Source organism: Ictidomys tridecemlineatus, chromosome 4, assembly GCF_052094955.1.
Source record: "Ictidomys tridecemlineatus isolate mIctTri1 chromosome 4, mIctTri1.hap1, whole genome shotgun sequence".
NCBI lineage: Eukaryota > Metazoa > Chordata > Mammalia > Rodentia > Sciuridae > Ictidomys > Ictidomys tridecemlineatus.
In genome coordinates this window covers 24,110,786-24,254,964 of record NC_135480.1, presented here as the reverse complement: position 1 = coordinate 24,254,964, position 144,179 = coordinate 24,110,786, and positions in this window count along the sequence as shown.

The following is a 144,179-nucleotide window of genomic DNA, read 5'->3' as shown; positions in this document are numbered from 1 at the left end:
ATATAACCCCTTTGTAAGTTAAGGAAATTTTGTAGTCACTACTATTTTCAAGTAATTGTAGAAATATAATATTTTTGTCATAATACAATAGGGCTCTAATAGTGTAATAACAGAAACAAGGGGAATCACTGGCTTTCCAATAGCTTTATTGCAGACTTGGGGTCTATAAAGCCTAGGCAGCTAATGGAGTGATTGAAGGTTTGTTAAACCCACAACAATTATATCCAAACATTTGAATGTATGTTTGTGATTTATTTTGACTGGTTGGTGTTCAAATTATTTATTAGATTACCAAAGGGACCTATGCTATATATAATTCATTCCACAAAGGATAAAATTGTATGTATAACATAAAATAGTCAATTAGAGATGATTTCTGCCATCAAGTAAGGCATGTTCTTATGATCTCTTTCAGGAAATAAATGCGTGCTGGATGACCCCCACAAATTATGACAAAGTAGATTTTTTGACCAATTTTATAGAAGAAAAGTTTTCTACTTGTTTATAGTATTAAGAAATTGATAGAAGATCAGTGTGCTCGCCTATTTCAAAAGAAAAGGCTGAATAAAATAGGAAAATATTCTGTCTGAATCAGCGAAGAGGCCACAAAGACTAAGATTAATGAGCAAGAAGTTAAGTGAGATAAGCGTACCCCCTGGAGCTGCCTTTACCCTGGAAACATTTAATGATTCTAGTTATGGCCAAAAGGCCAAAAGTGTAGGAGTTACAACCCAGGCACCTTGCTAAGGGGACAGAGGAATGGAAGAGTTTGGGCAAATATTAGAGAACTAAAGTGCATTAATCATTTTTCTCTTAGTATAGTTGATGAACTTTAATTTTGAGGGGTAGGACCTAAGCAGAATTAGGCTGGAAAGCAGAACAGAGAAAGATTAGTTTGTGATCTGTTCAAGTACTGAGTCAAATAGCATAAAAAAAGTTCTTGGTCAAAAAAATCTAGAAAGAGGGGCAAGCTGCAATAAGATTCAGTTTTTTTTTTTTTTTAAAGAGAGAGTGAGAGAGGAGAGAGAGAGAGAGAGAGAGAGAGAGAGAGAGAGAGAGAGAGAGAGAGGGAGAGAGAGAATTTTTAATATTTATTTTTTAGTTCTCGGCGGACAACACATCTTTGTTGGTATGTGGTGCTGAGGATCGAACCCAGGCCGCACGCATGCCAGGCGAGCGCGCTACCGCTTGAGCCACATCCCCAGCCCCAAGATTCAGTTTTATCAGCGTTTAAACTGAGCTTTGATTCAGCACCTCCCAATAGTTGAATGACATGATCCATCACCACCCTGCCTGCCTACATAGGGACATAGGGACATGGATCCCCAATGTCCTCGACAGTTTTTAAACTTGTGTCTGGCATTGCATTAAAACACTCAAAAATCTCACCCACAGGATGAGACTGTGACCAGGAGAAACAGGAGGCTATAAAGGTAGATATGACAGATGTTGTAGGTATATACCTCTAATCTCAGCAACTCAGGGAGACTGAAATGGGAGGATCACTTGAGGCCAACAGTTTGAGACCAGCCTAGGCAAGAGAGTGAGTCCCCATCTCAAAATAAAATAAAAAAAAAATAAAATGAAATAAAAATAAATTTAAAATGGAAATAAAAGTAAACTCATAAATGATGATGTTTGAGTTAACTGACAAAGACTTTAACATATTTAACGTAATCAAAGAAAACAGAAAATAAATGAATAGGTGCCTAATTGTATCAGAGAATTAGAATTTTTTTTTTTTTTTTAAAAAAGGAGTTTTTCAAGATGAAGGAATAGTGGAGGTGTGTTCCTGGTTGGTCTATGGTGTGAAAGCAGAAAGGCAGCTTCTCTGCAAGGTGGATAAACAAAAAAGAGAGAGGTGGGAGACTTTACTGGAATTTAAAACTGGACATTCAAAGCAGACCAGGAATTCAGGAGGTTGGATATAATAAAATAAAATTAAAAAATCCCAGAAGCACAGCCACTGCTTCAGTTGAGCCAGAAGCACCTGCCAGAGTCGTCCCTCCATGAACATAGTAGATGGATAAGGGAATTAAAGCTACCCACATTTTGGCGATGCCCAAGGCATGTGTGGGTACAGAGTGTTTATAGACCAAGGACATTGCCCAACAAACCTGAAAGACACACAGCACATTTTGTGTGTGTGTGTGTGTGTGTGTGTGTGTTGGAGGGGAGAGCCACTATCTCTCTAGAGGGCATGTGGAGGACAAAGGAAGTATTTTGCAGCCAGGGTACAGGGCCAACAACTGAGGAATCCAATTCCTGGCAAATCTAAGTTTGACCCAAAATAACAGGCCCAGTGAACACACACTCCACAACACAGAGTATGCTCAAGTGACCAGAAGAAAATCAAATGTGGAGAGAGGTTTACCCAGGGGACAACTTGCCATGGAAATCTAACTGGCTCTACTCCTTCCCCTCTAATCCAACTGCCTGCAGAACCTGCTGGGAGAGACCCATCTGGCCTGGAACTCAGAAGGGTGGGAGGAGGAAAGATTGTTTGGAGTCTGAACATGAGACCAAGAAACATGGGGTATGAAAGTGACATAGGGGACTAAGAATTGGCTCCCTCACCACAAAAATGGAACTCAAGGGAGATCCTTAGATAAAGTCTTCCTTCCAGCATGGATCAGCAAGAACTGAGTGCTGGAGGTGCTCTGATTTAAAAATCTCTAGACCAATTGGCATTGAGCAAAGAGCCTGAGGCCCAGCTGGGCCTAAACCCTGCCTCCAGAAATTCTGTCTATGGGATCACCTCTCTCACTCCAGCAATCCAGAGGGTGGAGCATCACGCTCCTGACAACCCCACCATAAACTGCTGAGAAGAGAAGCTGAAAATGTTTTGAACTCTAATGGAAAGAACTCTTTAACTTTCATCAAGATTTTTTCCCCTTTTTTTCATATTTTTCTCTCTTTAATTGTGACCTTGATGGTTCAAGGATGTTTATACATTTTCACATTTTCCCCCTCCTTTCTAGCATTTTTAAAGTCAGTTACTTTTCATGGATTGATTTCTTTTGTGAACTAGGAGGTTTGATTAGTATATTTACTTTTGTATTATTTTATTTTTAATTTTTTAAAAATTTTTACTTTGTATAAATATTTTTCTTTTACCCATATCCCAAGATTCTCTCTTTTCTTCCACTAACAGCCAATCACTATTATTCTTGCTTTCCCTCTTCCTTTTAGGTTTAGTTTTATCTTCTCTCCTTTTCCTTATATAATCCTTATATCCTATATCACTTTTGTGATATAAGGAAGGAAAGAAATTGCCCCAACAAACCAAGATACTCCAATAACACAATCCATGGACACCACAGTGGAAGAAATGTCAGAGAATCAGCTTAGAATGTACATACAGTATAAGAAATAAAATTAGAGAGAAAATACCGAAAGTGGAAAATCACTTCAATAAGGAGGCAGAGATTTTGAAAAAAGAAATAAAGAAAAAGCAGAAATCCTTGAAACAATAAACCAAATTAAAAACTCAATAGAAAGCATCAAACAGAATAGAAACACTTGGAAGACAGAATAAATGAAGACAAATACGTAATGAAGACAATGAAGACAAAATAAATAATCTTGAAAATAAAGTTGACCATGCAAAGAAGATAGTAAGAAACTATGAACACAATTTTTGAGAACTATGGCATAACATGAAAAGATCACATTTAAGATTTATTGGGATAGATGAAGGAACAGAGATACAAAGCAAAAGAATGCACAATCCTTTCAATGACATTATTATCAGAAAATTTTCCAAATTTAAAAAATAAAATGTTAAATAAACTACAAGAGGCTTACAGGACAACAAATATATAAAATTATAGCATACCCACAACAAGGCATATTATAATAAGAATGACTAACATAAGGAGAATATGGAGAGAATTTTAAAGGCTGCAATAAAAAAATCAAATTACATATAGAGGAAAATCAATTCAGATCTCAACTGATTTCTCATCCCACACCCTCAAAACTAGAAGGTCCTACAATAATATATTTCAAATTCTGAAAGAAAATAGATGCCAACCAAGAGTTTTATATACAGAAAATTAAACTGCAGATTTGAAGATGATATAAAATCTTACATGATAAGCAAAAATTAAAAGAACTCATAAGTAGAAAGCCTGTACTATGGAATATCCTCAACAAAATATTCCATGAGGATGAAATGAATAAAAAAAGTGAAAACCAAAATAGGGAGGAATTACACTAAAGAAATAATCAAAAGAAAAACTAAGTCAAATTAAAAACCAGAAATAAATCAAAATGATAGGGAATAAAGATCATATCTCAATAATAACATTAATGTAAATGGCCTAACCTCATCAATCCAAAGACAGACTGGCAGATTTGATTAAAAAACAAGAACCAACAATATGCTGTCTCCAAGAGTCTAACTTTATCTACAGACTGAAGGTGAAAGAATGGGAAAAAAACATATTACTCATATCCTCATATCAGATAAAGTGGACTTCAAGCTGAAGTTATCAGAAGGACAAAGAAGAACATTTTATAGTGCTTAAAGGAATTATATATCAGTAAGATATAACAATCATAAATATATATGCCCTAAACAATGGAGCATCGATTTGCATCAAATAAAACCCTTCTCAATTTCAAGAATCAAATAGACCACAACACAATAATACTCGGTGACTTTAACATACCTCTCTCACAACTGGGCAGATTGTCTAAACAAGACTAAATAAAGAAACTATAGAAATAAATAATGCAATCAATAATTTAGACTTATCAGACATATATAGAATATTTCATCTATCAATGAGCAAATACATTTTCTTCTTGGAAGCACACAGATCCTTCTCTAAAATAGACCACATCTATGCCACAAAGCAACTCTATCAGATCATAATGGAATGAAATTAGTGACAGAATAAAAAACAGAAGCTACTCTAATGCATGGAGACTAAATAATATTCCATTGAATGATGAATGGATAGCAGAAGAAATCAAGGATAAAATTAAAAAATACTTAGAGGTAAATGAGAATAGTGATACGACACATCAAAATATCTGGGATACTATGAAGGCAGTGCTAAAAGGAAAATTCATTGCATTGAGCTCATTCATTAAAAGAATAAAAGTCAATGAATAAATGACTTAACATTTAAAATAAGAGTGGGAATCAAGAAAGAAAAAAGAAAAGAAACAATCCAAAAATTGAAAAAAAAATCTGGTTCTTTGAATACACAGTTAAAACTGATAAATCTTAGCCATGCTAATGGAGAGAGAGAGAGAGAGAAAAACAACTCAAATTACTGTAATAAGTAATGAAAAACATTACAATGGATACTATTGAAATATGGAAAATAATTAGAAATTATTTTGAAAATTTATACTCCAATAAAATAAAAAATTATAAAGACATTGGCAAATTTCTAGAGCCATATGAAATATCCAAATGAAATCAGGAAGATATACACAATTTAAACAGATCAATTTCAAGCAATGAAATAGAAGTTGCCAACAAAAGCCCCAAATCAAGAAAAGCCCAGGACCAAATGGATTCTCAGCCGAGTTCTACAAGTTCTACAAGATCTACAAGATCTTCAATAAAGAATTAACACCAAATTAGTTTATTAAATAGAACATGAGGCAACTCTTCCGAGTTTATTCAAGACTAGTGTCACCTTGATACCAAAACCAGACAAAGACACATCAAGAAAAGAATACTTCACACCAATATTCCTGATGAACATACATGCAAAAATTCTGAAAATTGTGGCAATTGCATACAAAAACATATTAAAAAGAGACTGCTCTTAATAAATGGGGCTCATCCCAGAGATGCAAGATTGATTCAACATGAAAATCAATAAACATAATTCATCCCATCAATAGACTTTAAGAATCATATGATCATCTCAATAGATGTGGGAAAAATATTTGACAAAATTCAGCATCCCTTTATGTTCAAAACACTAGAAAAACTAGGGATATTAATAACATACCTCAACCTTATAAAATCTATATACGCTAAACCCAAGGCCAACATCATTCTAAATGGAGAAAAGTTGACAGAATGACCAAAAAAGTTGAAACATGACAAGGATGCCCTTTTTCACTACTTTTTTCAACATTGTCCTTGAAACTCTAGCCAGAGCAATTAGACCAATGAAAGAAATTAAGGGGATATGAATAGGAAATGAACAACTCCAACTATTGCTATTTGCTGATGGCATGATTCTATATTTAGAGGATTCAAAAAAATTCCACCAGACAACTTAAAGATCTAATAAATGATTCAGCAAAATACCAGCATATAAAATTAATATCCATAAGTCAAACACATTCCTATACATCAGTAATGAATCAATTGAAAGAGAAATTAGGAAAACTACCCCATTCACAATAGCCTCAAAAATAAAATAAAATATTTAGGAATCAATTTAACAAAATCAGTGCAAGTACTCTACAATGAAAACTACTTAACACTAAAGAAAAGACCTCCCATGCTCCTAGATAGGCAGCATTAATAGTCAAAATTTCTATAGCTATAAAAACATTATACAGATATAATGTGATTCCAATTAAAATCCCAATGATATTTTTTATAGAACTAGATAAAGCAATTATGGAATTTATTTGGCAAAAATAAGAGACCCAGCATATCCAAAGCAATACTTAATAAGAAGAGTGAAGCAGGAGGCGTCACAGTACCAGATCTTAAAACTATACTACAGAGCCATAGTAATAAAAACAAGTATGGTATTGGCACCAAAAGAGACATGGACCAATGGTACAGAATAGAAGACACAGAGAAAAACCTACACAAATACAGTTATCTTATACTAGAGAAAGGTGCCCAAAACATTAACTGGTGAAAAGATAGCCTATTCAACAAATGGTGCTGGAAAAATGGAAAGCCACATGTAACAAAAGGAAATTAAACCTCTATCTCTCCCTGCACAAAACTCAAAGTGGATCAAAGACTCAGGCAATAAAAGAGAGACCCTGCACCATTTTCTATTTTTTTTTCACCATTTTATTAGAAGTAAAAGTAGGTCCAAATCTTCACATGTCATCCTGGGATCTGACTTCCTTGACAAGACTCCTAAAGCATAAGAAGTAAAATCAACAATCAATAAATGAGATAGATTCAAACTAAAAATCTACTTCACTGCAAAGGAAAATTCAATAATGCAAAGACAGAGCCTATAGAATGGGAGAAAAACTTTACCAAATGCACTTCAAATCATTAATCTCCAGGATATACAAAGAACTCAAAAAAAAAAAAAAAAAGGAAAAGAAAAGAAAAAAAGAAATAACCCAGTCAATAAATGGGCTAAGGAACTGAACAGACACTTCACAGAAGAAATACAACCAATCAAAAATATATGAAAAAAATGTTGAATCTCTAGGAATTAGAGAAATAAAAAATCAAAACTACAATTTCATCTCACTCTAGTCAGGATCACAATTATCAAAAATAAAATCCACAATAAATGTTGGCAAGGCTGTGGGAGAAAAGGTACACTCATATATTGCTGGTGGGACTGCAAACTGATGCAATCACTCTGGAAAGAAGTATGAAGATTCCTCAGAAAACTTGGAATTCAATCACAATTTCACCCAGTTATTTCACTCCTTGGTTTACACCCAAAGGATTAAAAATTATCATACTACAGTGATGCAGCCATGTCAATGTTTACAGCAGCTCAACTCATGATAGCTAAACTACGGAACTAACCTTGATGCTTTTCAACAGATGAATGGATAAATGTATGTAGCTAGAAAACATCATGTTATGTGAAATAAGTCAATCCAAAAAAAAAAAAAAACCAAAGTCCAAATATTTTCTTTGCTATGCCAATGCTAATTCACGATAAGGGCAGGGGGGCTGCTAGGGAAGAATGCTGTTACTTTATAGAGGAGAGACAAAGGAGAGGAGAGGTATGGGGTTAGAAATGACAGTAGAATGAATCTGATATTTCACCCTATGTATATATATGACTACACGATTACTGTGATTTTACATCATGTACAAGCAGAAGAAAACTTATACTATATTTGTATATGATGTGTCTAAATGCATTCTACCATCCTGTATAAGTAGTTAGAACAAATCAAAGAAGAAAAGCACTAGCAATTAAGGAATAAGGAGAAAAATATGGACTGCTTCAAAATTAAGAATTTGTTAAGATATAATTAGTATATAATAGATAACGTGATAAATTGTATTCTTGTTTCTTGTTCTTTATTGGCCATGTGACTTTGCCTTTCTTTTCATTAATACCAAAATGTCTCTCAGTCCCACTGACACCTAGCTTGGCTTTTGACTTGCTCTGGTTAACTGAATTTGTTAAAAACTGGTAGCATGTCAATTTTGATCCTAGACTAAGACATATGATAACACATAAATACCTTACTGCATTCTGTTTCTATCTGTATCATGAAAAGAACATGACCCTGGTATCCCAGTGCTTCCAAAAAACTAATGAATAGGTTGGATACAGTCAGGATACATCTTGAAAAAAAGCCTAGGAAAGACCTGTGTGGATACTTGAACTTCTAGCTGATTCACAGACATAGGTAAGAACAAATCACTTTGTTGTAGGAATCTAATTTGATGAGTGCTTCTTAATGCAATATGATTGTATCATCATCTTGCTGTACAGAAATACACAAGTAGAAGTATGATATGGTTGCAACGAATGTGAAAACATACTTTGCATTTAGGAAAAAGTGTTAGACTATTGTTTGATTCTGTGAAATGATAAAGAAACTGTTAGAGGAAATAGAAAAATGGAAATAGCTTTTATATAGAAGGTAAATTCACGGGTAAATTTTCTGTGATTATTTAGAACTTAGTTTACTTGAAGGAATTATGGCTTTGTTCAGGGAAGATTCTGAGCAAGATGTGAAAAATGTGAGCTAGACTGCTGTGCAAAATGCCAGCTATGACCAGGTGCTCCAAGAAAGAGAAGCTCAGAATATAACTGGTAGTGTATAAGCATAACTGAGTGTCTACAGAGAGTCACAAATTTCTAATACTTGCTGGGCAGGGAAATCATTTTTTGTCATATCTAGGCTCCACAGATAATAAAAGTTTTGGAAATTACATTACATTTTACAAGGAAAGATAAAATAAAAGGCATGCCTACTAAGATATCGTGTCGGAACATGAAGCAGCACAAGGTCATGGCCATCACATCCTTTGTTGAGAACTGAGAGATATTAAGGTAACAACTAGTAGATCCTCTCCACTATAAAGATTAATAGAAACCTGATATGCCCGCAGTACCCATGAGGAAGTCTGAAAGGAAAGGTGTGCTTTGATGATAATTGTGAGCACAGTTTTGTCATGTAGAGCTGACTGGATAGCACTACATATGAAATGCACAAAATAATTGTATTTGTAAAATACTAAAGCTACTCAAGTTCCGACATCTCTTCTATAACCAAGAAACAGCCTGAGAAACCATCTCGGGGGGCAAAAATAAAATATCTTATAATGCCTCTTTAAACAGGACCAACAAAATGATGGGAAGAAAAAGATCTCAGGGTGGATCTAAGAGTCATGGAGACAAATAGAACTTGGAAACCACCTCAAGGTATGGAATGAGTCTAATCAAGGAGCATTCTGTATCCTAAAGACAGCCAAACCCAACAACATTTGTGCACTGAGATCCAGAGTATATAGGAAAACAGTCATAAATACCCTATTCATCACTCTTTAAAAATGAAATTGCTAACTGTGATATTCTCTCCCAGTGTTAAGTCTGTATAAAGGTAGACTTGCACTTTTGTCCTCCTAAAGATTGAATACGGGTGAAGAAAAATACTAACCTAACATAAAGCATAGAATTCTGGTCTTCACACCTGATATGAGGATCAGATAATAACTTTGGAGTATCCTGATGCTTTAGTCAGCTTTTTCACAATGTTAGAGGAGGAAAAGTCTATTTGGTGCTCACAGTTTCAGAAGTCTCAGTCCATAGATGGCCAACTCCACAGCTCTGGGCCAAAAGTGAGGCAGAACATGAAGATAGAAAGACATGATGGAGGAAATCAGCTCAGGAAATAACAATCAGAAAGGAGAGGAGAGAAATCAAAGTCATATCCCCAATGACCCACCTCCTTCAGCCACACCCTACCTGCTTCCAATTAACACTTGGTTAATCCCTATCAGCAGATGAATGCATTAATTAGATTAAAGCTCTCACAAAACAACCATTCCACCTCTAAATTCTCTTGCATTGTCTCACACTTTAGCTTTTGGGGGATACCACACATCTAGACCATAGCATTTGGAAAGCAAGTGTGTTTTGTGTGGGAAGAATATAAATGATTATCATCAAGAAAACTGTGCTTTATTACAATGTTGTCCCTAGTATTTCTCTACATCCATCAATTCATTATGTGTTTTTTCAGCTCTTTCCCCTAAAGAGGTGGCATTTATTGATATTGTGACATGATGTATATTTGTTTGCACCAATAAAATATAGGCAGACTTTACAGGATGCCAATTCTCAACCAGAGCCATAATAGACAATGTTGTTGCCACTGGCCCTCTCACATTTCCTCCAATGACAAGAAAATTCTCTAGGTGATCTAATGAGGATAAGAAATATGTTCAACACACATGCATCCAATCAATAATCAGCAACTAAACACTGAAATCCCTATTTTAAGTAGAAATTGGCTTAGTCACTTTTAATGGACAATATTCACTAAAACTCACCATGTGTATTTCTAGCTTTTCTATTTCTTAGCATGGACAACAAAGAAAAATGTGTATGTAAATATGTTCATGTGTGTGTATTTGAATATCTACAAATGCCTGTCAGATCATGGTTGAATCTCACAAGTTTGATGTTGACCCAAAGAAGTCAGTTACAAGTAAGTTCGAAATATGTGATTCCAAAAGGCCCATAAAAGGCAAAACTAATCCAGGTTAATAGAAATCAGGTCAGTAGTGACACTTTGGGGAACTGAAGGTAAGAGAAAATATGAAGCTATTGGTTTTCTGCTACTGCGTTGTTTCATGATCTAGAAATGAAATTATGGGTGATCACTTTGTGGAAATTCACCAAGTTACAGACTCAAGATGCATGTCTTTTCTGATATATTCCATTCTTAAACACAGTGCCCATTAAATTGCTCTGGTAAGAATACCAAAGCTCAAAATAATTTCATCCATTTGCATTTCAATCAATTTATTTGCTTTGCTTCCTAAAATCAGTTATTTCTTCTAATTAATTTTTATTTTAGATTATAAGGAATAATATATTTGTTGCAACAAAAGGAAGACAGCATATGAAAGAAAAACAGTGTTTTTCTTTGTAAGTATGTATCTGGTATGGGAGTTCTAAAAGAGGAAAGTGAAATAAAAATTTTCAGTAAGAGGGGCAGAGTCATAAAAGAGAAAAAGTTCATAATAAACATTGCATTAAACGAACTTGAGGCAGTTTGTCATAGCTATAAGCTTTGGTTATGCACAACCTGAAATATATAAGATACTTAATACTATTTTAGGAATAGCTTATTGAACAAATAGGCAAGAGAAAGGTATCAGAAACTGCTTGACTTGGTTTGGGCTTTATACTTTCTGAATTAGACAATGGGACTTGTGGGCAGCTTTTATACCTGATTAGAATCATGCCTGAGAAAGCTTAACTCCAACCACCTGTAGGAAAAACTGCAGACTCAGCTGGTCAGAGTCACACAAACCAGTCAGAAAGACAATTCTCAATTTTCTAGTCAAGAAATCAACCAAGGCTAATTGTGGTTCACAGAAGATAATTTTTTATGGGTGTTTTTTGTTAATGATTCTAAAATGATACTACATAGACACCTCAAATTTATAATAATTCATTAGCACATAAAAACAAGAAATAACATTTCTTTTTACATGTTCAAGGTCATTGTGGTATTTTTCCATGACCAGACAGAGCCAAAAACAACCCTCTCATGTTTTCAATATTGCCTTCTTCAGTGTAAAATTCTGCCATTGATCTATGGTCTAGAAAAGTCTGTGGATATGACCCACAGCCATCAAATTTCAGGTACACTCCATTTATGGAATATACCTTTGAAACAGTTTATTTTTTCTAATGAGAAAACAAATTTTATCTTATCCCCTAAAAAATAAAGCTTAACATTTTTCTAGTATTTCATTTTATATCACTTCTATAATATATAAAACTTTTAGTGAGAAATTAATATCTTTTATTTATGTTCCTTGCAGTCTAACAAAAATTGATAAATAATGCTGAATACATTGAAATTTATCTATGTATTTCTTGCGAGACAGTTGGAATAGGTCCATAGTTCACTTTAAAAACCACAGCAGTACAGAACTGAAAGCATAAATGACATGAAGTCTATCTAACCCTGCAAGCTTATTTCACAGAAGATGAAAGTCAAGAATCCCATTTTTTTAAAAAAAAAATCTATACCAAATCACCTTCCTAACGACTGTATCCTAGGAAGGAGAATGTAGGCCTCTGGAATCCTTTTGGTGTTAGAATATTATTTTTAAATAATTTAATTAGTCTCTGATTTTTTTCACCAATATCCTAAACCATGACTGGCTTTATTATTTTTCCTTTTATTTTTCAGTCTGTATCAACAAATGTATAATAGATTTCCTCATCTATATATGATTACATTAACTTAATTGTCAGATACCTTTTGTGATTCGATATGACAATATTTATAGAAAATTTAAATAAAATATCAATGTTTATAAATGCCCATACATCTATGCAAACAAACGTCACTTTCAGTTGCCTGTAACAGGTGAGGTATAAATAGAGTTGAATTATTAGAGTTAATTAGGAACTCTCTTATTAAAACCTACACCTGGTAAAACAAATATAATTGCTGGATACCTGCCAAGGATTTGCAGGCCACTGAGAAGCGACAGAAGTGGGAGTTCAAATGTATATCTTGAAACTAAAATATTTTCCTATCATCCAAAAGCAAATCAAAATAATTGTTAGGAATACAGCAGAGATATAATTTTTTTTTCTGCATTGAATACCCAAAAGGATGGTGAGACCAGGAAGAAATGCTCTACACTGAATTGCTGAGGGCCTGCTTGGAGTATGACATGTGACCTTCTGTGGGTGCTTCTGCTTTATTACGGGTGCCATAGACATAAAAGGGGATATCAGAAGAGAAGATGGAAGGCATAAAGGAATATTTCTTAATCTCCAGTTATTTTATGTGGATACCTGCGACTTAGAGAACATGAAGATACAGAAGATGGAAATCCAGAAACAAGAAAACTGGAAGGACCCCAAAGAGGCAGAAGAGAATATAAAGTTGGTGAAAGAAGAGAAGGCTGTCTTCACTAGCACCTTTATGTGTTAGATCTAAATCACTTTTCTTTGAGGGGGGAAAAAAACACTCAGAGTGACTTGTAATGGACAAATTACTTAGTTGCTTAAAAATGCATGTTTTGCAGGCTCACTCAAAATTAAGTACTCTGAAGTCCCATTGGGAAACTGTTATTAATAAGATTCTATGAGATTCTTTTTTTTAGGAAAGAACACAAGATGTATCACTTAATAAATTTTACATGTATCATACAATACTGTCACCTATGGGTAAACAGTGTACAATGTTGTACAACAGATCTCTGAAGCATCTTGCTTTGCTCTGATTATATGCTCATTGATTATAATTAACTTACTATTTCCTCCTCCCTCCTCCAAGTTCCTAATAACCACCACTCCACTTGATGATTCTTTTTACTATTCTTTACTATTTTAAGTATGTTGAAAAGTGGGATGGTGCCAGATTTGTCTTTCTGTGACTGAGTTATCAAGGTTCACTCATTGTTTCATGTTGTTGCATATTGCATAATTTCCTTATTTTTAAAGGCCAAATACTGTTCTATTGTATGTATATAGCATATTTTTAAAAATCTGTCCATCAGTGGATATTTAGCCTGTTTCTACATTTTAGCTATTGTAAATAGTGTGGCAATGAACACAGGGATGCTAACATCTCTTTGAGATCCAGATTTCAACTATTTTAGATACAGTGTCCAGATGTAAGATTGTTAGGTTTTGTAGTAACTGTTTCCTGTCTGGAAGGAGTGTCCATACACTTTTCCACAGAAACTATACATTTTGCATTGTCCCTAGTCAAAGATTTGTCAGTATGCAAAGATTCCCTTTTCTCCACATCCTTGCACGCACTTTTTTTGTTGTTGTTTTGTTTTTGTTTTTGTTTTGATACAGCCATTCTGACATTTTACCAATAAAGCTATCTGGTTCAGTAATTTTCTTTGTTACAAAGTTTTTCATTGCTGATTCAATATCATACTAATCATAGAACGATTCATTTTCTATTTTTTTGATTTAATTTTTCTACTTGTAATGTTTCTAGGAATTTACCCATTTCTTATAGATTATTTGATTCATTGACACATTATTTTTTTAGTTGTAAAAATCTCTTATTTTAAATTTGACTCCCCTCCCTCCTTTACTCTCTCCCTGTTTTTTTTCCCAGTCCCCTCACTCACAGTCCTTTTTCCCTTCCTCCTTGGTTTAGCTAAGGGTTTGTTAATTTTGTTTATTCTTTCAAAAAGCCAACTCTACCATTTTTAAAAAATTATCTATTTAATTTCTTTCTGCTCCAATCTTTGTTATTTTCTTCATTCAGATAAATTTAGGTTAGTTGCACCTCGAGGTGCAAAGTTAGGTTATTTGATCTCTTTTCTTCTTTTCAACAGAGGTTTTTACCACTATGAATTTCCCTCTCATTATTGCTTTGGCTGCATCTCGTAAGTGTTGGCTTGGCATATTTTTATTTTTCTTAGTCTCAATGCATTTTCCATTTTATTTTTCATTTTTTCTTTGACCCAATGACTATTAGAAAATATGTAGTTTAATATTAATCTATTTATGAATTTTTCAGTTTACCTCCTATTATTCACTTCTGCTAATTTTAATGAGTTGTCAGAAAAAAACTGCTTATTATGGTTTCAGTCTTCCTAAGTGTTTAAAAATGTTTTTGTGAAACAACATGTGGTTTAGTCCAGAAAAAAATATTCATGTGCATTTGATTTTAATTTCTCTAATTGCTAGAGATGTTGAACTTTTTTTTTTCATGTATTTTTTGACCATTTGTATTTTTTTTTCTGTGAAGTGCCTGTTCAGTTCCTTAGCCCATTTACTGTTGGGTTTTTATTTATTTATTTTTGATGTTAAAGGTTTGTTGTTGTTGTTGTTGTTGTTGTTTTTGTTTTTAGTTCTTTGTATATCCTAGAGATTAATGCACTATCTGAGGTGCTGGTGGTAGAATTTCTCCCATTTTGTAGGCTCTGTCAATGATCTTGAGTTTTTCTTTTTGCTGTGAAGAAGCTTTTTAGTTTGATGTCACACTTTTTTTTTATTCTTGATTTTACTTCTTTCATTCTTGTAGTCTTATTGAGGAAGTTCATTCCTAAACCAAAATGGTGGATAGGTGAGCCTACTTTTTCTTCTAGTAGGTACAGAATCTCTAGTGGAATGCCTAGGTCCTTGATTCACTTGGAGTTGAGTTTTGTGCAGGGTGAGAGACAGAGGTTCAATTCATTGTATAACATATAGATTTTCAGTTTTCCCAGTCCCATTTGTTTAATAGGCTATCTTTTCACCAATGTATGTTTGTGGCACTTTTGTCTAGTATGAAATAGCTGTATTTATGTGGGACTGTCTCTGTGTCTTCTGTTCCATTGGTCTTCATGTTTGTTTTTGTGCCAATGTCATGCTGTTTTTGTTACTATACCTCTGTAGTATAGTTTAAGGTCTGGTACTGTGATGCCTCCTGTGACAACCAGTCAGAATGGCAGTTATTAAGAATACAAGTAACAATAAGTGTCGACAAGGATGTGGAGAAAGTTTATTTATATATTGTTGGTGGGACAGCAATTTGGAACCACCACCCTGGAAAGCAGTATTGAGATTACTTAGAAAACTTGGAATGGAATCACCATTTGACCTAGTTATCCCACTCCTCAGTTTATATTCAAAGGACTTAAAATCAGCATGCTGTAGTGACACAGCCACATCAATGTTTATAGCAGCTCAATTCACAATAGCCAAGCTATGGAACCAAACTAGGTGCCCTACAACAAAATGGATAAATAAGATATGGTATTTATACACAATGGAATATTACTCAGCCTTAAAGAAGAATGAAATTATGGCCTATGGACTGGTAAATGGGTTGAACTAGAGAATGTCATGCTGAAATTAGCCAGTCCCCCAAAAAACAAAGGATGAATATTTTTTCTGATATGTGGATGACAACTCACAATAAGGGAGGGGAAGATTCAGAGTTTATTAAATTAGAGGAGAATGAAATGAACAGAGCAGAAATGGGAATAGAAAAGACAGTAGAATAAATCAGACATAACTTCCCTATGGTTGCGAGGCCATGGGTTTAATCCCTAGTACTGCCAAAACAAACACAAAAAATACATCACTGCTTAAAATGCTCATAATTATCTGAAACTTTAGAGCCTGATATTCTACTTGCTGATTGAACATCTTGCCTTGATATTGGTTTCTGCTGACAGTCAAGGACGGCAGTAATGGAAGGTTAGGGTGGCTGGGGCAATTTCTTAAACTAAAGCACTAAATTTTGCTGCATCAATTGACACTTACTTTCATGAGAAACTTCTGTGTTGCCTGGAATGCAACTTGACAGTATTTTACCCCACATACAACTTCTTTCAAAATCAGTCCATCCTCTCAAACCCTGTTGCATCATTCTCAAACTATCAATATGTAATAGTCTAAGGATTTTGTTGTCTTTCCAACAATGTCTACAGCATCTACACCAGAAATAGATTCCATCTCAAGAAACTGCTTTCTCTGCTCATCTACAAGAAGTAGTTCATCAACTATTTATTTTTTATCATGAGGTTTCAGCAATTCAGTCACATCTTCAGGTTCTAATTCTAATTTATTTCTGTTACTATTTTCAGCATATCTGCAATATTATTTCCTTCAGAAGCCTGGAACCCCTCCAAGTCATTGATGAGACCTGCACTCAACTTCTAAACTCCTGTTGGTGTTGATATTTTCACCTCCCCCGATGAATTAGGAATGCTCTCAATGGCGTGTGGAATAAAGAATCCTTTCAGGATGATTTTCAAATGATTTTACTCTGGCCCATCAGACAAATCATTTTGAAAACTATAGCCTTATGAAGTGTACTTATTAAATAATCAGACTTGAGAGTCAGACTTAGTCCTTGATCCATGAACTATAGAATTGATGTTTTATTAGCAAGCATGAAAACATTAATCTCATTGTACATTTTCATCAGAGCTCTTGGGTGACCAGGTGCATTTTTAATGAGCAATAATATTTTGAATATTTTTTTCCCTGAGCATTATGTCTCAATAGGAGGCTTACATTTTTCAGTAAGCTATGTAGTAAACAGATGTACCCTCATCCAGGCTTTGTTGTTCCATTTATAAACCACAGAAAGAGTAGATTTAACATGATGCTTAAGGGACGCAGCATTTTCAGAATGATAAATCATCATTGACTGACTTAAAGTCATCAGCTGCATCAGCCCCTAAAAAGAGAGTCAGCCTGTCCTTCGAATATCTGAAGCCAGGCATGAGTTCTCCCTAGTGATGAAAGTCCTAGATGGTATCTTATTCCAATACAAAGCTGCTTCACCTACATTAAAAATCTGTTGTTTGGGGTAGACAATTGGATCAATTATTGTGGCCAGATTTTTCTGGATTATTTGCTGCCACTTCTACATCAGCACTTGTATTTTCACTTTACACTTTCACGTTAGAAAACCAGTTATTTTTCTGAAACCTCCGAAATTAATCTTTGTTAAACTTTTCTTCTGCAAATTTTCTCATTCTCTTCCAGTCTTTAGAGAATTGAAGGAAGTTAGAGCATTAACTCTGGATTAGAATTTGGTTTAAAGAAAAGTTATGGTTTATCACTAGGCTGCCAGCACCTTGTCAGGGGTCCTTTTTTCCTGCCCAGGAGGGTATAAGCCCCCAGAGAAGGTAAGTCAGAAATAACTAGTGAAGAACAAAAGACAAGAGTCAAAATAATAGTTTGAATGGATGCAGTGCCTGATAGGTTCAGCCCACACAGGAGCTGGAGCTGGACAATCAGGAAAATGGCTCCATTTGTTTCTTTAGAGGGGGAGCATCAAAGGCAGGAGTAAGGTTTCAGGGGTGGAGTCTTGCTTCCTGATGTCTTGCAGTCAACAGGTTGGTGGGCATCTCGGCAGGTTCTACCCATCTCTGAGAGGCTGTGTGGCTGCAGCAGGTCACTCCATCTACCATGCTGTGTGGGACCAGGCAGAGCTTGAATAGGGCTCACATGTGTCTGGGTGGTCTTGGCCAGAGGAAATGTCCACTGGAAGTTCCCAGGCATCAGATCCTCCTATTCACTGGCTACAATGCCCTTTTTTTGTTCATACATAGCCCACGGATGGCTTGACAGTTTCATCTCCTATTTGGACTACTAAAACTTTCTCCATACCAGCAGTAATAATAACTACTTTCTAATTATTTGTGTGTTCACTGGAGTTGCACTTTTGAGTTTCCTTCAAGAAGTTTTTCCATGACATTCAAAACTTAACTGGTTAGTGCAAGAGGCCCAGTTTTAAGTCTACATTGGCTTTTGGCATGCAATTCTCATGAAGCTTCATAATTTCTAGCATTTTATTTGAAGCAAGAAAGATGAAAATCTTCCTATTACTTGAACACTCAGTGGTCATTGTAGGATTGATTGCTAATTGGCTAAATTTTAATATGGTTGTTTCTCAGGGATAGGGAGGCCTTAGGATAGGGAAATAGGTGAGAGAAAAAACAAGTGAGTGGAGCAGTCCAAATGCACACTGTATTCCTCGGTTTTATATGGATGGAGTTTGCAGCTACCCAAAATAGTGGTGATAGTAAAATAAAAAAAATCACTGGTTATAGAAGATCCTGACAATTATATTATTAATGAAAAAACTTGAAATATTATGTTAATTACTAAAATGTAACTCAGAGTTATGAAGCAAGCACATGCTATTAGAAAAAAATGACACTCATATATCTGCTCCATGCTGGGTTGGCATGGATCTTCCATTTGTAAAACATGCAATATCTGTGAAGTGCAATAAAATGAGGAATTTCTATATACTTTAATGTTTTCTTTCTCTGCTAAACATTACTTCATTAATGCATTGTCCTCTTCACCTCGGTGAGCATGTGTTTCTGAATTTGTGTTTATGTGTTTATGGGTGCTAACACATGCAAGGGTATGAGTGGTGAGAGGGATGGAATACAGGCTTCACCCAGGCTAGGCAAGTGCTCTACCACCAAGCTACAATGCCAGTCAAGAATTATTTTAAATTTGCTGCTTCCTAAATCATATAATTTCATTTTGTTAGGGCTATTTCTTGAGATTTACCTTGTTTCTTGGTTTGGAACACCTTTGCCTGGTTCATATTTTCTTTGACATTTTGTTGGTGTTTGCTCAATAGATGATGCAGGCACTTTTCCCAGTCTTCATAGACTAACCTTGTAGGAAAGATCACCATTCATCCTGGCCAGACATGCTGAGATTTTCTACCAACTTTTTTCTTCCTCAGGGAAAAGAAAGAAGCTGTAATTTTTGACCTCTCAGTGTGTGAATTATGTGGGTGTGAAGCTATGTTATCTTCCAGTCCAAGGCACCAGTTGTAGCCTCTCCTCTGTTTCTAGACTAATGTCAGACCTGTCAAGAGATTTACAACAGGCGAGACATGTGCTAGTTATTTGGTAAGCCCTACAAAAGCTGAAGTACCAAACACAAGAAAACATTTTCTCTAAGTGGAAGCTTATAGCCAGGATTCTTCATTCATTTATTAAACAGGATGAGATATTAATGATGGCCACCAGTCAAAGCCACTGTCTTTCTTCTCCCCTAAATGGACAGGATGTCATGGACTCAGAGTTCCAAGCAGAAGTTAGTCCTTTGTGAAGCCTCCTCAAAAAACTTGAGAAGTTGAATTCACAAACCAACCTCTTTCCTTTTTTTGGTGAAGATGGCACCTACAGTCACATCCTGATCATGCAGCATTGAACTTGGAGCAGGTTTTCTGTCAAGTAGGTGTCTCAAGCCTCTTAATGACTTGAGAATTGGTTTTGCATCTCCTAGCATGTATGAGCCTTTCAGTTGGTTTCTCACTTCTCACAAAGGGAATATGCCCTTGAATTATTGCTGAATCACTGTATTCATTTCGGGAAGTAAGGGACTTTCTGCTTGGCCGTATTGCTAGTGTGATATATGATTCTTTGGAATAATAAAGGTTCATCACCTCGATCTTACAGTATAGTCAATGGCAATCAAAGGAAAGTCTCGTGAGGCTTAACCTACAGTTTTATCCTTTTCCCATTCAGTTTGAGATATCCTGGAGTGAATGAAAAAATTACATACAGAATAATAAACAGTGCCTTGAATGGCACTATCCTTTGATGAAAATACTGAATCAATGTTTAAAATTAATACAAAAACCCATCCAAGACACCAATGTGTATGAATACAGGTGAACATCAGGAATTAGGCTATGAAATAATTTGAAATTTTCAAAATCAGAAAGAGCTGATGGATTGAGAGAATCGTTACATAGTCAAGAACTTACTTTTGGTAGTGATGGCCCTGTAATGCACATGTCTTGTGATGAGGATGATATCAACAGATGAACTTGGGTGAATTTGTTTGCATCATAAAATTAATATGATTCATCCCAAGCTTGGCACAATGCAGAATGTTTTTATCTAGCACTTTTATATACCTTAGGAATGCCTTTTACATGGAACACTTTAAAATCATCTCCAAATTTTAGTCCCCATATAAATCACTAAAGATTATTTGTGTGAGTGTGTGAGAGAGTATGTGTGTACCTTTGTGTGTGTGTGAAAGAGAGAGAGAGAGAGAGAGGAGATTTGGTGGAGTAGTGATACCTTGTAGATTTTGAGGGGAAAAAATCTACAATTGGGTTCTGATTCTGAAACATTTTTTCCCAGATTTTCCCCCATTCTCTCCTTTAATCTGCAATATTCTTTAGTTACAACCTCTGCTTATATGACTTATGCAATCTGACAGATCTGTTAAGGCTTGCATCCTTGCTCATATCCTGCATAAATAGAATTGGTAAAGAGCAAAATTATGTGGATATAAACTTAGCAAAAAGAGGGCATCATTCTAAGACAAAAGGGAGTTTAGGTCATGGCTCTGATCATTAAATATGAAATGACAGGAAGAAGGTCACTTAAAAAGAGATAGTCAGAGGCAATAACATCCCAAATCTGAATAAGCAGAAAGAGAATTAAAACAGAGCTTATTTGACTGTACAATTTTGCTTCTGAGGAAATTCCAAAAATAAATTATCCAATTCTAGCACACTAGTCTCCTTTTAAAACTTATCCCAAACATAAGTTCATTTTGGGAAATGGCTGCAAAAAAATCAAGAAGATGGTAGTTAACTCTTTGAAGAAGTTGAAATATTAACTCTATCATGGAACACCAGGCATGGGCATATAGAGTGAGTGTGTAGGTGTGTGTGCATATGTATGTATAATCCATAGAGAAAACAGATATTTAAAGTCTACTTAAGGAACTAGGAGATCAACATGCTCTCTCCCCCACTGAGCTCAGTTTAGAGAATAATGACCCCCAAAATAACAGCCACTGAGGCAAAACCTTTAAGGATTTTAGCTCATTGAAGACTGAAGATTAAGTATGCTCATCTCACACCAGTCAGAGTGGCAGACATCAAAAATCCAAACAATAAAAATGCTAGAGCCTATGTGGAGAAAAGGAACACTTATACATTTTTGGAGGGATTGGAAATCAGTACAAGCAGTACGTAAAAAAAATTATGGAGGTTCCTCCAAAGACTAGGCATTGGACCACTATATGACGCAGCTTTACCACGCCTCAGTATTTATCCTGAAGGATTAACATTATCTTACCACAGTGATACATGCATACGCATGTTCAGAGCAGCACAACTCACAACAGCCAAATGATGGATCCAGCCTAGGTGTCATCAATAGATGAATGGATTTTTTTTTAATGTGGTATATGCACACAGTGGAGTTTTATTGAGCCATAAAGAGAAATGAAATCACGTCATTTGCAGGAAAATGGATGGAACTAGATAGAGATCATTATGTTAAGTGAAATAAGTCAAATTCAGAAGGTCAAGGTTTTCTTTCACATGTCTTCTCCAATGTGGAAGCTAGAGAGGAGAAAGGGAAATAAAGGTGAGGCATATCTTATGAAAATCAAAGGGAGATCAGTAGAGAAAACAGACCAGAGGGTGGGAGGTAGGGAGAGAAGGGGAAGTGCTAAGGAGTGATATTGTCCAAATTATATTGTTATATTGTGTACATGTATGAAAATGTAGCAGCAAATCCCACCATTATGTACAACTATGATGCACCAATTAAATACTGGGCAGGAAAAAAAAGGGGGGGAATGACATTTAAATTCTCTATATCCTGCCAAGTATGGTGGTATGTAAATATAATACCAGGTACTCAGCAGACTGAGGCAGCAGGATTCTGTGTGCCTAGGAGTTGGAGACCAGCCTGGGCAAACTGTAGAGATTCAGTGTTTAAAAGAATGAAAAGGGGGTGGGGGAAGAAGAAAGAGGAGGAAGAGGAGGAGGAGAAGGAGCAGGAGCAGCAGTGAGAAGGAGGTGGAGGAAAAAAGAAGAAAATAAAGCAAAAAGAATGAAATTTTATCCTGAATTCAACCTCTCAACATTAAATAATTGAATGTCCAAATAGAATTTTACATATAGTAACAGATTGACATTTTAGAAAAACAAACAGATAACAGTGAAGACCAAAACAAGTGTAAAAAAAAGAAAATTTGTAAGAAACACACATTGTAAAATTGGATTAAAAAAAAACTTAAGGAAATTCTTGTTTGTTATATATCAGGAAGATAAAATGAGATGTTTCCTGAGTGAATAAGAATAGTATACTATACAAAAAATATATTTAGAAAATAAGAATAAAAAAAATTTAAAAAAGAAAATAAGAATAATCTGTTTTAAATATAACAATGCAATCTTCTAAAAAATATCTAGAGAGAAAAATGCTGGAGATAAAGGAAAGGACATCTGCAAGTAATATGTAGATAAAAATAAGACATTGAGGAAAGTATAATTAGATAATTAGTCTAGTTCTACACCAAAATAATATATTTTTGAGAAAGAAATGACAGGATTTAGCCTTCTCCTTTTTTATGACAGTAAAACTTTTCATGATAAAAGAAATTCAGTTACTTTCTTCTATGTTTTCCTTGTCTCTGTTAGCTTCTGCTGTACAAATCAAGCCCTATTAAGCACTAGTTAGAAATTTGAAGATATTGCTATTAAGGGCTTTAAAAGCTTCTAGGGAGAAAACTAATCTAACATGAAAAAGGAAGAAAGAAAAGAATCACAGCAGTAGGTGACTTCCGGATACTAACATCGGAAGCCACGTGACAATGAATGTAGTCACTACATTTTTGAAGAAAAAAAAATCATTTCAACCTAGAACTCCACTTGACAAAATCCCAATATAGAATGAAAATGTAGTAAAATTCTATGATCTTTTGAAATAGCCTTTCTTATTTTCCACAGGAAGCGACTTGAATTGTGAATAAACCAAGAAAGAATATATTGTGGTGCAAAACCAATCTACCTACCATAATAAGAAAATTCCCAGCTGGATGGGGAATGGGTTTTCCAAGATGGCATTTACACACAAGGACTTGGTCGGGGCTCCTAGTGGAGCTGGCAGTAAGAGTGGAGGGTTCTAAGTGGCATGTATCCAAGGAAAACCTGAAACTTAAACATGATTAATGTCAGTGGGGTCCTGAAGGCAGTTGCTAATGGACTGAATTTTACCTTACCCCAAAATGTATTTGTTGAAATTCTAACCCCCAATGCAATTGTGTTTAGAGATGGGGCTTATAAGGAAATAATTCATGGTAAATGAGGTCATCAGGGTAGCCTTGATCCAATAGGGTCAGTGCCCTTTTAAGAGTAGACACTTGATTGTTTGCTTTCTTTCTCTCAGGCTCAGAGGCAAGGCCAGGTAAGGACATGATGGGAAGTGGCCATTTCTAATTGACATGGGCCTTCCAACTTTCAGAACTGTGAGAAAAAAAATTTTTTTTCTCATGTCTATGCCACACAGTCTGATCCTTTCTTTTGCAATCCAGGGAAATCTGTGATTTCCTTCAGTGCCAGAGAGCCACATTATAAGCATATGACTACATTGTGATTGTATTTACTTTTCTGGCTGAGAATCTGGGAAGGAATCAGTAACAGATAAATAAAAATTAAGCAAGAAAAATGTAAGAAATCTAGGAACTTCCAGAAAGGAAAAAAAAAATGTCATACAAAAAAGAAAGCATACATATTCCCAGAAAAATACTTATCCTGCTATGAATAACATTTACTTTGTGATAAAAAGTTTTAAAAAATGAAGATTTAGTTAACCAAAAATCATTTATATGAAGAGAGGATGAATGTGTCTGTGTTAACGTGCCTCTGAGGAATATATGTAAAAAGTTCACAATGTTAGAAATAACTTCCATTTTAGGCATAGCATATACATAGAGCTACAGCGTTTGTTAGCATCATAATAACATTACACTCTACAAAATCATTACTGTTCTTGAACCTATTAATAAATTGCATTCCTACAGAATTGGTTTGAAGTTTAAGGTAAGACAGAAGCCAGAAGGTCCAGGTCTGGCAGAGTTCAGTTTCTACCTGACTCATGATAGTAATGTTCTCATTGTGCTACCACACAAGCTCTGTTCTGAGTATGTGGAGAGAAGAGAGGACAGCCCCCAGTGTCTTCTCTTAAAAAGGGTCCTAACCTTAATGGATCAACAACCACTTATGGTCTCATTTAACCTTACTTTAACCTGGAAGGTCCAATCTCAAGGTATGATCACATTGAGGGTTAGTTTTCAACACAAGAATGTCGTGAGGATGCTATTTATTCTGTAGAAGTTAACTTTAACATACCACTGACATCAGCAATATATAAGCTTTATCACATTCCCTTGAAGCCATATTGCTTTTTTAAAAAATTTTTTGGCAGACGAACCCAGTCCCCATGCATGCCAGGCGATCATGCTACCACTTGAGCCACATCCCCAGCCGCGAAGCCATACTGCTTTGAGTTCTCTCACTCAAAGGTGAGCCAAAATATGAATGCTGGTTCCCTATGCCAGAACCCTGTGAGGAAGAAAGGTGTTATACTTGTAATTGGGATTACAGAAGGAAAAGAGAATCAGGAGAATTAAATATTGAAACAGTGGCCAAGAATTTTCTAAACAAATGCATGAAAAAAAAATGTTCAACATCTCTAGCAATTAGAGAAATGCAAATCAAAACTACACTGAAATCTCACCTCCCTCCAGTCAGAATGGCAACAGTCAAGAATACAAGTAACAATAAACGGTTGTGAGAATGTAGGGGAAAAGGTACATTCATACATTGCAGGTGGGACTGCAAATTGATGCAACCACTTGTGGACAGCAGTGAGGGATAATGGAGGAGCAATGTCTGAGACTGGGGTCTCTGAGGACCTCATGGCTGGGGTAAGCCTAGTGCCTGGGAATGTTCCCGTGTAAGGGTGTAGGGTGCCTAGCTGCTAAAGCAATGCCCTGCATGAGAATACTCTGCAGAAGAGTATTATCAGCCTTGACCTTGATCTCAGACCCATAGTTCCTGATAATAGAGGAATATTCCTGCTAAACAACCACAATGTTTCACCAGCTCCATTACTTCTGAATCTGCCCACTTAACAGCAACTTTAAACAATGAACTTTCCTGAGAGCTACAAAAAGCTCCTAAAATTGCGCATTACAACTGTAAACTGAAACTGTGGAAAAGCTACATAAATTTTTCTAGTCCTGTAACTTTCTGAGTACAAAGAATAATGCTTGCATACTCTTTAATCTGATAATGAGTCGTATATAAGTAAATATTGCTGGCAAAACTTTTTTAAATTAGTTATACATGATAGTAGAATGCATTTAGGACTTTGATAGATCATACATAGATGGGATATAATTTCTCATTTTTTGGAATGTACGTATTGCAGAATCATAATGATCATGCAGTCACATAAATATATAGAGTAATAATATCTGTTTCATTCTACTATCTTTTCTATAACCACATTTCCTCCTTTACCCTCCCATCACTTTTCTCTCCCTAATCTAAGGTGATACTATTCCTCCCTTGTGCCCCTCATCTTATTCTGAATCAGGATCTTCATATTAGAAAAACATTCGGCCTTTGATTTTGGGGGATTGGCTTATTTCACTTAGCATGATATTCTCCAACTCCAACCATTTACTGGCAAATTCTATAATTTTACTCTTCTTTAAAGCTGAGGAATATTCCATTAAGTATATATACCACATTTTCTTTATCCCTTCATCTTTTGAGGAACACCTAGGTTGGTTCTATAATCTAGCTATTGTGAATTGAGATGCTATAAACATTGATGTGGCTGCATCACTATAGTATGCTGATTTTAAGAATTTTGGGTATAAGAAAACAAATAATTGAGGAGAGAGCCTAAAGACTGGAAAAAAAAATCTTTACCACATCCACCTCTGACAAAGCATTAATCTCTAGGATGTATAAAGAACTCAAAAAACTTAATGCCAAAAAAAAAAAACCCCAAATATCCCAATCAACAAATGGGCTAAGGAACTGAACAGACACTTCACAGAAGAAGAACTACAATTGATCAACAAATATGAAAAAGTGTTTCAACATCTCTAGCAATTAGGAAAAATGCAAATCAAAATTACTCTAAGACTTAATCTCACTTCTATCAGAATGGGAACCATCAAGAATACAGGCAACAATAAATGTTTGCAAGGATATGTTGAAAAAAGAATACTCATACATTGCTGGTGAGACTGCAAATTGGAGCAACCACTATGGAAAGCAGTATAGAGATTCCTCAGAAAACTTGGAATGAAACCATCATTTGACCCACCGGGCATAACTCTTTAGATCTGCTTCTCCATTAGAGAGTAGCACTTCACCTCATCCAGTTATTTTATCTTCAAAATCTGTGTGTGAGAGTCTTTATTTTTCTAATAGCCCATTGCCCCTCACCTAAACCTGCTAGTTTGGCTGCACTGGTTTCAGCAACCACTCTGGAAAGCAATAGGGAGACTCCTCAAAAAACTAGAAATGGAACCACCAGTTGACCTGGTTTTACCACTCCTTGGTATATATTCAAAGGAGTTAAAATCAGTATACTACAGTGACCCAGCCACTTAATTGTTTATAACAGCTCAATTCACAATAGCTAAGCCATGGAACCAACCTAGATGCCCTTCAACAAATGATTGGATAAAGAAAATGTGGAATTTACACATGATGAAATATTATTCAGCCATAAAAAGAATGACACTATGACATTTGCTGGTAATGGATGGATCTGGAGACTATCATGCTAAGTGAAACAAGCCAATCCCCCAAAACAAAGATCACATGTTCTCACTAGTATGTGGATCCTAACACACAATAAGTGGAAGTGGGGATGAGGAGGAAGAATAAATGTTTATTGAATTAGACCAAACAGAATGAAGGGAAGGGAGGAGGGAACAGAAATAGGAAAGATAGTGAAATTAACCTGATACAAACTTTTCTATGTAGATATATCAATAATCAAAATGAATCTCCACATCATGCACAACCAGGAATGGGATACCAGTTAGATTAAGGTATACTCCATATTTGTACAAGAATATCAGAATATACTCTACTGTATGTGTGTGTATATATATATATATATATAAATGAATAAATGGAACTTAAAGACCTTAAATGTATGTAGTAGCACAAATTATAAAGTGATAATAAAATTGTTATAAAAAGAATTTTCTAAAAATAATTAATTTTGAATCCTCTCTCTTCTCTCTCTCTCTCTCTCTCTCTCTCTCTCTCTCTCTCTCTCTCTCTCTCTCACATACACACACACATTCTTAATAACTTATATTCAAACTGGTAGTTATAATGAAATACAAATTTAAAAAAAGTCTTGAAGGAAGCTATGGAAACAATTCATATTACATGAAGAACAGAATAAAGGAGTTTCAGTAGACTTCTTATCAGAAACTTTTTAAACAATGGGACAATAGAATGGTATACTTAAAGTGCTAAAAGAAAAATCATCAACCCATATTTTAGATCCAGTAAAAATATATTTCAAAATTAAAATAAAGTAGAGATTTATTCAGGCCAAAATGCTGAATGAGTTCATTACCAGCAGATTTTGCCATGCAAAATGTAAGGGAAGTTTCTTTAAGCATTTATATGGCAGAAGCATGATCTTACACAAAGGGAAGAATGCTATGAAAATGGCTTGGGTTTGGATATAAATGCCTTTTGTCTTCATTTTTAATTTTTCTAAAAAGTAATTGTTTAAGACACAAAGATCAACATGTTTTTAGGTTTATAGAATTGGAAAATTAAATATATGACACTTTTATGACATAAGACTGGAGGCAGGAGTTGGGAACATACTGTTTAAAGGTTCTTATATAACACGTGGCACCATATACAATTATTTGAAGGTAGATTTTTTGAAAAGCAACGTAATTTGCAGTGACTCTAAAACATCGAAACCCTTAAGTATATACGTAACATAACACTTATCCAACCTGGATATTAAAAACCACAACACAAAAAAGAATTCAAAGATCTACTAAATGCTGATCTATATCTAAATTAGTAGGGACTCACGACAGTCCTGATTTCTGTCCTTTACTCATTAATCTATAGATTCTTTGGGGTTCCAGATAAAATGTCACAGGGATTTTTCATTGAAGTTGACAAGCTGATTTTAAAAATTGATGTGAAAGTGAATAGAAACAAAGGAAAATCACCAAATCAGAATGGAAAAAAGAAGTCGACTATAAACATTACCTAATTGTAAGATGTATTGTACAGCTACAATAATCAAGAAACATAATCAAACGGTCGCACTTAGATCAATAGAGCGGTGGGGAAATCCTGAAATAGAACTGCACATCTATTGACAAAGGATTGCCAACAAAATTTCAAAAACAAATCATTAGAGGAAGATCTTTTAAAAAGTAGAGCACTGGAAGAACTGGATACAACACACACACACACACACACACACACACACACACACACACACTTCAACTAAATATCACACCATACACAAATATTAACTTGAACATGTCTTGAGTCTACAAATAATACCTAAAACTGCAGAGCTACAATATAGAACTAGAATTAGAAAACTAAAACTTCAACATTAAGTACAAAGGGAATCTTTTCTTGAATATGACAACAAAGTCATCACCCATCACAAAGAGAAAGAAAAGTAAGCTTCATCCAAATTAAACTTCCCTTCAAATGATGCCTTTAAGAACACGAAACTGAGGGAGACAGATTTGGGGCAAAAATTTCACCGACAAAAATATATGGATGTTAAATAAGCAGAATGTTTTTAGTATTAGAGAAATGGAAGCTAAAAACCCCAATGAGACTCCACTGCACATCTATTAGAATGGATTAAGAGGAACTTTACTAGTAATCCCAAGTACAGATGAGTATCAGAAGCTGGGGAAAGGTGTGAGTTGGAGGAACCAGTCATCTTATCTCTCCGGAGATCCCCTCTGGGCACTGAAGGTGCTTGCTTTCTCTAGGTACCCCAGGTCCTTTGCAGGGAGATTCCAGTAAATTCCTGATAGAATTCAGCTTAACTCTTGATCTATCCTTTTCCTTCTCCATTACAGGTAGGGCTGGCATTGAAGGTTTGCTTTCTTTGCTTTCTCCCATTGCCTTCTAGAACACCCTTCTCCAGAATCTTTCCAGTGAATTCTCCCATTATAAAAAAAAAAAAAAGTGTTTCCTGCACCTGCCCAAATCATTCATTATTGAATTTCGTCCATTATCACTTCCCAAGACAAACAATAACACCCAGGAAATACTCCCCTTTTACACTAATATTGAACTGATCTGTCAATGTAGGACCTTAAGATATCAACCCCTCCCTCTTATGTGTCCTATTTGCTGAATTTTTTCACCCATCTTCTAGGGAAATTTTTCTCGTTAATCAGCCTATTGTGATTTTGTTTGCCATTTTTTTCTCATTTTTCCAGTTCTAATAATAAAACTAATGAATGAAACAGCTTATTAAGCATAATAAATTTGTTGGACATTATTAACACTTAATTCCCAGAGGCAATAATACACGTATAAGGCATTTTAATTAAACTCTCAGTCTTTAGGTATTTGGTAACTTCTTGGTTTTTGTTTCTTCTTGCTCAACCCAAGAAAATGCCATATCATCATAGTAATATTTATAAAATGTCTGCCACGATGTAACTGATTCAGTCAGGGTCACTCCAGGTGAATTGGTCTGGCTACTAAATAACCACACAGTGACAGAAAATACCATTTTCAGGGTTCAGGCTCCTTGACCTCAGCTCCTATCAAGGAGGCAAGAGAGGCAGATATGAGAGAGATAGAGAGAGAGCGAGAGAGAGCGAGAGAGAGCGAGAGAGAGCGAGAGAGAGCGAGAGAGAGCGAGAGAGAGTGAGAGAGAGCGAGAGAGAGCGAGAGAGAGAGAATATGAATATATGCCTGGGTTCCAGGGGGTTGCTTGGTGGTATCTTGTGGTCAGCAGGTTGACTGACATCTTGGAAAGCCACACCCATCTCAGGCCAGGTGTGGGGATCAAAGGCAGAGAAAGTGAAAAGGACAGACCTCGCACAGCCCAGACAGAGCAGCAATGTCAATCCAGTTGCCTCATATGCTCAAATGCGCATAGTTCACACACACATAGCCCATAGCTGGCCCATGACAAAAAAAGATTTGGAATATGTTTTTAATTGTTTATTAACAAAATTTACCTACTTTTCATGGGTGAAACCAAAATTTAAATATGATAATTCTAAAACTATTATCAGACCATTGATGTCCAAATTGACTGTCGCTATGAATGACTCTTGAGCAAGTGGGCAAGCACATGAATTCAAGGTTAGTTATCTGAACATCTACTCCCAAAAGCTGTTTTGATGGCAGTTCAAAATAGTAACTATGAGTAGAATTAAGGGACAGACTACCTATGTTCAAAGCAATTTCTTGCAGAATTGTTTGACAAATGCCTTAAGAACAGCCAAAGTTGTACAAATGAAAAGTCTTACATATAAATTCCTTCTTTAGCCACTCATATCCAGAAAAAACAAAACAAAACTGTGTCTATATAATGACCTAAAGCAGTACCTTCCCTGTGGCTGCCTGTGCCTAATAAATGCCCTCCCTCCCTGTGCCTTTGCTGAATCTCTGCAGCCAACTGATTCTATTTACACACCCTTCTGCTTCTCTGAAGACCCAAGCATCTGTTCACTTTGGTCAAGGCTACCAACATGGGTATTTGCTAAGACCTCAGCAACTTCGCACAGGGTCTAAATTTTAAGTTCCTTTAAAAAACAGATTATTGCTTTTGGACCAAGCTATCATATGCTAACTTTTTTAAAATATAAAGGACTCATGAACTTAAAGCTTCAGAATCTCTCTATTCTGACCCCAATATAAAGCTAGCCTTTGTATTCCTCCACTGGTCACCAATGTCACACTTTATATATACATTTGAAGTCCAAGAAGGGCAACCAGCCAGGTTCGTAGTAAGCAATCATGGAGTTGAGATAACTTTTGAACAAGAGTCAAAAGCATTTGATAATAGCGATTGCCTGTGATATAAAGAAAGAATTTGAGAGTATCTTCAAGTTTAGACCTGAATAATGAGGTCAACAACAACAACAAAAAAAACATTTATTGAAATGAGAAGACCAGGTGAAAAATCAGATTTTTCAGAGTGGAAAGAATCAAAAGTTCAGTTTTGACTATATTAAATTTAAATATATATTAACTAAAGAGTTCTGAGGATTATTTGAGATTGAAGATGTAATTCTGTCATTAACATTAGCAGTGATATAGTTTTGATATGTAAAGATAGGAGAATGGATGAGTTCACATACATTAGGCAGTGAATTAGCTACAGTAAGTTCTATGTACCAAGCCGTAGGGCATTGTTTTTTTCCCCCTATTTTTAAAATATATTCATTTTCAATTACTATGTTATGATTGTACATATTTATATGACTAATACAATGGTTAATTATAAGATCAGGGCAATTGGCATATCTATCACTTCAGATTGGCATATATATCCCTTCAGATATGTACCATTTCTTTGTGTTGGGAATATTCAAAGTCATCTCTCCTAGCTATTTTGAAATATTCAATTAATTGTTGTCAACTGTTGTTATTCTACTGTGCTGGTCCAGTGCTTCTCAACCATGGTTGTGAATATTGATCAAATGGGATCTTGTTAAAATGGAGATTCTGATTTTGCAGGTCTGTGCTAGAGCTTCAGGTTCTGCATTTCAATAAATATTCCCAGTGCTGCTGGTCTATGGACTGCACATTGAGTTCAAGTCTCTTGGGCATTTGAATATTTAGATGTAGGATCAAAAAGAAACAAAAACCAAATCAGCCAGTGAAGCAAACCAAGAGGAAAGGTAATATGATCAGAGAAAAACTTTTGTTTTTGAGTTATCTTAGTAGATTTAAATATGGAATCACTCTTGAATTCCTGGAATAAAACCTACTTTATCAGGGGCTAAAAACATGCAATGGAGGAAGGATAGCATCTTCAACAAATGGTGCTGGGAAAATTGGAAATCCATATGCAACAAAATGAAATTGAATCCCTTTCTCTCGCCAGCCACAAAAGTTAACTCAAAATGGATCAAGGAGCTAGATATAAAAACAGAGACACTGCGTCTGATAGAAGGAAAAGTTGGCTACGATCTACATATTGTGGGGTCGGGCTCCAAATTCCTTAATAGAACGCCCGTAGCCCAAGAGTTAATGACAAGAATAAACAAATGGGACCTACTTAAACTAAAAAGTTTTTTCTCAGCAAGAGAAACAGTAAAAGAGGTAAATAGAGAGCCTCCATCCTGGGAACAAATTTTTACCCCTCACACCTCAGATAGAGCCCTAATATCCAGAATGTACAAAGAACTCAAAAAACTAAACAATAAGATAACAAATAATCCAATCAACAAATGGGCCAAGGACCTGAACAGACACTTCTCAGAGGAGGACATACAATCAATCCACAAGCACATGAGAAAATGCTCACCATCTCTAGCAATCAGAGAAATGCAAATCAAAACCACCCTAAGATACCATTTCACTCCTGTAAGATTGGCAGCCATTATGAAGTCAAACAACAATAAGTGTTGGCGAGGATGTGGGGAAAAGGGCACACTTGTTCACTGCTGGTGGGACTGCAAAATGGTGAGGCCAATTTGGAAAGCAGTATGGAGATTCCTGGGAAAGCTGGGAATGGATCCACCATTTGACCCAGCTATTGCCCTTCTTGGACTATTCCCTGAGGACCTTAAAAGAGCACACTATACGGATACGGCCACATCAATGATTATAGCAGCACAATTCACAATAGCTAGACTGTGGAACCAACCTAGATGCTCTTCAATAGATGAGTGGATAAAAAAATTGTGGCAGCTATACACAATGGAGTATTATGCAGCACTAAGAAACGACAAAATCATAGAATTTGCAGGGAAATGGATGGCATTAGAGCAGATTATACTAAGTGAAGCTAGCCAAGCCCTAAAAAACAAATGTCAAATGTCTTCTTTGATATAAAGAGAGCCACTAAGAATAGAACAGGAAGGAAGAGCATGAGGAAAAGACTCACAGTAAACTAAGACGAATGGGGGGAGAGAAAGGAAGAGAGAAGGGAAAACATATGGAAATGGTAGGAGACCTTCAGTGATACACAAAATTATAAGAGGTTATGAGGGGCAAGGGGGTGGGGGGAAAAAAAGGGGAGAGAATTGAACAACAGCAGAGGAGGTAGAGAGGGAAGATGGGAGGGGAGGGGAGGGGAGGGGGGATAGTAGGGGATAGGAAAGGTAGCAGAATACAACAGTCACTAATATGCCATTATGTAAAAATGTGAGTATGTAACAGAAGTGAGTCTGTATTATGTATTTGGGGAGTTCAAAACCCAATTGAGTCGAATGTATGAAAGATGATATGTCTTGAGCTCTGTAATGTTTTGAACAATCAATAAAAAAAAAAGTTATAAATCTTAAAAAAAAAAAAACCTACTTTATCATAGCATATGTGATTCTTTTGATGGGTTGTTCCATTTCCTAAATATTTAAGAATAACTTTTCTTAATTCATAAGGGAGAATAATTATGTTTCCTTTTGTGTTATTGAAATTTCTAATGTTTTCTCTATTCAAGAAAAGCTTAAACTGTATTAAAGTCTTTAAAAAAATGACAAAAATTTAGTTCAACCATCTGTTTCCAGTGAATTTTTAAAGTCAGAATCATTTGAAGTAAATTTTGTAATTTATACTTTTTCTAGGAAAACAGAAATTTCTTTGTGGTTTTTACTACATAGGGTTTCATATGATATTGTCTTATAATTCTGCAATATCTAATGCATGTGTATGAGTGTGTGTGTGACAGAGAGAGAGAGTAAGAGAGAGAGAGCGAGAGAGAGAGATTGTATGTGTGATTTTTTTTTAACATTTCTATATTCACTTTTTGCTTTAATAGTGATTAATTTGGGCCTTTGACAGGAGAAAATTTCTACAATTAAAAAATAAACTACTTCCTTTAATTTTATGTATATGATTCTTTTTACATATTTTGGTTTCTATAGTTGATTGATTTGCATTTTTAAGATTGAGTGACTTTCATTAGTTTTCCAATTTTTAAAACTCTTTTATTGTCAGTAAGCATATATAATTTTTAATGGGTACAATGTTTTCTGAGATCTCCAGGTGTTCCTGTGAAATATTTGTGTTTTAATACCCATATTTTCTAAATATTTTGTAATTTGTATTTTTAAATATTCTTTCATTCAAGGAGTTTTTGGAACATATATGTCAATTATAAACAGTTGTATGTTTCTATTTTTACAGAAGCAGAGAATGTGAATTTACTGAGTAAAGCTTAAAATGCTTCAGTGCGTCTTGTAATGCATATTAGAAAAATGTTAAACATTTGAGGGACACAATATGACACATTGATTAGGCAACTTGATTATCTGATTTGATTTTTATTTATGTGTAATTTTCTAATTCTGAAAGGCATACAAACCCCCCCCCTTTTTTTTCCAATCAAGTTCCTGGTACATATGTACATTTTGCTCCATTTATTTAACTGCAATTCCTACAGGTCTGTGACCATAATGCATGAACTATCCAATAAAAACTTCTATGATGAAAATATTCTATAGTAGCTCTATCCGATACAGCTGAACACAGTCACATGTAACTATTGAATATTTCAAATGTGGCTAGTATAACTATGTTTCAAAATGTATTATATTTAAATTGATTTAAGTTTAAATTTATGTAGTTACATATGACTGGTGAATATCATATTAAAAAATACAATTGTAATATTTCCTTCATAAATCTTATCATTAACAATAATTTGTTTTGTTTAGGGCATATTAGTTTCATTTAACTTTCATGATGAACTACCATCAGATGCATGACTAAACCAATCAAAATTAATCTTGTGACATGGTTATGGTTTGGATATGAGGTGTCCACCCAAAGCTCACATATGAGATAATGCAAGGTGGTTCAGAGGAGAAAGGATTGGATTGTGAGAGTCTTAACCCAATCAGTGAATTAATTTCCTGATAGGGATTAACTGAGTGGCAACTGAAGTGGTAGGGTGTGGCTGGAGGAGATGGGAGTTGTACAGACATTTGTATCTGGTGAGTGAACTCATTCTCTCTGCTTCTTGATCACTGTGATGTGAGCTGCTTCCTTATGCCACACTATCCTGCCTTACCTCAAACCCGGTGAAATGGAGCCTTCTGTCTATGGGTGAGACCTCTGAATCTGTAAGCTTCCAAATAAATGCTTCCTCCTCTACAATTGTTTTGGTGGGGTCTTTTAGTCACAGCAGCAAAAAGAAAAGCTCACTAAAACAGAGATTCTGGAAGCTGGAAGTCTGAGATCACAGCATGGCAGGACTGCCTATGAATCTCTAGGGAGAGTCACCCCTTCCGTCTTCTGGTGATTACCACAAAGTCCTTGCTTTCCTAATTTTTAGTTGTATCACCCCAATTTCTGCCTCTCTTCAAATGGTTCTTACTAAAATATGTGAGCACATTATGCAAAATTTCATCCTTTCCAGAGAAAGTTGTCCCTGCTTCGTACCATGTACTTTTTAGTTTAGCTCAACTTCACCGTGGAATGGCTGTCTAGTTGGTGCTGTGCATGGAATATTTGTGTTCTCCCAAATTTCATAGGTAGCCATTGTAACCTTTATTTGGATATTAGGAAGCAGAACTCTCATAAATGGGAAGTGATGTCCTTACCCAAAACAAAACAAAAGCAAAACAAAAAAACAACAACCTCAGAAACTGTCGTCACCTTTCCTTTTCAACATATGAGAGTAGAGCCAGAAGACAGCTGAACCAGGGAGTGGATTCTTGCCAGACGCCAAACCTGTCAGTGCCACCGGGATCCTAAACTCATAGCCTCCAGAACTGTGAGAAAGCTTTGCTCTTTAAACCACCCCGTCTGTGATATTTTTGTTATAGTCACCTGCATGGCCTAAGATAGTTGGTCTCATCTAAAGAGTTGTTAAGTGGAAGAAAATGACTGCCTTCAAAAGCAGGCATGGACAACCCCTTTCCAAAGTCAGAGCTCATTCTTTTTATAAGAAAGTAGGGTTAAGGCATGGAGATAAAATATTGTTCAAGCAAATGGCCTCTATACACCAGGCACATGTATACAGGGAAGGCACTGTATGTGTTTACTAGGGCTGCCATCAATTATTATAATCTAAGTGGAATAAAATAAGAAAAAAAAGTATTTTATTGTTCTGGAGGCCAGAAGTCTAAAATTAAAGTATTTTAGGGACATGATCTGTCTGTAGATGCTAGAGAAGAAAACTGAGTTTCCCTAGCTTTTGTTAGTTGCTAGCAATTCCTGGTGTTCCTGGGCTTGCCATTTCATTATTGCCAACTCTCCCTCCATCAAAACGTGACCCGTTTCCCTCTGCATCCTGTTTCTTCTATTCTCTCCCATTTAAGGACACCAGTCAGGAGGTTTGGGGCCCATCTTCATCAAGCATGATCTTATTTTGAATTGATTAGAACTACAGATATCCTTCTTCCAAATAAGGCAAAGTCATAGGTGCCGGGTGTTAGAACATCCAAATATCTTTTTGGGAACACAACTTATTACACATGAGGTAGCAACTGAGTTTTGGGGTGAAGGTGGATGCCTAGGATTGGGATTGTTCTAAAGAGAAGGCTGGAGGAAACCCTCAGATCCACTTTACCTCCTACAGTCTCACACAAGACTCAACCTCTAAAGGACAACCTGGATTGGAATCATTATCTGGGAAATGGAGCTACCTGCCACTTTCACTCTCTGCACTGTAAAGATAAATACACAATTAAAAAAAAAAAACAACCACATTGTTACAGAAACTAATTGTATCTCAGGATGTGACAGGATTCTGCAGTGTGCTCTTTGGGATCACTGATCTATTTCAGTTGTGTTAAGAGGCTCTGCACAGAGAGAAGAGTGGCATGTGCTCATTAAGATAAGTGCCACATTTAATTATAGACACAGAAACACAGGTTTCAGTACATTCTGTGCAGGAGAAAATCATATTTCCTGCACCTTTCAATACAAATATAGATCTAAAATCAGAGTCAAGATAATACCATTAGTGTAAAACCAACCCAAATTCTCCATTTCACTTAATCTATGTCTTTCTTTCCTGCATGCAGGTTAGTATTGTTTACAATTGTGAAAAATATATATTAGAACTTTAGACTATTTATTTATCAACACCTATTGAGCAACAGCTATATACTTAGATGTCATTCAGAGTGCTTGGGATACATCAGCCAAAAAGCAAAATCATACACAACCACACACAAGAGCAGATGAAGGTCTGGGACTTTGTGGTGTTTATATTCTTCTTAAAGTCTCACTGACTTTCTTTCCTTTTTGTATTTCTGCTGTTAATTTTGGATTTTTGTGATTTGTGATTATTGGAAACTTTAGCTGGAATCAAAATGCATAAAGATCAAAATATTTTGTAATGGAAAACTTAATACCTTTATGCACATGCTTGTGTGTATGTATCTCAAAAACTGTATGTTTTATAACCAAAAATAAATGACTGAAGGAAATAAAGTCTTTATCTCTTTGTGATGTTTCCACCAATTTTCAATAGAACTTGCTCTTTAGAATATGCAAATTAAAAGCATTTCCCTCAGTCAGGTTTGGTGGTAGAAATCTAAAATTCTAGATACTTGGGAGGTTCAGATAGGAAGCTCCTAAGTACAAGGCCACCCTAAGCAACTTAGCAAGACTATGTCTCAAAATAAAAATGAAAAAGGGATGGAGGAGGGGAGTAGCTCAATAGTAGAGTGTCTGAGATCAATTCCCAGGCCAGTAAACAAAAACAAACAAAACAAAACATCTCTGTCAACTATTTCAATGTCTCCCTGTTTAAAGTATTAACAGTAGTGGAAAATGTTCATAGATTTGGACTTTGATTTTTATATATTCTTTGCCTTTTCCAATCATAAAGAAAAAATGAACAAAGTGTATCTATAAAAATACTTGATTCGATTTCCTCTTTTATTTTGTTTCATTTTAAACTTATTTGTCAACCCTATTTTTTTCTACCACTTAACGTAAACTCTATGAAGTAAAAAAAGAAAATGTATCTCTTTCTCCTCCTATATTCCCCATTGCAAAGACAGTCTCAGACATAGAGTAGGTGACCAATAAATGCTTTTGGAAAAAGATATTTACCACTTAACAATTCTGTAAACATGCATTCTGGGAAGTACATTAATTTGTTTTGTGCAATAAAGCCCTCACTACAAATTTAAAATGCTTAACTCTATGGTTTGAATCTTTGCAATCCTCCAAACTTCATGTTGCAAATTAAACTATAATGACAGTATTAATTAGTATTAATTGATAGAGCTTTTAGAATATGATTAAGTCCTGAGAATAGAGACCTCATGAAAGTAATTAGCTACATTATTCAAGATGTGAGGAAAGTAGGTAGGCCCTTTTTGCTCTTCCTCCTCCTTGCACAGAAAGACGAAGGGTTTGTTCCCTGGTGGACACACAGCAACAAGGTAGAATCTTGGAGACAGGGAGCAGCCCTCATCAGGCTTCAATCTACTGTGCCTTGATCTTGGACTCCCAAGCTTTGAGAAATGTATGAAATAGTTTACCCAGATTCAGGTATTTTGCTATAGGAGGACAAAAGGACTTACACACCTACAAAACATTCTCTTTTCCTTCTGTGCTACACACACAGTATGTTGGACTTTTTATTTTGCTTATAAAGTTGCACCAAATTCTAGGCCTTGAAGGGAACTTCAAGAAGTCAAATCTCAGTCCTACTTTATTTCATTAAAAGCATGGATCATTTTGCTGCAACTTCTATTTGAAAAATCATCCCCGATTACATACTTAAATCACAAGTTGCTCCAATTTTTAAAAGGTTTTCCCTTAAGCAAGGTCAAAAACTGCATCTCTATAACTATCACTAATAATTTTTTGCCAGAATTTTAAGTATTTTTAACCTCATGTACTGGACATATCTAAGGCAGTTCTATGATTCCCGACTCCTAGTATTCACTCTCTTAAGTGACTCCATCCTTTTACATATGGTGTGTGGCCTATGACCTGCTTCTAATCAATAGCATGTAGCCAAAATGACAGGATACATGACATTATGTCATCATGTTACATAAAATTCATACACCTATTTTGTAAGATCAGTCTCTTTCCCTTGCTGCAGATGAGTAAAATACTGCCATGTTGAGAAAGTCTGTATGGCAGAAAAATGAGGGTGGCCTCAAGACAGTCACTAAGAGTTGAGGACCTGAATCCAATAATCTATAAGAAACCTCTTGGTCTACAAATCCATAAGTTACAAACCAGTGCCAGCAACCATAGGACTTTGAAATCAAATCCATCTCCAGTGGAGCCTCTGATAAGAATCCAAGCCCAGACAGTACCTTTTAGCCTTGTGAGATCCAGCTACATTGTGTGCAGGCTCCTGACCTACAGATAATGTGATAATATATGCATGTCATTTTAGGTCACTAAGTTTGTGGTAATAGGGTTACACAATAAATGCCCAAGATACCTCATGTGTCAACTCTGAACATAGACTTCAATTCACTGTTTTACTAAGGTTAGGAAGGATTCCACATTCATGTCCAAACTCAGCAAGAATGAAATTCCAGCAGGTAATAGTGATGTCTGCAGTGACTGTGGTATGGGACATAGTATACCTGACACTTGAGATCCATCCTTCTCTAATTTACACTTTGGGAGAACAGAAAGAACACGTGAAATATTTCCACATGTCAACTCTTATGCTGAAGATCAATGCTGTAGGAATGGTTGTAAAATGGACAAGGATGACAGGGCCAGGGTGAAACAGGTGATGTGTAGATATTTATGCATATATTGCTTGATAGGTTGTGCAATGTCCTGGTCTAAAAGGCTCAAGTCAGAGTGAAACATATGCAGCTGCTCCTAGGTTAAAGACCATTGTGTTTGTGCAAGATGTAGAGCTAGTGTTACTATTTTTCTATAGAAACTAATATTTCCATTCTTATATAAAAATTCTCACTCTTTCAACATTGTATCACTTTTATGCACAGGTATATTGTGTTCATTTTCTGTATTAACTGTCCCAACTCTGGAGCCACAAGCATCTACTGATGTGCCTTTTTCTACAGAGTTCACAGTTTGACCCATGATGTATTATTAAAGTCACCAAAGGCAATTCACTTCTGTCTGTATGAAAGATAGTTATGATATAATCGCTCATCAATTTAATTTTTCTCCAGACTTATTTAATTAAATAGTAGATACAATATTTAAGGATAGGGTACATGGGATGTATAATATTGAGTTAATGACACTAAAGGGAATGCTCTACCCTAAGTCTTCTACACATGATTTCCAAGTCAATGGAGCTGTTGATGAAAATATAGTTAGTTCAAAGTGCTGAAACAGAAATTATGATATGTACATGGCTGCATGTAGTCCACATGGAAATCTTTGTCTTAGTGATTACCAAGATCACTAATTTAAGGAGTTGGTCACTGTTTGGGCAATTCAGAGTAATTTCATCTTCAATCTCTAAATGATATTGATGAAGCACAAAGTCTTCCTTACACTTTGAAGATCAATTACTGTTATGGTTAGATACAAAGTATCCTCCAAAATCTTGTGTGGGACAATGCAAGAAAGTTTAGAAGTGATATTATTCAGTTAGGAGAGAATTAACCTATTCAGTGCATTTGAATGGATTAGCTGAGTGGTACCTGTAGGCAGATAGGATATGGCTGGAGGAAATAGGTCACTGCAGTATGCCCTTGGGGTATGTATTTTGTCCCTGGTCAATGGATTCTCATTCTGTTTTTCCATTGCCAAGTCCTATGATGCTTTCCTCCATCACATCCTCCATGATGTTCTGCCTTTCATCAAACCCAGAGCAAAGAATCCAGCTATCTATCTATGAACTGAGGCCTCCTAACTCGTGAATGCCAAATAAACTTTTCTTCCTCTAAAATTGTTGTCAGCTCTTTGGTCACAGCAACAAAAAAATCTTACTAAAACAATATGGAAAGCAGGCACGTTCTTATCCCCAGAAAGTGTACAACAGGGTCAATGGATGTATGGTAAATACCTATGAATATTTTACTGGCTTATTGTACAGAGTAGCCTTAAAATTTCTTAGCAGAAAGTAACATCATTCTTTCTTACACTATCTCTATATAAACTAATTCTGTGGACTAATTTTTCACAAATGAAATATTTGAGTTATCTCAAAAGATTTTCTGGTATTCAACTAGTAAATAAGTTGCCTCTTTATCATATGTATCGGAAATGTATAAGTGCCTAATAGTGATAGATCTAATTTTGGTCCTTTTCCTTTGCAGGTTCTTCATGAGTGTTCTAACTTTTCACTGTGAAATGTGGAGAAATGTATGCCTATCACTTCACTGAACTTTGTTGTATGTGCTAAGACTTCAGGGAAGTTATATTTAACATCCTACTACTATATAAGGAGAAACAAAGTTTTGAAATGAAAAAAAATATTTTATGCTAACAGAGTATATTTGAATTTGATAGATAATAAAACTGTTCTCTAGTGAGCACTTTGAGTGTCCACTTTATCTTTAAAGCTCCAAAAGTTTTATAAAAATTAAAAAATATCTGAAGAAGATTGGCTGGTCATGTCGCTAGTGTGGAAATTACTGTCTTACCTTGGGAAAGTGCTGGTGTTCTTTTACCATCTGTCTGGGTTCTTAAGTGGTAAAAGGAGTGAATAATAAGGAACACTTAAGTCATGAATCTATGCCAAGTACTTCTCAAAATATTTTAGATGAATTATTTGTTTTAAAACTGATGACAACATTTAAAAAAAAATACTACCAGTGTTGCGTGTCAAGAAACTGAATGAGGAAAATAAAAATTAAGTTAGACAAGTAAGTAGTTGCAAAGAGCATGGATATTTGAGCCCCAGAATTTTGTTTCTAAAGCTCAAGATTTTAAATAATTTACCACATTCTTTAGTTTCTATGGTTGTGACCAAATGTGAGGATGCTTATCAAGTAACAAGAATATCAAAGATTCACAATTAATAGTCGCATTTATAAAGATCAGTATTAATATCAAACCTAAGAGAACATAGAAAAATCTGTAGAGTTCCTTTAAGTGAAAATTGACAACTGACTTATTTTACATATTATCCTTTCCAAACCTTTTTTTCTATCAGTGTACTGTTTTCTTGTCATCCAAAGATCTCTGTTTTGAGCCTCATATCTTTCAAGGTACTCCATGAGCTGGAATTGAATATTAATAGAAGAAGAAGAGAGATGTTCTTCCTGCTGTATCCCTGGTTCCCTCTGGAATTGGAGAGTAACCCCAGGGATCAGCAGAGCCAATGCCACGTGGTCCTTCCTAACAGCCGTGCTATTTACACTTGGTTTCTTTTGCTTTTAATGAAAGGAAACTCCTTTCCAATTTGAACAGCAATTCTCCATGGGTCTTACCTGCACTGCAATGACAGCTAGACCTCATTCCAATTACAAAGAAGAAGCTAGTAGCTAGTGAAATTTCAGAGGTCTTGCGAGGTTATATTGACATTGAAATTTAGTTTGGTCTTTGGCCTCACTCCCCCTGAACCCACCTAAAAAAATCCCACATGAGATAGTTAAGAGATCATTCTTTTCTGCATGGTTTCTTATTTGTGATATCAATATCAATGTATGTGTTTTGACCACAACAACTTCTTGCATTCATTCTTGATAAATTATAACATAATGGTATTCTAAACTAGAAGCTGGTATTTTTCATACAAATTATATAAATTGACTAGAAAAATAATGCAAAAGAAAAGGTGTGTGCATATTATGTGATAAGATAAGGTATTTTTCAAATTAGTTTGTGAATGAGTGTGTATGTGTGTATGTGTTTGAATTCAGCCAACCTGTTGTGGAGAAAATAACTGAACACACAATTGGAACACCTTTGTTTGAGAACCAGTTTTACCATTACTTAGAAAAATCATACAAATACAAGGGCCTTGTCTTATATCATATGGAGATTATGATGCTATACCATTGTCCTCAGAAGTATGTGACATTGAAAATCCAAAACGGCCCACTGTGGAACCTGATTCTTTGTAGTAGTCATTTTCCTTGAAAAATTAGGTCATGTGTTCTACAGAGACCTAAAAGTCAGAACAGCTCAGCATTCCTTAACAATCGAGATTTTAAAATTTATTTTCTTAAAAAGTTCTGAAAATATGACATTGTAAGTGCTTTGTAAGTGCTTTGTGTTAGAAATATTTGAAAACTGAATGATCTCTGACACTTGCACAACCCTTGTTACCTTACAGCCAGGATCCTAAACCTGCTTCACGCTCCCCATAACCCTAGAGTTAGTATTTTTGTAAAAAATACTAAATTTTAACAAAAAATGGGATACTAGCTTTCTAGTATTGTTAACTATTTCTAGCATTGTTACTGATTTGCAGATAAAGAAATCCAAGACATAAAGCAGTAAATTATTTCACCTAAGAGCCTACCTTAATTTGTTAGATCTTTATTAAAGTCTACCTCTATAAATTGTGTTAAATATTTGTCCCAAATTTTAGGGAAAGTTTAAATTTGAAATCATACTTAAATTGTATACTATGCAGTAAGAATTTAAAAGTACTTACTTTTAATATCAATCCTAAAGACTATAAAAATAACCAGGGGCTAGATTAGAGATCCATCCAGTTTATCTAGTTCAGAAAGCATTTTTTTTTTTTTTTTTTTTACTAAACACTATGTAAAGTTCTCAGGGTGCTATAATAAAGAAATGCACATGCTGTTTATGAAAACAATTGTATTCTCTCACATATTTGGAGACTGGAACTCTGAAATCAAGTTATTCTAATGGAATGAAAGTTCTGGGAAGCCAGATCTTCTAAGTATTTTTTTCCAAAAGTAGTTAGAATTGTTGTATGCTTTTATCTTTTTAAAAAAATGACAATTCTCAATTCTATAATATGTGCAATTAATTAAAAATAATTTTAATTTTAATCATTACTTAGAAGATTAATCCTGCAAAACATAAGTGAGTTAAATTCTACTTACATTCTCTACATACCCACTTACATATCATACAGATGCATGTGAGTTTCCAGATACAGAATTCTTCAAAACCAACACAACTCTAAATTATAAACCCAGGCACATGCATGTCAAGGAGACAATGATATCCCTGTTTTAAAGAAACCCTGAAGCATTTGTGACTTTCTAAGTTCTGCACAACAAGTCTATTTTCTTGCCAAAGGAGCATTTTCAGTATCTAGTGCTGCACATTGATTTGTTTATAAGTACCTTGTTATTATACATTTGCTTTAGAGTTTTCTTTTATACCTGTGGTTTGATATTCAAATGTGTTGCATGAATCAGCCCTGATGTTTTTAAAACACTTTGAGGGGCTTTTGAAACACACTTTGTTTGCTTGATAAAACATGACCATTGTCACAGCCACCAGCACTGAGTACAAGACCAAAGTCTTAAACTAGCCTTGCTTTCATACCCAACTTAGAATGTTTCACATTCTAAACAGTCTTGCTAATGATATATTTTCTTTGAATATTAGGAAACCTGAATTTCTGTGGTATAAATTATCCCCCAAATTTGGAATCAAATTAGGATAGAAAGTACACTGAAAACATTGTAAATGATGGTACCCTTTCTCATTTTTTGTGTCAGTGTTAAAAAGGGCAATTCTCTCATCTCTGTAATGTACCAATAATGTTGTCATTGAATTTTAAATCTGTGTTTAGCTCTGTGGTAGAATCTAAGACATCTTTTGGTTGTCAATGAAAGCCTTGAATCCTAGAGAAAAGATTTGAGAATTTCCTTAGGGGATAATGCACACCCCAGGGGCTCTATATCTACACTATACTCCTACCACATGTCCACATGCTGATCATACCCATGCTAATGCTGTAACTCAGAATGCTGGTACTTGTAAATCCCTGGATTTCCACCCACAGACTTAATGAATAGCGATAAGCTCCACCAACAATCCTAGCCTAAAGGTGCCCATGTCAATCCAAACTTTTCAGAAGTTTCCAAATTCAAGTACAAAACATGAAAGTGTCTTCAGGAAGAAACACACATAATGAGACTCAATCTTAACACTTGTTAAAGGGACTAAAGGATTATCCATATTTCAGAAGGAATGTGAGGATTGGGATATTATTAGAAGATACTAGGGTAAAAGAAGTTTAGAAATTCCAGATTCTCTCCTCAGGCTATCTTGCTTTTCTGCCTTACAACATTCTCAGAGAACATAAAAGATAAGAAATTACAGCCAACGAATGTCAATGCACAAGTTGTCTTTTAGCCCCACAAATCAATGAAAATCTCTGGTGCGCCAGATGAGACTAAATAAATGTGCCTTGGGGCTAAATTCAAATTAATATCCAGGCACACATCACATGACAGCTCCAGCAGAGGAAGAGACAGTAACAGATGTTGGCTTAGGAATTATAATGCTGGGCTACGTGCTGACCATTTTCAGCCCAGTGATCCCACCCTTTCACAGACAGCCTAATCAGTACTCTGGAATCTCTCCAATCAATAGTGCTTCTTCCCTAGGAGGAACATCAAGATGGGAGCATGTGAGGAGGTCATGAAAACACACACACTTTGTTATGTATGAATGCCACTTCAGAGACTCTGATCTCTAAGGTAACTGTACTATACGCAGGTATAAATGCATGTAGTAACTTTATGCATGTATATATACAAATATATTTGATTGATATATGAGTGGTCATATAGTCCATACTTCATGAGATTCCAAATGCCATATCAATTAACTTTAAAATGAGAATGGATCCAAAATGTTTGATTTAATGGAATTTTATACTTATAGTCTAAACTTTTTTTCCCCCAAAATAGCATCTGTGTAAATCTAAAAGTCAAAATTCTTTTATTAGAACACATGTAAAGAATTAAGAAAATGTGTTTTTTTTTTCAGCTATAGGAACATAGAACTACAAAATCACTGTGCAGTCCCTGCAGGAGTGTGTTTAAATAGCAGTAACACCCATGAAGAAGAAATGCATCTGAGGCAGACACCCAGGAACCAAGAAGGCTTCACCGAAAAGGCTGCATCTCTTTTGAAGGATAAGTAGCGTTCAGAAGGTAGATAGGGTTGAGGGGAGTAGTACTTCTGTGGGAGGAAATACAAATTTCAAAGACATTTAGAAGCGTAGAACAACATGATTGGTCTGGGTAAAATAAAGTAGTCGTATCTTCATGATATGGGGAAGGAGGAGTGAAGTTTACATAACTCAGTAAGAAAATGAGCCTGAGATCATACCTACCACCTTCACAAGAGACTATTTATTTTACATTCTCTGTGCTTTGATTTGTTTCTCCTACTACTTATAAATAATTGCAAAGCATTTTATTTTCCAAATGAGAGTCTAAAGTTTCTGTCTTGATTAATATCCTACAATATCCATGGAGAACACTCTTAAATGAAACTAGTGATGGTGGCTAGTCACCATCAGGAGGTGTCCTGTGGATGCAGCTTATATTAGAAGGAAGTACCTTGGGAAGTTAATTACTGGAGGGTCAGAAGTGGCCAAGAGGCCCTGAAGCATGAAATAGAACCATGTTTAGATTCTTTGGGACAGTGGGAATCTCTCATCATTCATGTAGTTTCTTCCACCCGAATTTGTCCAGCACAGCTTGGTAGTGCAAACATTGAGCACTGGGGGAACCAAACAAGCAAAATAGATTAAGATGGTTATGTTCCTTACAATTCAGAACAAGTGTAAAGCCATCCCTGAGCATTTTACAATGTGTACATTCTCCATGCACAAGATTAAAACAAATACTTTCTTTAGTCTCAATACTAAACCTGAGACAGAGAAATTTTGGCATTTGTTTTAGTAGACTGTATGGGAGTAACCTGATTATTACTCTAGAACCTTCCAGTACTGATTCAATATCATAGACTGTTGCAACTGGTTTTGTTGCTATTGATTTCGAACACAATCCTTTTTGTTATCTTTTTACACCAGGATCAAACAGGGTTTTATGCATTCCAGGCAAGTCCTCTACCACTGAGCTTTGTCTCTAGCTCTAAATTTAATGTTTATTTGAATGATTTCAAAATCTGAAACCAAATTGGTGTCTAAGGTAAAATTTCTCATTCTCATCCATATCCTCTCCTTACATGCATTTGTTTCTCAGATATCCTTCAGATATATTTCGTGCTAATAGGAACAGCTCAAGCCTTCACAGTCTCTTTTCCTCTTTTTATACAAATAGTGGAATTCGAAACAGATGACTTTTATGCTTAGCCAGTTATAGATTTAAATTGTTCCTGACTTTTTTTTTTACCTTCACAAATAATGCTGCTGTGAATGACTTTATTCACATGCAATTTTAAATTTATACAAGTAAAACTGTAGGATAAATTTAAGATATAGTAGGGTTAAAAGATATGTACAATTATAATTTAGATGACATTAATTTTCTCTTTTTTTCTTTTCTTTTACAAATTTATATTCCCACTAGCAGTCACTGAGTGTCTTATTCCTGACACTTCACTTCTCCAAAACCAATAGAAAAAATTGTGAGATTTTAATTCTTTTTCTGAACATTTTTCCCAGCCAGAAGATAAAGGACAATTCTCTCTTGATCACAATAAAAATAGAAGCATGAAACTTCAACGACAAACTAATGTTTCTTTTGTATTAGGAAAAAAATATAATCTAAAGACACAAATGAAGTGGAATCCAGCAGAATTCAATATCAGTACTAATTCTAACAGAAAAATATGTTGTGTTTTTTTTTAGAACTTTGCAGCTGATGAAATTCATTTAAGGGGAACCTGAAGATAACAAAACTCAATTAATGTAGCCAGAAGTCTATCTCACTTTTAACTTTAACTAATCCAATCTGTTTATCCAGATATCAGGATAACCACAACAAGCTAAATGTTCATCTCTTCTTCTCTCATCTGGAAGGCTCTTTCTAGATTCCAGAGCTCATCTATTATGATCCAAATAGCAAGTAGGCAGGAAAAAAGTCACAGTGAAACAATTAAAAGCAATTATCACATTATTGAATTTTGAGAGACATTTCAACTTCAGGTAATTGATTTCAAACCAGCTGTGAATCAAATAGATGAGCTTGTGTGACCTGCTAAACATTTCTGGTGCTTCCAAAAAAGTAGATTCAGCAATCCAAAGTATTGCTTTAGAAATTTCCAAAAGAGAGGTAAAAAATAAGTATTATTTTTTCTTTTTGGGGGGAGATTTGGTGGGTAATGTACATATTATATACCTATTAATTCCCTGAAGAGTTTAAGTATGACTAGGCGCAGAGGTGCACACCTATAATCCCAGTGGCTTGTGAGGCTAAGGCAGGAGGATCACAAGTTCAAAGCCAGCCTCAGCAACAGCAAGGCACTAAATAACTCAGTGAGACCCTGTCTCTAAATAAAGTACAAATAGGGTTGGGGAGGCTGGGGAGGTGGCTCAGCAATTGACTGCCCCCGAGTTCAATCCCTGGTACCCCAAAATAAAAAAAGAATAAATTTAGTTAAACTGAGGTTTCCAATTCACTAATGGAGAGAGGAGGTCTGAAATTTTGCCTTCTAAACCATTTTTTTTTAAGTGAGGTTTATGGACCTCAGAAAAGCAAATTTGAGAAAATTCACACCTTCTTCCTATAAAAGGATAATACTTGATAATAATTATATTACTTTTCCATAGCAAAGTATCCTGGATTGAGTGGCTTCAACAACAGAAATCCATCATCATACAGGTTTGAAGGCTAAAAATCCCAAATCAAAGTGTTGGCAGGTTTGATTCCTTCTGAAGGTGATGAGGCAATGAGTGTCCAGTGCTCTCTTTGTGGCTTCTCCCTGTGCCTCTGTATATCATCTTTCCTCTATATCTACCTCTGTGTTCAGATTTACCCTTTTTAATCAGTTCAACAGCCATATTGGATCAGGATCCATACAAATGGCTTCACATTAACTGAATTCTCTCTGTAAAAGCCCTGCATCCAAATAAGATCACATTTTGAAGTTTTAAGAACTAGGAGTTTAAAATGTACAGTTTTTTTGTGAATAAAATTCTACCCAGATCTTTAATTTTTCTTAAATTCTCTTATTATCTCTAAATTTTCAGCCTGTAACATTGACAAGTATACAACCAGAATAAGTAGGCAAAGGAGAGCAGAAACAGGTACCACTCTACCAGTTGATCATTTCAATGATGTATGTTGACTATTCAGAGTAAAATTTAAAATAATCTTTTGCTTACTGTATGGAAAAATAGTCAAGGAAAACCTTAGTGAGAGTCTAAACATGAAACATATTTCACTTCCATCATTTACTAGATATGTGACTTTCAGTCATTATATAAATTCCTAAAGACAGCTTCTTATCCATAAAATGGCATAGAATATCTTCTCACAGGGTCATTTAACCATTATGTGGTTTCGTAGATTGCCTTATCATCCCTAATGTGTTAGTGAGAATCTAGCTGGAACAGAGAACCATCACTAGTAATTTTCACATGAAAATTTTAATTTAAATCACTGTAAACCAATAAAAGATGGCTAACTAGAAAAAAAAAAGAACAAAAAAAAATTCTAAAGGGCATGTAAGTAAAAAGGCATAGAGCAGCTATTACCACCAATATTAAAGTAGAACAAAGGAGGAAGGGACAGACCATCTGAGAGTCTCTTCCCTCAAAGCTGATATTCAAATGCTTTGGAGAGGATATGGCTGCCCCATTATAGTGAAATATCCCCTTGAAATTGATGACCAACTGATATATAGAGAGAAACTTGCTCGAGGGCAAGGTTGCAGCTGAAATATGGGTTCCTAAAGTAGCTGTGGCCATGCCTCTTACTCTAGGAACCTCTGATTGCAAAACCAGCTCACTGGAAACCAGATAGGGAGGCCAGAAAAATACAGGCTGTCCAGTTAATTTTGAATTTCAAACAAACATTGAATAAATTTTTAGTGTAAGTGTGTCCTGTGGGATATTTTGGACAGAATTTTACTGTAAAGAAATCATTAATTATTTATCTGAGATCCAAATTGATATGGGCATCTTTTATTTTGTTTGCTATATCTGGCAACCTTAATCAGGGAAAACCCTTTGCTACTGCAATTGCTTTGCAGCGTCCCTCCAGCACCCTCTATTGACCAAGCCTAACACTGAGCCAACTGGCTGAAGAATCGACATTAATAAGATCCTGCTCCAGTATCAGAAAAGCAAAGCAAAAATATTTGATAAAGTTGGGTAGGAACATGGATGTTGTAGATCCCCCCACACACACCTTTTCTCTCTCTCTCATACATAGACACACACAAGGCAATAAAATGCAGAATTGAAGTTGAGTCAATATATTGATGACAGGCCCTAGTTATTTCCTTCCCCCAACCTTTCCTGATAGAGTATAACATATTTTACTGTTAATAGGTGATATTGGCCTTGTCCACCCAATCACAGAATACTGTACATCCTCACTCTATGGATGTTGGGTTTGGCCAAGTGGCATTCATCGACCAATGAAATATGAGCAGAAGTAATATATGTATTATTAGAACAAAAACTCTCGAATTTCCAAAAATTACTATTGTTTACAACTCTCAGGAAAAAGGTATATCCCAAATAGTGACTGTTTCTTCCACTGAGATAGCAAAATGAGAAAACTCACGGGGCCAAGATTCAGCAGCTCACTAAAACTGCTTACAAACAATACAAAAGAAATGTTTGTTCTTACAAACTACAGAAATTGTGTGGTTTCTTAAACTGCAACAAGGCTAATATATTTCACTTGTATGAAGCACTGGTTACAGTTCTCAGCATATTGTTCATCTTTGGATAAGATAAATGACAGGACATATAAGAAAATGTATGCATTTTGAAAGAAGAAGTATTTGCATTTCAAAGAAAGCTTTGTTATATATTAATTAAAGTTATTTTACAGTAAATCATAAAGTTATCTGCTCGCTATGATTTCTTGTATGTCATGTTGCTTTTGTTGTGATGACCATGTTACAGTAAAGTTACTGCAATTTAGTGTTCAAAACTTTCCTGAGAATGATCAGATAAATATTGTAGGCTTTTCAGTATATCTGGTGTCTGTTACAATGCCCAAATTCTTGTCATAGCAGTTCAAAGAAGCCATAGACAGTATGAAACAAATAATTTTACCTCTGTTCCAATAAAAACTTATTTTCAAAAAGGAGATGGTCTGGATTTGTCCCAGGGTCATAGTTTGCAAAGTCCTATGATGGACCTGTTCTACTCTTACCCACCCCTCAATGTCTGATTTTCCACATGAAACCCAGAGAAAATTATTACAGATATAAAAGTGATTATACTGAAATCTTGATTAATAATCTTTCTTGTCTTTACAACATGCTTATTAAGAAAACATACACTCAGTACCATGATCTATGGAGGATTTGGCCTATGCTTATCCTCTCAAACCAAATGCTTCAGAAAAAAATGACTTATACACCATCCAGATCCTTTTGGTCTCTATATTCACCATTAATGGACACCAGATCTTGATGAATTCTGACAGACTTCACTCAGGTACAAGTTGACAGCAACTTCCTCACATGCCCTAATGTCCCATATACCTCGGAGGTCTCTCCACTGTTGCTGAGGGAGGGAAAAAGCAGACTCCCACTTAGGCCAAAACATGTGCATCCCAGAAGCAGTGGGGAGAGATCCCTAGAGTTCCAAACCCCTAATCAATGAATGAGGGTAAGTGGTGGGTAATTGTTCTTTCTTAGGTATAGTTTGCATGATTTTTCAAAGGACTCCTCAAATTCTAAAAAAAGATCCCTCCCTCCTATTATTCTTATCATTGAAAATACATCCTCATGTTGGCTTTACCACCTTTTGCATTTCATGCCTCTTATGCCACTTCTGTTCCTGGGTTTTCACTTTTATTAGTCTTTCTTAGTAGCCTTTGCTGAGGGCCTGGGCTGGGAGCAAAGATGAAAGCGCTCCACCTCACACATGCTTTCTTAGCCTCTCTGCCTTTCTATTTGTAGTTGGAGCTTGCAAGCTCATTTCTGTCCTAGAACATCTGCCTTGCTGTTCCGCCTGGGCTGAGATCTTTGCATGAATGGCTCTCATGTCATTCAGAATTCAGTTTGGTACTTTACTATAAGGTTTAGTTATTTTCATAGCATTCATAATCCTATTAAAAATTTGAATTCCTGCATTTCTGTTTTGTATATTTTTTCTCTCCACTGCCTCTGGTTAGTGTCCAGTAGACTGTAAGCTCCATGAGAAAGGGATGCCTTCCAAAATGCTTACTGGTGCATCCTGCATCTGAAACAGCATTTGTTATCCAAAAGGCACATGGTAAAACTTGTTTAATAAATATCAATCCCAACTGCAGGATAAGGCTGTGTGACTTGAAATCCTAGTTATGAGAATCATAATTAAAGAAACAAACAAAGGTAGAAAATGAAATTGGTCTTTGAAAAGCATTACCACTGTCTCTGAGAGATGGAAGCAGGAACAGCTAGATCTACACTGAGACTCCTAAATGGCCACAGAAGATTTGAAACTCTAAAAGATACAATTAAAAAAAATTTTTTTCTTTAAAGAAACTGAAGTCACAAATTGGAGTTATCGAATTGGTAATCTTCACAATGGAAAACTATGTTAACTTGTGTGAATAAATAAAAGGGTAGAAAAAGCAGCTTAAAATGTAAAGTATTGGAGCTTTCTGAATCAAATCACTGCATCCTGATTCATACCTGGAAATATGAGATGAACAGTTTTGAAACAAACCCAAACATTTGCTCACTTTCAGAGAGCACTATAAGAACGTTATGCTTTGTTAACTGTAGATCCCTTTCTTAGCAGAACTAGGATCATGTACATGTCATGGCTTTGAGAGATAAAGGTCTAGAAAAATGAAGATAATTAATTGAAATTGAAAAATAGCACTAGGAAACTTTCCAAAAGTCTGCTACAGGGCCATAAACTTTATCCAAGTCTTGGTAACAGAAGGTAAGAGAGGGTACATGTTTTCTGCAACTTTCTAAATCTAAAAAAAAAAATTAAATGAGGGGCTGATGTTAGTGGTAGAGTACTTGTCTAACATGTGTAAAGCACTGGGGTCAATCCTCAGCACCATAGAAAAATAAATAAAGGTATAAAAATAAAAATACAATAACATTAAAAACCAAAAAAATCAAATAAAATATATTGTAATATTTTAGAATCATCTATGTTCTAACCTTAGAGAATTATAAACAGCTATTTCTATTTTTAATTTCTATTTGAATGAGATTATATCTTTCTGATTCTTCCTTATTTCCATTGAATTATACTTGTTGGTATAATAAACTAACATTGTGTTCAGTATACAGAATCATTCAATGGACATTCTGTAATCAAGAAGATCTTTTATAGAGTTGAATTTGATGTATCACTGCTACTGTCTCAAACCTGTCTCAGAGAGTTCCTGCTACTATAACAAAAATGCCTTAGATTAGGTAATTTGTAAACCATATGAATTTATTTCTGACAGATCTGGAAATCCAAAATGAAGTTACCTAATCCCCTTCCATAATATCATCTTTATATATTGGGATGCTATTTGAACTCTGTTCCAAAAACACACAAATAATTCCCTATAGCAAGAACCAAGCATATAGCCATTTGTGCACCAAAACATAAGCTTCTTTATTGCAGCTGTTACTGTGACTTTTAAATGCCCCAGGATACTAAGAAACCCTCTTTATTGCCTACTGTGGCTCAAGTCCATCTGTTCTCAAAGATGATAGCAACATGCCCTAGATTAAAGTTCAAATTTATGGGCTGATGTAAATAGGAAACAAATCTATTGAAGTCTTAGGGTCCATCTTAAAAAAATTTTTTTTCTTTCCCTTTCTCTCACTTTTTCTGATGTCTCTTGAATAAAAAGAAATAAAAGGCCTTTTAAAATATGCAGGTAGCATCTAGATCCTGTGATGGACAGACTGTTTAGGTTCTGAAAGGAGAGGAGAAATAATAGCTGAAAGTTTTCATTTCTAGTAGCACTGAGGGCAGCAAAAGTACTTGAATGAGAATTGGAGAAAAGTCTATCCTTTCCTGATATTTGGTCCTCATCTGAGTATAAAATTTAAAAGACCTAGAAAGACAGGGAAATGAATCATTCATAAAGCCCTTAAACATTCTACCAACTCTACCTGAAAAGGGAAAAATAGGCATCTGAATCTAAAGCTCTTGAATGAGTCTCAGCTGAGCTTCAATGACCCAGCACAGCATGTGCTAAAAGCAGAAGCTTTGGACAGCCCCACACTAGAAAGTGGGGAAAAATAAAATTAAAAAAAAAGAAGCCTCTGAAAAATGTGGGAGTCATTCTTGGTTTCACACTTCGTTTTCTAAGAAACTCATATTAACCCTTAAAGCAGAGTCTCCCTTTAATTCTGTCTTGAGCAGGGTGAATCCAGCTAGTTAAATATGGTCACCAACCTCTTTTTTAAAATTTTAATTAAAACTCAGTGTCACTGTAGAGATTTGATGGGTTACCCCAGTCACTGAGATCAGTAGAGAAGTTTAATCAATTCCTAAATAATAAATCAACTTTTTGTGCCCTTTGTAATCTCAATGTAACACATTGTAATTCAAGGCCATTACACTACATTTATCTTTAATGAATAATAAATGGTACATTGGTATTGACTGAACAAGCGATTAAATATTCCATCAGTAGCAGAACATAGAAATATTTTTAATTATTAATAAACCACAAGCTTTGCTTGTCAGGTACAATCATCTGTTGGAGGGAACAACTTATTTTTCTTTTTATTATCACAGACAAGTGTAATCAAATGTCATTTCAAACCACTTCTGGTCATTCTCCATTTTCTGACAACTTATCTAGCCTCACTTCTTACCAGCTGTAAAGAGCAGTGAGGTTTGTCAAAGAACAATAAATACAAGAGATGCGTAGCACATGTAAAAATCCAAGAAAAATAACCAAAAAGATAATCATGTGCTTAGATTTCCCTACATTGATTTCAAAGAAGACATGTAATAATATAGTTGTTAAATGTTATGAGACATATACAAAAAATTGCCAAGATATGCATAGAAGAATTGACCCTTGTCCAGAGAGAAAGCTGGTGGAGGGGGGATGGAAGGGGATGAATTAAAACTGTATGGAATATGTGGCATACTTTTAAATGGATGTAAGAGGGGGAGAAAATATGAAAAAAAAAAGTTGAAATAGGATGAAAGTAATCTGACTCCTCTGGTTTGAATGTGTGTCCTTTACCCAGTTTGTGTTAAAAGTCAATCCTGCTCATCATGGTAGTGTTGAGATGTAGGGCATTTGGGGAAGTGATTAAGTCCCTCCTGAAGGGGCCAGTGCCTTGTGAAAGGGCTGGAGGAAATTCGCTGGGATTCCTTTTGCCCTTGAACCTTATCCACATGAGGATGCAGTGTTCATCTTCTCCAGAGAATAGGTTATCAAGGCACCATCTTGGAAGCAAGAAGAGCAACCCTCACCAGACTTGAAATCTGCAGGACCTTGACCTTGAATTTCCTAGCCTTCAGAACTCTGAAACAGTAATATTTTTAACTGACACATAATTGTAAAAATGTATGGGGTACAATGTCATTATTTAACAATGTTATTGTTTTATATATATATATATATATATATATATATATATATATATACATATTTGTACACAGATTTATAATGAACAAATCAGGTAGTTAGCACATCCATCACCTCAAATATTGCTTTGAGGTGGAATATTCAAACACCTTTTTTTTTTTTTTTTAGGTTTTTCAAAACATACAATATTGATTAGAGGAGCCCTACTGTGCAATAGAACCCTAGGACTTGCTCCTCACAGTTGTAACTTGGTACGTTATCCAACTTCTCCCCACACTCTGCACCAACCTCTAGTTACCATTATTATTGTTTTTTTCTGACAGTTTTATGGACTCCGTGATGCTCAATCCTGGACCGCTTACTTGCACAGAGGATATAGCCATTCTTTCCACTTTACCTTTTGGCCTTCAGGTTCTCCTTGTGTTTGTGAGATCCTGATGCAAGACACAATTTCTTGTCCTACAGATCCAGGAGATCATATTTCTTGTTGTTATATAACTTCCCAGTGTTTTCTTTCTGAACCCAGGTACTAAAGTGGAGAACATACAACGTGGATTTAGCACACTTAGGAATTTGGAGAGCTGGGGGAGTGGGACACCTCTCCTGTCACTTTGGCAAGGTGCAACTAGGAAAGCTCCGCCTGTATTATTACTGTTTTAGCACCACCTTGCCAAGAATGATACTGAGCTTAATCTGGGGAGCTGGCCACACATACACACACACAAGCAGCTTTTAAGGGAAAGAGCCATTACCCTACTCTATTTCTATGAAACTGATTTTTCATTGACATAGGGAAACAAAGAAAATGGCCACTACAGAATCAGGCATGCTAAATGTCTAAATGTATCTATACCATAAATCTTCTAAATTTGGGACAGGAACTTCAGATTGCTAGATGCTACATGTTTCTGTATCCTCTTCTCTAATCAACAGTGCTCAGTGTGATGAAATATACCAAGAGGGCCCTAGTAATTATTGAAAGTCATCTTCTCTGGGTTTAATTTTATGACACAAGTGCAAGTGTTATCCAAGATATTCTTCCAGTTGAATTTCAGAAGCGTTTTAATAAACATTTCTTTATTTATCACCTGTAAATGTTTTGAGTATGCTATATTTTGGGCTCATGTTCACTACAGATACTGGTTCTGGGCCAGCCCAAGGGCATTCAAGCATTGAGAAATTGAAGTAACTTTCCAACTTATTACACATTCCTTCTCCTCTACCAAGATCTGATTCAAATGATGTAGCTGTTCCTGGATATCCTTGAGGGTGGGTCTCTACTGTCCTGGGGAGAAACCAAACTGCTAGGACTCACACAAGGACTTGGAATAGTAGGCAGGGTATTATCCATCAAGGCCTCTGGGGATGGAGATGCTCATGATTCTGCTCAACTCCAGCCCCTGAAAAGCTGCCAGCCTGTGGTGGGGAGAGGAGGCTCCCATATGGCTTCCACCTGCCCCAAACGCCGTGTGTGCTAAAGACTCCCTTACCTGCCTAGACAAGAAGTTGGCCACAGTGTACTCCACCTGGCTACCTCCTGTACCTCAACCATCTACAGCCAGGTAGGAATAAGGAATCCAAAGTTGTTCCAGTGCCCACCAGGATCAGAAGCTGAAGACCTCAATGCCATGTTCTTTCTTCCACATGAACTATTGCCATGGGCTTTCTTCAAGTCTGTATATAAGTGAGACATTTTTTCTGGGCCTGCCATTTATTTCACTTAGCATATTGTCCTCCAGGCTCAACTTTGTGGTTGTAAATTATATTCCCCACATGTTTAAAGCTGAGTAGCACTCCATTGTGTATATATCCCACATTTTTTTTTGTATCCATTCATCTGCTCATAAACACTTAGGTCAATCATTTTCTTGGCTATTATGAATATTGCTGTAACACACATCTGGGATAGATGTCTCTCCCATGTATTTATTTAATTTCCTTTGGGTATATACCTATCAGTGGGATCCCTAAGTCACATGATAGCTTATATTTAATTTTTTTAAATTTTATACTGTTTGATAATTGCTATGCTAATTTACATTCCCACCAACAGTCTGTGTTTCCTTTTAACGGAGAAATAAATTTATATTATTTAAAAATTGCCCAATCTGTGGCATTTCTTAGAAGATCTCAAATGGAAGAACCAAACAAACAGAACCTAAGAATGAAATTCCTAAGACAACTGCCATACAGTTGAAGACTAATAGTGAGCTGAGTAGTTATAAGACATTTATTTGACACATATTTATAAATTTCATTGGACCTTTTAAACATTTATATTTTAGTTGTAGTTGGACACAATACATTTTATTTATTTTTATATGGTACTGAGGATGACATCCAGGGCCTTGCATGTGCTAGGTGAGCACTCCACTGCTGACCCACAACCCCAGCCCCAAATTTTATTGGGCTTTTAACTTAGCAATATAAGATCCAGTACTGGGAACTGTTTGACCTACAAGGACAAAGCAGTCATAGACCCTGCCCTCAGAGTATAATAGGACTTGGGAAAGGAAAAAAAGTATACAAATATTATCTAAATTTTGAAATACACAATTAAATGAAAATAGTATATGATATTCATATTTGTGTCACTGATTTCTAACACAATTCCTTGCATAAGTAATCAAATAATTCATAAATTTTTACAGTTAGGTGTCAATTAAAATATGATTCATTCAAGAATAATTTACTGAACATCTACCAGATACTTGAGATACAGAGATGAATAAAATATTGTCCTCAATTAACTCATTGTTTAATGGAGGAGTGAGAAAGTAAACATTTGTTAAGTTGAAAAATTTGTATTTATTGCCCATTTGACATTCTCAATCTGAAGAATTTTAAATCGTATCACAAAAGTCATGGGAGATTGCAAAGAGATGCTACAATGACTGTATAAGCCCATGTCATCCATTAATCATTGTGTGGTTTGGCTCCAAGTAACATAAAATGTGACTAAAAGGACTTGAAAGATAGGAGTTTCTTTTTATCATCTAACAAAAAGTTTGGAAGTTCACACTGAAAAGTTCATTTGCTCATCGCAGCTGGAGCTTCATGTGGCCTCTCTGCAATTTGCTTGGCTTGCCCCTCTTGACAGTAAGATGATCATAGCATCTTTGAACATCTAATATGTACTCTGTGCTCAAGGCAGAAAGCAGGGGCAAGTTAAAAAAAATATAGAAAGTCACCTATTTCCAGGGGTCCTTCTCTCCATCCAATTGCTGCTCTATCTCATTGGTCAGAACATGGCAATATGCCTACCTTTACCCCAGTCACCCAGCCTTACCTCTTCAGTGAACACTATCAGTTTAATATTTTAGGAAAGAAGACAGGAAGGAGATGTGTGGGGAATGTTAAACAGGTAGTGCCTGCCACATATCCTTAGTAAAAGGAAAAAAAAAAAGAGTTCTGCAAAGAAGCAAATGAGGTTGCATGCATCTCACAAATGTCCACTCAGCAATGGCAGGGATAAATGACAGGAGAGGAGAACTCTACAATAGATAAGTGGTCACACCTGAAGACACTTGCAGTGTTGCCAGGTCAATATTTGAAGGGCACTCCCGACTATGTACACAAAAGGGAAAGGAATAAGACAGGAAATCGCTAGAGCAGATGGTATACTTTAAATCATCTAGTATTTATTGAACAACTATTACTTGTGAAGCTTTTCACTTGACACTGGGGACCATTTAGAAATTTGTCTTCCTCTAGTGTTTTGACTCGTTTGCTGCTCTTGATTTCCTAAAACTCACTCAACGAATGTAGAATATTTATCTGAGTTTGGGGATATAATATTATGTAAAGATGGCTAAATACTCCATAATTTTAAAACAATGAAAAGGTAGGATGTAGAACTGTCATAACATAATCAAAGTTCCTAGCTGGATGGGTAGCATATTATTACAATGGGCACTGAGTTCAGTTATACACTGTTTGCCTCATTTCCTAAGGCAGCCAGGAAGGACCAGAGACTAGGTATTGCCAGAATCCTATTCTATTTACTTCAGTGTGCCATATGCATATTATTATTTCCAAAGCCTTGCAATGAGAAAATAATTGGATATCCCTGCCATTAATGACAATATGACATTGGTGCCTGAAAAATTTCTAAATTTATTATTAATCCCATAGTTTGTGTGCAACTGGAAAATAGAAAAATGATCATTAAGAGTTATCAATTATTTGCTGGAATATGTGCTACCAAACAGATATTTTCACTTGTTTTGACTTTTTTTGTTGTTTTCAGATGTACATGACAGTGGGGTGTATTTTGACATATTGTGCATATATGCAATGCAACCCATTCCAATTTGGATCCCACTCTTGTGGTTGAACATGATGTGGAGTTATACTGGTCATGTATTTATATATGAACATAGGAAAGTTATGTCCAATTGATTCTACTATCTTTCCTATTCCCATTACCCATACCCTCCCTTCTTTTCATTCCCCTTTGTCTAATCCAATAAACTTCTTTACTTCACCTCCCTACTCTCTTATTATGGATTAGCATTCACATATTACAACATTCAGCCTTTGTTTTGTTGGGAGGACTAGCTTATTTCACTTAGCATGATATTCTCTAGTTCCATCTATTTACCTGCAAATTCCATAATTTTATTCTTTTTTATGGCTGAGTAATATTCATTGTGTGCATATACCACATTTTCTTTATCCATTCATCTGTTGAAGGGCACCTAGGTTGGTTCCATAGCTTGGCTATTGTGAATTGAGCTCCTATAAACATTGATGTGGCTACATTAATATGCTGATTTTAAGTCCTTTGGGTATAAGCTGAAGAGTGATATAACCAGGTCAACTAGTAGTTCCATTCCTAGTTTTTTGAGGAATCTCCATACTGCTTTCCAGATTGGTTGCACCAATTTGCATTCCCACCAGCAATATATGAGTGTAACTTTCCCCCTGCCAATCTTGCCAACATTTATTTTTGCTTTTATTCTTGATAAACTGCCTTTCTGACTGGAGTGAGTTGGAATCTCAGTGTAGTTTTGATTTGCATTTATCTAATTGCTAGAGATATTATACATTTTTATATATTATTTTACCATTTATATTTCTTTTTCTGTGAAATACCATTTATTTTCTTTGCCCATTTATGGATTGGGTTATTTGTTTTTGTTGTTGTCGTTGATGTTGTTGTTGTTGTTGTTTTTGTGTGTGTGTGTTAAATTTTTTTGAGTTCTTTGTAGATCCTGGAGATTATTGCTCTGAGCTGCAGGTGGTAAAGATTTTCTCCCATTCTGTAGGCTCTCTGTTCACATTCCTGATTGTTTCCTTTGCTATGAAGAAGCTTTTAATTTGATTCCATCCCATTTATTGACTCTTGATTTTACTTCTTGTGTTTTCATTTAAGTAAGATAGATTCTCTAAGTACATAATAAAAGTCAGTACAATACTTTTTAAATTCTAACATAGTACATTAACAAACTATAGAAACCAATTCACAAAGTTGAACTCACTCATTGTTTAATTAGCATTTTTGTGCATCTATAATATCTTGGTCACTGTCCCAAGATCTCAGAATTCAAACTATATTCCCTTTAACTGGGTACAGCCTTCTTCTATGGAACAGATAGCTTGTACACTGTCTCCTTCACCATGCATCTTCATGGAAGATATGGCATTGGAGTATAATTTTAAGGAAGAAATTCAATTTTCTCATATGGAACAGAAAGAACAGTTCAGGCTGAAGTATTTTTTTTTTTATCAATTATGTTTGCCTTTGAAAAGGAATAACTTACCAGAGCCTGTTGTATACTAGAGCTTGTATTGCCAAGAACTAAATGACAAGGTTTAGCCAAATTCAAAAGTGAGAAAAATCTGTTGCCTTCTTAGGGTTTTGAATTTGTTTTGTTTCTTAGAATAACCCTTGAGAATAGTGTTAGAAAACTGAGACCTGCCCCAGTACAGAGGGCTGGAGGGTGGTTATTGGCTTACTAGATCTTTCAGTTCCACCCAATAAACGAGACCTATCTTGCTCAAAAGGCACATCCTCATTAGACATTTAGGGAACCCCATGAAGTGACCAGTCACATAAAGGTCTGCCAAACTGAGGTGATATGGGTGAGATTAGCGTATCCCTTTACTCCATCTGCAAGCTGGTTTTGCAAAATACAGCAAGTGTGGGCCGGAGGGGAGAACACGATATTCGTCACATGAAGAAGAAATGGAGAAAGCAGCATGATTAACAATGGCTTTTTAATTTTACCAGAAATTGAACTGAATCTATACCATTCCCTTACTTTCCATAAGATAATTAAGGCTATTGATTCATCCAGGAGGAGAGTAGTACTGCAGACCTAAGAGAGGAAGGGTGTGTGTACAGGCAAAAGAACACTGCTTGGTCTTAAGAGTGGGTAGAAGCTGGGCATGGTAGCACAGACCTGTAATCCTAGCAGCTCAGGAGGCTGAGGCAGGAGGATCATGAGTTCAAAGCCAGCCTCAGCAAAAGTGAAGTGCTAAGCAACTCAGTGAGACCCATCTCTAAATAAAATACATAATAGGGCTGGAGATGTGCTTAGTGGTCGAGCACCCCTGAGTTCAATCCCCGGTACCTCCCCCCACCGCAAATTAAAAGAGTAGGTAGGATAGCAGTATTTCTAGTAAGCATGGTTATAGACAGACAGACACACACACACACACACACACACACACACACACACACACACACTTATGACCACGACTTTTAGAGTTAGATCTAGTTCTGAATTTAATTAGGCAAGCATACAAAATCTCTGGAAACAAGGAGACTATAAATGCAGGACAGAAACTAATGAAGCCAATGAAACTTCCAGCCATATTCTTTTTTTAAAAAAAACTGTTTTAGTTATAGATAGACAAGATCCCTTTATTTTTATGTAGTGCTGAGGATCAAACCCAAGGCCTCACATATGCTATGCAAACCTCTGCCACTGAGCTACGACCACAGCCCCCATTATTCTTTTTATGCTTAACATTATTGCATTCATCAATAGGCAGTGAAGAGTCTATTAATAAGGATCAAAATTTAAAAATATGTGAAACAATAGGGAAAACTGAAGTGTATAAAAACCTGCAAATCCTGCCAAAGTACAAAATCATAATAAACTTGAAAGTATTCTGAAAAATATATGTGAGCAATCTCAGCTTGTTGACCTTTATATCAGTTAGAATCTATTCAAGAAAACAGAAAACATACTAAGCTCTTCAACTGATATACTGTAATACAGGTCCTTTTTTTTTTTTTCTTTTTTTCCCTATTTGTTGGAAGGCTGAGAATCAGAAAGAACCATGAACTGAACCAAAGAGAGTAACTAAGGAAGCAGCCAACTTCCTAAATGGTAAAGGAATGACTAACAGTGAATAGAGTTATGAAAACTTCAGGATACCATAAAAAGGGGGGTGTCTGAAAATAGCAGCAGCTGGTGAAAAGCCCTAGCAGTACAGAGATTGGAAGCCGAAACAGACAACTGCTTAATAACAGTGACAGGTCTAGCCTTTCGGCTGTTCTGCTCTTTTTGCAATAGAGACTAACTTAACTTAAACCTTTATTTATTTCTCTATTGTCAGTTTCAATCCTAGTCAACCCATCCCCAATTAAGAAGGTACTTTCACATAGTTTGCCATATCACTCAAAGCATCCTGCAATAAAATTTCATCTCCCCTATATGCATCAGGAGTATATAAGTCAGAGAAATGTTTCTAAAATTTAAAGTGAAAATAAATTACCCAAATATCATGGAACATTTTAACTAATTCAGTAGCACTGAAGTTGGACCCAAGAGTTTGCATTTCAACATCCTCCAAATACATGGTGGCTGCTAGCCCAGAGACCATAATTTGGATGTAATATATATTAAGAGGAGGATCTACAATCACTTGCTATTAATATGTACCATTTGTTCTCCACAGCAAATTACCATTCAGTTCAATTATTTATACCTACCACAATGTTTCATTGAAGTAATAATACTATACTATTATCCTCTCAGACCCTATTTTATATTTATTACAAGTATTATTGGGTACATTAATATGTTCAAAGTATTTCCTGTACATATTAGGGGCTTATGAGTCACATATTTATAGATATATAAATACATATGCAATTTTTAAGTTCCTCTTACGTAGATCAAGTAAGATTTAATTTAATGTTTATTGTCAAATAATCATGAGATTTACAAATGCCACCATGGATTCTCCTAATATTTCTCTCTGGTTTTGATTTTCAGATTTGACCTATGCTTAGAGAGCAGAAAGCTATGTCATTAAAATGCAGTTGTGGTCTCAGAAGTGGCACTCTCTTGTTTGTTCCAAAGTGCAGTTTAGTGCTGTAATTGCTGACTTTACCTACAAAAATACATTGAGCTCCTGCTAGCATTGCAAATTCTAAAGAGCAATGGGCTGATAAAACCAAACTCCATTCTGCATTAGAATTGTCAGCACAGTTCTGACAGATGAACTTGACCAAAAGATACCTCATTGGACAGCTTCACTGTGAAGTTGGGAGCAGTGTAGTTTAGGAAGACTAATTTTTGGATTGCGGACTCAGCTCATTAAGGGTGGATGGATGCTTCCAATTCCATATAGGCAGAGTCGGTATCATCATTTTTTTTTTTTTTTTTTTTTTTTTTTTAGTTTTTTTTTTTTTTTATTGATTGTTCAAAACATTACAGAGCTCAAGACATATCATCTTTCATACATTCGACTCAATTGAGATTTGAACTCCCCAAATACATAATACAGACTCACTTCTGTTACATACTCACGTTTTTACATAATGGCATATTAGTGACTGTTGTATTCTGCTACCTTTCCTATCCCCTACTATCCCCCCTCCCCTCCCCTCCCCTCCCATCTTCCCTCTCTACCTCCTCTGCTGTTGTTCAGTTCTCTCCCCTTTTTTCCCCCCACCCCCTTTCCCCTCATAACCTCTTATAATTTTGTGTATCACTGAAGGTCTCCTACCATTTCCATATGTTTTCCCTTCTCTCTTCCTTTCTCTCCCCCCATTCGTCTTAGTTTACTGGTAGTCTTTAGTCAAACAACAATAAGTGTTGGCGAGGATGTGGGGAAAAGGGCACACTTGTTCACTGCTGGTGGGACTGCAAAATGGTGAGGCCAATTTGGAAAGCAGTATGGAGATTCCTGGGAAAGCTGGGAATGGATCCACCATTTGACCCAGCTATTGCCCTTCTTGGACTATTCCCTGAGGACCTTAAAAGAGCACACTATACGGATACGGCCACATCAATGATTATAGCAGCACAATTCACAATAGCTAGACTGTGGAACCAACCTAGATGCCCTTCAATAGACGAGTGGATAAAAAAATTGTGGCAGCTATACACAATGGAGTATTATGCAGCACTAAGAAACGACAAAATCATAGAATTTGCAGGGAAATGGATGGCATTAGAGCAGATTATGCTAAGTGAAGCTAGCCAAGCCCTAAAAAACAAATGTCAAATGTCTTCTTTGATATAAAGAGAGCCACTAAGAATAGATCATCATTTTTATTTGGGCTTTTTAAAGCCATAAAATGCATTCAAAAGCACATTTTAAAAAGTCTTCAGTCACAATCTTTGTTTTTCACAATCTAGTGTAAATAATTTTGTACATCTTTTTTATGCACCATTAATTTAACTGTCACCATTAGAAGAAAATTAGATAATGGGCTTATATTCCATCTCATGGTTCAGAAATAATATAAAGTTATATTAAAGGGTTATGTACTTTGTGTAGCTTCACATAATAAACAGGGAGAACTAAACATTGATTTTTAGCTTTAGCACAGCAGGTTTTACCAATATTCAATCATTCTAACATTAATCAATTTGAAGGCTATAAAAACAGCACTAAAACACTTTGATAAACTTTATCCTAATTTTTGAGATTTTATTTTATAATAAAACAGAAATCAGTTATTTCTCCTAGCTCTGTTGTTGAGTGTCTGTTTCTGCATAATGCAGTTTGGTTTTTTTTGTTTTTGTTTTTGTTTTTTAAAGGGAGCTCTGCTACTTTCTCCTAATTTAAACCTGGAATCACTCAAATTATATTCCAAGCAGTCATTTCAATATTCCACCATGTCTTCTGAATGCTTTCTAAATGTCATTGACTTCTGTTTTACCCCTATCTAGAATGTGTTTCTCTGTCAGACCTATTTCCCTTACATTTCAACTTTTCCAAAGTTAATCTGCTTTATTTTGGTGTGATTGCAGATTCAAAGACATTGTGTGAAATTATACAAAAATCCCATATACATTTACCAAGTTGTCCCGATGGTAACATTTTACAAAACACTAGTACAATATCACAACCCAGATACTGACATTGACAGAGTCAAGAGACAGAGTATCTCCATTACCACAGGGGTCCCTTATGTTGCCTTTTTAAGCCCCAATCTCTTACTTCCCCTTCCTCCTCCTTGTGACCCAGAAGCCACTCACCCCATATGTCCACTTCAATTTTTTTTTCCTTTTTTCAAATAGGATATAAGTGTAATCATGAAGTGTTTAACTTTTGGGGATTGACTTTTTCCACTGAAAATAATTCTCTAGAGACCCATGCAAGTTGTTGTGTAACAATCCTTTGTTCTTTATATTTCTGAGTAGTACCCCTAATGTGTATTGCCACAGGTCATTTAATTTTTCTTCTGGGTTGTTTCCAATTTGGAGATATTATGAATAAAGCCACTTTGTAGATTTACGTAAAGTTTTTGATTTGTATATAAGTTTTTCTGTTTCTGAATTGCATATAAAAGTGTATCTAGTAAGTTGTAGGATAGTTGCTTGGTTAGTTTTTGGAAAAACCCAGGGAACTGTTATACAAGGTGCCTGTATCATTTTACATTCCCATCAGTTGTGTTTGGACATCCAGTTTCTCTGCATCCATTCTAGCATTTGATGTTCTCACCTTTTTTTTTTTAAGCCAATTTGATAGGAATGAAGGAATGAGGTGATATCATTGCAGTTTTAACTTGTATTTTCCTAAAAGCTAATCATGTTGAATATCTTTGCATGTGTTTTGTGCTCTCTGTGTATCCTCTGGAGAATTGGTGAAATGTGTATCTGGATCCTTTTACTTTTTTTTCTTAATTGGATTGTTTGATTATTTTCCCCCTGCATTTCTGTTTTGAGAATTCTTTACATGTTCTGTATACCAAGCTTCTGTTCTGTTATACAGTTTGAAAACATTTTCTTGGAAGTTTTTAGTATTTTTTTCTTTCTTTTTTTTTTACTGGGATTTTTCAAAAGACAAAGTTTTACCTTATGAAAGTTCAAACTATTAATGTTTATCCTTTAATGGATCACTGTTTGGGGGCATCACTTCTTTTCCATCACAAGATTCAAAATTATTTTCTTTTTCCAAAAGTTGTGGTTTTTTTTTATTTCACATTCTACCTTGAATCTCATTCAATTTTGACTAAGTTTTTGTAGGAGTGATATGTAGGTTGAGATTGTGTGTATGTTGTGTTTTGTCTTTTGACTATGGATATTGAATTGCCTCTATATATTTTATTGAAAAGATTACCATTTCTCCATTGAATTGATTTTGCACCTTTGTCAACATCAGTTTCTGGATTCTCAATTTATTTCTGTTGATCTATGTGTTTATCTTCCAACCAATATCACAAACTATTGATTATAGTATTTGTAAAAAAAAAATATTGATAACAGACTGATTCCTCTCACTTGTTCACCATTTTCAAATTTTTCATATTATTCTAGTTCTTTTGTCATTCTACATAAATTTTATACTAATATTGCCAATAACAGAAAAAAAATATATTGCTGGGATTTTGATAGGATTTTGTTAAACCTGCATAGAAATTTGGGGAGAGTTAACATTGTTCCTATACTGATTCCAAGCCATATGCATGGGATGTCTCTGTTTATTTAGATCTCCTTGATTCCCATCATCAGCCCTAGCATATAAAACTTGGTACATTTTTATTGTATTCACACCTAAGTGTTCTCTTTTCTTCTTATGAATTGTAAATGGTATGATATTGAACTTGGGTGTCCCCATGTTTACTGTTAGCATATTCAAATACAATTTATTTCTGTATATGTCTTCTATTATATGACCTTGATAAACTCACTGTTTTAATTCTGAAAGTTCTATGGTAGATTGCTTGGCATTCACTAAAGATATCATGTCATCTGTAAATGGAGGTTTACTTCTTTCTAATTTGTCTCTAAGTTATTCTCTTTTCTAACCTTCTTCCAGTGACAAGAACTTCCAGCTCTGCCTTAAGAGTTATGAGAGCAGACAGCCTTGCTCTGTTCCTGACCCCAGGGAGAAATGATTCAGTCTTCTGCCTTTAAGTACAGTGTTCACCATAGAGCTTCACAGGTTAAACTTCCATTATGAAAGTATTATTCTAGTTCTGTTTTCTGAAGATTGTTCATGAAGAATGTACACAGAATTGTGTCACATGCATTTTTTTTCATTGAATGATGTAATTGTGTGATTTTTTCTTTGCTAAACTGCTATAATAATAGATTATATTGATTGAATTTTAAATATTGAACCATCATTGAGTTCCTGGAATAAATCTGCCTGGTTACAGGGTTGCAGTTCTTTTTATACATGATGAATCCAATTTTAATGTTTTCATTAGAGATTTTCATATCTACTTATGAGCACATTGGATTGCAGTTTTGTCTCCTTCCCCCCCTCTCTATATTGCCATGGTCTGGATTTGGAAATGGAAAACATAAGCTTTATAAAGTGTAATAGGAAGTATTCCTTCTCCCCTAGTTTATGAAAAAACAGTAATAGAATTAGTGTCACTTTCTCTGTAAATGTCCTGAAAATTTTTCAGTAAAATAATCAGGACCTGGAAATTTCTTTTGTGAAAGTTTTTAAATTACAAACACAACTTTCTTAATAGTAATAATAGAATTCACATTGTATGAGGTGTAGGAGTCTATGTACTTCCAGAAGTTGTTTCATTTCATAGAAGTCAAATTTTATATATATATATATATATTTATTCATATAATTAATTTATACTCATTTTACAATCCTACAGTATCTACAGTGATATGATGTGTTCCATTCCTGAGATTTAATCTTTCTCTCTCCCTCTTTTTTTTTCTAGTCTACTTTATGCTGCTATAACAAATTACCTGAGACTGTGTAACTTATAACAAATGAAAACTGCATTGACTTACAGTTCTGGAGGCTGGGAAGTCCAATATCAAAGTGTGGGCATCTGCTAAGGGCCTTCTTGATGCATTGTCACATGGTAGAACGACAGATGAGGGGCAAGGGGAGGAGAATAAAAGAAGGGGAAAGACCATCCTTTTATAAATGGACCATTTCCAAGATAACAAAGTCATTTATATGATAATGCATTAATCTACTCTGTTCATGAAAGTGGAGCTCTCATACCCATTCTAAGTTATATAAACGAGTTATATATACTCGTTTATATAACTTAGAACATAAATGTTAGAACAATATCTTCATGTTTAATCTATAAGAATTTTCAACTTACTTGATTCTGCTCTTCATCATTTTCTGGTTTTTATTTTCATTTCGTTTTGTTTGCTTACTTTGCATTTATTTTTTTCTTCGTTTTGTAGGTTGAGGGAATGAAAGCCTGCATTATTGATTTGAATCATATTTTCCTCTTCTTTAATGTAACCACTTAGTGTTCTTAGCATTCATAAACTGTGCCCCTTCCAATTTCAGTGTTTTTTGTTTTCACTTTTCAGTTTAATGTAGTTTAAAATTTCCTTTGAGACTTCCTCTTGATACACAGATTATTCAGAAGTACATTATTTAGCTAGAAGTGTTGGGAGATTTTTCTTTTATTGATTTTAACTTTAATTCTGTGTGGTCAGGGAACACTCTAATTTTACTCACGTTTTGTGCATTATAGTTATCCATAATAGTGGGGTTTACTTTTTTAACATACCTTGCTCCACTTCAATTCCTACTAGTCTTTTTTTTTCTCCTCTGGTTCAGGCATAGTCATACTTGATTCATTCTTCATACATGTTCCATGGGTGCTTGAGAAGAATTTGTATTCTATTATTCTTAGATGAATTTTCTATAAATTTTGATTAGATCCAGTAGGTTTATGCAATTTTTATACTTTTATTTCTATCTAGCTTTTATATTAACTATGGAGGGAGTTATGGTGGCACACTTTAGTATAATTGTGGATTTGCCTATTTCTCCTTTCATTTCTATTTTTACTTCATATGTTGTGTTAACTCTGTTGTTTGATGTATACATATTTTGAATGTATTTTATGGAAGATGGATTCATTTACCAATGTATAATGTCACTTGGGTAATTTTCTTGCATTAACACCCACTTGTCTGATATAAATATTTCCACTTCTATTTTCTTTTGAGTACTGTTTTCACAAACTGAAATGATTGAAAAGATGTGTTATCTATATTTTCATGTTTTAAATGAGTCTTATAGGCAATATGTTAAAATTACTTTTTAAATATAACCAGCCAATGTTTTAATTATTGTATTTAAACTATTTACATTTAATGTAATTATTGATCAATTAGGGCTTAGGTCTACTGTTTTATTTATTTATTTATTTATTTATTTATTTATTTTAGAGATGGACACAATACCTTTATTTTATTTTTTATGTGGTGCTGAGGATCGAACCCAGTGCCTTCCACATGCAAGGCAAGTGCTCAGCCACTGAACTATGATCTCAGCCCCATTGTTTTTGGCTTTTTGTTTGTTTTACTGTTGTCTTTCCTTTGAATTCCTGTGGGCTACCTAAACATTTTTTTTAAGAGTTATGTGATGGTTTTCTATAGCACTGTTTATTATGTCTCTTCACTTATTTTATTCGTGGTTCTCAGGATTATGTATAGCCTGCCTGCTTTGCATATCCACATGAAACTGCACTGGCTTGTTCTGATAGTATTCTAGCAGAGGAATGGAAATGAAAAGCAGGTGGAGATAGAATTCAAGGTTCCCACTCACCTTCTATGAATACTTGAAGGGTTACTTCTCCTTACTATAAAGTGGACTTTGGAAAAAAAAAAAGATTTTTCCAAAGGAAAAAAAAGAGCTTGGAAGGGGTGAGGTATGTATACCTTATTTCCTTGTCACATTCACTCTCATCACTGAGGTGGCCTTGTTTCTGATTGATGAGTCAGGACTTTGCCAGGACCTTTTACCAGGCTTCCTTTGATGCCAGTAAGAAGAGGATTGGATGGATGCTTTGGCTGTCTACTCAAATGTCTCTGGTCCATCTCAGGAATAGAGGAGATGCAGCTAGGATACCTTTCTATTAACCTGGTTAGTATGGAAATCCTAACTTACTTTTCAAATGTCCTGGAGTGGCTGAAGTGGAAACCATAGTTTTCTCTGTGTATTTCACTAGAATATTTATTGTCTTAATAATTTTGGTATTATTAACATGGTTTTCTTAAGCATACTTAATTTTTAGGCACACAGTGGTGTTTATGGGTTGCCAATTTCTTCACCTACAAGTTTGGAATATATGAGGGGAAAAAAAAATAGGAAGACCCATTGAACTCACCACCATACCATTTATTTGGGCCTCAAACTCAACTGTCTTCCTACTTGTCTGCATCTTTTAGATGTTTGTTATCTTTGCTTTTTATGTGATGCCCATGTTTTTTTTTTTTTTACTAGCATAACTATGTTTAAAAAGACATTTAACTATATCTCTTTTTCTTTCTGGAACCTAAAATCTGAATATAGAAACACTACTTTGTGATTCTTTCTAACAACAACACTTGCCTTGATAGTGATGCTTTTTTTTCTTTGTATTGCCAAGAACTTTTATGGCATTCTATTTTACTTTCTTGTTTATCTCTACCAACTAGGCACAGTAGCCTGTCAATCACCCAAAGGTACAAGCTTTGACTCTTCTATTTTTTTCCTATGACTGGACAATAGTTTGATTATGGCTGCCAATTTTTATTAAATTAATTTAAAAAATGTACTTTACCTCCAAGTATGAAACTCACATCTAATCCTCCAAAATCTAGATCAGCAAAAATCTTCTAAAAGAATTAAGGCATTGTAATATTTCTGAGCAAACACTTACCAAGTTAATTTAAAGTTATTTTAACCTTTACTTTGCATGCCAGTTTGCTTAAGGGTGGCTGGGAGTGAGGCAGATGAAAATAGCTATAAGGCACAAATATTTTTTCTTTACACACAGCTTCAAGGAGAGACAGTGAATGACAAAATGTTATAGAAAGAAAGAGAAAAAAATTCCTCTGAAATCGCAATGTCACAAAAATAGAGACAGATTCTGTTTCCCTAACATAATCCACTGACAGTCATTCTATTATATGAAATTGAGGTGAGGTCTTGGTATTTGACATCTGCTCTGGAGGTTATATTTTAAAAGCTTATCATAAACTCATAGGATGGGTGAAATATAGATGTTTTGATATTGCCAAAATCTTTATAAAATAGATATCCTAAGGGATTTCATGAAGTTGGAACACAAGAATTGTATGTGATAAAATAAAGGTGGCATTCCCCCAAAAAAATAATTTTTAAAGATACTACTCTCTATGCCAAATTTTCAAAAATATCAGAAAAAGAAAATGAATGAAGAATTAGTCTGAAATTTGTATTTTATTGAACACTGAATTATAAAATAATTCATTAGCTGTTATATATCATTTAACAATAAAAATTATTAGCATAGCTTGCTTTGTACAATTTTTAAAAAATGCAATCAAATAACCACCTTCCTCAACTGAAAATTTTATGTTACATATCATCTTTTTTCCCTATAAGATCTTAATTGCCTCTACTTTTAAGTATTGACTAGTGATCAACAGACCCTAAAAATTGCAAAATATATATATTTTTTCATAGTAATACTGCCTTATGTATGGAAAACTTCACCTTCAAAGATAGTTGTGCCTTTCTGTGAATAGTACACTGAATACATAAGGTTGGTTTGAACTGTTAACCACGTGTTTATCATTTGATGTTGCAATTTAGATCATGTCAGAAATAATTGTAACATACATTATTCTAAAGTCAATTCTAAAGATATGTCACTGCATGAAACTTTAAGCTGCTAAGTCAAGATATCCATTTCACTCATTAACAAAATCCCTAGAATCCATTGGATACCTTGTAAAAAGCTGATACTCAATGACAGTGTTCTATTTGGTTTACCAGCTCACTATGTGTGACACTCTGAACTTGGCATAGATTCATGTGGCCATCTACAGAATGAGTGAAATGTGTATATATAATGAAGCATCCCTTCATTCAATCCACAGAGAATGTCTTATTTTTCTTCCTTGTCTTTGGAGAAAATTCTTCACCTTAGATGGTATATCATCATGATGGTCAATAAGCCTAGGATATTCTTATACTTTTCAGAATTTTATTTGAGACTTAGAAAATTAGACATTTGTGTGATAAAGGATGAAGCATTTGAAAACTCACACCATAACCCACCCTATATGTGTAAAACAAGATGCCACCACACAGCTGATCTATTCAAGTACTGCTCTATTTAATAATCCTACTAAGATCACAGAGCTCATTTCAAGTCAAACAATGGACATTAACTAGAAAAAAATGCTTAGAATTGTCTCAGTCACTAAACATAGGGAAATAATGCAAGTTTTTTTCAATTATTATTCATTTTAATCAGCTAAACTATAAGTTCCTCCTTACTATAGGACAAATTTTATTTTCTAGTCTTTTCTGTGGTCTTTCAATTGTCCAGAGTCCTCTGATATCAAGTAAGTTGGACTGTGCTATGCTTTGGAGGTTAAAAGTCAGAGGACTAGATGGTAGAGGCTTGGTCCCCAGAGTGGCACTGGGAGGTGGGGCTTTATGGGAGTTCCTTATGTCATAAGGGAGTGTGGAACCCCTTGAAGTGAATCAGGGGACCTTGTCTTCTTCCGTTTTTCTCTTCACGTGCTAGTTTATAAGATGCGAAGTTTGTTCCACTGCCGAGTCCAGTCATGATATGCTGGCCTTAGCGGAGGTCTGAAGCAAAGAGAGCACTTGATCTTGCGTTCAAACCTCCAGAACCATGAGCCAGAATAATTGTTTCCTCTTTGTAGGTTAATTGCCTCAGGTATTTCACCAAAATGATGGAAAGTCGACTAATAAAACTTCAAAATTAGTAGAGTACTGCAACTAAGCATATAACATAAATCTCTAAATCAGAAACCATTCTTGTGGTCAGATTTCTCTAACCCACGTAATCATGCAAGGAAATGTCACAGGAAGCCAACAATTGCACTGTATATCTTTGGGGTCATTATTTTGAATTAGTACTTAGAAATAAAAGATACCTTTTATTGCCTAATACATAATTTACCTACAATCCAAAAAGAAACATTGAGTCCTTGAAATTAAGCTTGGAGGAAAAAATCTGTGAGCTAGCAATATAAATTCTATGTAATTAATTCTTATAAGAAAGTTCTCTGTTTTGCCAAAGAAAATTGAGAACAGACTGATCTAATTACTGTCTGTTTCTGGAGATTCTTTCTCATTGGATCTTCTAACACTCACACTCTTTTTTTCTGAAACTTAGCATATAAATCTGACTGAAATGAAAAGAACAAAAGTCACCCTTTCACAGAGAAGGACTATTTTTGCTCTAGTTTTCTGCTTCCACAGGTGGAAGGTCCTTCTCTGGAGGTGCATGTGGTTTAGCTCTATGGTAAATCTCATCCTCCAAATTCCATTTATGTCTAACATAGACAAGGTGTCTATTTCAGGAAGGTCACCTCATGCCCTGAGTTCACAAGTGGAGAAACAGTATTCTTCCAACAGAGTTCTTGAAAAGAATCCAATGCAACTACTAAGTATAACCACTCCATCAAAGTCTAACCATTTATTTTGTTTCAATTCTTAAGAACCATAGGAAATTCAGTTGTAATTTCTGCCCAGTGTCATTCAGCATCACTTCTCAGTTGCTCTCTAAACTGGAGTCTAGGTTAGAATCCAGCTACATGCAGCTGACAAGGACTTCAATCCTAAGAATCGTGCCCAATTTAGGCTTCTAAATACACAGAGTATTTATGTGGCTTTATATGACAGAAGCACTAGATTCTCCATGGAGTCCTGGTTCTCTGACTGGGTATGGAACTAGTCTTCTGTCTAGATGTTAGTGAAAAATGGTTAATTCATTTTTATAACTTCTGTTTTAAAAGAAGACAGTGCAATAGAGGGATTATCTCTGATATGTGTACCCATAAATTATTTGCAAAATCTTAAATATTTTGTCTAATTTACTGTAAAAATACTCTTCTTGTGTTGTGGCAGCCAATCTTAGAATTGGCAATAAACATTTTTATTCCTACACATTAAAAATCAATGACTGAACAAATAAAACTACCCTTTTTACAATAGCATAAGAATAAATAAAATACTTGGGAATCAAAGAAAGAGGTTAAAGACCTCTACAACAAAAACTTCAGAAAATTAAAGAAAGAAATTAAAGAAGAGCTTATAAGATGGGAAGATCTACCTTGTTCTTGGATAGACAGAATATTGTCAAAATGACCATACTACCAAAAGCACTGCACAGATTTAATGCAATTATGATCAAAATCCCAATGACATTTCTCATAGAAATAGAAAAATCAGTCATGAAATTCATCTGGAAAAATTAGAGACCCAGAATACATACCTAAAGCAATCTTTAGCAGGAAGAGTAAAGCAGATGACATCACTATACCAGAACTGGAACTATACCACAGAGCAATAGTAAAAAACATAGCATGGCATTGGCACCAAAATAGACTTGTAGACTAATGGTACAGAAGAGAGGACACAGAGATTAACCCCCATAATTACAGTTATCTTATATTTGACACCAAAAATGTACATTGAAGTAAAGATAGCCTCTTCAACAAATGGTGCTAGGAAAATTGGAAATCCATATGCAACAAAATGAAATTAAACCCCTATCTGTCACTATGCACAAAACTCAACTCAGAGTGGATCAGGACCTAGGAATTAAACCAGAGACACTGCACCTATTAGAAAAGGTAGGCCCAGATCTCCATCATGTCGGATTAGGCCCCAAGTTCCTTGATAAGACTCCTATGGTGCAAGAATCAATATCAAGAATCAATAAATGGGATGGATACAAACTAGAAAGCTTCTTCTCAGCAAAAGAAACAATCTGTGAGGTGAATAGACAGCCTACTAATTGGGAACAAATTCTTACCACATGCATGTCAGATAGAAAACTAATCTCTAGAATATATAAAGAACTAAAATTTCTTAACACCAAAAAACCCTAAATAACCCAATCAATACATGGGCCCAGGAACTGAACAAACACTTCTCAGAAGAAGATATACAATGGATTAACAAATATATGAAAAAATGCTCAATATCTCTAGCAATTAGAGAAATGCAAATCAGAACCACTCTAAGATACCATCTCATTCCTGTCAGAATGACAGCTGTCAAGAATACAAACAACAGGACATGTGAGTGTGATGGTTCTTGCAGTGCTGAGAAACTCAGAATTGTCGGTAAATATGGGACCCGTTGCAGTGCCTCCCTCCGGAAAATGGTGAAGAAAATTGAAATCAGCCAGCACGCCAAGTACACATGTTCCTTCTGTGGCAAAACCAAGATGAAAAGACGGGCTGTGGGGATCTGGCACTGTGGTCCCTGCATGAAAACAGTGGCTGGTGGTGCCTGGACCTACAACACCACTTCTGCCGTCACAGTCAAGTCTGCAATCAGAAGGCTGAAGGAATTGAAAGACCAAGTTCTACCATATAGCAAAATTGTGGTTTGTTTGTTAATTGTATTAACTGGATGTTCTGATGTGAATTGCATTAATATTGTCCTTTCAAAAGATTTGTGAATTGAAGTCCTTCTAATTTGAATTGGAAAATTTTGCTAGGTGGGTTATTGTAATTCAGTTCTTTTTTCTTCAGTCGTCAGATGATAAGGGCATGAAACTAAGTCTTATGGCTTAGGTATATACTCAACTTTTTTTTTTTTAAAGAAAAAAAAACACTGTTCCACTACTCCGAGATACATTGACATTGTACAAAATTTGTTTTAAAGGTAAAATATGCTAAAAACACAAAGGATATACATTAAAAAAAGAATACAAACAACAATAAGTGTTGGCGAAGATGTGGGGGAGAAAGCACACTCATACTCTGCTGGTGGGACTGCATATTGTTGCAGCCAATATGGAAAGCAGTATGGAGATTCCTTGGAAAACTGGGAATTAAACCATTATTTGACCCAGCTATCCGTCTCCTCGCTCTATACCCAAAAGACTTAAAACAGCATACTACAGGAATATAGCCACATCGATGTTTATAGCAGCACAATTCACAGTAGCTGAACTGTGGAACCAACCTAAATGGATGGTTAAAGAAAATGTGATTGAATATATATATATATATATATATATATATATATATATATATATATATATATATTATTCAGAATTAAAAGAGAATAAAATCATGACATTTGCAGGTAAATGGATGGAGCTGGAGAACACAATGCTAAGGGAAATTAGCCAATCCCCAAAACCAAATGCCTAATGATTTCTCTAATTTAAGGATGCTGATTCATAATATTCTACAGGGGGTGGGGGTGGGGATGGGAGGATTTAATGAACTCTAGATAAGGCAAAGGAAAAAGGGAAGGGAGGGGTGTAGGGGTAGAAAAGGTGGTGGAATGCGATGGTGATCATTACCCTAAGTACATGTATGAAGACAAGAAGGATGTGACTATTTTGTGTACAACCAGAGATATGAAACATTTGCTTTATATGTGTAATATGGATTGTAATGCATTCTGTTGTCATATATAACAAATTAAAATTTTAAAAAAAGTTGGCAAATTTAAATTAAGATAAACAGAATTTGGGGGAATTATAGAAAAATGAGGTGATTAAAGAAAAACATGGGGCTGGGGATGTGGCTCAAGCGGTAGCGTGCTCGCCTGGCATGCGTGTGCCCCGGGTTCGATCCTCAGCACCACATACCAACAAAGATGTGTCCGCCAAGAACTAAAAAATAAATATTAAAAATTCTCTCTCTCTCCCTCTCCTCTCTCACTCAAAAAAATAAAGAAAAACATGCTTGAAAGAATGAAATACTGAAAGTTACTTGCAAAACCTACAAAACATAATATGAAAGTTAAAAAAAGATAATTAGAAATTATTTTGAATCCTTATACTCCAATAAAATAGAAGATAGTGAAGGCATAGATAAATTCCTTAAGTCATATGATCTGCCCAGATTGAATCAGGAGGATATACACAACCTAAACAGACCAATATCAATTGAGGAAATAGAAGAAGCCATCAAAAGACTACCAACTAAGAAAAGCCCAGGACTGGATGGGTATACAGCAGAGTTTTACAAAACCTTTAAAGAAGAACTAGTACCAATACTTTTCAAGCTATTTCAGGAAATAGAAAAAGAGGGAGAACTTTCAAATTCATTCTATGAGGCCAACATCACCCTGATTCCTAAACCAGACAAGGACATTTCAAAGAAAGGAAACTACAGACCAATATCTCTAATGAACATAGATACAAAAATCCTCAATAAAATTCTGGAAATTCGGATACAGAAACATATCAAAAAGATGGGGCATTATGATCCAGTAGGATACATCCCTGGGATGCAAGGCTGGTTCAATATACGGAAATCAATAAATGTTATTCACCACATCAATAGACTTAAAAATAAGAACCATATGATCATCTCGATAGATGCAGAAAAAGCATTCGACAAAGTACAGCATCCCTTTATGTTCAAAACATTAGAAAAACTAGGGATAACAGGAACATACCTCAATATTATAAAAGCTATCTATGCTAAGCCTCAGGCTAGCATCATTCTGAATGGAGAAAAATTGAAGGCATTCCCTCTAAAATCTGGAACAAGACAGGGATGCCCTCTCTCACCACTTCTGTTCAACATAGCTCTTGAAACACTGGCCAGAGCAATTAGACAGATGAAAGAAATTAAAGGCATAAAAATAAGAAAAGAAGAACTTAAATTATCACTATTTGCAGGTGACATGATTCTAAACCTAGCAGACCCAAAAGGGTCTACAAAGAAACTACTAGAGCTAATACATGAATTCAGAAAAGTGGCAGGATATAAAATCAACACTCATAAATCAAAGGCATTCCTGTATATCAGCAACAAATCTTCTGAAATGGAAATGAGGACAACCACCCCATTCACAATATCCTCAACAAAAATAAAATACTTGGGAATCAACCTAACAAAAGAGGTGAAAGATTTATACAATGAAAACTACAGAACCCTAAAGAGAGAAATAGAAGATCTTAGAAGATGGAAAAATACACCCTGTTCATGGATAGGCAAAACTAACATCATCAAAATGGCAATATTACCAAAAGTTCTCTACAGGTTTAATGCAATGCCAATCAAAATCTCAACTGCATTTCTTGTAGAAATAGATAAAGCAATCATGAAATTCATATGGAAAAATAAAAGACCCAGAATAGCAAAAGCAATTCTAAGCAGGAAGTGTGAATCAGGCTGTATAGCGTTACCAGATTTCAAACTATATTACAGAGCAATAGTAACAAAAACAGCATGTTACTGGTATCAAAACAGGTGGGTGGACCAATGGTACAGAAGAGAGGACACAGAGACCAATCCACAAAATTAAAACTATTTTATATTTGACAAAGGGGCTAAAATCATGCAATGGAGGAAGGATAGCATCTTCAACAAATGGTGCTGGGAAAACTGGAAATCCATATGCAACAAAATGAATCTAAATCCCTTTCTCTTGCCATGCACAAAAGTTAACTCAAAATGGATCAAGGAGCTTGATATCAAATCAGAGACTCTGCGTCTGATAGAAGAAAAAGTTGGCTTCAATCTACATATTGTGGGGTTGGGCTCCAAATTCCTTAATAGGACACTCATAGCACAAGAGTTAATAACAAGAATCAACAAATGGGACTTGCTTAAACTGAAAAGTTTTTTCTCAGCAAGAGAATAAGAGAGGTAAATAGGGAGCCTACATCCTGGGAACAAATTTTTACTCCTCACACTTCAGATAGAGCCCTAATATCCAGAATATACAAAGAACTCATAAAATTAAACAATTAGAAAACAAATAATCCAATCAACAAATGGGCCAAGGACCTGAACAGACACTTCTCAGAGGAGGACATACAATCAATCAACAAGTTCATGAAAAAATGCTCACCATCTCTAGCAGTCAGAGAAATGCAAATCAAAACCACCCTAAGATACCATCTCACTCCAGTAAGATTGGCAGCCATTATGAAGTCAAACAACAAGTGCTGGTGAGGATGTGGGGAAAAGGGTACACTTGTACATTGCTGGTGGGACTGCAAATTGGTGCGGCCAATTTGGAAAGCAGTCTGGAGATTCCTGGGAAAGCTGGGAATGGAACCACCATTTGACCCAGCTATTGCCCTTCTCGGACTATGCCCTGAAGAGCTTAAAAGAGCGTACCACAGGGATACTGCCACATGGATGTTCATAGCAGCACAATTCACAATAGCTAGACTGTGGAACCAACCCAGATGCCCTTCAATAAATGAATGGATAAAAAAAATTGGCATTTATACACAATGGAGTATTACTCTGCACTAAAAAATGACAAAATCATGGCATTTGCAGGGAAAAGGTTAGCATTAGAGCAGATTATGATAAGTGAAGCTAGCCAATCCTTAAAAAACAAATGTCAAATGTCTTCTTTGATATCAGGAGGGCAATTAAGAACAGAGCAGGGAGGAAAAGCATGAGAAGAAGATTAACATTAAACAGGGACGAGAGGTGGCAGGGAAAGGGAGAGAGAAGGGAAATTGCATGGAAAGGAAGGAGACCTTCATTGTTATACAAAATTACATATAGGAGGAAGTGAGGGGAAAGGGAAAATAACAAGGGAGAGAAATGAATTACAGTAGATGGGGTAGAGGGAGAAGATGGGAAGGGAGGGGGGATAGTAGAGGATAGGAAAGGCAGCAGAATACAACAGACACTAGTATGGCAGTATGTAAAAACGTAGATGTGTAACCAATGTGATTTTCTGCAATCTGTATACGGGGAAAAATGGGAGTTCATAACCCACTTGAATCAAATGTATGGAATATGATATGTCAAGAGCTTTGTAATGTTTTGAACAACTAATAATAAAAATAAAAAAATAAAATAAAATTAACAGCAGACTCAGAATTGCCCATGTTTTCTAGAGAGCTCTTTGATAACATGTATCAAATCACACAAGACAAGTTTGCCTTTTGAATCATGAAGTCTACTTCTAAGGAATTTATCCAACACTGAAAAGTGGGAAGCAACACCAATACCTGACAACAGCAAAAATGATGAAATAAATGACATTGTGGCCATAAAAAAAATAATCAATGTCTAAGTTTCTTTGTCCTTACTGATCTTTTTATTATCAAAGTAATAAATGAATATTGTAGAAGATTAGAAAATATAAGAAAAAAAACCAAACAGAATATTGGAGGAAAAAATACTTCATAATCATACCACACAATAGTGCTAATCCTTTGTTGTGGCTTCTAATTTCATTGTACATATGTTTTACCTATTGATATCCAATTGCATTTGTACCATATTGTCTTGCTTTTTAAAGTTTAACATGATACTTTTAGTGTTTCCCACTTTCATCTTTCTAACACAGAACTGTATTAATGTTCTAATATTTTTGAATACTGTTTCACATGAATTATATTGCTAAAATATCAGTAAATGTTTTACATTTTAAATCACCCAATTAAAATAAAAACTATTTCAAAGAATATAAAATGTGTGTATGGCATATACATTGGTTGTGTTTTTCATTCATAGAGGAGGTAAAAAAAAAAAAAACAGCTGTACCTCAGGTATTTTTCAGACTAAGAGACACTTTCATTTCTCTTTAGTAGTCCCAAATTCATTTGAAATATCATTAAAAGGTAACCGAAAAAATAATTTAGTTTTATTCTGGTGAGTTCTCAGTAAAAAGGCTGAAAAGTCAAGAATCCCTGAAAAGTAATAGAGCGACTTTATTTGTGAAACGACTTCCATCCCGGAGTAGTACTTGATTTCGCACATTTGATCAGGGCATTATTAGGCATTCAGCAATCCACTCTGCCTGGTTCATTTCTCCAAATGGAATGACACACCCATAATGATACAGTTATTTTGCAATGATTTCTACTTAATACTCAGGCTTTTCTTGGAGTTTTGTGGCTGTTTGTTTGTGAATGGGGCAAACTATTCCACCTGTGTTGGCTAGGATTCTCCAAAATCAAAACAGGAATTGGCAGGAATCAAAAAGTAAATTCACCGATCGATCATCTGTTACCATTACCATGGCAGAAACTCTCTCTTTTGTTATTTCACATGTTCATAGAAATTCTGGGGATGAGAAGGAGGGTGCCCTTTTTTGTACTTAGTCATGCAGCATTGTAGAGGCAGACCACAAAGGTGACAGTGTATAATATGAATGACCAAGTTCAAATAAACAAAATAAGATAAAGTGGGAAAAACAGGAAGGAACAAAACCAGGTTCCGGAGTCCAAGAGCAGAAACTGCCTGGGAAGGATCTAGGAAGGTAGGAAGACAGTTAACCCCAAAGGAGTTTCAGAATAATTCAATCATGGCAGGTTTGCTCACAGTTCCTGGGATCTTTGGTGGGAAACACAGGAAGCTATCAAAGGGGATAACAAGAACCCATCTCCCGTTATCCACAGGTTATCCCAATAATCACTCCCAGATAAGCCTCGTCTGAGAAAGGTGACCACAGGTGAGGAAGTCATTTACAAGGGAGGACATATAATAATGTTGGATGAAAGAGCAAAGAAACAAGAGGAGACAAAGCCTAAACATGGCAGTAATCTGAATATAGCAGTATAAAATAGAATTTGGGCCATGTTATAGTAATTTCATGTAATAAAAATGCAGCGATAACAAGCAACAAAAATTGTTACTCTCAAGAAAACCTGCAAAGACACCTGTCGAGAAGCAAACAAAAGAAGGACACACACATGCGTGCGTGCGCACGCACACACACACACACGTACACACGCACACACACACGTACACACTCACACAGTGCAGAGGCAAGAAGGCAAGTGGCTGTTCCTCCCAGCAGCTGCGTTTATTATCTCAAAAGTTACATAGCTCCTGTTACCGTAACTATGTTCTAACTAGTATTCCTTTTACCCCAAGCGCTAGCTAAGAAAAGGTCCAGGTTAATACAAAACACAGAGCCCCTTCTCTCCAAGGACATCACAGCGCACCTGCATAGTTATCTCAATAGCTTCAAGGGGAAACTGCTGGGCATTCCAAGCTTGGAAAACAGGGCACCAGTTACCCCCCAGGAGTTTGCTCACCCCGGGAATTCTTCCCTGTACATGGTCATGAATACCTACAGTTGCTCCCAGCAAAAGTTTTTACACCACCACTGGCCATCACAATAGTAGTGACATCATGACTATGACATCTCCTACGCAAACTGTAGGAGGCAGAACAAGAACGTATGGAAAGCATGTCACCCCAGTCACAATGAACCAACAAAGGAATCTTAAAGATAGAAGCTTTCCTCCTTTACAATCCATTTTTCCCCGTGATGGAAATACTGTTGTAAATAGCACTTAAATGGTGAACTGGGGGGATTGCCACTCCCTCCCAACAATCTCCCCTTCTTCCATGACAATCACATGATGCCTTTTTAAACTATTTGGTACTATTTGTCATTGTGTATGGAGAGACAGAAAAGCTCATGGGTCAACCTTATGTTCCTCAGAAATCCCAGGAGACATTGATTCAAAGTATCACCCACCCCATCTTAACTCATCCACAGGATCTGTTGTTTAACCATTCAGCATGTCAATTTTAAAATCTGTACTGTTGAGATTCAGGGGTAGAGTATTTTTTTTTCCCCACACGCAAGACTCGGGGTTCAGTACCCATCACCACAATAAACAAACAAAACATAAAATGAGCACTGTTTATAAAACAAGAGTGAAGGGTTTTTTTTTCTTTAAATTTGTGACTTATGTACAATATTCACAAGGAAAATGGCACATATTCAATTGTGCAACTCAACAAATATTTACCAACCAAAAACATCTGTGTCACAGCATACAGATCACAAAAAAGACCGCAATCAACATCTCTTCCGATTGCTCCCTATGCCAAGGGAAAACGTCTTCCTAATGACTCACAGGATTAACCAGATTTTACTGTAATTGAACTTTATATAAGTGGAATCATGCAATACAGTCTGAATTTTATTTGGCTTCCTTTGATCAAATTATATTTGTCAAATTTCTTTAGTATTGCTGGTATTTTGGAGATTTTTCATAACAATTTTTTTTTAACTGTAAAAGCACTCAGGACTATGGTGAATACAGAAAAAGGTTGAATTTAATATATTGCTGTCACAGGTCTTATTACAATAAGTATAATAAATAATACTTTTAAAAATAGTATTTGGAGCTATAGCTTACCAGTAACCTATGATAATGTGGTTCTATTGAGAACAGCCTTATCAGCATATGATAATTTTTAATTAGTGTGTTGTAAAAGTACAAATCACCTCTAAGAACAGATTTTTTAAACAAGATGACCATGTGCCCTCACACAGGTAAATGCAAGTGTTATGGCTTTCATATCCATGCATGGGCTCAGTTTACACCGCAGGAATCCTGACATTTAAAGATATAGTAGACATTTATCACAATTGTCACTTGCCATTAATTTACATGCCTTTTATGCATCTGTTCAAAAAATAATTAGGATTTTATGCTGCAGTAAATATGCTTGTTCATCCATTAGTGCAAAGCAAAAGATTAATTGCATTACAATGGGAATCGGGACTACAACACTCCCAGCCACAATGATAACAGTGACAGCTGGGCTGCCCACAGTACTTTGCTCTGATAAGCTTCAAAAACAAGTGTAGATGGGAAAATAATTAAATCACTGACAAGCCTTATTTTCCCTCTTCCTGCATTCAGCTTACACTCACCAAAGACTTTCCCTGCAAATTAGAAAAAGGTTTTCCCTCCAACTCCAAGAGTCCCAGTTTAATGTTGATAATTAGCAGGATTTCTACAGATCTCACTTTTATTTAACTCCTACAGTTTATCTCAGCAAGCTAAAGAAGACAGCAGAACAGACCTGATCTAGTCTAGCATCTCTTGAGAGCCTGACAGATAGGATTGGATCCATGCTCCTCTGACCAGTGTAGTCACATGAGGCCTGATGCTTATTTTAATGCTCTGTTGTCTCATCACCTTAAAGTTCTTTTGGGGCGGGGGCAGTAGCAAGGAGTGAACTCAGGGGCACTCGACCACTGAGCCACATCCCCAGCCAGGGGATGTGGTATTTTACTGAGAGACAGGGTCTCACTGAGTTGCTTAGTGCTGAGGCTGGTTTTGAATTCACAATCCTCCTGCCTCAGCCTCCTAAGTGGCTAGGATTACAGGCATGTGCACCCAGCACCATCTTGAAATTCTTAATAGTTTCTCTAAGTAGGAGACTCACATTTGATATTTTAGGGCATTATAAATTATGGATCCAATCCTACCAATAAACATAAGAAGTAGAATTATCATTCTCCTTTTGTCTTTCCTTTCTTCTCTCTTTCTCACCATGGTGTTTTAGTCACCTTTTTCTCCACTGTGACTAAAGGAAGGGATTAGAACAACTGTAGAGAAGGAAAAGTTTATTTGAAGACTCACAGTTTCAGAGGTCTCAGTCCATAGAAGGCCAGTTCCATTCCTTGGGGCTCAGATGAAGCAAAACATCATGGTGGAAGAGTGTGGCCCAGAGAAGTAGCTCACAAATTGATCAGGAAGCAGAGAGAGAGAGAGACTCCATTCCCCCAGATTCAAATATATACCCCAAAGCCACGCCCCCAATGACCTACCTCCTCCAGCCCTATTTCACCTGCTTCCAGTTACCACTCAGTTAATCTCACAGGTGATTTACTGATTGGGTTAAGCTCTTGTAACTCAATCATTTCTTCTCAGAACAATCTTGCATTGTCTCACACATGAGCTTTTGGGGGACACCTCACATCCAAAGCATAACATGTAGATTTCTAAACCTCTATAACTATCCATAGGGATATAGAGAGGTGTGGATGAATGTCAGTGAACACACCCACACATATACACATTGTTGCATTTCCACAAAAGAAAAAAGAAAGAAAGAAAACAGGCTCCCCACCCCTGAATTTCCCTGGTTAATTGGGAAATAATGTAGCATTACTGAGTAGAAATAGCATCTATTTTTTTAAGAAAAAAACATCTGAGAAGTAAAAGATGTGCTCCAATTGTTTCTTGACTATGACACTTCCCTATGGTTCAAAACACACTGACAATTATTTTAACCTCAATAGGAGTTAAGAATGTTTTTGACCTTGGGTAAGAGTTTATGTCATTCAGAAAATAAATTCTGCAATGATTTGTGTAATGGCCTAACCTGCACCTACCACCACCATCCCCACCAAGAAGAAAAAAACAAAAAATAATGACAGAATTGCTCAACTAATAACTTCATTCTCTGATGCATAATCAAGGTGGCAACAAAAGAAAGCTTTTCCCAGGACTGACAGTTCCACCTTAGTAAGTAACAGATGGGATTGATTGCAACCAAAATGTATGTTTGGATGATCACTATTGTTGAATTATTTATCATGGCCTCTTCTCTTACAGCAGAGACTTCTAAATACTTGGCCTAGTAAGGAATTGCGTAGCGCGCGATAATGCATCAACTGCCGTGTGAAAAACTGGTCAGAGCTTATTCTTCTACATGATTTTTAAATCTTAATTCTTTTAAAGGCTCTTATATGTGATATACATTATCCATCAAAAATTTCCAGCTGGGCCTGTAATCCTACCAACTTGGGAGGCCGAAGCAGGAAGATCCATTGAATCCAAGGGTTCATGGCCAACCTGGACAACTTACTGAGATTCTCACCTCAAAAAAATTTATTTTCTCTTCCTCAAGTAGAAGAACAAGGAGGCTTTTGTTATTGATAAGGATAGAGGACCTTAAAAATAGGTCAGGCACCATAGCAGAACAGACCAGTTTGCTTAAGGGGAAGGGAAATGCAAATTAACTGCTAAAGACTTGGGTATGTTTGAGTTCTGGCAGCAGCTGCTGAATAATTAGGGCCCAAAGGCCTTCATAAAGGTTGTAAGTCTTGTTACTGTGGCTAACAAAATCTGCTTGAGTAATTTCCCTTTCACTATTGCGAGTATGGGGTTTTAACTCACTGGATGGCTGATTTTGTGGCATGTACAGATTCCATGTGTTGGGAAAAATGAGCTTCCAGGGCTCCCCTCTGGACTGCTTGAGAGCAATGATCATAAATCCTCACTAAAAGGAAACTGGCTCTTAGGTGAGGCAGTTTAGGGTTTGGGAGAAGAAGGCAAGGTGGATAGATGTAGATAAACGTATACACAGTGGTTCTGCAAAACTGGATCGTGACACCATGCGGAACAACATGGTGACAGTGGCCTAAAATACAAAATAAAAGAACAGGCTGAATTCCAATGTAACTAAAATAGACATTTATTAATACAGATAAGCATTCTTCTGGGTTACATTAGATAATTTTCATAGTTTTTAGATACATGTTTCCCACAAATAACCCTTTTCAATACTTCCCTTCTCTGAATTGTTAAGCCATGCTCTTTGTTTTACCATTCTTTGGGGAATTGTCTGTATGAATTCTGTCTTGTTCCACTGTCAAGAGCGTCTCCTTTTATCTGGCATTAAGATGAGACTGAAGAGCCTATAGGGTCAGAGAAGAAATCACCTTGATTTCTGGTGGTAATGTTCGCTCCTATGACAGGGGTAACATGATTAATTTATGTGAGCTACAGTTTGCTTACCTTTGAGATAGAAAGCAATTACCTATACATTTCTTATAGACCTCAAATGCAAGAATTTATGGACAAGCTGAGCTCAAATGTATTTGTCTATCATCTACCTATATATTTACATAATTCTTCCATGAATACTCCAACTGCCTATATACCCATTTACTTCATTCTATCCTTGACAGGAAGAAGGTACATTGACACAGTGTTAACATTGAAGTTCCCATCTTTAAAGAGAATGTAAGGTATATTTACCCCCAAATTATGTATTAGTTAATTTTGTGTCACTGTGACCAAATGATTAGACAATAACAACTCAGACGAGGAAAATATTATTTTAGCTCATGGTTTCAAAAGTTCAATCAACTTCATTGTCAATCAACTTCATTGCTCTGGGTCTGAGATGAGGCAGATCATCATGGCAGAAGGAGATGGTGGAGAAAAGCTGCTCAGTTTGTGGTAGCCAGGAAGGGAAGAGAAAGAGAGAGGGTGAGGGTGTGTGGGGGGTGGGGGGAAGCACCAGATCCCAGAGACAAAATATAAGCAACAGAGGAATGCTCCCAGTGACTAAGTTCCTCAAGGCATACCCTACCTGCCTATACTTAATACCAAATTAATCCATTAAAGTGGATTAATCCACTGATTAGGTTATACCTCTTATAATCTAATCCTTTGAACTCTGAACATTCTGGCTATGTCTCACATGAGCTTTTGGGGGACACCTCATATTCAAACCATAACAATACCTTTAAAATAATTTCAAAATAATCTATATATTTAACTGATAGGGAAAAAAGTTATGGAACATGATTTTATTATACTTAAAGGGAAAAAAGCTGTGGGCCATGATCTTATTGTAGCCAAAGAAGGATTTCTGTCCACAGCTGAGTATATGAATATAGGAATCAGTACTATGCTGGCCCTTATGTGGGGGTCATTGATAAATGAAAGTGTGTTTGCATTTCCTGAGATTTTATACCACTCTAAATATCCTGGCATAGCAAATAATTTTTTGTTACAGACATGAGAAAGTACTTTTTACAGATATTATCCTCAAATATAGATATTTAAAGTGTAGAATTCATGAATACATTTGTTCTCAAAAAATTAAATATCCTCTTAATCATTTCTTTCCAATGCACAAGTAATCCCCTACTTAGTGTTTTTTTTCTTTTTCATTTGGAGAAATTCTAAATACTTTATTAATAAAGCATCTTGCTGTTGATAAAACATCTGGCCAGGATTATGTTACGTTCTGAGGAATCATAGACCAGATATGTGAGATGGTCATCTGTGAAAATGGGGGATGTTGGAAATAAAAGGATGAAATCAGTGGCTACACCAACCCATAATTATAAATTCACCTCTCTTCTTCATTTTGACCTCATATAACACTATAATAATCTTTTTTTAAGAGAGAGAGAGAGAGAGAGAGAGAATTTGTTAATATTTATTTTTTAGTTTTTTGGCGGACACAACATCTTGGTTTGTATGTGGTGCTGAGGATCAAACCCAGACCGCCCGCATGCCAGGCAAGCACACTACCGCTTGAGCCACATCCCCAGCCCTATAATAATCTTTGATGTAGACCATTAGTATTTATGGAGTCTTTGGTAAAGCATGTATTCCGAAAGTCTAAAATTATTTATCAAATAGTGCACATGCCAAGCCAAAGCAGATTCAACAAAAATCCTATGGTCCCTGTTCTATCCAACATTACCTACTGAGCTGAATGAGATCATTTAGTTCTTCCTATACAGAATTTCAGAAGCCAACCATTATGATGAGTCAAAATGAAATCCATATGGCAAAGAAGTCCTTTTGCCGTAGAGAGCTCCTATAATTATGACCCTCAGGAACTCAAGGACGGGGAGGCAGCAAGGAAGTGGTCCTAAGTTATAATATTGAAGGGTACTTGGCACAGAAGTCAGATTTTTAAAATTTGTATGAGGTAGTTTCTGCTGGTTTTAGGCATGATATGAAGTTGTTTGAAATCCAGTTGTACCTGTCACTTTGGGCTTTGTTAAAACTTGCCTCTCATGTGGGAAGTACAACTTGCTTGTTGGTCATCTCAGGACCCAACACAGATGCTCACTGCAATGCATTATAACAGGTAATGCCAAAGTTGAGTAAATAATTTCTTCTTCATGCATGTTTCCTTGAAATTAGCCAATCTACACCTAGCCAATCCACATCTCCCTTAGGGAAAGGCTACTGTAGTCCCTGGCCTAATAAAGGCATAGTCTTACAGGTTCATTCATATTCATTCTCTCTCTCTCTCTCTCTCTCTCTCTCTCTCTCTCTCTCTCTCTCTCTCTCTCTCTCTCTCCCCCCCCCCTTCTCTCCCTCCCTCCCTTGCCTCCCTCCCTTTCTCTCCCTCTCTCTCTTTCTCTGTGCATGTGTGTAGCCTGTGTGTTCATTCTCCTCCCATGCATCTATGAATGATAAGATATGAACAGTTATGGTGCTTCCTCTGTGTCTCATCTGATGAACACACATAAACCTGAGATTCCTCTGGATCCAGGTTTCTCCTAGAGCCTGGCTATCTTGATAGGAAAAACCTGGATGCAGGTCAGACGAGAGCCACAAGTTGTCTGCCAGTGTAAACAAGTTTCCTCTGAAAGGGACACCTGGTCAGAAGTCGCATATGTGGGCATGAGGCTGTTGGTCAGGATAAAGAAGTATCCCATGAAAGGCAATTCTATGCATCCATCTGGATGAATGTCAGCTCATGGACAGAATTTATGACACTCTTGAGAGAGATATCAGAATCAAATTACAGAAAAATCACAACACTGACCTTTGAAGTTGGGATTGACTGTGATCAAGCAAATTTGAGTTTAATAGTTAACTTCAGAGCAGAAACAAGCAAAATATCTGTACCAGGTTCCTCTTATATCTAACATCTAATTGACATAAACATACAATTCGATCCATGCCTCCAGCCTTGTGACAATCTCAAAAGAGTTATAAGGCAAATTTATTGTATTACAGAAGGGTTCAAATGTTAGTGATAGTCAAGTAGGTACTCTGGCTACATATGAATTGGTTGAATTCAGTAAATTATTTTATTGCTTTGAATTTCATAAAATTTAGATAATAATAAAATGGAGATAATAATAGTTTCCATTTTGAATGGCTTCAGATGGAGAAATATATATAACATTATTTGCATATTATTTAAGACAAAATAATAATCCATAGTGCCAAGTGTTATCCTTATTACTGCAAGAAGGAAATATTAAATATGGTGCTTAATTACATGACTCTAAGGCTCTGAAATTTGGAGTAATTTTTAGTATAGTATTCAAGTTTCTTATAAATTTTAGTTTGAAATAAGGTAGATCAAAACTATGACCATCTTTTGGACATATATTTTCTATTTATTTTTTTTTCTCAGGTAAAACAAATGGGTGGATGCATTATTACCTACTGTGTTTGAAATCCTCTCTGATAACCACTTAACTCTGATTTCTCACTATGTCAACTGCCCAGGTTGCTAATTGTAAAGAATATGTTAGCACAATTAATTTATCTCTTCATCACAGTTTCTTCTCAGGTCTCATGTGCATATTGCCTGATTAACACATCTGTTAAATTCCTTGAAGTCAGGGATTATGCCTTATGTTTTCCTCTAGGACTTCTCAGACACATAATTAGTATATTCTGACAACATTCTAAATTACATTAAGTTCTAATTTCTTTACATTTCTCTATTTCCTTTATATTTCATACTATTTCCAGCTGAATTTCAACTATGTCCTTTAAAAATAGTTTATAGGACTAGAATACAGTGTTTAATAACAGTCCTGATCGATGCTGCTTTAGAGTAGTGATTATTATCACTTGTTTCTAAATTATAGAATCATCAAATAATTTGCCTTTGTAATTTTTAAATTATTAAAATGTTATGACTCATTAATAATTGTTAGTTACTCAATTTAAGGTCCATTTTAATGTCTAAGTTTGGGTTTATCCCAATGTATTCATTCTACAAAAATGCTTTCGTTGCTTGAGAGATGTACTTCATTATTATTCAAAATGTATTATTCTAATTTTCAGGATGTATCACATTTTAAAAATTGATCCAGATTTCAGACCTCAATTTTTTCCATCTGAATGTCCCATCAAACTTGATCAGTCATTTGAGCCTGTTAGTATGTCAAACCCAGAGGTGGAGTCCCCATAAAGCATTGCATTATTTTTCTTACCTTCTAAATTATTTTTATTCAAAGGAGTTAAATGTTTATGGGAGAGAATTTGAAAAAACACAGATAAGTAAACAAAAACTGAGATCCTATTAAGTCTCCTGTGTAGAAAAATCCACTAAGAACTGTATTTTAAATTTTTACTTTGAACTAAGTTTAGACTCACAGAAAAGTTGCAAAATCCATTCAGAGACTTTTCATATATCCCTCAATCAGCTTCCCTTCAATAGCATTTTGAGCAATCATAGTTACAGAGATTAGAACTGGGAATTGGTGTTTCTAATAAAAATTCAGAGAGCTGAACAGTAACTCCTGTAACAATCAGCCCCAAATGTCCAGGGCTTGAGTTACAACTGAGTTTCCCTAATTTTTATTCCAGTTTCCAACTCTGGAATAGTCAGACAAAGTCAAGTGTCTACCCCTAACCAATCACATAAGATGCCCCGATTCAGGTTAGCCTGCCTACAGCTTCTCGCACCAACATTCCCCAATAAAAGCACACTGAACTCTACCCTCCCGGTCCAGTATAAAGCTTTCCTTTTTCTCTGCCTGTCTTTCTGATAAAATGCAAGTGACAGTGGCTTACTCCCTTGCTATAGCAAGCTATAAAGAGTCTTTGCTTTTCTTTTTTGACTGATTTTCTTTTATCTCCATGAATCTTTCTGCAGTAAGAAAGATACCTTCAACTTTAAACTTTCATGGTAATAGATTATTCATAAATTCATATATATATATGGTGTGTGTGTGTTTGTGTAGTGTTCACATATGTTTGAATTTTTTTCTTAATATCTTGTTGAGTCTGCGTGACAAATACATAATTTTGCACATAACTATTTTGGTTGTCATTGCCCAAGAGCACAATCCTAAACTCTCTTCTTTTTTTATGTCTTTCACCATTACTCTGCCTTTATGAAGATAATTTTTAAATTCATATTTCTTGCCCAGCACTTTCAAATGATCTTCAGCCATTATTTTCTACTTCCTCTTGACTTTCACAAAGACACTGTCAACTCAACAAAGGTCACTGATCTTCCTCCAAAACCTAGTACCCTTCCAGGGTTTCCAATGTCAGTGAATGGCATCAATGTAGTTGAGCATCTAGGATCTTGGGAGTCATTACCGACACCTTCTTCCTTCCTTATTTTCCATGTCACATTCAGTCTTCTAGCCCTGACCAGTTTACCTTCTAAATGTGTACCAGCATTCCAAGAATTAGGAACAACTTCTATGCTTTGTCTCTTCTTCCATGCATGCATGTCTGAACTCTCTTCATCTTTTACCTGGTCTTAGGCTGCTATTAACAAACTATCAAAACAAAAAACAAACAAAACAATGAATAGCTGAAAACCCAAAACCTTTTGTCACAGTTCTGGAGGAATCAAATGAGAATCAAGCATAGCTGGTCCATACTTTCTAGAATAGCTGTACAGGGGAATCCTTCCTTGACTCTTCTAGCTCCCAGTGCTGATGGCAGGCTCTGTATTCCTTGACTTGTGTGTGCACTGTTTGAGTCACACAGGTTTCTTCTCCCTGGATTTGTTCAAATTGTGTTCCCTCTGTAAACATCTATTTCTGTGTCTGTTTCCCTCTTTGATAAAGACACCAGTCAAATTGGTTTAGAGTCTACCCTCATGACTTCATTTTAATGTAAGTACCTCACTAAAGACCCTATTTCCATTCCCATGTTTGGTGATATTCTGGAAGTTAGAACTTCTACATCTTTTTCAAGGTCACACAATTCAACCTGTAATAGAATTTAAAATTTCTTCATTGCATCTAATTGCCCAAGAATCTATTTCCACTTAGGTGCCAGAAGGAGCCTATCAAAATTAACCCTATCAACTGATTTCTCTGTTTCAAAGCCTTCCGTGTGATTCTATTAATATTAAAATAAAAGCAACTGTCCTATTATATAAACTATCAGGGGTCTTCTTAATCTGGGCCACCATTCTTCCTGTACTGTGCCCTGCTCTTTTCACAGTTCTGTATTTATATTAAAAAAAAATATGTTTTCTGTTCCTCTAGCCTACTATGTTCCCTCTGCCTCTGAGCTCTTTGTTACATAATTCCCGTTGTTTAGAACATTTCTTCTGTCCCTCATTTTATCTACTTAGATATATCCTCAGATTCTTCTTTTGAAGGAGACCCTGTTTTTGTCCTTTATGAGTGTATATATATCTCCTTTTCAGAACTACAATTCTGTGTAAAAAGTCTATCTATGTAGAAAATGTGATTAACATCTATCTCATCATTTAGACCCTGAGCTTTATTAAAGACAAAGAATCATTGTTCGTTTCATTCACCATTCGATTGTCAGTATGATACAGTGATAGGCGTATCATGGGTGTGTAGTGTTTAACTTGAAAAATAAATAATTAAATGAATCACATGTGCACAATCTGGAGTAGTTCTCAAACTCTCAGTGGTGAAAAATTAATTTTTTGCTCAGTCTTTTATGAAATATAAAAGTCAAGTTGCTATTAAAAATTCTATAATTTCTCTCATTTTCTATACTGATCACATCAGGCTCTTATCGTCGACAATTTGCTGACTGATGCCAGTCCTTAGACCACTCTTTGAATAATACTGATTTCTCAGTGATTCTATCATTTCAAGGATTCAGAACTTTATCAATCTCTTTGCAAGACAAGGGACCATGCATTCAATGTTTTAAAATTAAAAACAGATGCATAATAAAGGATTGCCATTCAACTTTCATAGTTGCTCAGAACACTGCAACATGGACACCAGACATTATTCCATCAAAGTTAACTGATAATTTCTCATGCTCATTTCACTCCCTCTGTGGCCTCTTTAAGGGGAAGCACTTCAATCATAAAGTAAGCCCACAGTAGCCATCTGCCACTTTGATCAACTTAGCCTGTTAATATTTATCTGGCTCAGCTATCAGAGTTACCGTGATTATGCAGGTGGGCACTTTCCATCTGAAAGTAGTAGTGATAAATGACCTGTCTCCCCGCTTGTCTAAGGTAGTGATTGCTAACCCAAGAGTCACTGCTGTAGTCTCATTTCCTCCAGGAAGGGATGGAAAATCTAATTGAATATGCAGATCAACCTCTTTAGACAGGGAGGACTTTATTAGCCAAAATTTCAATTACTAATAAAGACTATAAAATACAGTATTGCAGATTGAAGGATTCTATCTTAGAAAGAGCCATCTATGTTTTTGAAAGCTTGCTTTGCCTTTAGCAGGGTTTCTCTGAAAACAGAATAAGTTTACCAGTCAGTTGAGTGGGTGTTCTCTTTTGTCACCTGGAGTTCTGGTAAAATTTCTGACAAATTTTCTTTTTCAGGGACGCCTACCATATCAGAATTATCTGTCTGACATAAAATTATTTTTGCAGCAAGCAGTGCATTATCCAAACATTTATGGCAATAGCTATTAGCTAAACTTCTGAATTCAAAGAGGATAAAGGAAGAAATTCTGTATCTACAAAAAATTTTAAGTCTTAAAACAAGATTTCTTCTCAGAAAATTCTATGCATTATATCATTCTTTGACATCTTCTCAAATATTCCTTTTATTCTAGAGCTAGGAAAACTACTGGGTGAGAAGTGATGTGTTATCCAGGGTCTAAACAAAAAAGAGGTGACCAATCAGTCTGTCAGCAACTACCAAAGAGGGGCTGCATGCTTTGAGAACTCTTCTCTGGCTCTCTTCCTTCCGTATCCTGTTTTATTTAGCTTTTGCATTGCCATGACCAAAATACTTGACAAGGACAATTTAGAGAAAGGACAGTTTATTTTGACTCAGAGTTTCAGAGGTTCAGTTCATAGTCGAACAACTTCAGACCTCAGGTTTAATGTGAGGCAGAACATCAGGGTGGAAGAGTGTGGTGGAGGAAAGGGACTCAAGACATGGCAACCAGGATGCAGAGAGGGAGCTCTGCTCACCAAAGACAACATAGAAACCCCAAAGGCGCATCCCATTCCCAGTGACCTACTTCTTCCAGACACACCCTACCTGCCTAAAGTTAGCACCTAGTTAATTCATCTCAATGGATTAATCTACTGGTTAGGTTACATCTCTGGTGATCTTAGTATTTCACTTCTGAATATTCTTGCATTATTTTAAGTGTGAACTTTTGGGGGACACCACATATCCTAACCATAACATATCCTGAGAAACAGAGGCTATAGTCCATGGGTTTTTTTTGTTGTTGTTGTTGTTTTTTTTTTTTTTTGTCCTCAAGAATCCTTGTGACTTTTGTCCTCCAGGAATCCTTGTGACTTGACCATACATATCAGGTATCTGGTACCCACGAAATACCTTGCCCAAATGACCTATACCCATTTTTGGAAGTTCTGCATTACCTCGTCAAAATGTTTACATTCAAAGGCAGAACACACTATAATTATGGAACTGCACAAGCTCAAGATGTGGCCAAGAGATAGGTTATGTGTCTGCTTGAGCTTGAACATATAGACTGGAATGTTTAGATGCTGATACATGAAGCCCTCCAAGATTCAGGATGATATTCATATTAAACATAGAAGAGAGGCATGTCCATATTCCATAATGGAACTCTAAGGTGTTTGATAACCTTATTTATATTGAAAGCTGGCCTCCCAGTTCATTTGTGATGGTCTCAGTTTTCTCTTCTCTTCCCCACATAAGTCAGAAAACATCTGCAGATGGCATACTTAAAAGGAATGGGTAAAGAGAGGTTAAAGAAGAACATTTTATTTATGGAAGTGTTGAGGAGTTGGCAGTTTAGCCCAGTGGTTAAGTGTGTACTTTGCATGCGCAGGACCCTGGATTTAATTCACAGTACTAAAACAAAAACACACCAAAAAGCCCAAAGTCATTAAAAAAAATTAAGAGACATAGATTACTATCAAAAGCATGAATCTGCCACCATTACTATGCCTGAAGTCAAGGTTGCGGGACTTGCTCTTGGAACCTGAAGAAAATCAGCTCAGCAGAAGACTTTGCTACTGAAGTTGTAGGAAGTCTTGTAATAAGAGGAATATACCACTCCACCCCATGACCTAGTGGAGAGAGACAGCTAGATATATACCACAAACCTCACTCTCCTTCTGCCCTCTGATCTCCTCTTGGTACCTTGTATTTACTGATCCCAAATAGAAACCAAAAGTGAAGTCAATTTGATTGACATATCTGTAAAATTCTTTTTCTCATTTGAGGAACACAAGGTGTGGGGCACACAGGAGGGAAAGGCAACCCACAATTAAATTTATAATATGGAGATTGTAGACTGGTGTCAAACCACCGTTCAGTTTGAAAGTTTTTCCTTTAAAAAGTATGGGATTGTGAGCAAGTAATTTATTAATTTAAGTCTCTTTGCTTATCTGTAAAATACCTACATGACAGGGATATAAGGATCAGATAGGAACACTTGTAAAGCAGTTATCACAATATCAAGCCACATGCAGATGTTTAATAGACATTAGTTTTATTTGATTGAATAATTCTAGGTCAAGTCAGTATTTCCAACCACAAGTGCTAACGTTTATTCATTCATCAAACTTGTTTTTAGTACCTACTGTGAATCTGCCACTGTGCTAGTTTATGGGTTAAGAAATGAAAACAAACATAAATGCTTGCCTTGTTGGACTGAATAAGAAAATCCCTGCTCTAGCAAGGCTGCCCTGTTGGCTCACCCAAGGCTTTTGCTTTCTTGTCCCTGTCCCCACTTGGCTACCTTGCATAGGACTACGTTGCTCCTAGTGTTTGTCTTTGGGAGGTGCCAAAAGTGAGGGTCACTCAGAAAGAAAGGGTCTAATGTTATTTAGAATTTCCTATATTGAGGCCAGGTGTGGTAGAACATACCTGTAATCCCAGCGGCTCAGGAGGCTGAAGGAGGAGGATTGCAAGTTCAAAGCCAGCCTCAGAAATTTAGGGAGACCCTAAGAAACTCAGTGAGACCCTATTTCTAAATAAAATACAAAAGAAGGGCTGGAGACGTGGCTCAGTGGTTAAGTGCCCCTGGGTTCAATCCTCAGTACCAAAGGGGGAAAATCCCTAGACTGATTTAAAGCAACACATTTTAAAACTGCCTACCTTCATCACCCATTCTTGATTAAAACTGGAGTACAGAATTTCCCCAAGGAGATAAATAGCATCTTGAACAAACAAACAAATGAACACTCAAGCCAACATAAAGCCTACTGGTGAGAAAACATATTTTCCCCCCAAAGATCCAGGAGAAGGATGTCTCCTCTCTGGATTCCTCTCATGATTATACTGGATGTCACAATAAGAAATGGAAATTCAAAAAATGCAGATTGGTAAGAAATAAGTCTGTCCATTCACAGATGGAATATGGCTTACATGGAATATTCCCAAAGACAACAATAACCACTTTTGCAATTAATCTTGAAATGATAGCAATATTTTAGGAAATAAAGTTAATATACAAAAGTCAATTCCCTCTTCCAAAGTAACCTGTAGCTATGAATCTAAAATATATGCAAGATCTATGTGCATAAAACTATAAAACTCTGCTGAAAAAAATCAAATATCTAAAAACTAGATGGACGTTCTGAATTAGAGGACTTGGTTTAAATGTCAATTATTCTAAACTTGATATATACAAAAGAGCCACAATAGCTCAAGGCAATTCTGAAGAGCAAGTTGGACTGATAATGCCTGACTTCAAAGCTACAGTAATAAAGAGAGGACGGTGTTGGTGAAAGAATAGCCACACAGATCACTGGAATAAATAGTCACTGATCCATGACAGAGGAGTTAAGGCAATTCAATGGAGTAAGGATAGTCTTTTCAACAAATAGTGCTGGAACAACTGGACATCCATTAAAAAAAGAATCTAATGCCTTACACTTTTCATAAAGTTTAAGTCAAAGTGAATCATGAACCTAAATGTCAAAATGCAAAACTATAAAATGTCCAGAAGATAACATTGGGAAAATGTAGGTGACCTTGTACTTGTCAATGAATGAGGTTTAAGGTACCATACCAAAAGCACAATCCACAAAAGAAATAAATTGATAAGTTGGACTTCATTAAAATGAAACCTCTTCTCTGTAAAAGACACTATTTAAAAACAATGAAATTACCAGGAGGAAATATTTGCAGAACATACCCAATAAAGAACTTATATCTAAATTATACAAAGAACTCTTAAAACTCAACAATGAGATGTAACAACCAATATCACTATTATGTACGATTAAAATGCACCAATATAAATTCTCCAAATTGAGAAAGCATCCTAATTTAAAACTGGGTGAAAGATTTGAATGGATACTTCACAGTGAAGAAATACAGACAACAAAAGAGCATATGAAAATATGCTCAATATATGTGATAGCATATTCTTAGCAGCAGTTTGAGATTGCAAAAGACTAGAAACATGAGCATCCATAAACTGAATGTGGGATGATTATGGAACATCTACGTAATTTTTTCCCTAGCATTCAGCCATTAAAAAGAAGGAGGCAGAATGCAGCTAGGCATGATGCCACACATCTGTAATCCCAGCCCAGCTGCACAGGAGACTGAGGCAGGAGGATCACAAGTTTGAGGCAAGCTTCATTGATTTGGCAAGAATCTGCCTCAAAATGAAATAAAAAAGTCTGGGGATATGGCCCAGCATTTGAGAGCCTCTGGGTTCAATCCCTAGTACTGACCAAAAGAAAAATGCATCTAGGTATTTCAATCTAACATAAACTTATGGTTTTATTGTGATGCCTTGAATAATGTAACATGCATAAAATGCTTATCCAAATTCTTGACTATTACTGAACACTGAATAAATGGTAGTTATTAATGCTTTATTAGAAATTATTTTTAAAAAAGAAAAAGAAAATCTCAGCTCTGATATAGTTCATAAATTGTCTGAGAGTACAAACAAATTGTGAATGAAGTAAAAGGGATGTAATGTCACTTGCACTTTGAAATCAGAGATTTTAGTTTTGGATCTCAGATTTCCTACTTATTAGTTTTTAATACTTTGGACTGTTTCCCAGTTATACAAATTAACAGCTTAAAACAATCATTTAATTACACTCAGATTCTGTGCTCATGGATTTAGAAAAGGTCTCATGATAACTTGTCCCTATCACATGTGCAGCTTCATCTAAGACTCAAAAGCTCAAGGCGGGCTGTTCATTTGAGATAAAGAAGCATCAGAAAGCATCTTCATTCACACTCACACGCTTAGAAATAGACGTAGGCTGGAACCTTGGCTGCATCTGGTGGCCACACTATAAGGTCAGTCTGTGTTGCCTGGGCTTCCGCACAGCATGGCAGCCTGAGATCTTTTATCTGAGTGCCCCAAAGTCCAAAAATCAGTGTTCAAAGAGAACCATTTGAAAGTCATTGATAAAGCTCCCACTCTAGCCTGGGAAATTTAAAAAAAGATTAGGTATCTCTTCTTCAACAGTGACAAATCCATCCAGATTCAATATCAGAGAACACAAACACCATCTCCCCATGAAAGAAGGGGTAGTGACATTATATGAAAGTACATATCAGATGGAAGACACCGTTGCCACCATTTTTTGGAAAACATTCATAGTTAACCTCTGTAATTTTGTTTTCTCGTCTATAATATGAAGATTATATTGGTATTTATTCAATATTCAAGATTATTATATTAAACAGAATTATACATTTATGTTTTGATTTGTGTATGATGTGTAATGTGTGTTGAATAGCTACTAGGTACTATTTTAAAGAACCAGATACCATTAGAAGAACATTGGTAAGATTCTGGATTTCAGGTGAGATGTCTGTCCAGTAAGTTCTATAAACTTACCTGTAAAGGAGAGGTCAGAGTTACCCAAGTGTAGCACAGAGAAAGGAAAAGGGGGAAGACAATTTTTTCTTCAAGCAAAATCAGATATGCTTAAACAAAGACGTCCAATAATATAACTGCAAAACCTGTGTTTATTTACAAAATGTGAACACACAAGTCTGCAACATAACTTTTCTCCTCATTGTCTGTTATGGACTATGCTCCTTTCGAATCTTTGCTTCTCAACTTGCTAAAACATGGTCACATGATATAACTGGGTTCCAACCAGTGGAAAATGTGAAGAGAGGAGAAAGATATCTATTCAACATATCCAGACTGAGATCTGGAAGCTAGGTGTATTGCTTCTGCTTACCTTTTATTGGCAAGAACTAGGCCACGTGATTTCACCTAATTGCAAAGGTGGCAAGAAATTCAATCTCTCTGGGCAGATGTGCGCCCAATAAAGGTGAAATAAATACTGTTGAATCAGTTGTACTCCCTTACACCACAGGAAAGGAAAATGTCCAAAGCAAAGAGAGAGATCCTAATGACTACAAGTTATGAGTAATTTATCAAATGAAGTAGAGGACAGAGCACAATGAGGAGGAAAATAAGACAAACTTGAAGAGATGTGGAAGAGTTCGATTGCAAAGATCATTGTGAGCCAAATTAAAGAGCTTGTGCTCAGCAGGGAAGGGCTTAAACATAGGATAGGCACCATCAGAATAAAGTTTTAAAAGAATCATCTCATAAGGATATAGAGAATCAATTATAGGAGTTGACATTTGGAATCACAAAGATGAATCAAGAAGTTGTTATGATAGCTAGAAATTCAATTCATCTGTACTTTTTTTTTTCATCTGTACTTCTTACCTTGGCATAGGACACAGCAAGTCTGGAGAGGATGTGCTTGCAAAACAAGCACATGAACTTTTTCATTCATATGACTTCATTCAGTCTGTCATTGCACATATTTTCTATGTCTTTTATGTAAATAACAAAAACCCTTAAATTGTATTTGCCAGATTTCTGTTACTGTAACATATACAGTAATAATAAACTTATAAAGAGAAAAGTTTACCATTGGCTCACACTTTTGGATTTTTCAGTGTATGATCATTTGCCTTCATTGCTTTGGGGCCTGTGACATGGCACTATATCATGGAGGGAAGTGCAAGCAGACCGAAGTTGTTCATGTAGTGGCTGGGAAGAAAAAAAATGAGAGGAAGAGACCAGATTTCCATAATCTCCTTCCAAGACATGCTCCCAATGACCTAAATATTCCAATAGGTCCCATCTATTACAGGTTCCAACACTTCCCAATATCAGCATGGGCTGGGGACCAAGCCCTTAACACATGGATATTTTGAAACTCTTCTCCAAACTTTAGTAAAATATTCATGTGCTGAATTTATAGCCATTTTTAAAAATCCACAATCATTTGCTTTATTTTTTTATAATCTCAGCTCTAATTTTCACATTTGACAATACTATAGTTGATGTTATCTATAAAACACAACCATTCATTATAAAATGATTTTCCTGAAAGTTGGCTTTATTTCATCAAATTATTATTGCATAAGTCAATATTCCTTCGTTTTCCTGGAATTTTCCACAATATGATATGTTTACCTTCTACTTATACTAAACATTAACTCAAGTACAAATATGATAAAATGTCCCTTTTAATACTATAAAAATATAATAATAATTTTATAATAGTTAGCTGAAAAGAAGAATCTAGATTTGTTTATGGCTTTTCAAGCAATAATACTTGGGAAGAAGATAGAGCTCACATAGAATTAGAAGTTGAGAAAGGTATGTAAGCAGAGAATTGAAGGTTTGTGCAAGGAAGGGAGGTGTAGCTTATGGAAACAGATATATCAGTTTTTAACCCCAAATTCCTATCTATGATGCTGAGAAAATCATATAATTTCTAGAAGTCAACAGGTTTTTTTGAAATTATGATAGTAGCTATCTTACATGAAACAAGAATATGGCAACTAGTAATTCAATTCCACCACATGGAAATCTGTGATCTAGTGTCAAGTCACCATTTGGATTAAAGCCTCTCTTCTCTGAGCCACTTTTCTTTCTGACATTTTGTTGACCACCAAGCCCCCCAGAAACCCAAGGGAAACTCGACAGAGTACATCAAAATATATCAGTGGCTCAAGACTGATGATTGCATCTTTATGTTTTGAGTAATCTGTCAATGTGGGAAAAGAATACTGCATAGAAATACAGAAAGTAATGAACTTTCAATTTATGAGAAAGTGATCATCTAAAACAAGGTGATGTGACATAAAATTGAAAAATAATAATTTTCTATTTTATGAAATATGATACAAAATCAATAATGCATTGAAACATATTCATACAAATGCCTTAGAATAATAAGTCTGCTAAAAGCATAAGTGCAAGATATGCACTAGGTCTTGTTTCTTCTCCAGGAGTGGATTCGCCTTTAAGTGAATATGGAATGGTATTTAAAAGCTGTCACAAGGTAATGTGTCAAAAATTCTAAAGGAGAGCACAATGCTCTTATTTGAGACACCAAGACAGAACAAGGAATGTTAGATTTAGCAGGAAATCTTGAGGAACCCAAATATTTAGCATGTGTTTTAAAAAATACATTCTTTAGTATTTAGTAAAGTTGTCATGCTTTGGTGCTAATGACTGACCATAAGTAAAATTTTGTGAAATGGAAATTCACTAGGTTTAGCATCTTCCCCATTATTCCTCTGCCAATGTAGTAGTGAGGGTAATACAATTTTTCCTTGGATAATTTTTTCATGTTACAGCTAAATTTAATTTAATAAACATTTATTATGTGAATGCTTTATGAAAAGCACAAAGTTAGAGGAATAAGAGGAGTTACATGAGTAAATAGGCAATATGCCTTCTTGATTTTACAAGATCAAGGAAAGCAGATTACCAACATATGTTCAAAAATTCTCATTAGTGGACTCTGGTTTTATTTTAGAATTAAATAAAAATGTGAAATCAATCTTTTGACAATAATGACATTTGTTTTCAAATAAGAACTGTGAGAAAATGTGTTAGACTGCATAGAGAGAGAAGATTTTAATTTGATGGAAATTGATATTGAAGCAAGAAAGAAAGAACTCCTATTCTTAGCATTGACAACTATAGGAATTCAAGAGGCAAAGGTTGGGCAACTGGTAGAGAAGACACAACACAAACAAAATCATGAAGAAAGTAGATCTTTAGGGGAAAATGAGTAGCCAGGGGTTGGAATCATGATTGGGAAAGAATTTTTAAGGAATAAAAAATTTAAAACGGGGCTGGGGATGTGGCTCAAGCGGTAGCGCGCTCGCCTGGCATGCGTGCGGCCCGGGTTGGATCCTCAGCACCACATACCAACAAAGATGTTGTGTCCACCGAGAACTAAAAAATAAATATTAAAAATTCTCTCTCTCTCTCTCTCTCTCTCTCTCTCTCTCTCTCTCTCTCTCTCTCTCTCTCTCTCCTCTTACTCTCTCTTTAAAAAAAATTTAAAAGGAAGATCTTTAAAAGAGAGATATTCCAATACCACACAAACTGCTCATCCAAGGTGCACAATTCAGTTGTTTTACTATATTCTCAGAGTTGCACAATCCTTACCATAATTTACTTTATGACATTTTGATCATCCTAAAAAGAAACCCTGTTCACAGTAGTCACTCCCAATCACAATCCCCAACTCAGAAAAGGGAGTTTGACCTTTTCAGAGAAAGACTTTAGCTTTGGACCCACAAGGCAATGAGGACAAACAATTCAAATTTTTTAGTAATATCGTGACAGTGTCACTATGTGTTTATGTACAATTATTCTGAAGGGGGTATGTAGCATGGAAGTAAACCTCTGATTTAAAAAATATATATACATTTTTGTTCTGTTTCTTGTATTTTCTGCATCTACCCTGATTCCATATGCCCGTGAAAACATCTTCACACTGCTCTGTCGATGGCATTCCACAAAAATTCCTCCCTTTCCAACTTTTTGTGCAAATTGGTAAACATTTACCAATACCACATGCTTACATAGCCTTGGTTCAATTTCATTTTCCCTAGACTCCTGACTTTAGAGCGCAGGAGTGATCATAATATTTACTTCTCAAAGTATCTGGGGAGTTAGGATGGTGGGACTATTATTCCTGCTTTTAAAATAAGAAAACTCACAGTGGGAATTATCAGTGTTTTCTCATAGGACACGTGCTTATCAAATGGCAAAAACATGATTGAGTAACTGGTCTGTCTTTAAGATCCACCATATCACCACTATTAACCATGATCTGCTGTCATGTTTAGTCATTAGAAATAAAAACCCTTGCCTCCTCCGAGACATATGTAAAACCTAAGTAATTTGTGAGGAGTTAGGATGGGTGGTAGTTATGCTGATCTTAAGATTTGCTTAAAACTGAAACCTATGTATAGAATTAGAAAATGGCCTAGGCAATGGATTTTGTTAAAATGTAGCAAAAGTTCAGGAAACAGATATATAAGTTTTTAAACCCAGACTTTGCCACTTACCATTATCCTGAGAAAATCATGTATTTTCTATGAGGCAATTTTATTTTGATTTATCATAATAGCTACCATACATGAAAAAAGAATATTCTAACTATAAATTTGATTCATAAACACATGGAAATCAGTAATCTAGTGTCAAGCCACACTATGTGTCCTTAGTTAAGGTATGTCTCCTGTGAGTGACTTTCTCTTCTGACATTTTTTGGGCAACCAAGCCCTAGAAACCCAAGGGGAACTCTATACTATACCCCAAAATACATCAGTGGCCAAAGGTTGATGATTGCATTTTATATTCAGAGTAATGTGTCAATGTGGGAAGAGAATGCTGCATAGAAATACAGAAGTTAAAGAATTTCAAGTAGACAGAATTCTTTTAGAGTAGATTTGACAACAACAACAAAATAATAAGTGATAAACCTGAATATGCGGTAACTCTAACTTATGTATGGACAATCACCACTCTAGACCCGAAAAGTCTAAAAAGTGACTGTAATGTTCAAGTAATAAACAATTCTGTTACCCACATAGCTACCATATAAAAAAAAAATTCCAGGTAATCAAGGTCATTCCTATCCACCATGGAAGAACAATTCTGTACAGTAGAAAGTTGGATCTAATAGAGGTACAAAGATTTGTGGAGGTTATTTTTACCCAGGTCTTCTGACTAAAAGGCATTTGAAAGGGACAAAAGAGAGGGTGTACATTTTTTCCCTCCTCCTCCCTCTCCTGGCCCCCAACACTCCCCCTTCCCCCCCCACTCCTCCTGCTCCTCCCCACCTCTCCTACCTCCTCCTCTTCCTCCTCCTCTTCCTCCTCTTCCTCCTCCTCCTTCTCCTCTTCCTCTTCCTCCTCCTCCTTCCCCTCTTCCTCTTCCTCCTCCTCCTCCTCCTCCTCCTTCTCCTCTTCCTCTTCCTCCTCCTCCTCCTCCTCCTCCTTCTCCTCTTCCTCTTCCTCCTCCTTCTCCTCTTCCTCCTCCTCCTCCTCCTTCTCCTCTTCCTCTTCCTCCTCCTTCTCCTCTTCCTCTTCCTCCTCCTTCTCCTCTTCCTCTTCCTCCTCCTCCTCCTCTTCCTCCTCCTCCTCCTTCTCCTCTTCCTCCTCCTCCTCCTCCTCTTCCTCCTATTCCTCCTCCTCTTCCTCTTCATCCTCCTCCTCTTCCTCTTCCTCCTCCTCCTCCTCCTCCTCTTCATCCTCCTCCTCCTCTTCTTCCTCCTCCTCCTTCTTTTTTTCTTCTTTGGAGTGAGAGAGGAGGTCTTCCAAGGGAAGTGCTCTTCACTGAACAATTTTTTTTAAAGAGAGAGAGAGAGAGAGAGAGAATTTTAATATTTATTTTTTAGTTTTCGGCGGACACAACATCTTTGTTTGTATGTGGTGCTGAGGATCAGGCGAGCGCGCTATCGCTTGAGCCACATCCCCAGCCCTGAACAATGTTTAACAAAGTTCAACAGAGCATTTTTGCAAGTCTTTAGTATTGGGCTTTATAGTCTATAAACTTGAAATCTAAGAGGGATGCTTTATCACTTTCTGAAGAGCCATTCCATATAATCTAAACAATAAAGACAAATGCCCTCTACTCAAGTCTCCTACTCCAACACCTTTCCAATCGGGCTAATCATACTCTTAATCTAAGTTTCCAGCTTTCTTAATAGGTGATTCTTTTTTAAAAATTATTCTTTTTTCCAACCTCCTAGTTTTTATTAGAAGTCTCAAAATTCCAAGGACTTATTATACTTCTCCACTTTAGCATTCAGAAGAGGTAGATGAGATGAGGAGACCTATAGTTTTTGTGTGGCTTCTTTCACTTCTTGATACTAATTTATCTCAATGTCAGTCTGCAGGCTACAAAATTTTGATGCAAATAGACCATGGCATTTCTTTGAGTATCTTCCAAGTGTTGCTAAGTATTTATTGGAAAACAGAGAAGTCGATTTTAAAAGAAAGACTCAGAGTAAATATATGCAAGCCAACAAAAAGGGAATAATCTTTTTGGAGTGAGATAATGCCCTATTATGGGGGTCAGAGTGATTTGGAAATTAACATCCACACACTGTAATGCAGCTTCCTCCTTTAGCCATTCAAAAGAAGATGGCATGTGCAGATTTCTCCAGGCATACCCTAACATCAGTAAGAGTATAAATAGAATTGTTTGCCACATGTGTAAATATTTAAGAGATGTAAATCAAGCTATTTGCTTTAATAATACATCTATTCTGACTTTGCAATGACCTGGAAAGGTTCAGTTTGGCTTCAGAATTTTTAGACATCTGTTTCCATGCCAGAGTTGACTGCATAGAAGGGCTTGGCCTGGATCCAGCCAACTTCTTTCTCCATACTTTGCTCCATGAAATTTTGGGGTCTCACATGCATTGAAGAAATATCTCAGCCCATAGTTCTCATCCCCATTCAAATGCACCTCCCAAACCCTTTCTTGATGCCTAGATGCCTACACATTACCAGTAAAGTCTATTAGCTCCAATCTTGCAAGTCAGGTTAAGGCCAATGAAAGCATGCAGCTCTTCTGTTTTGGGTATCCAAAGCATGATCTAGAAGTGGATGTGTGCTAACTATTGGTACATTTCTGGGAGACCAAGGGAATTTTTGTCTATCAGGAAAGGGTATAGCTAGAGGACGGTCAATACCAATCTCTAAAGAACAGGACATACTGCCAACTGGCAAACACCTGTAATCCCAAGTACTAGTGAGGCCAGCCTGGGGAATTTTAAGACCCTGTCTTAAAATTAAAAGGGCTGAGAATGTAGATCGGTGGAAGATCATGCCCCCAGTACCATAAATTATCATAATCAGTTAATTGATTAATTTATTAATTAAATTTTTAAAATAAAGAGCAGAATGCAAATCTTGCCAGAGTCTAAGAGAGGCACTATCCTCCCCACATGTACACTCCAAGCAAACAAACAAACAAAAAATCTATTAGCTTCCCAACACAAAATGTCACTGAAATAGATTAAGGTCAGAATCACCAGGATATAAATTCCTTAAATAACAAAATATTTATATACTCTTTCGTGAAAAGCTTCCAGAATCCACTCAAGTATGGTTTAAAACTAGTTTTTCAGGAATGGAAATGTGTAGATGTCACTCATCTGGTCAATGGCCTTTTCACACATACACACATCTGTGAAGAGGCATGATGCTCATCTATGTTTGTGCAAAAGAATCCTAAAATACCTACTTCTATTCAATCAATAAGCAGCTTCTGCCTCTTCCCTTTCTATAAATTCCCTGTCTATCAGATGATTGCAGAAGTATATCTGGCTTATGATTTCTGTACTCCTTGCTGGACATCAAGCAATAAAGCCTTTACTTTTTGCAAAAGCTTGGTGCCAAAATATTGTCTTCTATGTGCTTTGAGCAGTGAGCCTGCTTGATAACACCATAATATAACTAACCCAAGCTTCTAGGAAGAGTAGAGTGGTAACAACATTGACTGATCACCCTCCCAGTGCAGACTCTACACTAAGCCACTAGAAATCTAAGTATTTCAGATATTACCATGACCCTCAATGAGCTGTCAAACAGAATAGACACCCATAATGACATGGACTTCCAATCAAGTTGATACATTAATTAAAGGCAAAAACTAGTGAGTGTAGGAAAGCTAACCTCTAAAATATCTTGCTGGTGCTCAGAGAACAATAACAACAATAGCAAAATATGGCATTTTTGTCATGCTAGGTAATTTAATGTAGAGAAAATCTCTCTTCTGGAATTATTTTGGAATTCTTCACTGCAAAAGGGAACCTAATGACTTCTATCTCCACCTGAAATCCCACTATCTATCTCAGAAAAGCCACACTTGAATGGGCTTTCATTACAAGGCAGTATCTGTTCCTTAAGTTCATTCAGTTTCCAAAGAGACCATGAGACCATTCATTTTCCCAGGAATCATTTACAAGCCCTCAAAACTGTCTACATTTCCCATTCCCTCCTCCCCTGTTAAAAGGAAGTAATATAAGTCTCTGAATAATATTAAACAGGTGAGTGTTCACATTTTGGGATTTTCCCCTTTTGCTCAGTAAAAAAAAAAAAAAAAAAAAAATGTATGCCTTTTGGTTGCCAAAAATTTGATCCTTTTCCTCAATGTCAATCCAATAAAGAGGATACAGTTTTAAGAAGGAGAAAAAAGAAGTTTTATTGTTTTGCTAGCAAAGGAGAAACAGGACTCCTGTCCCAAAACCTGTGATTCTGCTCACCAAGGGAAACAGGGAGTTTATAAAGAGGTGATTCAAAGGCTACCTTCTATATGTTTTCTGTGAGTTGTGATTCATCTGTTAATTTGGGAGATAGTTACTCCTGAGATCTTCTGGTGCCATCCCCAAGTCTGAATTACTTTGTTCCTGTGGTGGGTGTGTGTGATCAACAAACAGTTAACTCTGCCTAGCTAGGATGGGGAAGAAAGGTAATCCTGTTCCCCAAGATTAGGAAGGGGAAAAAGAAAGAAAGAGAAAGAAACAAAGTAAATCAACAGTTGGCAGAGCATCAAGGGCAATATCCAAAGCATAAAGTGAACTGTTGCTCCATTTCCTCTTACTTAAATTTTGTTCAACCTCTGAACCTTGAGAGGACAGAGAAGACATTTCACCCCTAAATTAACAGGTGAAGAAAAAACATCCCTAAATAACAGATGAGGAGACACTGACTCAGAGAAGTTAAATAACTTGCCCAAAGACACATAGCCACATGAGGGGTTCCGAGGAGGTCCTGGAGAGGTGACACCGCAACCCAAGATGACAGGGAGGGCCTTGGCAAATGTCACAGAAAGAAATTTCAAGATGTGTTAGCTAGCGGCATGAACAGAGATTTATTAGGAAAGTGAGGAGCAGACCTTCAAAGGAGAAGGCGGACTGTCTCAAGAGGGTGTGAGGTGGTACTTGGGGGAACCTCAGGATTTTTTATTTATTTATTTTTTTTTAAGAAAATTTATGAAGCGCAGGTCTGGGAAGGTGAATGAGGATGACATCATTCTGTTGATCACAAGACAGTTTATGGTGGGCTGGCAGTTCTCAGGTTTCTTAGGTTGATGTCTCCGTTATCTGATCAAGAGATGACGCTGTGGTGAAAGTTGTACAAGAGTTTCATGTGTATCAAGAGTTTCATGTCTTTCTTTATTCAATGTATTCTAAAGACACATGGATTAGTGGTCCAGTTAGCAATGCATAGGACGGTATTTATAAATTGGTGACTTGCCACTAACAGACTATGAGTGAATATTTGTGGATTTCCCAGATATGTGGCAATGACAGTGTTACAGGACTGGGGTCTTCCAAGAAACTGAGGCCCTGCAAAGATCCCCTTTCCAACCCTGTTTCTTGTGATTAAGTCCCAAAGATTTCAGACATTTTGCTCAGAGTAACAGGCTTGACTTCGTGAGTTTATTAAAGAGATAGGAAAAGGGAAAGAGGGCACTTTTGCTCTTTATTTTCCTGTAAAACTATTGCATAAGGCTTCTTTTTAAGAGGGCCTCCCCTCCTATGCACTCCTTATCTTTTTTCTATTGTTTTTTTTTTTTTTCAGAAACAATCAGGGGAGACTTATTTTTGCTTTGTCTATTTTTCCCTTTGGCCATTATCTGTTGGCTTCTGGTATCTACCGCTTATCCTCTGAACCCATCCATTGTCATCCCAGAGTTCTGGTCAGTCTGTGAGGCTCAGCAGGGGATGCTGCTTCTCTGGGCATTTCATCAGAAAGGTGGAACCTGCCTCTGAATACCCAACTCCATCCTCACTGCATGCTCACTGGGCTCATTACCCTTTTTTTTTAAAAAAAAAAAAAAAGTTCTTCCTTGCCAGTTTCCCACTAGGTGATTATGAAAAGAATTAAGTGATGTGAATTTCTTAATCAATTTCATGCTGAGAGGATCTAAAAGTTATAACAGAGAGAGAGTTTTAAGGAAATTAATACCCTAACTACTTTTGAACCTTTCTCTGTATCCACCAGGCAGGCCTTGATTCTCAATGCTTTAAGCAAAAATAAACAATGAAGTGATGAATAAATTTAAAAAAAAAATTAGTCTCAGCTATAAAGTCCACCTTTTCACTTGCCAATTCTCAGATTCTGTTTGATAGAGGCTTTCATAACCATCCTGGAATGTTATGGTCTCATAAATATGATATAGAACAGCTCCAGTTTATAATGCCCTACTATGTTCTCAGTGCTTTATACGTCTGATTTTTAATCTCTGCATTTCTGTGTGCATTATTTTCTTTTCTCCTCAAAAGAGATATGAAAAAAATATAGTGAGTGTAAGGAAAGAACCAAATGAAGGAAATAGAGCCGTGTGGCAGCTCAACAGTAACATGGGTTTATTGGGGACAAACTTGTAATGGGTGCCCAGTGGAGATTGAGACCCAGCTTCCACTTACAGACTGGGGTAGATACAGGGGCATGAAGGAGTGGGGGAATTTTTGCAGTTAGGTAGTTACTAGGGGGTTGTCAGAAATGGTCCTTGTGGTCTTCACCTCTATCCTTGGAGGTGCTCACTGTTGCATGTTAAACCAGGTGTTTTCAGAATTACAGTCCCAGATAACAATTTCCTTTCTTTGTAGGATGATGGAGTATTGTTTGGGTTTCTTTGCATGATTATGGAGTATTGTCTGAGGTTTGGGTCAGGCTGAGTCAGAGTGATGGTGGGGTGACTCTTATCCTAGGATGGAGGGTATGTTTCAAAATGGCATTGCCTGTGTCAAGTGAAATGGAGAGGAACTTCCTCAAGGTCAAACAGCTAATGAGAGAACAGAAATTTGAAAATATTTGAACATGAAAATCCAGCTTGCTACACAGTCTTGCTCCTTTAAGGTAAATCAAGGTTAAGAATCACCAGAAATCTCAGAAGAAATAATCCACTCGAAATTTCAGGGCCAAATATTTGTACCATTCCTGAAATAGTCCCAGGTTGTTACATGGCTAATCAGTGCCTCTAGAATAGGTTTTTTGTTGTTGTTGTTGTTTTGTTTGTTTCTTTCAATAAACAAGCAGTTTCAGAACTTCCTGGGATGTTAGCCTAATATGGTGGAAGGGTAGGATTCTTGGAATGAGATGGTCCTGGTTTAGAATCTCAGATCTCTCCTTGATTACCTGACAGACCTTAGACAAATCACATCAATGAAAAGTTCACTTTTCTGGGAAATGCATATTATGAGTAAGCACTCTAACGTAGAGGTGACAAAGCCAAATATCCACATTTTTCTTCAACCCAGCTAAACTACTGTTGTTAGCTTTTATTCTGCAAAGAAGTTAGAAATATATTATCTTTCATTTGCATGCATTATCTCCTCCCCCTTTTTAGAGAAATTGAATATCTTTCAAGGATACCAGTGGTGAGCAATAAATAGGAGTGTTTCTAAACATCACCTATTTGGATAGCATTTACTAAGTCCACCATGATTTTGCCTTGTCTTTAATCTATGGCTTATGGTATGTGGTTTGGAAGACTTTTTAGACTTCTATTACCATAGCAGGACATGGTATCCTTCTCCGGACTCCAAAACATGCTCCAAAGATTCTATGTGATGTCATCTCTTGCGATTTCTCTCAAAGAGTTGTGCCCTACCCCTAGGCTCTCACTAGACAGCAGACTAGCTGCAGGCACGCTTAGCACATTAATGTCCAGAGTGTTCACTTTTAAGCATGCTTCTCCTTTATATGTTAACATTATCTTCATTAGTAATTGTGGAGTGAAATAAGTAACAAAGATGGTTAGAAAAGAAAGACAATGAAAACTATCTTCCATTAAGCTTTGTATATATAACTGTGTCAGTAAAATACTAATGATTAAAATAATGATACAGTAAAAAAGAAAAAGTAGCATGTACTTTTTGGTTACAGTATTATATATCTGGAGGAAAAGAAAGAGACATAAAATAAATAGTGTTCTATTGTTGGGATGACTCTATCATAATTTAATAATAGCTATAATAAAAATATCTTTTAAATATTAAAAGTATTACTTAAATTCAGTAAAATATTTCAATTGGGAATTAAGATGCATATTTTCTAAACAAAAATATTATACCTGTCCACCCTTTATTTTACTCTTTTAAATGTTGCACTCATATAAAAACTACTTCAGAAGTAGTAGTAAAAGTATTGTTTTTACAATCAATGTGCTATCATTGCTTGTTTTGAATAATCCTTTTCATTGCAATATGTGGAATCATCCATTGACAAAGAGAGCTAACTCTGAATCTTTAAAGGTTACCCTAGAAATGGATTTGATTGTTGCTGACTATGTGGGCTGGGCTTTCTATTACTTTCTTAGGACTGTTGTGTCAAAATAATTACTAGTTTAATTCAACAGAGATGGATTCTTTCCTGGTACTGAAGGCCCGAAGTCCAAAAGCAAGGTGTTGACAGAACCATATTTCCTCCACAAACTGTAGAGGAGACTCTGTCTCTTACATTTGCTTGGCTTATGGTGTCTGCATTCCTGAGCTATGGCTACATGGCTAATCACTGCCTCTGTCTTTATATAACTTTCTTTCATTCTCCATATGACTCTCTCCTCTGTCTCATAGGGATACTTGCTGATGGATTTAGTCCTCCCTCCCCCAATTTACCAGGATGGTCTCATCTCAAGATTCTTAATTATATCTGCAGAGATCATTTTTCAAAATAAGGCAAGATTCACGGGTTTTGTGAATTGGGACAGAGCTACTTCCTTCTGCCACCCTCTTCCGTCATGGGGGCTATCAAAAATCCACTACAGAGACTTACAGAATAACTGGGAGTTCTCTAAAATTCTCTGTAGGATACAGTGTTTACAAAAGATAAGTTTAAAAAATATCAGCAGATTGTTAGTTTACATATCATTAAAACTCAACATTAACTGCAGCAACTATTTAGAATTTAGACTAAAAAAATATTTTTACCTGGGAGAAACATTTTATTACTGATATTGTTTAGAATAATCTGCACGTGGTGATGTAAAGAACAGCCTTTCAGTTGGTTTTATTGATGCTGCTAAACTCTTGTCAGAAGGTGCACCCTTCTCTGCTCTTATAGTTTGGATATGAGGTATCCCCCAAAAGCTCACATGTGAGACAGTGCAAGAAGGTTCAGAAGAAAAATGATTGGGTTGGGAGAGTCCTAACCCAATCAGTGATTTAATCGCCTGATAGTGATTGACTGAGTGGTAACTGAAGTGGTAGTGTGTGGCTGGAGGAGGTGGGACGTGGGGTATGACTTTTGGGTATATATATTTTGTATCTGCCAAATGGAAATCTGTCTCTTTGCTTCCTTATCATCATGTGAGCTGCTTCTCTCTTTCACATTCTTCTGCCATGATGTTCTGCCTCACCTTGAGCCCCGAGGAATGGAGCCAGCCTTCTATAGACTAACGCCTCTGAAACTGTGAGCCCTCAAATAAACTTTCCTCCCCTACGTTTGTTCTGGTTGGGTCTTTTAGTCACAGCAGCAGCGAGGAAGCTGACTAAAACAACTGCCTATGCCCAGGTGTGAGTAGGCCCTTCCCTTCTCCAGTCGTCCTTGCTGTCCCACATAAGGACCCGTGTACCTACTTTTCCATCTTATAAATGTATCTCCTGGTTCATCGCCTCTTGGAAATGGATCCATTGAGAGCGTGGAAGGCCCCATCCCTGGGATTACCCCCATCTCTGCTCTCATAGAGTCTCTGAACCACCTTTTTTCTCTACCATCTTAGAGGATCCATTCTAGTTTAAAGGACAGAGTAATAGGTGGAGAGGAGCAAGTGTCACACAAACTTCCTATCCTGTTTCCCCCCGAGTGTTCTCTCCATGCCAACTGTTAGATTCCCCGGGGAGCCCAAGTGTTTTAAAGCATATGGTCCAAAAAGACTCTTTCTTTCCTGCTTTATGTTTCACATCCTTTCCCCAAGGCACACCACACTTTGGGAACACTGATGTAGAAAATGAAAATCTTCATCTAGGGCTTTTTGGGCTAGTTAGATTGCTTTCTCACTCGCAGAAGCAGAGGCATTCCCTCAAGGCTCAATTGCTCCCCAAGTGCATTACTTGACCAGAAGCTTCAGGTATTTTTCCATAGGCCTGAAGTTTCAGAATCTGCTTAGTTCAGTTAGCCACAGAAAGCTCTGGATAAAAACCAGGTTTGAAACTCAATTCCTAAATCCATTGTAATCACCATGCAAGGGTTGGGGTGCTGTGTTCCCAGTGCTGTCTCCAGCTCCTTAAACCAAAGACCACCTGATTTCATTGTTTCCCCAGTCCTATGGCCCTAGCACATGTCAGCTGCCTGTTTAGAGTCTCACTTTAAGACTAATGTGTTTGTACAACTCAAATCCAAAATTTGAAATAAACTGGAAATCACTTGTTAGAAGACAAGTTTTAAATATTTTTTTTTATTCTGATAGACTTCCCAGGAAAAATCGATGAGTTCTTGAAAACAGTTATTAACAGCTCCTTATTAATTCAACTCAAAGAGATCTAGGTAAAACCTAAATGAGAATTCTGTTTCTACCTGTTTCAGCTCATCCTTCGCAAGTCCATTTCTTATATTTTCCACAGTTTCTATTTGCTTCCTTCTACACTGAAGATTATTGTACAGTTTCTGTTTCATCTTGGATAAAAAATATATTTGTGACATATTTCATTCAAAGATATATATATATATATATATATATATATATATATATATATATATATATATATATAATTTATTTTCAGGCAACACCTGAAGTTTGCTTTTTAGATGGGAAAATTAAGTTGATAAATGAGGACTTTCTGAGTTAAAAGTTTTAAAAATACAGTTTTGGGGATAGAGCCTGATGGGAGGATGCGAGTACTAGTATTAGCAACAGAAGTGCAAATGTAGACCAACCATAGCCACTAGTATTTCTTCCTAAAACAGACCAAAATAATACTTCAGAATCCTACATTAGGAAGGAAAATTATGTGGAAATTAATCCACTGCATTAGTTGCATTAAGAAGAATGGATAGAACACAAAGAGAAAATACTTGTATTCCTTATTTTACACTGGATGTTAATATATACTACATTATTATTTTTTTAAATCTTTACAGTAATTCTGGAAGGTGTATATCAGTATCACTGAGATTTTACAGATAGGAGTCTAATACTCTTATAACGTGCTATTATTGATAATGTTTATCACAATTGACACTTTCCACCTATTGGGTGAAATCTTAATTTTATCTCCTCTATATCTGTCTATATGCTTTGTGAAGGTGGGCACCATGTCCCATAGAGCATGTTTATCTGTTGGCTTTACAACCTGTTCCCATTGCTTAGTTCAGAAAGTCTAATGCATAATAGTTGCTTAATAATTACTTGAATAATAATAATAATAATAATAATATAAATGAACTGGCTTAACGGCTTAGTATTAGAAAACCACAGCACTGAGATTGAGACTTCAATCTCTGATGAGATGCTGCCATATTATTCTATGGTTTTTGCTTCTAATAAAATTGCTTCATTTCTGCAAGGTGGATTTCTAGACGGGGCTGTCAAAGGAATGAAAATGTGCATATGATCTGATCTCTGGGCCATTTGACAGTCCCCTAAAGATGACATTTTCCACCATTCCAAGAGTCCTGCCATTAATCATATGGTCTGTTCCAAAGCTCTCATTCTATATCTACAGTTTGTTGTTATTACTCATTTATTTGTCTGATTTGGATCATGATATTGAAACCTTGGGAGCCTTAAAAGAGACCTATTTCAGCAATGATGCATATGCAGATTTCCCCCAGCATCTACAAATGGAATAGCTGTGGTAACAGATGTCTTCTAAATTTGACAGCTAGATATATGTCCATATATACCATCAGAGGACTACAGTGGTGTAAAGGACACTCCCATCAACAGAGGTTAAACTGCACAGAAGCATCATAAACATTGTCTTCATTTTAAAAGTCCTTGGATCTAATCATGCTTAAGTTCTCACTTCCAGATACTTCCACACTGGAGAGAGACCTCAGTTTGCATACACACACACACACACACACACACACACACACACACATTTTCTCCCACATAATGTTGTGATGGTACTTAGAACATTTCCAGAATTAAAAAATGTGTACAATTTCTGTTTGTATTATCACCCTTCTCCTAGTCTTATCTTTCCAAATTTACACACACAATGTTGTGATGGTACTTAGAACATTTCCAGAATTAAAAAATGTGTACAATTTCTGTTTGTATTATCACCCTTCTCCTAGTCTTATCTTTCCAAATTTACACCCCACTTTCAAAGGTTCTTTATGTAGGCAGGATCATCTCATTAAAGACCAACCACTGAATGATTAAAGCAATGGGTTCTTTTTAATTTTTTTAAAAAAATTTGTTTTAATTAGTATACATAACAGTATAGTGCATTTATGTACTGTGATATACATAGATGAATACAACTTTTCATTCTTCTGAGTATACATGTCACAGGATCACATTGGTCATGCAGTCACATACATACATAAAGCAATAAAGTCTATTTTATTCTGTTTTCCTTCCTATCTCCATATCCCCTTCCCTCCCCTCCCTTCACTTCCCTCTTCCTAATGTAAGATAACTCTATTCTCCTTTAGTGCTCTCCCCTAATTGTGAATTAGCATCCGCATATCAGAAAAAAAAAAAAACATTCTGCCTTTGGGTTTTGGGAATTAGTTTGTTTTGCTTAGCATGATATTCTCCAACTCCATCCATTTACTGGCAAATGTCATAATGTCATTCTTCTTTACTGCTGAGTAATATTCCATTGTATATATATACCACTTTTTTCTTTATCCATTCATGTATTGAAGGACACCTAGGTTGGTTTCATAGTTTAGCTATTATGAATTGAGCTTCTATAAATATTGATGTGGCTGCATTACCATAGTATACTGATTTTTTTAGAACTTTGGATATAAACCGAGGAGTGGGATAGCTGGGTAAAATGGTGGTTCCATTCCACGTTTTCTGAGGAATCTCCATACTGCTTTCCCTAGTAATTGTACCAATTTGCAGTCCTACCAGCAATGTATGAGTGTATCTTTTTTACCACATCCTTGCCAATATTTATTGTTGCCTGTAATCTTGATGATTAATCGCCATTCTGACCGGAGTGAGATGACGTCTTAGAGTAGTTTTGATCTGCATTGCTCTAATTGCTAGAGATGTTGAACACTTTTTCATATATTTATTGATCAATTGTATTTCTTCTTCTGTGAAGTGTATGTTCAGTTCCTTAGCCCATTTATTGATTAGGTTATTTGTTTTTTGGTGTTAAGTTTTTTGAATTATTTAAATATCCTAGAGATTAATGCTTTATCAGAGATGCATGTGGTAGGTTTTCTCCCAATCAAAACAGTGGGTTCTTGTCAAGTTTATCTTTTACCACTTTAACTCTTTTCTTATTACAGGTTAAATATGTAAACATGTCAAGTGCCAAAATAGTTTAAAATGTTTACAAATTTACTACAAAGAAATTAGTGAAAAAGTACACACAAAATAAGGCCCAAAGTTGGCAAATGATAACAGAAGAATAGTGGTGATGGAAGAAAGATGGACAATGCTGGGAAATCATCTGTATTAACCCAGTTTTGTCTCTATAACAAAATGCCTGAAGTCAGTTACTCATGAAGAAAGAAAGAGATTTATGTAGCTCACAGTTTGGGATGCTGCAGGTCCAAACATCCTAGTGCCAGCTATGGCTAATGCACCCTTGGCTCCGTCACACCACAATAAATGGCCCCACAATGTCAGGAACACAGGCAAAAGAAAAGATCACATGGCGAGAAAGAGCAAATGGGAGGGGCTAGTCTTGTGAGTTTCCACTTAACTTTGCCTTTTAAAGGTCCTACCATCTCCCAACGCTTCCACACGGGGGACCAAGCTCCCGTCACAGGAACTTTTGGAGGACACATTTAAACCATGTTGAAATCAAAGCATTCTTGCTCCTGCTCCCCTGACCACTGCCAAACTCATCTTTAACACAGTGCAAAATTCAAGCATTTCATTTCTGGTAGTCCCAAAGTCCTAACTAGTTTCAGCATCACTCTCAAAAATCCAAATCTAGAGTCTCATTTTAGGCAAACTCTTTCAGCTGTGATCCTATAAACATCAAAAACAAATTACATACCTCCCAGATACAGGTAGGACAGGCACAAGGCTAACATTCCTATTTTAAAAGGGAGAAATAGGTAAGCAAAAAGAGAGTGGCCCAAAGCAAACCAAAACCTATCAGGGTTGACATTGAATCTTAAAGCTCCAAATGCAGTATCCTGTGCTCATGGAGGCAGAGGGGAGGCCCCAAGGCCTCAGGAAGCCCTGTCCCTGTGAATTTGCTGGTCCACGTGGCTACTGCCTCAGGTGGCACACAGATGTTGAATGTCTGCAGCTTTCCTGGCTATAGGTCCCTGGCTCTGGTAGCTCTAATTTCCCCCATTCTCTACTGTAACTCTACTCCTCTAGCTCCAGTAAGCATCACTACCTTGGAGACTCTTTGCAGAGGCTCTGAGCCTATAGCAAACTGCTGTCCTCCCTCTCTGGTTTTCTTCTGAAATCTTGGTAAAAGGCACTATGACTCTGTAACTCTTACAATCTGCATAATGACAAAGCCAATCTTATATGGATGCCACCATGTTCTTTCCCAGTTGAAGTGGTGCTTGGGCTCACTTGAACCCTGCATTTGCAGAGTATGTCATCTGGAAACAAGGAGCAGAATATGGAGGCAGCAGCATTGATGCTGAAATCATTTTACCCAAGCTAGCCTCTGGACTTGGGATGGGAGGGATGGCCTTGAAGATTTCTGAGCAGCCCCACTATAATAGTGCCAAGTATCCGTGGCTTAAAATGATAACGGTGTGGATGTCATTTATGTTGCATGTCAATTTTCATTTGGCTGGACTCTTGCCCTTCCCAATGCCATGGCTTTGCATCTTGATGGAGGAGCCACTATCTGGAAATCAAAGTTGGTCCTAAGAGAAGGAAAGCCAAAGCTCTGGAGTGTCTTTGTAAAGGCAATTCACTGATCCTTCTGCTAATGAAACCCACGAACTCCTTTTCCTTCTGAAAAATGATGCTTTTCTCATTACTCATTAGCCAGAATCATCACTTACCCAGCCACATAAAGAATGCAAGAAAATTAATCCTCTCTTGTAGTAGCTGGAAATTGACAAGTTAGAAATGGTTAATGAGCAGCATTAATAACCCCCACACTGCATGAGCCTTTATAACATTAAGAAGAAATAAGAGAAAAATCATGAGAAAAATGTCTAAAGGGAGATTCTTAAAGTAAAGCTTAGAAGTATAGAGCTTATCTCCTTCAACTTACTTGTTAGACTCTCTATTATAGACAACTTTGTTCTTATTTGTTTCCCCTTTTCATTACCCACCATAATTGATAATATTCTATTATTTGGATTTTAAAATATGCTAAAGCCTCATTCGTGGTAGTGTCTAGTGATTGCTTTGTTTTGTTTTTCTTTCCCATTCACAACGTAGAATATAAAAACTTGCCACGCACTATGCCTCATGCTTGTAATCCCAGTTACTCTGGAGGCTGAGGCAAAAGGATTGTGAGTTCAAAGCCAACCTCAGCAATTTAGCAAGGTCTTGAGCAACTTAGCAAGACCTGTCTCACAATAAAAAAATAAAATAAACTGAGAATATGGCTCAGTGGTTGAACCTCATATATACTCCCTACAGACTCTGAAATTTAGAGTGCTAAGATGTCTTTGATTCAGAGCAAAAAAATATCTGGTACCTAAAATTAAAAGGACCTTAATTTTAAAAGATTATCTTAAACTAATTGACTATTTTATATCAAATCTCCATATAATCCTTGGACAATTTCCTTGATGAAATAGGATGAAAATGGAAAGATGGGTTTGTCCATCTCTTTGGATGTCATGATCTTTAGGGGAAAGAAATTTCTGTTATTAGAACATGAATCCACCAACGTGAGTGGGAAAGTTGTTTGCCTGTGAACTCAAATTAGAAAGGCTTTATTCCCTGCCCTGTATCATGTTGATCAGAAACACACATTTTCTAAGATTCTGCAAGGAACAGCAAGATTTGTGTTCATTCTACATAAATTCCTGAATCACCACAAAGAGTTCAGGTCTACTGAGGTGATGTGGCATTGATCAACAACAACAAAAAAAAAAAAAAAAGTGAGAGAGAGAGAGAGAGAGAGAGAGAGAGAGAGAGAGAGAGAGAAAAGAGGAAATAAAATAGGGCTTACATAGAAAGAATATGAACATACATAGAAGAAAATACAGCAGGGTCAATGCATGTGTTAAAGCTAAGTTCTCAGTTGAGACACTGACAACTTAGCTTTAACACATTTTTTTTCATTTGATTAAAAAGAAATCCTTCAATTTGTTATTAATCAGGAGACAGTCTTTTTTTTTTTTTGATTACCTGTTTTGTTTCCACTAAATTTCAGTTGAAAAAAAACAACAACAACTATTCATTAAAATTCAAAAGATTTGGCTTCAGTTCCCCCGGTGTGTTGAAACTTCCCATGACTTCTCCAAGAAAATGCACGTTCTTCTGACATTGAACATTTCTTGGTGTGCACCTTAGTGCCGGCAGAGCAAAACTGCACTGGATGAAACTGAAGAGATAGGAAGATAAAAATGAAGGCTCCTGCAATAGGAGAGAGAAGTGATAGAATGGAGTCTGACCCCATTGAAGCTGAAACAAGGAGCAGGTGAGTTTTTAAGAGGGAGGATGGTGCTAGGTTTTCGTTCACAGGCCACCGTGTTGGCTAATTAGCCTTATCCAAATGAAAAGTGAGCTTTCTTACGTGCAGGATGACTTGACAATTCAGAGCAAGGCACTCACCTCAAGTCAGGCTTCTATCTTCCTACCAGGTGGTAGGGATCTACATTTTTCTTGATGGTTACATTTCGAGGAGGTGGCTCATAGTGACACCGGTGACAAGTCCTGCTCCCTCACATGTTGAAGTATATAACATTAGAGAAACATGCTGAGGCAAGCATATAAAGCAGGGCTTATTTAAAAAGGGGTAACATAGACTTCTCCTGTAAGGGAGAAGGGGGGCCATAGCTGGTTTCCTGGTATCCCTAGAAGAAAGGGGGGTTTTGCCTTTTTTAAAATTTTTGCATTACAATTCTTAATATACCTTTATACCACAATTTATCATATCTCTGATTTTATATAAGGTATGTTGTCACCAAATTCACATCTTCATACATGCATTTTATATAATGATGAGGGTCTCCTTTCACCACCCATGCTATTCCCCTTCTCCCTCCCTTTCCCTCCCACCCCTATTCCCTATCTAGAGGTAATCTTCCTCCCTTGCTCTCCCTCCCAACCCCATTTTGAGTCACCCCCCACCTTATATCAGAGAAGACATTTGGCATTTGTTGCTGAGGGCCATTACCAAGTAGGAATGACGCATCAAAATTTCCTTGCCAAGCGTACCCCATGCTGCTTAGAGGACATTTGATGGAACATTGCATGCATGCTTTAATAAGGTGACCTTGCTCAAGGACCAAGGTGGATTCGGGTTTAGAGCTGATCAGGTTTGAGGAAGTAACCGGCTCCTTGAGTTTAAGGCGTTGCCAGTTTAAGATAATGGGTTTTAGGGAAGTTGGAAGTTGAAGATTATTACTGGGATTAGGGTGTTCCTGCTGCTTGTTCCCGTTGAGTTCTCGTGAGATTAAAATGGGATTTGGAGAGAGCCTCGTGGAGTAGGTGGTTGGTGCGGGAGACAGCAGAACGCGTTTGCCCCTGGACCTGTGTGGAGGTGGTGTGAGAGCTGGAATAAAGAATTGCTGTTTGAACCTACAAAGCTGTGAGTGTCTCCTGAATCTTGTGCCAAGTCCAGCCTTGGCAATTTGTTTTTGGGGGATTGGCTAACTTCACTTAGCATAATCTTCTCTAATGCCATCTATTTCCTTGCAAAAGACCTAAAAACAGCATATTAAAGGGACACAACCACATCAATGTTTATAGCAGCACAATTCACCATAGCTAAACTGTGGAGCCAACCTAGATGCCCTTCAGTGGATGAATGGATAAAAAATATGTGGCATTTATACACAATGGAATATTACTCAGCAATAAAAAAAGAATAAGATCACAGGTTTTGTCTTTTTATATGTCTTAGGTGTCCTCTGCTCTCTTCTCCTTGTCTCTCTCCTTCCTGCTTATGTGACTAGGCCCCAGGAGATGCTCAGTGTGATGGCCAAAAAGTGAGAAGCAGATGGATAGGGTGGAACAGCCAGATGGAGCAGCCCAGGACACATTAATTAACAAACTTATAGCTCTTGTACAGAGGAGTAATTCCTGGGACTGTTACTTAGCAACAGGTTGGAGCAGGTTCTTGATAAGAGTGGAGGAAGGGCTCTGAAGGAATTAAGATTTCAGTCCCTCTGTGGCAGTCTCCAACTTTTCAGACTCACTTACATTGGCCTCCTGGATCCCTCCTGACTTGATTTACCTATCTATACCGGCCTCCTGTCCCCCAGAAAGAATTCTATTTTGTAAAACTGGCAAAGGTTTTTATAAAGATCTACTCTCAAAAGAGCAGAAGTTGCAACTGCAGTTACAAATTTCTGAAGTCAGTGTTTTCAATTAAAAAAAAGAAGTAATACAATGAGAGAGAGAGAGAGAAGAAAAAGAAGAAGAATCAATATATAATCAAAATATCAATAGATAATCAATTAGTCCCCTGAATCCTGAGTTTAGATAGTTTTAGAACTTTATACCCAGAATGTAAGGGGAGGGGCTCAGAAGTTCATAGTCTGCAGGAAGAGGAAGAGGAGGAGGGGGAGGAGGAGGAGGAGGAGGAGGAAGAGGAGGAGGAGGAAGAGGAGGGGGGACCTTGGTGTTTAAGCCATCTAGATTCTGCAAGGACCAGAGTGGGAGCAGGGGCAAGGGCCTAAAGGCAAGAAGAAGCTTGTTTACAGCTTTATTCAAGCTGAAGGAAATGTCATCTTAGTCAATGTCCCATCTCCTTTAGTGACATTTAAGTGCCTGTCATTTTTCTTACATAGCATTGTGAACTCCATGAGCACCTGAAATATGCTTGCCCTCATACTACCTCTTGAATATTGTATTACAGTTAAAAGGGAAAAGAATAGAGTATGAAGTTGTTGTAGGGACAGACGAGTCAAGGCACCAAAGACAGGAGTTTATTTGGCTGCAGCCAGGTTCAGAGGGCACAGCTTTTGCTGTAATCAATCAATCCCCTGAACCCCGAGTTCAGGTAGTTTCAGAATTTTATACCCAGCGTGTAAGGGGAGGGGCTCAGAAGTTCACAGTCTGCAGAAGTTTACATAAAAGCAGTTCTTCCTCTCACTGTTTTGGGCAAGTTAACCCTTCAAGGACAACACCTGAGAAGGGAAGAGCTTCTTCTCCCCTTTCTTTCCTCTACCTGCCAGCTGTGACCATGGAGCCCAGTTGATATCTTCTCTTAGGAAAGCAGATATCTCCGTGAAGCCCCAGCTTAAGGCCAGAGGACTTGTTTTCACATCTACAGACTACTGTACTAGATAGGTTTGTGAAAAACTAGTGTAAGGGGGTGTCTAGCACGTGGAGTGCTGGTATCTTCCCAGCCAGTGGCCACGTAAAACAGGGCAACACGAAAATTGGAAGTTTATCTACATTGAACTCTTTTGCAGAGACTCTTTTGCTGACAGTCCCAAAATCAGCCATGGTGAAGATTTCTGGAGAAGCCCAGTTAAGAGTTTTCTCTGGAGAAAGGGAGCACCACTACAGAGTGACTCTAAATCAATACTAGGCAATGCTAGTTGTGTGTGTGTGTGTGTGTGTGTGTGTGTGTGTGTGTGTGTTGTGTGCGCACAGGCGTGTGCCTGTGAGACAGTGTATAGATTTATGTCTGAATTCATCCAATTATTGTCCCTTTTGAGGAGCTCATTTGCCCCCCATAATATGCAAAGTTAGAGATGGAAGTCTAATAATGCTTCAAGAACTTATTCTAACCCTCTGACCCCAAGATGTGCTTGCAACTCACGTTAATTGCCTGTTTTGTTGACCTTTCTCTGCGAGTGGATTCCATTTTCTCACAGAAAGACTCTGTCAAAAAGAGGTGGTAAATTGAGGGACTTAGAAATGCCAAGAGACAGAAACTCCACAATCTTCTCCTATGTCAGCCTTAGAAATCAGACCAATACAGGAAGTATGAAGAGAAGGTGTTTGGCCTACAGGAGAGCCCCTGCGAACCTGCTCCATTTTTGCTATGACTGATCACTTACTTCAAGGAACACTAGGTAAATATTCTCCTGTATTGCTTATTCCCTCCAACTTATACCCCAAAGATACTAAGTACAAATGATTTTCCCTGAAAACAATAAAACCAATATAGACAGAGCCTTTGAACTATCCATACTACAATGTCCCATCTCTTTTAGTGACATTTATGTCACTAAAACAAGACACTAAACAGCAACAACAAAATATTTTAAGAAGTCTTAAGCCCTCCTTCTGCATGTAAAATTGAAAGTGCTTTTGCTCCACCTCTGATCATTAAGTATTTGCTTAGGATCCAAAAACAAACAAATAAACAACAAAAAAGTGCAATAGAAAGCCAATCACTCTACAGGGTCTTGCAGTAGCTGGAGTTGTAGCTCAGAGGTAGAGCGCTCGCCTAGCATGTGTGAGGCCCTGGGTTCCATCTTCAGCACCACATATAAATGAATAAAATAGAGGTATTAAAAATAATAAAAAATAAAGGGTCTTGCAAATATGTTGGGCATTTCGAAGGAGAAATCACCTCCGATCACAACCTGGATTCAACACATAGATAATCTCATTTGAAGCATCCTCATCTCCAAAGTGGCAATATTTTGAGCTGCATTGCTTGGAAATATGGCCAGGCAGGCCTCGCTCCACGTTTCATTTATACAGTAAACATAGCCAAGCTTTTCAGAGGAACTGATCCCTCTGGAGCTCTTTGCCTAGAATGCAAATTCAGGAGACCCATGCCTCCAGCACCACAATAAAATAACTCTAAGGAAAGAAACTCTCTCTCTCTCTCTCTCTCTCTCTCTCTCTCTCTCTCTCTCTCTCTCTCTCTCTCTCTCTTATTTCTACTTTATTTCCTCTTTTCTCTGCCTTCCATTGAAGCAGATCTGTTTGGCTAACATTATATATGTATTCATTTGCAGGATAAATCAAGTGATATAGATGGTATTGTGGTTCAAATATTTTCCCCTAAAATAATATATGGAAGTCTTAACCTCCATACCTGTGAATGTGACTGTTTGGGAAAATAAGTTCTTCGCAGACGTAATCTGACTAAGATGCAGTTTAACTGGGGTGGAATTTAGTCTAGGATGGCAATGTTTTTAATAAGAAAAGAAAACAGAGATGGGAAAACTAAATACTGTGCAAAGACCCGGAGAGATGCAATCAGAGGGAAGGTGGCCATGTGAGATGGAGCAGAGACGGGAGACCTACTGCCACATATCCAAGATCTACTGGGGCTACTGGAAGCTGGATGAGGCGGGAAGAATCCTCTCCTGCAGGCTTCAGAGGGAAAATGGCCCTGGTAACACTTCAACTTGAGATACGTAGCCTTCAGACCTATGAAAGAATTAGTTAGCGTACTTATAAGTCAGTTTGTGATACTTTGCAAGAGCAGCGCTAAGAAACTAATACAAATGGTAGGAAATGACACAATATTTCTGGCACTGAGTAAACTGTATTGCTTTTCAGGACCTGAAATTCCCTCCTTGCCTATGGCATTGGGTGCTTCCCGGTGAAAGGAAGGAACCTGACAGATCTCTGTTCAGATTCCAAGTCTGCTCCATACTGGCTGAATTATTGCAGGCTAGTGATTGAACCTCTATAAACTTGATTGCTCTCTGTAAAAAAAAAAATATATATATATATGTATATATTTATATATAAAATTATTATTTATATATATATATATATAAAATTACAGCTACAGGTGCATTGTGTTTTTTGTTTAAGATTAAGAGAGATAGCATATTTAAAACACCTGACATGTTAAACTTTCGGTGAATGTAGGTCTCTTCCTTTCTGCTCCTAGTTTTCTTCCTAGGCATACACCTTCTCAAAAACCAACCATCAACTAATCCCCCCTGAGGTTTGAGCTGATAATAGCTTCACATTTTATATATCCCAGAGATATCTGTAATTTAACAGACAATCCTTAAAGGCAGAAAAGCCCTTGAGGCCAAAGCAATGAATTCTAATAGAAAACTTCATGCTTTTTGATAGGCAGTGGAATAGTTATTTTTTCAGCTGGAGAACTTTGCAGAAGGCATTTGGATCATACCTAAATGGCCCCTGGACTTATTCCTGGTCTACCCCTCCTTGATAACAATTTCATTTCAGGAAATCGATTGCTTATTGTTTCTGATCTGTTGCTTCTTTTCATGCATTAATTATTAATTACTCTTTATTTATTCACTCTCTCAATTCATTCATTAAGTACACATTCTATTCAAAACCCTAAAGGAGTTATAAGGATTAACTCAGCAAAGTTACTATTTGTTTTCAAGGAGATATAGTCTAGTACAGAAGAAGAGATGTTCATGTAAGTAGATGATTAATACTATATAGAAAGTTCTGATATACAGAACCAAGATTTTGTTTTCCTTAAATAATCTTAATCTTGATACATTCTTTCCTTGTCTTCTCTTTCTTCTTCTCTTCCTTATCACCTCTTTATTTTCTTTTCTGCTGCTTTTTGGTTACTTATTCCCTTTATTTCTTTTTTTTTACATATTTATGAGATTAAGAACTGTTGAGCCAGTAATAATACATTTTATGTATGTATGTGTGTGTGTAATGCATCTGTGATAATTGAGACTGTCCCTCATACTAGCCTAAAATAATTATTCTGTTCTCATGTTTTCACTTGCCTCTGAAACATGAATTGGAGTACTTTTCCTCTATTTATGGAAATTTATTTATTCCATTATGTGTTACATACCATATGAAGACATATCTTCATTCTCTATTTCTTCAAATCAATATAGAATACCTCTGAAAAATTATTCCTGCTAAAACAGCATTTTTTTCTGGAAATAACAGATGGATTCAGAACAAATCACACTGAGTATATGCTTTGCCTCTATTCTTCAATAATAATAACAAAAATAACAATAACTATAACAACAATTAGTAATAACTAATACTTTTAAGCATTTATATCCTAGCTGCTTCTGTAAAAATTCATGAACTAGATTAGTAATCTACTAAGCCCATAATACAGTGGGAAATATATTCAGTTTTTCTAATATATTTAGACCTACAAAGGCTCTCAAAGGCCCTATCCGAAACAATAGCTTTGAAACTCCAAGGATTTGACTTTCAAGAAGTAGGTAGTTCTGAGAAAAATGAAAAGGAAGTCCAAAGGAAATAAAATATAGGATAGACGGCTTCACAAGAGGTAGAAAGAGAAAATAAAGTGATATGTCTAAGGAAACTAAATGAGGACCGATGGCTGGGGAGAGATAGAGGACTGGAACATGAAGGAGCATGATCCTGAATGCCTAGGACATGAAAGCCAACCAAGGGACTGGAGGGGACTGCCCAAAGGGGAGAGTCAGGACACGTGAGCAGACATTGTCATTAGGATCAGAAAGCCACATGTTTGTCAATCAATGGCTGTAAGTTGAGTGAACACATTACCCTGTTAACTCTTCAGGAGGTTGCTGTCCTCATTCTAAAGGACAAGCACAAGTGTTTCAGCAGAAGTGACACCTCTAGGTTCTCTAAGCCTTTGATGATTCTCTTCCAAACTGATTCGTGGAAATGCATCCCGTTTCATGGCACAGAACAATTATTTACATTCCAAGTACTCCTGAAATAGCTAAGATGCTGCAAAAGAGAAAACTCCAAAACCTATAACTAAAACGGACTGGGACTACATGAAAACTTACTACTAAAAACCAACTTTGGTTTATGTAGGAGCACCACCTGGAATGCTAATATTGAATTATATGAATGTAGGTCCAAATGTCCCATGATAAGGGACATTTAGCATAGACTGAAGATAAATAAATCTCCTATACACTTCAACATCTTTCAAGATGGATGATATAATAGAACTGAAAAACAGTACTTTGGAATAGACATTACCCATCCAAAGCAGTTAATGATGAAGATACTTATGAGAACTAATCCCAAATCATCACTTCTTTTTTTTTTTTTTTTTTTTTTTTTGGTTTTTGGTGGCCTCTCAATTTGTTGAGCATGTATTTGAGAACTTGGCTGTCCCACAGAGAAAGGAGAAAAAGCAAGATGCCAATTAGGATTTTATATTCTGAAGATGACCACAGTACACTTCCTTTCTGTTGTTGTTGCATTATAATCACATGTAATAGTGAAATTCATTGTGCCATATTCATACACGCACATAAAGCAATTTGAACAATCTCATTCCCCAGTACCTTCCCTTTCCCCTACTCCTCCCTCCCACTGATTCACTTGTTCTACTCTACTGATCTCTCTTCTATTAGTGCCTTATAATTATATATAAAAGTGGAATTCATTGAACCAAGATACATTTCCCCTTACAATTCATATGCTTTTATGCAAAGTGACTTTACCATGCTATTTCAATATTCTCCTATTCACCAAGTCAGTTAGGAAGAGATTCTCACTAGAGAGTTATGGAAATGGCTGAACACACCAAAAACAATAGACAAATGAGAGCGATAGCAGTCGATTAGTCATGTGTATGCACAGCCTTGGATAGCAAGATGGTGCATGCCATGCACTGCCACATAGGGATTACACTTGGGAGCAGAGTGAAAAGGGGTAGTGAGTGACAGGCTTGGTCATACCCAGAACGTGACATTGACCTCTGGTTCCTTCAGGAGGACATGATTGGCTTGTTGAATAATTCTGCAGACTGGCAGGGAACTGAAATCCTTCTCAGAGAGAAGTAGGGATTATGCTTGCACGTTTAATGAGAATTGTTTGGTTATCGAACTTGACCTGTGGGAATAGATAAGTAGGAAAACTTGCAAATAGGCTATTTAAGACCCTCCTGACTTCAGCTCAGAAACTCAGATTTTCTCTAATTCCAATACCAAATGTACATTTTTTTTCCCCTCCACACTAGCCAATTCTCTGACTCTGGCTAGGTATCCTATAATTCAATTCTGTTTTAATACTAACTACCTAGAGTATGTGTCAGTTCCACAGATTAAGGGCTCAGTGCCTTAAGTTTGCCCTCCTTGAGATTTCAATTGCAAGTGCTGGCCTCCTGTACTTCTGGGGAGCCAACAATAAATCAAGGGGCTCCCACAACCACTACTTGGGGTAGATAATTTGCTAGAAGACCCACAGAACTTTGAGAAACACTTTATTTAAATTTACCAGTTTATAATATTATAAAGGATGAAATGAGCAAGGGTCCCTGTTATTTCACTATTACACAATTAGATAAAGAGATGCATAGGATGTTTTATACAATCAGAAAAAAAAAATGTCCCATGTCAACCTTGTACTCTAAATTTAATGCCAATCTTTAAGATGGTTTTCTTACTCTTAGTTTCAAACAATTCGGTTTTGCATTTGAAAGAACATTTACTTAAGGGAAAGGAGGTTGGTATTTTCTAGAATTGGCTTTATGTAGATTTGCTATACTTACCCTCTCTGGTTTTGAGCATGCTTATCTTAAAATGGGCTATTTGGCCAAGAAGATTCTTAAAGTCCTTTCTGTTTAATAATTTTATGTGCCTATGAATATATTTGTTGAAAAACAGATTCTTTCAGGCACAGGGATGCACGCCTATAATCTCAGCTATTTGAAAGTTTGAGGCAGAAGGATAGCAAGTTCAAGGCTAGCCTGAGCAACTTAGTAAGACCCTGGGAATGTAGCATGCAGTTCAGTGGGAGAGTGCTCTTGTGTTCAATCCCCAGTTCTGAAATAAATAAATAAATACATAAATAAATAAATAAATAAATAAATAAATAAAAATGTAGAATCTAATCAGAAGAAAGAAGAGAAGGTACCTATATATTTCACTTGTCAGTTTTATGTCCATGAAAACATTTTTTAATTTCCCTACTCAAAATTATATTTTTTTCCCTTTGTAAGACTGATGTTATCAGTCACTTAATATTCATATCAATCTTGTTTTTATTTGATTTGTTTATTTATTTATGGGTACTAGGATTGAACTCAGGGGCATTCAACACCGAGCCACATCCCAGCCCTATTTTGTATTTTATTTAGAGACAGGGTCTCACTGAGTCGCTTAGCACCTCACTTTTGCTGAGGCTGGCTTTGAACTCAAGATGTTCCTGCCTCAGCCTTCTGAGCCGCTGGTATTACAGATGTGCCTCACTGTGCTTGGCTCAATCTTGGTTTTTAATAATAAAACAACTTTACTTAACTTAGGTAAAGGTGCTTAATCAGGTAATCTACTGAACATATAACAGGAAGAATGGCAAGGAACTAAGGATAGTTCCCCAGTTGTCTGGGATTGGTATTACAACTACTGCCACACCACAATGAGCACAACTTGGTCAATACCAGGATCCACTGCCTTCCCAGACACAGGAGCTATCATGAATACTGAGGTGTCTTTGCTATTATCACTGGCCCTAGTTCCTTCATATTACTGGATCCAATTTTAAAAGTGCCAATGAAAAATATCCAGTTGGCCAAACCTGGTGCATAAGCCTACACTGTAGCAATGAATGTTTGAACATTTAGACTTGTCTATTTTTAGTGATAGTTTCCCAGAAGTCTCTTAGAGTGGGAGTTATCTCAATTCTGCATTATAGCCTTAAGAGGACAGAAGTTTCCAGAAGTCAACTGTGGAGTGTCATGCCTGTCATGTCAGTGCATAGTAGGTACTCAGGTTTTTGCATCTATATTTAGAAACAATATCCTAGGGTCTGGCTACCACAATGATATTAAAGTATCCAAGTTCACCAGGATGCTAATGACATTCAGAGTCTCATAATTCATGAGAAGCAAACAAATCCAACTGCCTGAGCTCAGCATGGGCCAGAGAGAGTTGTGGCTCAAGGTTTTAATAGCACTATCTGCAAAAGCTGCAGCTTTTGATATCCCAGTCCCTAGTGGGACTCTGCCAGGTAATCCTCCTCTCTCCAAAGCCTGTCAGCAGAATCCATGTCAGAGATAGTGAGCAGCTGTGAGTCTGAGCTCCCTGGCCCTGGCTGTGAAAGCTCTGCAGTTGTTCTTGGTAATTGCCACTACCCCTAGGGAGCTGGCCTAAAGAAGTTGTTCATTTCCTCCTCCATTAATACTCTATTTACATCCTCAAACAAACTGCTTAGTGCGAAAGAGGTCTCTTTCTTCTCTTTAATGATAGTGATAGCTGTGCCGTCCCCACCCCCCCCCCAAAGTGGAATCTCCTCCTCTTTTTTTCTTTTTAGAATTTAGGAAACATTTCCATATACATGATCTCCTTTCAGCTTTACCACACCAGTTGAGGAAACTAATGCTCCAAGGAAGAAATAATTTTCACAAAGCTATTTGAAGCAGCAGAAGGTGAATTGAATCAAAGGGATGGTGACTCCATAGTCCCTGTTATTTTCACCAATGTACCTCCCTCTAAACTTTCCATGGCCCAGGGCAGCATATGGAACTCAGAAGAAATGTCTATAGCAGAGTGAATGGAAATTTAAAAATGGGTATTTTTTTTCTTTCTTTTTATTGTTTTCATATTCCCCCCCCCCTCTCTCTTTGTGCTAACACTGGTAGAAACCAGAGGCTCAAACTAACCAAGCACTCTACCACTGAGCTACACCCCAGCCTTGTATTGCATTTCTTGAATGAATTACCGAAGGGTTGAGAGAGAAGTCCCCGGAGATTATATTTTTTTTTTTCATAAAATCATCAAAGTACAAAGACCACCTTTCAAAACCTAAATAATGCTCCAAGATTAATATGCTCACAGAACTGTTGGAGTGTGCTGAGTTCTTTTAATTTTTATGTCGCTCAGCATCCATTTGGTTTACAAGTCTAACTTTTTCATTCCAGAATCGGGGCTCAGTCAACCTTTACGGAGTTTTCAGTCCTACACCTCACCTAAATGGCTCAAAGCCTGTGGCCTGAGATAAGAATTTAGAGGCATGTCATCCCTTCCTACCTTCCTGCCATTTTCTTTAAAAAGGATCAGGATTATTCAGGCATTTTCCTGCAAATTTAAAGCAACCCACGCTCGATTCCCTGGTAGGAACTGCCAGGTCTCTCCCTATCCCTCCTCATAACTCCTCATTCTTGACTTTTATGAGCTGAGGATCAGGATGAAGGACTCCCCTCTGGGTTCATCCTACCTTCCCTGTTCAGGATTTATAAGGTTAAATCTTTGAATTTGTTTCCTACTTGCGGCCATGTATTGAATTTACATCTACCATCTGAAAGATGAGGGGCTAACCTAGGACAGGTTTTCCCTGGACCCTGGAGAGAACACTGATTGGGTTGCAAGGAGGCTGGTCAGACAGTATAAAGGAGGCACAGATAAGATAAGAGCCATAGGTCCCAGTAAGGCAAACGAAAAACACATGTCCGCCTCATTTCCCATTAAGGCAGGGTGCTAGCTGCTTGCTGTTGTTACTGGAACCCCAATTGAACTGGAGGCTGTCAAATCAGGAAGCTGAACAAGTTTTGCTTTTGTTTTGTTACCACTTTTTAAAATTTATCTTAAAATTATTCTTTGTTTATTTCTTGCCATTGTACTTTTAAAGTGACTGCATGCACAGAATCTAGATTTTGAGACAACATGGAATTCTGGTCTCAGATTTTCAACCACTTGTAGCTCAAGTGTCCCTGGAAAATACATATTTTGGGTTTGCCGTAGTATCTATCATGACAACAAATTGGCACCACTTGGGTTCAGTGGTTTAATGTATCCTTTTATGGAGCCACTTGCTCCCTGAATTCCAAGTAATTTATTACTAATTCTCCAATTACCTGCACAACACAAGCAAGCCTGGCTTTCTTCGGGATGGTGTGGTGGTGGCTTATTTCTTCTTGATTTTGACCCTAAGTTCTATCAACTCTAAGATAGCAGAGCTATCTTATCAAGAAGAAGAGGTAAATCTCAAAAGATTCCCTTCTCTTTCCCATTATCTAGATCAGAATTAAGCAGAAAGGTATTCAGCTTTCATTGCTCTGCCGAAAGATTTAGAAATTGTGTTCATATATAATATTTAATTAACTTCCAAAGCTAGGAGGTATTTCTATAAGGTTATAAGAATGGGGCCATGAAGGATTCAAGAATAAAGCAAGCTCAATTAGTGGGGAGTTGTTTCTATGTATTCCAATGTCTTTGGTTTTGCTAGAATATATATCACTTAAAATTTTTTGGACTTCACTCAGAAAAATGAGAAACTGTTTCCCATCTGATTCAAATGTATGATATGTCAAGATCATTGTACTGTCATGTGTAACTCATTAAAACAAACAAAAATTTAAATGTAAAAATAAAATAAAATAGATTATAAAATAAATAAATAAAAGAAAAAGAAAGATATTTTTTGGACTTTAAAGGTTATATAGATATTCTTGTGATTAGTTGGCATTTCTAGAGAAATTCATGGGAATCTGGAGTTGCTTGGTGAGCTGAGATGGCATGTTCCTGGACACACATTGGATAGGTCTAAAATATCAAGACCTCAACTTTGTGCTTATTTCAATTTGGAGTGTCTGAATTTGAGACACTCATTGATTAAAGTCAAAAAAAAAGAAGTGAATAATGTAGGGAAAGGCAATGATAGAGAGGAGGACGTCTTGATGTGGCAGCACAGAGGAATGGATAAAGCTCAGGTTCTGATGATATCAAGCTACTGAGTTCAGTCTGACTTTGCCACAAAGTAGTCTAGGTGATAGACCCAACCTGATTTTTTTCTTAAAATTGGGCATCTTGCCACAAAACCATGAAAAGATAATTTCGGCTTTACTATAAATTACTGCAAATTCCGAACCTGCGTGGAATGCCTGCCCGTGCCCTGAACTCACCCATGTCTGGTTTTCCCTGACCAGATAACAACCTTTTCCTAAACCTTAGTGACGCCTCATCAATTCTGGCCTTCCCGGCAGGATAACAACCCTCTCTGAGTCTCTAAGATCTCCATAAATTCTGACGCCGGGGCCAGCAAAAATGTAAACTTGTGTTATGCTCCTCAGAGTGTTGTTATCTGTAACTTTTTGGGCTATAAAACTGGGCTGCAAAGAAGCCTCGCCACTGTCCTTGGCTCCCAGGATTTTGATGGGCAAGGCAGCCCCGGCTGGTCGAAATAATAAGCTTGCTTTAATTTGATTTTAATTGGAGTCAGTGGTCTTTTCTTGCGTCCTGGTCTAACATTGGGAAGAGTTATCCTATCACTTCGGGTGCTTTTCAACCACAGGAGACACAACACTTTATAATTATTATTGCTTGTATACATTGTTATATACAGATCATTGCATTGATCTGGAACATCCCCACAAAGGCTCCCCTCTTGAAGACCTGGTCCTCAGTGCAGCAGTGCTCAGTGGTGGGGCCTTTGCGAAGGTGATTTGATCATGAGGACTCTGAGCTCATCAGTGGATTAGTGGCAGTTTCGATGGACTGATAGAGTTTTGGGGAGGTGATAGAAACTATGTGAAGTGGAGCTTTGATGGAGGAAGTAGATCTCAAGGCACGTTTCCTGGAAATGTATATGTAAACCCCAGTAATGGGGGTGTCCGGCACCCGGACAGAGCAGGTTCCTGCCCTGGAGGTGTGAGGCGCCTGGGAAAATAGAAAGTCTGAAATAATCAGTAAGAAATAAGACAAAGCCAGAAATTAGATTTTAAAAAGCAGAGCACCCGATGGGTCTCTGATAGGAGCTGGAAATGAACAAATGAAAAAGGCCTGGATTCTTTATTTAAGGGGGAGAATATCAAAGGCTGGGATAAGGTTTTAGTGGGAGGAGTCTAGTTTTGGTGCTTGTTTCTCCAGGTGGCATGGGTATTGTCTAAATAGGTTGATTGGCATTTGACAAGCTGCACCCATCTTTGAGAGGCTATGCTTGAACTTGAACTGTGAGCTAGAAGAGGGAAACACGTGATTTATGCATTCTCAAACCAGTGGATTTCTATTGGGAGTTCCCAAAACCAAGCTTCCCTGCCTGGCTCAGTTCACATAGGCGTCATGGATGGCTTCTGGCACCTTTGACTCTTCCTTCCTCCCTTCCTTCCTTCCTTCCTTCCTTCCTTCCTTTCTTTCTTTCTTTCTTTCTTTTTTTTTCTTTCTTTCGCTTTCTCCCTTTCTCTCTCTCTCTCTCTCTCTCTCTCTCTCTCTCTCTCTCTCTCTCTCTCTCTCTCTTTGGGCTGCCAAGGATAAGCAGCTTTGCTTTGTTACACTCTCCCTAACCTGATGTTCTGTATCACCACAGGCCAGAATCAGTGAGGCCAAGTGAACCGAAACCTCTAAAATATTTATTTTTGAACCTAAATAAATCTTTCCTGCCGTAAGTTTTCTCAGGTATTTTGTCACAGTAACAAAACACTGACTAGTACAACAATGGAGGTTGAGTAGGGCCTTAAAGCATAAGTAGGATGTTTATTTTTAATAAGGGAAGAGGGGGAATTGCAATTAAGAGAAACACCTTAGGAATATGAAAATATACATTATGAATCATCACTAAATAAGTGAGTATAAGGCAACTAGCCTCAAATGATAGGGTTACAAAATTCAGGTTTAGAGTCTCATCCTCTGGGGAAAAAAAAATGTTCAAGAGATGGATTTTGGGGAGACAAAAAGGCTTTATTCAATAGCTAAAGAATGGAGAAGAGGGATCTTTGATCACAAACCAGCTTTTCCACTTTAGGGGGGTCTCTTAGGGGTTATAGACATAGTATAGGAATAGAAAGGGATATAGAGAGGTTAATGAAGGGAAAGAATATTTGTGTCTTTTCTGGGAGTAGGCAGATATCTTCCAGGAATTCAGAGGCCACCTCTTTTCACTTTCTTTCCTGGTCTAATATTTCTTTCATTGACATGGAGTCTGGCAATGAAGGATACTGCACAAGTCTATGTCAATTAACATATTACATTTCTTAAATGCTCAATGGGTCTAAATACAGAGCTGAGGAGAACCTGACCCAAAGATTAAAGGAATAATAAATATAGACATAATATATGGGGCTGGGATTGTAGCTCCATGGTAAAGTGCTCACCTAGCAATGCATGAGGCACTGGGATCAATCCTCAGCACCACATAAATATAAAAAATAAAGATATTGTGTCCATCTAAAACTAAAAATAAATATTAAAAAAAAGAGATAGACACCCAATGTGAAAATGGAGATACTAAGCCTTTTCAATGCCTCTCCAGTCACCTATTGGACATTTGCAGGCCTACGTGAAGAGTCTACAGCCAATGTGGCCTTCGGGTCTCCAAGAGTAACCTAGGCAACCATTAGCATCATACCTCCCAATTGAGAGTTGCTATCTACAGCAAAGCCAGCAGGAGACTAATAATGTGCTGCTCTGTGACCTCCAGCATAAATGATTGTTAAGTCAACTAAGAGCAATTGAAGTGAGAGGGTTCATCTAGGTTTTTTTTTTTCTTGGAAACAGCAGAAAACGGTGTTCAGCTACATTCATAACTCAGTTCACAAATGATGTGCTTCAGTCATAGATGTGATCTCAGACATAAGATCTATGATGCAGTCACTTCTAATTGGGGCATTGATAGTTCTGTTTCACTTCTTTTACTGATCAAAAAGTTTTACCTATCCAGGAAGTAATGCTTGGGTGATTACCTAAAGGAAACTGACAGTCCATATTATAAATATTTTGTACCACTTGCTGTATGAATGCTGTGGAATCTTAGGTCGGGAGGTAATGATAAATGAAATGCTATCAGGTGCTGTAGCCAAGTGCAGTGGAGTCCTAGGCCAAGCGGCTCTGCATTAATTTGGATCTCGTTTGATTTTAATTTTTTTGGTCTCGCCCCAAACCTAATAAATCCGAAACACTGGGGAGGGGACCCAGATGACTGTGGTTTAACAAACTCCCTAGATGCTCTTGATGTATGTTTAAGTTTAGAAACCTCAAGCCTCACAGGTGGAAATAACACTGCCTCGATTCAAATAGTAGGTCTGCTATTAACAATTGAGTGACATTAGGCAAAATAATCCGTGATTGTGACCTCATTTACAAAATGAGGATAACATTAATACCTGCTCAGAAGCTTATCATGAGAATTAAATGAATCAACATTGACAGTCCCTATTAAGTACTATGTAAATGCCAGCTCTTCTTGCCAGGGGTAGAACTGACACGGTCCTTCAGGTCTGCCGTGGCCTCTTTTCTGAACCTCTTACAAGCATTGTTTTTATATCACTTTGGCTATTTTCAGTTATAAAACTAGAACAACAAATTGTCACTACTTTCCTTTAATGCCCGAAATGAATTCTCAATAGGTAGCTGTCTTTCTGTCCTTAATTGAGAGAAAAATACCCCTTGTATTCTGATACTGAAAAAAAAAAAACACCCATTACATCAGATCTTCTCTTGCCACAAGCCTCAAGACACATGTTTCTAGGGTGAGTGACAAGTGCCACAGGCAGCGACTATTGCTTTTCGAGCAGCTCAACAATCCATCACTCTGCCTTTACTTGTTCCCCTGCAATTCAACTGGGATGCAAAGAGGCGTCCTTGAAACATTTTTTGAAACTTCAAGAAGTCAGTTTCTAAGCTAAAATCTTTGTCTTCATTTTTGTCTAATATTTTGAAGAATCTGGCTCTTTAATATTGATGACTCTCCAAGTGGGCAATTGAAATGCTTAATCAATAACCGTCATTCATTGGGTGCAGTATTTCATTTCAGAGCAAGAGGTGTTTAAGCCCTCTTGACCTTCTCTTTTAATTAATTCCATCCTCGAAAGCTCTGAAAAATTACATCTCTGAAGAAGCAACTTTGCCCTCTTTGAGTTTCCCTGAAGTCAGTTGAAGTAAAGCCAAAGCCACAGGAAGCACAGCTGGAATGGGGACCTAGGGACAAAGAAGCTCCCATGAACTGAACTGAACTGATGGCTGATCAAGGGAACCCCAGACATTAGGGCATGAATTACTGTGCTTCTTGACTTAGTGCATAATATAGGAATCACTAATTGGTATTGCTTCTGACTTCATTGTTTTTGCCCAGAAGCAAAAGTCTTTGGAACGGGAAAAAGTAATTTGATTTCCCAGAAGAAGCACCTGTAATTCTGTGTGGCATATGTAACTAGAAGTTGAGAACAAACTGCCAGTGATGAGAACACAGAATTTTTGCCAGGTTACTTCCTGCACGTGGACCTCAGTTTCTTCATTACCCAAATGACAGAATCTTTATGGATGGTCTCTTGGGTTCTCCTTTGCCTCTGAGTTTTCAATAATTATTTCATCTCCAGGAACCACTTCTCTCTTTGCAGATGTAATTAATAAGGTAAGACCTCTATAAGGGTCCTCTGAATAAATGCTTCTGTGTTCCCTTATGAATTGTTCCCTAGCACACTATAGATATTGCACACAGATGACAATTTTTACCTACTGCAGCCAATAAAATATATTTAGATTTCAAAGGATGAAGATCCACAAATATGTATATTTAATTCTTTCATTTGGAGCACTTATTTTAAAAAGATTAAAATTTAAAAAAAAAATAAATCATAACCTGTGATTGTACACATTGTGGAATTTGTTTTCTCTATTTTTATTCATAAAAAGATATATGTTAATCATTCACATTATAAATAAAGTTGAAATTTACTTTGCTTTAGTTCTGATCCATAGCAGCAAGCTCATTTCCCATCTCTAGGCAACTATGTTCATAGATTTAATATAATTGTTGTAGTTTATTTAAAAATATTTCAGGTACATAGATATATCAGTGGGTTAACTGAAAGATGAATAAATTCATAACAGTGTAAAGATTCCTGATAGATGTAGATAGGTTGAGACAAACCCATGTATATACGTCTACAGAATTATCTATAGATTTAAATTGCGTGTAAATCATTCTGTCTCATCCTTCAAATCGCCTATTTCTCTGAACACCTGTTTTTGAGATTATGTTACAATGAAATTGAGTATATTCCTTTAAATTTATGTCAAGTATTGAATTGTGTAAGTGTACAACATTTCATTTTTACATTCTTTCAGCATTTAGTGTTCTCGCCATTCTTAGTGTTTTTCTATTATTAGCAATGCTGCCTCAAATATCCTTGCTCGTATCTTTTATTATACATGCAAAAGAATTTCTATAGAAACTAAATGCAGAGATATAATTGTTGATCATAGAGTTTGCATGCTTCGCATTTTACTAAGTAGTGCCAAATTGCTCTCCAAAATGTTAGCATCATTTTGTGATTCCATTTTCCCACAAGCTTGCAATTTCTTGCTGCGAGCAAACATTATTTTGGTTTATCTGATAGGTGTGAGACAGTACAGCATTCTGAATATTTCATTCATGTTTATCTGTTGCTTACAAATCCTAGACCATTGAAGTTGAGTGATTTTTCAAATGTTCAGTGAACATCATGGTTTGAATATTTGTATACCTCTGAAATTCATGTTCCAACTCAACACTTGATGTAAAAGTATTAAGAGTTATGAACTTTGGGGAAGGATTACAGGGCTTATAAGAAGGCTCAAGGGAACTAGCTAGACCTTTTATGCCTTTTTATCTCTTCCTCCACAATGACAGCATCCGTCTTTCCACCTTGGGAGAACTCCACCAGAAGATACTGACTGCTACAACCATGATCTTGGATTTCCTGACTTCCCCAGGATTGTGAGAAAATAAATTTGTGTTCCTTATAAATTACTCTACTTCAAGTATGTTATTGTAACCACATGAATAGAAAAAAAACAAATGACATTTTAGGATTTCTCCTTATTTTAGTCAAGATTTTTCGATGCTCTGACTAAAGGATCTGACCAGAACAATGGTAGAGGAGGAGAAGTTTATTTTTGGTCTTATGGTTTCAGGGGTCTTAGTCCATAGAAGGCAGGTTCCATTCCTTGGGGCTCAAAGGTGAGGCTGAACATCATGGTGAAAGAGTGTGGCAGAGGGAACCAGCTTACATTATGATCAGGTAGCAGAGAAAGACTCCACTCTCCATATACAATTATATACCTAAAACCACACACCAAATCCCACTTCCTCCAGTCACATCTTACCACTTCAATTATCACTCAGTTAATCCCTACAGGGATTAAATCACTGATTGGTTAAGACTTTTACAACCCAATCATTTCTCCTCTGAATCTTTTTGGATTGTCTTACACATGAGTTTTGGGGGACATCTCACATACAAACTATAACCCTCCTCTAAGAGTAGTCTATTCATAAATCTTGAATTTTTATTTATTATATTTTATTATTTCATGACTGATGTATATATACACATTTATATGCAAGACTATTTATTTGTTTTATATGCTACAAGGTAATTTAGATTCAAAAAAGTCAATCTTTGTTAAATTACTTTGGTAGGAGCAAACACTTTGTTCTTTGTTGCTTATTTCTTCAAGTGATCATTTTATGTTACTTATACAGTATGTTCTTCCTTAAATTGATCTTATAATTCCTCATGCCCAAAATTGGAAAAATTTCAATTCTAATTCCTCATACCCCCCCAAAAATAAAAAATAATAAAAGCCCAGACAATGTCTAGCCTCAAACTAGGAGTACAAAAATCTAACATGTAAAATCGGCATTGCATTCAGCAGCTTTAAGTCACTATAATAAAATAGCTCACACAGCCTACTTATAAAGAAAAAGAGATTTATGTAGCTCACAGTTTTTGAATGTTTAAATGAATGATGCCTGCGTTGGCTCAGGTGCAGTAAGGACCTCATGGAAGATGGCAGATGGAAAGTGGTCACATCTCAAGCCAGGAAGTAGAGAGTAATGGGTCTCATCAGAATTGCTCTTCTTACTACAACCCTCTTCAAGAGCTGAAGGGGTTGTACAAGAATTATATTTTAGAGCACACCTCCAATGACTTAAGGACCTCCCATTAAGCCCCACCTTTTAAAAGTTTCAAGAATTTCCCAATACCATGACCCTGGGGGTCTCAGCCTCCAATTACAGGAACCTTTGTTGTTGATGGGTTGGTGCAATCAAACCATTTTCGAACCATAGCAGACATTTAAACGGTTTCACTTCTTCTACACTTCAGCATTACTGCTCAGTACTGGCTGACTGAATATCTTTTTTGCCAATTCCCAAATGTAATTCCATTCCAGTAAAAATTAGACTAGAGAGATATCTTAGCCCATTATTACAGCTATAAAAAAAAAGAAAGCCTTAGACTATGTGACTTAAAAATAACCTACTTCTGGAGGCTGGGAAGTCCAAGATCAAGGCACCAGCAGATTTGGGGTCTGGTGAGGGCTGCTTTCTACTTCAAAGATGGCCCATTTCTGTTGGATCCTCTTATAACAGAAGGGATAATCACCATGTTCTCATATAGCAGGGAGAATGGGAAGGCCATGCAACTCTCTGAAGCTCTTTTTAAAAGGACATTAATCCTATTCATGCAGACAAAGCTCTCATTTCTTAATTACTTCAGAGTTGGCACTTATTACGGCATCCTCACATGGTGGAAGGATTGAAAGAGGCATGAAACTTTCTTAAGCCTCTTTAATAAGTGCATTAATTCCATCTATGACAAGAAATCAAAAAGGAAATCGAAAAAGAGACAGATACAATGAAAATCAAAACATAATAAATAAAAACTTATGAGACACAGAAAAAGTAATTTAATGAGAAAATATATAGCTATAGATACATCAAAATGTATAAGTACATTAAAATGTATAAATGCATAAATGGATTAAAAATGAGAAAGGTCTTCAATAACAACTTTAAAACTTAGGGTAAAAGGAAGAAAGGGCAAAGAACATAAAACTACCAAAGGGAATGTAATAACAATGGCTAGATCAGTTCCATAAAATAGAGAATAGAAAAATTAATGATACCAAAATAGTTCTTGGAAAGATCAATAAAGCCAATAAGAAATGGACTAAGAGAAAAAAGAAAACATGTAAATTATTAAAATCAGAAATAAGAAAACAGTACTTCTAATTTTACAAAAGTGGAAAGAATGTAAGAGAATACTTTGAACAAATGTATGCATACTGGATAACCTAGATGAAATAGAGGAATTTCTAAATTCACAAAACCTACGAAGACTGACTAATGGATAAATACAAAATCTGAACTGATTTATAACTAATAAGCATATTGAATCAGTAAGAAAATATCTCTTCCCAAAGAAACAGAACTTCATTGGTGTATTTTATCAAGCATTTTCTTTGTGGGGGAGGGTAAGGTAATCAGAGATTGAACTAAATGACAATCTCTGAGCCACATCCCCAGCCCTGTTTTGAGACTGGTTTGAACTTGTGATCTTCCTGCCAAACTAACAACAATTCTTCTTTTTCATCATACTGGAGAGAAGGTAAAAATTTTGAACTCTATTAGGC